The sequence below is a fragment of the Lethenteron reissneri genome, chromosome 12, assembly GCF_015708825.2.
Source record: "Lethenteron reissneri isolate LAM-NWPU_2019-01 chromosome 12, ASM1570882v1, whole genome shotgun sequence".
NCBI classification, from domain to species: Eukaryota; Metazoa; Chordata; class Hyperoartia; order Petromyzontiformes; family Petromyzontidae; genus Lethenteron; species Lethenteron reissneri.
In genome coordinates this window covers 1,241,274-1,343,507 of record NC_083790.1, presented here as the reverse complement: position 1 = coordinate 1,343,507, position 102,234 = coordinate 1,241,274, and the positions used below count along the sequence as shown (strand labels likewise).

General features: G+C 53.3%; 3 protein-coding genes across 4 annotated transcripts; all 3 read left to right on the top strand.

Annotated features, from left to right (window-relative positions):
- Positions 1 to 18,387: 18,387 nt before the first annotated feature.
- LOC133341721 (scinderin-like) lies at positions 18,388 to 35,819 on the top strand. Its single transcript, XM_061550369.1, has 17 exons — positions 18,388 to 18,576; positions 21,879 to 22,090; positions 22,317 to 22,471; positions 22,616 to 22,777; positions 24,341 to 24,490; positions 25,560 to 25,649; positions 25,832 to 25,964; positions 26,545 to 26,633; positions 28,061 to 28,276; positions 28,711 to 28,832; positions 29,774 to 29,864; positions 30,045 to 30,215; positions 30,806 to 30,983; positions 32,262 to 32,383; positions 32,779 to 32,856; positions 33,761 to 33,821; positions 34,707 to 35,819. Exons 2-17 carry the CDS (start codon positions 21,898 to 21,900, stop codon positions 34,871 to 34,873), a joined length of 2,178 nt encoding a protein of 725 aa, XP_061406353.1. The 5' UTR covers positions 18,388 to 18,576; positions 21,879 to 21,897; the 3' UTR covers positions 34,874 to 35,819.
- Positions 35,820 to 49,814: 13,995 nt separating this feature from the next.
- Positions 49,815 to 73,506, top strand: LOC133341723 (scinderin-like). Of its 2 annotated transcripts, none has more exons than XM_061550371.1 (17): positions 49,815 to 49,898; positions 53,649 to 53,869; positions 54,345 to 54,499; positions 54,641 to 54,802; positions 59,349 to 59,498; positions 59,895 to 59,984; positions 60,624 to 60,756; positions 61,325 to 61,413; positions 66,038 to 66,253; positions 67,173 to 67,294; positions 68,076 to 68,166; positions 68,345 to 68,515; positions 68,815 to 68,992; positions 69,403 to 69,524; positions 70,014 to 70,091; positions 70,317 to 70,377; positions 72,318 to 73,506. In XM_061550371.1, the coding sequence occupies exons 2-17, from the start codon at positions 53,677 to 53,679 to the stop codon at positions 72,482 to 72,484; spliced, it is 2,178 nt and encodes a 725-aa protein (XP_061406355.1). In that variant the 5' UTR covers positions 49,815 to 49,898; positions 53,649 to 53,676; the 3' UTR covers positions 72,485 to 73,506. The 2 variants fall into 2 exon arrangements, with proteins under 2 accessions (XP_061406355.1, XP_061406356.1); XM_061550372.1 differs by lacking the exon at positions 49,815 to 49,898 and adding an exon at positions 51,738 to 51,754.
- A 6,129-nt stretch (positions 73,507 to 79,635) lies between these two features.
- LOC133341722 (scinderin-like) lies at positions 79,636 to 94,225 on the top strand. Its single transcript, XM_061550370.1, has 17 exons — positions 79,636 to 79,698; positions 81,844 to 82,060; positions 82,475 to 82,629; positions 82,768 to 82,929; positions 83,718 to 83,867; positions 84,360 to 84,449; positions 84,936 to 85,068; positions 85,730 to 85,818; positions 86,455 to 86,670; positions 87,617 to 87,738; positions 88,685 to 88,775; positions 88,931 to 89,101; positions 89,369 to 89,546; positions 89,952 to 90,073; positions 90,622 to 90,699; positions 90,922 to 90,982; positions 92,906 to 94,225. The coding sequence occupies exons 2-17, from the start codon at positions 81,868 to 81,870 to the stop codon at positions 93,070 to 93,072; spliced, it is 2,178 nt and encodes a 725-aa protein (XP_061406354.1). The 5' UTR covers positions 79,636 to 79,698; positions 81,844 to 81,867; the 3' UTR covers positions 93,073 to 94,225.
- Positions 94,226 to 102,234: the final 8,009 nt, after the last annotated feature.

The following is a 102,234-nucleotide window of genomic DNA, read 5'->3' as shown; positions in this document are numbered from 1 at the left end:
GGGGGGGCGGGTCAGACATTTGTGACGATGTGTGACGAGGGGGGGGTGAGAAATGTGACGTCACATCAAACTTTTAAAAAATATAGACAACACGTTCTACTTAATTAAATTGACTTTTAAATGTTTTTATCCTATAACATCAGAGTGCAGCGGCACATTAACTACGCACTACAATGACAATAGTTTAAAGCGATTTGAAGCATGTTTTTTTTTGGGGGGGGGGGCAGAGCTTTGTGACGTCATATTTGAGGGGGGGGTCTGACTTTTTGTGACGCCGTGTGACGATGGGGGGGGAGGGGTAAAAAAATCGTCCAAAACCGCGTGACGTCATTTATGGACGACCCCTAAGCGCGTCACTGCCGAGTGTTGCAGTTTGTCTTTAACTCGGAAACAATCCGGTTGAGTAACAATGGGGAGTGTTGGGCGGGGGGGGGTACGGGTGGCGCTAAGAGAGTCGAGGGGAAGGAATCGAACATATATAATATACAGTGCTCTCCCACACACCCCCAAGCTAAAATAGCTGCCCCTGCTTCCCACCCAGCCACTGTTAAACTTCACCCGCCCTTTATACGACTGCCGCGGAGTAGCAAGAGACATGAGTTGGAACGATCTCAGCTTCTTTGTTTGTTTAAACGGCCGAGAGCAATACAGGCAACAGGAGAAGGAGAAGAACTCGCAGCCGTCTGTGGACGAGCGTGCCCCGGGGGGAGAACTGTTGTTTCGGTCTGTGGCTGTCCCAGGCACTCGCCCGCAGAACAACGCGGCAGATGTGGCCGGGACGCCGTGGGTCACTCACGGGGGCGGGGGGGGGGGCTGTTACGACGGCCCGTGGCGGAAATGCCTGGCCCAGGGGCCGCTGGAGGCTCATTCTTTGGTTCTTTCGGTAAAGTCACGTAGATGGAAACAAATAAAAGTTACTAAAATAAATTTATTTACGTTTTTATTTTATTGACTTTTTATTGACTTTTATTCTATTTACTTTAATTTTTTATTTACTTTTATTTTATTTGTTTTTATTTTCTCATTTACTTTTATTTTTTCTATCTACGTGACTTTTCCGAAAGAATCAAAGAACATGCATTCCTGCAGTCACGAAAGTTTTAAGTCAAAATTTTACCGTTGGAGGCTTGCCGGATTTGCAGTGGATGGTAATACCTGAAACGGGTCCTGATTTGCGAACACGCGTTGACCAGCGTGGTGAAGTATGGCCGATGTCTGACGTGAGTGTGGAGGGAAGGGGGATGGCGAGATATCCACGTGATGACGGTAGCAATGGTGGAGGCGAGCGGTAGATGGCAGTGCAGCAGTCAAGATTGCCCCGTCTGTCTGTTCGGTGGAATCGGTCTGTTTGGTCGTTCAAAGGATGTGTGCATTGTGTCAAGGTGCACGCGTGTCGGTGTTTCCCACGTCGCATTTCGTGTAAGCAGGGTGAGAGAACTCAAGAGACCGGGAGAGAAAGTCTTATTCACAAGAGTGGGTGGGTGAGGTGAGTAGGTGAGTGAGTGGGTGGGTGAGTGGGTGGGTGGGTGATGTGAGTGAGTGAGTGGGTGAGTTGGGTGGGTGGGTGAGGTGAGTGAGTGGGTGGGTGAGGTGGGTGAGTGAGTGGGTGAGGTGAGTGAGTGAGTGGGTGAGTGGGTGGGTGGGTGAGTGAGTGGGTGAGTGCGTGGGTGAGTGGGTGAGTGGGTGAATGGGTGAGTGGGTAGGTGAGTGAGTGAGTCAGTGGGTGAGTGAGTTGGTGAGTGAGTGGGTGCGTGGGAGAGTGAGTGGGTGAGTGAGTGGTTATGGGAGTTCGTGAATTCAAGTCGATTTGCGTTACGGGGTGAGATGAAGACTCAATTTGCAAAAGCGACCAGGATGAATACTCAATTTGCAAAAGCGACCTTGCATGTGTCACCAAATATGACAAATGCAAAGGAAATACATCAGTACGGGTGCTGCAAATGAAGACATCTGTGCAAAACAACTGCGTCGAGTGGCTCACGTGTGTGTGTGCGTGCGTGTATAGCGTGTGTGGGGTGTGTGGGGTGCGGTGTTGTAGCGGTTAGCGCGCTGCGCTACGAATCCGGCGACCCGAGTTCGATTCCGGCCAACACTGGTGACGATTATCTGCATCGGTCCTGGGCCTCCTCCCCTAGGTCGACTCAGCCTAAAATGAGTACCTGGTGCGGTGTGTAAACATCGCCACTGGGGAGAGAAAGGCGGTCGGACGTGGTGCTGGCCACCCACCCCTCGTGTGCCGTGCCGGCCTTCATAGGTGCTCGCTAACCGCACTTGCCTCAACAGTCTATTAAGGCTATACGGGGGATCTTTGTCTTTGGTGGTGATGACTGCTGTTGTTGTTCACGCGGCCATTGTTAAAGCCACCAGATGTTTGGCGCGTGCCATTGTGTGCCATACAGATAAGAGTGTGTACACACACACGCTATACACACGCTATACACACACACACGCTATACACACGCACGCATTAAACACACACGCGTGCATGCATGTATACAAAAGACAAAGATCCCCCGTATGGATTTTGACAGACTGTTGGGACAAGTGCTGTTAGCGAGAACCTATGAAGGCCGGCACGGTGCACACGGCGGGGTGGATTGGTGGACAGTTCCACACGCGGCCGCCTTTGTCTCCCCCCCATTACTGATGTCTACACACCGCATGTTCGGTTCAGATAATCGTCACTGGTGTCGGGCCCTGAGCGGAAATCGATCTCGGGTCGCCGGGTTCGTAGTGCAGTGCGCTAACCACAACGTCACCGCTCCCCCAGGAACTTGGTCCACAGGGTGCATAACTGTTGCGCCACCGCTCCACACACCACACTATACAAAGACAAAGATCCCCCGTATAGCCTGTAACAGACTGTTGGGGCAAGTTCGGTTAGCGAGCATCTATGAATGCCGGCACGGCACACGAAGGGGTGGGTGGTCAGTACCACGCCCGACCGCCTTTGTCTCCCCAGTGGCGTTGTTTACACACCGCACCAGGTACTCATTTGAGGCTGAGTCGACCTAGGGGAGGCCCACGACCGGTTCAAATAATCGTCACTGGTGGTGTTGGCCGTGAGTGGGAATCGAACTCGGGTCGCCGGTTTCGTAGCGCAGCGCTCCCCACGACGCTGTCTCGCCACCATCACCACCACCATCACCACCATCACCACCACCATCACCACCGCCATCACCACCAACATCACCACCAGCACCACCACCATCACCACCGCCAGCACCACCGCCATCACCATCACCACCAGCACCACCGCCAGCACCACCACCACCATCATCACCGCCAGCACCACCACCATTACCACCACCAACACCACCACCATCACCACCAGCACCACCATCATCACCATCATCACCACCACCATCACCACCACCAGCACACAAAGACCGGCCCTTGCGTGACAGCCTCCGGCACCCTCCACCACCCACACGCCACTCTCAGTGTCATTTAAACAAAGTGAAAGAAGAGAATACATTGGTCAAAAACACCGTGGCCTTAAAATAATAAACGACGTTTCGGGCAATGGCCCTCCCTCATAGAAAATGTATGATTTGTGCCTGCGCAGTGCCGGATGTTATAACGGGGCCCTGGATAAAAAAACACGCACAATTTTTTTTATGTAACTTGCATAGTAAAGTAATTGTGTTTTTAATTTTCTATACAGCCAGATAACACAAATCGTTAACCTTAAACACACAGTCGTTCATAACAGTTGAAGGCAGTATAGTACTATAGTAATAGAGCAAGTGCAGAATCACTGAATCGGCAATGATAGCTTGAAAGCGTTTAGCGCGGAGCCATTGAAAGTGCGGGGCCCGTAGCAGATGTAGTAGCTACTTTGCCTGTGCACCACTACCAAATGCATAATCACCAAATTATCTATAAGCAGAATTGTGGAGCGTTTAACGCACTGCGCTACGAACTCGGCCCACCCCAGTTCGATTCCCGGCCACGGCGAATACGAGTCAGCGGTGAGTGACAGCTGAACCGGCTCCCGGAGTTTCCTGCCTCTTCCACAAAGCCCACCGTGACCTGCGCGGTGAAGTATGGCCAAACAGCCCCACCCCAACACGTCCTGGCAGCTTTGCAGAAGTTGAATCTACATGTGTACATACTGTGCTGTGTTGTAGGTACATGCGCGTGTGTGTACCCGTGCTGTACATGCGCCCTTCATCCAGCAGTGGATTTACAAAGGGGTGTTGTTGTGTCCAAGTGTAACAGGGTGGGAGTCGTGGCTCAACGGCTCGCATACTCAGCTGTAGCCCGGGCCGGTCACTGGAGTTGGATCACACCAGCGCTGTCAGAGACTAATAACACCAGAACCACTTCTGGGTTCCCACACATTCACCAATCCGCCCTGACTCAGCGTGGTGAAGTATGGTCAAACACCCCCCCCCCCGCCCTCCAAGAGGAACAGGCCACCATCCAGCAGTGGATTGACAAAGGGCGGCATTGTGTAGTGTATTGTGTAGTGCATTGTGTAGTGTATTGTATTGTGTAGTGTATTGTGTAGTGTATTGTGTGGGGTATTGTGTATTGTGTAGTGTATTGTGTAGTGCATTGTGTAGTGTATTGTGTCGTGTATTGTGTAGTGCATTGTGTGGTGCATTGTGTAGCGCATTGTGTAATGTATTGTGTAGTTTATTGTGTAATGTATTGTGTATTGTATAGTGTAGTGCATTCTGGTGTATTGTGTAGTGTATTGTGTAGTGTATTGTGTAGTGTATTGTGTAGTGCATTGTGTAGTGTATTGTGTAGTGTATTGTGTAGTGCATTGTGTAGTGTATTGTGTAGTGTATTGTGTAGTGCATTGTGTAGTATATTGTGTAGTGTATTGTATAGTGTAGTGTATTGTGTAGTGCATTGTGTAGTGTATTGTGTAGTGTATTGTGTAGTGTATTATGTAGTGTATTGTGTATTGTATAGTGTAGTGTATTGTGTAGTGTATTGTGTAGTGCATTGTGTAGTGTATTGTGTAGTGCATTGTGTAGTGTGTTGTGTAGTGCATTGTGTAGTATATTGTGTAGTGTATTGTGTAGTGCATTGTGTAGTGCATTGTATAGTGCATTGTGTAGTATATTGTGCAGTACACTGCAGCTCTTTAAATATCGAGTAGGGAGGGGTATTTGTTGTTGTTGTTGTTACTGAATTCGAACGAAAAAATGTTCCTTCCCGTTATGCAAGTTGCCACTGCGCCCACACACCGCTCGCTGCCACGATGAGCATTGCTCGCGTTACGACATGTCGCTGTGACACAAGCAAGGCCGAGCACTCGAGACCGACCAACCGCGCAACCACGACCGCCAACGCAGCCGATCCGGCCCGGATCGAGAGCTCCACTTCTGAGAAATCTGTTGCAGGCGACGGCTTCCTGGCAACGATGACTTAACTTTCAGCGTTTCAATTTTTTTAATTTTGTATTACTTAATTTAAATAACATTTTACGGTAAGCCCGCACTGTATTTGATTCGTTAACACTTGCCTGATGCTGAACCGGGGATACGGTTAATCGCCTTCGCCCTTCTGGCGATTTCTATTCCCGATAGCAATGCGATTGTGGTTTGTTGACATTGTTGGTTTACTGCGGTGATGTCGAGTGGCTGGAGGAGGAGCGGTAGGTGACGGAAAACGAATTCATCTTCTTTCGTGCAGAACAAACAACTTAGAAATGTCACAATCAGCTGGTAAAGCCCAGACAAGAGCGGCAGCAGGAGCAGTAGCGGAGTGATCGTATATCATCATCATCGCTGCAGTGATGTCTTCTTCGTATTTGTGGATCGGTCGTGTTCTGGATGACCGCAGTGATGTCACACTGCTACTTGTTAGTTTTTTTTTCCAATGTGTGCATCGGGTATCCGCATCTGCTGCCGTGGTTTGTGCGGGTAAACCGTGAGCATCTTCGCGGATGATCAAAACCAGGACACTTTCTGCCTTGGGTCTTTCACAAATATCGAATAACAAGTTACGAGTGCAAAACCATCGATTGATTCCTCATGCAAAATCATCCATTCTGACTCGAGACACCTGTAGAGTGGGCTAGGCGAGGAATCTGTCGTAAAATATTGACTCTCCTCGACTGACCATCACGTAGACCCACCAGCCTCGCCCCCCGCAAGCCTATAACACCTGGCAAGCCCCGGTGGCCACCCACCCAAGTACAGTACGATAACCCACCAGGCTCACCACCTGCCGAGCTTGAGTCGATCCCACGAGATCAGACGCAGTGACACAGCCTGGGTCAGAGACGGGCGATTGAGAAAGCGTCCGAACGAGGTGTCAAAGAGTGACCCTGTACGTTATGAAGAATTACCGTGCATACACAAACTCACAAGTTAGACACAACAACAGCAGCCGCCATTCGTCACCACCGCACTTGTGCCAGGCTAGGTGCACTTTTAGTCCACGTGAAAAACAAAGATCTCCCGTATAGCCTTAACAGACTGTTGGGGCAAGTGCTGTTAGCGAGCACTGATGAAGGCCGACACGTCACACGAGGGGGTAAGGTAGCCAGCACCACGCCCGGCCGCCTTTGTCTCCCCAGTGGTGATGTTTACACACCGCACCAGGTGCTCATTTCAGGCTGAGTCGACCTAGGGGAGGCCCATGACCGATTCAGATAATCGTCACTGGTGTTGGCCGTGAGCGGGAATCGAACCCGAATTGCCGGGTTCGTAGCGCAGCGTAGCGCTCACCGCTACACCACCGCTCCCCACAATTGAAGTCACACCACCGTGAAGTGACACACACCTACAGACACACACACCTACAGACACACACACCTACAGACACACACACCTACAGACACACAACAAAGTTCCCCCGTATAGCCTGTAACAGACTGTAGGGGCAAGTGCTGTTAGTGAGCACCTATGAAGGCCGGAACGGGAACGCTACACGAGGGGTTGGGTGGCCAGCACTACGCCCGACCGCCTTTTTCTCCCCAGTGGCGATGTTTTCACATCGCACCGGGTACTCAAGTGAGGCTGAGTCACCACCATTACTGATGTTCAGATAATCGTCACTGGTGTTGGCCGTGAGCGGGAATCGAACTCGGGTCGCCGGGTCCATAGCGCAGCGCGCTAACCGCTACACTACCGTTCCCCAGGAACCTAGAGACACACACACCTACAGACACAGACCACCGTCAAGTGACACACACCTACAGACACACACCTACACATACACCTACAGACACACCTACACACACACCTACAGACACACGCCCACACACACACCCACACACACACCTACAGACACACACCTACAGACACACATACCTACACACACACACCTACAGACACACACCTACAGACACACATACCTACACACACGCCCACACACACACACGCCCACACACACACACCTACAGACACACACCTAGAGACACACCCTCGTCATGTTCACTGTGGATCGCCTCCTGGCTACGGCTAAGAATAGTAACATTGCAGAGGTGGGACGCGGCTGGTCTGGTCCACTCTCTAAATCAGACTTCTCACGACGTGACCTGCACACTGTTGTTCTGACATCATCGTTGACGTTACACCAAGTGCCCTCAAGCATCCGCATGATGCGGCTGTATTGGGAGCGGTGGCGCAGTGGTTAGCGCACTGCGCTTGCAGTGACAATTATCTAAACCGGTCCTGGGATTCATATTCTTGGTTCTTTGGGTAAAGTCGCGTAGATAGAAAATAAAAATTAAAAATAATAAAATGAAATACAATTAATTGAAATTAAAAATAATAAATAGAAATAATAAAAGCAAATAAACCCACGACGTTTCGATCTCAACACAAGCGGTCTTCATCAGGCCGAATCATCCCCCTGTGTGTACCGAGTTCCGTCTCTGAGCGTGCATCACCACTGTTTGTTCTACTGCAACATTGACAACCAATCTCAGACACAAAACATAAAATAAAACTCAACACATTCGTCAATAACACCGTAGCCTTAAAAAGTTATATACATGTGTCATAGGCAACGTTTCGGCTTCCTATTATCGGAAGGAAGAGCGTTCCAGACGGCCGCATACGCGCATCTGAAAGCGCGCGATGCAGTTACCATCTGTGTTTGGTGGCCAGCCAAAGGCTCCTGCTGCTCCTGCGAGGATAACGCCCGGAGTTTGAATCGAGACGACGGCAGGGAGTTGGAGAGTGGAGCAGTGCCAATGAATGAGCAGACAGAGGAGGACTGTCACCTGCAGTGTGGCGAGTGAGTGGGCGAGTGGACGCGTGGTTGGGTGGATGAGTAGCTGGGTGGGTGAGTGGTTGGGTGGGTGAGTGGTTGGGTGGGTGAGTGGTTAGGTGGATGAGTGGTTGGGTGGGTGAGTGGATGGGTGGGTGAGTGGTTGGGTGGGTGAGTGGGCAGATATGTGAGTTGTTGTAACCTGCAGTGTAGTGGTGGGTGAAGACAGTGGGGTTTTGTGATAGTTGAACACAGTGTGGTGGTGGTGTTGGTGGTGGTTGAACACAGTGTTGTGGTGGTGGTGGTGTTGTTGGTGGTTGAACACAGTGTGGTGGTGGTGGTTGGTGGTGGTTGAACAGTGTGGTGGTGGTTGAACACAGTGTAGTGGATGAGACGAAACAGTCAGGGTTTGGTAGAACGAGCCGTCAACTTGGGTGGAGGAGGAATCGTCGGGGGAAGTTCACAGTGGCTCTCACCACGGTCAAAACTCAGCGCATTTGTCACTAAAACTGCCCGAACATAATAGACGCAATATATGATAGGTGGCGCGTCGGGAAATTGCCCATATTCATAGAGGGAAATTAATCAGGGTCATTTATATAAATGTTCTTCTATTTGGGAAGTGTTAGTTTCCCATTTGTTGAGTTTCTGTTCTTTGTGCTGACGCGCCACTGCTAAAGTACGATCACAAACAGTGCTGTGAGATCGTGGAAGTCGTAAGTCGTCGCAGTGGCGAAGGGAGAGCGACGTGGAGATGGTGACTGACCGCCAGTGAGCGGCTCGGTGGCTGCCGGCCCATCACTCGCGATAATTTACATAAAGCACGAAAGACGAGCTCACGAGCACGCAAAGTGGCACAGGGAGAGAGGGATTCACGCTCGGACTGTCGTTGAGAGACGGCGAGGGGGTGAGAGTTCGCTACACGTGCCGGATGAAGCTAGTGCGGGGCCTATGGCATCTGTTATACAGGGGCCGTAAATAAAATAAAAACATGTACATATTCAAACACACATTTTTAACTTGCACAGTAAAGTCATTGTTTTTTTTCATTTGCTATACAGCCAGATAATACAACAAATCGCTCATCTTAAACACCCGGTCGTTCATCAAGGTTGAAGGAAGTATAGTACTATAGTAATAGAGCAAGTGCGGAATCACTGAACCGGAATTGATAGCATTTAGCGCGGGGTCCTTGAAAGTGCGGCGCCCGTAGCTACTACATATATAGCTACATATGTAGTAGCTACTACATATGTAGTAACTACTTTTGCTACGAGGATAATCCGGCACTGATTCGCTACACGGGTTCCAGGACCGCGTTACGGTTCTGTTCCGATGTTTTTTTTAGTCGGCATTCACTCATCATCATCATCACGATCCATGGCCAGATAGCAACCCCCTAGGTGTCCACTGCCACATGTCGTTGTTTATTTCCACTTTTTTTTGCCTTGCAGTGCGAATAAACCAACGTAGCGACCACATCTTTCTGTCCCCAATCTCCTGCGGTGTCGTCAAGTCGTTCTATGTGAGTTCTTCCTCTCTTTCCGATTCCTTCCATGTTTTTGCGAACAACAACGACGACCACGACGCTTCTAATCTTCCTGTTCTGGTCCATCCCACTGCCTACGGTGTCCACATAGCTCCAGCTTCCTTCTCGCCACTGCCTGCTTCATCATCATCATCAGATCGGCTTCTTCTATGACGCAACCTTTTATCTTACTCCTACCTTGCCCACTCTTCGGGTGCAGCTTGGATGCAATGATGCAATCCGCATATACGGTACGAGATCGGGGAGCGCGTGGAGTATCGAACATGCACGGGGCAGGTTACGTGGGGGGCGGGGGGGGGTCCGACTGCCGATGGGTCAAGAGCAGTCACGGAATGACAGCCGGCCACGGAAATTAGCTGCGTCCGAGGCGCGAGCAGGGAGTGGGAGACGGAGCGACGAATTGGATCCGCGCGCGGGTGCTGTTGGTGTGATTGTTCCATCGCAGATTCGTGAGAGGGTGGCGGCGGTTTCTTGGGGGAGGCCTTCATCCAGCAGTGGATCGACCATTGCTGATGAACAAAGATGGTCACCGCGTCGCGCCCTTTGAGATGCGCTTCTGCGGCCGTCTGGAGCGATCTTCCTTCCCAGATTCGGAAACCACTGGGAGCTAGGCACTTTTAAATCATCGTCATCATCTAGGATCAGGGGTGGGGAACCTTTTTTCTGCCAAGGGCCATTTGGATATTTATAACATCTTTCGCGGGCCATACAAAATTTTCAAGAAAAAAATTAGCCTGTTCTATTTCGTCATACATTTAATTAACTCACCCCTAATGTGATGGCTGGTACTGCTTCTCTTTGGCGAGGCGTGTGATGTTAGCTGGGTATTGATGATGTTGCTACTCGCAACTGCTTTTCCAGGTTTGCTTCTAGATTTATTGAATTTCGAATCCCGCCTGCGGTTGCCTTGGCAGGGCCAGACCCAAATGATTTCGCCGGCCTTACACGGCCCGCGGGCCGGACGTTCCCCACCCCTGATCTAGATTGACAAAGTCATTTCTTTAGAACTGATTTGTGTGTTTAGTTTGTGGTCCTTCTTCCCCCGCACCTCCGATCAACACGGGTGGCTACGCACGGTGCGAAAGAAGTTCAACATACTGTATACACATATGATAACGGTGACACCGAAGATCCGAGAGAGAGGGAGAGAGAAGGCAGTGTTCCCACTCGGCGCGTCGCCTGTCCATGCAGAGTACAATACACGTGTGCTGTCTTGCGGGGATCCGTTGAGACGCAAACCACATTGGGTGGTGGAGATCAGCCAAGGATCCAAATCACCTGAACAGCCTGCGGACATATGGCACTCACAGCGTGTGCACTGGGACATTAAATCACACATATTGAAATATGCCAGTATTTGTATACGTCTCGTTTGGGTACATGATGGTAATGCTACACCAATTTTGTTTTTGCTGTTTTGATCAGGCTATGTTTTTTTGCACGGGGACATTTATTCTGAAAATAGAAATCGTCACGATGTGTCGCGTGCATTTTTGGACATTGCTCGTGACAATACCCGTCACGTGACGTAGTTTCTTGATGCAGTTTCTTCATGCAGTGTTTCTTGATACAGTTTCTTGATGCAGTTTCTTCATGCAGTGTTTCTTGATACAGTTTCTTGATGTAGTTTCTTCATGCAGTGTTTCTTGATGCAGTTTCTTGATGTAGTTTCTTCATGCAGTGTTTCTTGATGCAGTTTCTTCATGCAGTGTTTCTTGATACAGTTTCTTGATGCAGTTTCTTCATGCAGTGTTTCTTGATACAGTTTCTTGATGCAGTTTCTTCATGCAGTGTTTCTTGATACAGTTTCTTGATGTAGTTTCTTCATGCAGTGTTTCTTGATACAGTTTCTTGATGTAGTTTCTTCATGCAGTGTTTCTTGATACAGTTTCTTGATGCAGTTTCTTCATGCAGTGTTTCTTGATACAGTTTCTTGATGTAGTTTCTTCATGCAGTGTTTCTTGGACTGTCGATGACGCCATCTCTGCCGTCTTTCTCCCGTTCAATCGACGTCTTCTTTCGTCCGTACACTCCTCTGGATTCATCTGAATTGAAAACTCAATTCGGGATTGTGATGTACTGAATGTAATTTTGGTCTTCCTGAGAGTAATTTATTTCACGCCTGTAAATAAACAATGCCAATTGTAAATCACCTTTAGCGTAGCGTTCTAAGAGCTGTTTGAGTCACATTTCCATCAGGAAGTCAACAAAATATTAAAATACAAAAAATAGATTTTCCAAACAAAATGTTGTCCTCACCTGTGAGAGTAAATAAAACAACACAACGACGTGGTTCTCGACTTGTGTTTTCTGCAAATGTGCAATTGTTGTAGGGATTATTTATGTCTTAGAAGTCTCGACTTAGTGGATTATATATTGGTGTGAGGACAAAAAAACTATTTTAAAAAAACTGGAATGACAGGTCTGCGGTCACGAATTTTTAAAAAATTCGCAAAAAATTTGAGCAGAAGGTCGCTTTTACCGAAATGAATTTGCACTCAGTTACAATAACTTACTAGATTCTGAATTGAAGTGCATTTAAAACAAGTGGACTGCTCATCGTTGATCGCAAGGGGAGAGGTCGGGGTTCACAAATGTTCGAGTGCGAGCAAAACTCATCAAAGTGGAAACCGCGATGAGCTCAAATTAAAAGCGGGTTCTGCGTCGTCATTTCCACTTCTAAAAATAAAATCTAAAAAGTAACTATTGTCACGCACAAGTTAACTGAATATATAATTGTATTAATATTCTACCCAGCGTTACACTCGGCGCACAGAGTCAGCAGGCGTTAGGCACGCACAGATCACCAACACGAGATGTACAATTGCTAATGGGGTATTAAATATTCATCATCACTCTTGAGAGTTGTTGTCTATCTGCTGCTGGATGAAGCTCTCCCCACACCATCGTCATCACGAGTCAGTGTCTATCCACTGCTGGATGAAGGCCTCGGTGCAAGAGTGCTGGGCCTTGCCTTGAATCGTTGATGCGCCCTCAGCAATAATAATCTGCGACGAGGCACCCTTAACGCGTGGCCTTTCCAGCTTGTCAGTTGCATGCGCACTGTAGTCAACAAAGCGCCGCTGTTTACTGTGCACACTGCTGTGGTTTATGGCTCAAATGTGGTGCCCTCTTCCGATTGAAAGCGTGGCCCATTAAATCCTGGACCAATGACAACGCAGCGAGCGCGGGTCCATGTGCGTGCTTGTATTTGTGCTCGCACGTTTGTCGGGAGCGGTGGTGCAGCGGTTAGCGCGCTGCGCTACGAACCCGGCGACCCGGGTTCGATTCCCGCTCACAGCCAAAACCAGTGGACGAATTAATTGGACCGGTGGTGGGCCTCCACTACGTAGACTCAGCCTCAAATGGGTACCAGATCCAATGTGTTAAACATCGCCACTCGGGAGGCAAAAGGCGGCCGGGCGTGGTGCTGGCCACCCACCCCCTCGTGTGCACGTGCCGGCGTTCATAGGTGTTCGCTAACAGCACTTGCCCCTGCAGTCCGTTAGGGGCTATACGGGGGATCTTTGTCTTTGTGAGCGTGTGTCATTAAGTTTCACTCGGTCCACGCGAACTTTGCCCCCGGATGGAAAAAAAATCGCCCTCGACTCGAACACATCGGCGGGTACGCGTCTGGCGCTCGCTAACAGCACTTGTCCCCAATAGCCTGTAGAAGCCTATACGGGGAACCTTTGTCTTCATATGTGGGGAGAGGTAGTGACGCGGTGAGAACCCGGCGAGCCGAGGTTCGATCCGGTCCCGGAGCCAACACCCCCCCCCCCCCCCCCCCGCTAGGTCGACTCGTCACTGGGGAGACAAAGGCGGCCGGGCGTGGTGCGGCTGGTGCTGCTCACCCACCCTCTCGTGTCCCGTGCCAGCCTCCAAAGGTGCTCAGAGCCCCAAGGCTTTGCAGCGGATCTTTGTTTTTGTGTGCACAGGTGGGACAATGCCGTGTACACACACACGCACACATTTTGGCCACTTGTGTTTGGGTTTAATTATGTGCACATCGCGTTAACAGTAATCACACGACGATTGCTCTGCCATGCTCTCTGTAGCCAAAAGCAAACATCGCCAGACCTCTGTGTGCACATTAAAATTAGAAACTTATTTATTTCAGCCCGTGTGGATTTCCAGACCAATATTGTCAAGCAGTAGCGTTTGTTTGAGCAGGCAAACTCGGGACTGGGTTTATTACACGTCGACGGCGAAGAAGTTCGGTTGATTGAATGCCCCGCACTCACTGAATCACTCCATTCACTCACTCTATCGCTAGTACCACGGTGAGAGTTACCTTGAACCTCACTCCTTTGAGTCCTCCTGCACCCATGTTGAGGACTCGGTCTCTACCACCACACTGTTTCATCTCATCCACCACACTGTGTTCAACCACCAAAGACCAAGACCCCCCGTATAGCCTTAACAGACTGTAGGGGCAAGTGCTGTTAGCGAGCACCTATGAAGGCCGAAACGGTACACGAGGGCGTGGGTGGCCAGCACCACGCCCGACCGCCTTTGTCTCCCTAGTGGTGATGTTTACACACCGCACTGGGTACTCATTTTAGGCTGAGTCGACCGAGGGGAGGAGGCCCAGGACCGGTTCAGATCATCGTCACTGGTGTTGGCCGTGAGCGGGAATCGAACCCGGGTCGCCAACCGCTAAGCCACCGCCCCGGGCATCACAACCACGACAACAACCACTACTACAACCACTACTACAACCACACTGTGTTCAACCACCACACTGCAGGTCACAACGCTTCTCTCTCTGCTTGTTCCATTGCACCTCTACACTGCGTATTTCCCTCCTCCTATCATCATCACCACCATCACCCTCATCACTACCGTCACCACCATCACCACCATCGCCAACATCACCCTCCAAGCTCACTCAACAACGACCCTCGTTCAATTCACGAGAAGCCGTGCACTCTGGATCTATTGCACCAATGTCACAGTGCTGTTTGTTGCTGCTCGCTTGCAGGCATAATAGTCAGTGTATATAAACGAGCTGACATATAAATCATCATCATCATAATTAACATTTGTAAAGTGGAGAATTTAATCCGGAGATCCAAATGCGCGCCATGTATTGAGAAGCCAGGAAATAAACAGAACTGGCTGGTTACACGGTCCATAATTAGGCGGAGGGGCAAAGTCCAGTTGACAGAGTTTAGTTTACAAGACGGTGCTTAAATAGCTCTAAGGGCTCTCTTTGTCTGACTAGTAACGGCAAAGCCGTTTGTTCCGAGAGCTTGGAAGCTGCGCCCTGCCCACACCCCCACCAGGCCCTGTATGAACAGGGCCTTGACCTCGGAGTCCTCGGAAGAAGGCGACACGAAGATGTCAGGGAGATCGTTGAGTGTAACGACGCAATCGGTTTCCTGGCAATGTTTGCGACGCTAACCGCGCTGAGTGCCTTGCAGCAGCGGTAGCAGCGGTAGCAGCGGTGTGACCTTTGTGACCTTTGACACCCAGTGGAAATATTGAACGAGTGACGGTCAAAGGAAGTGGTCGTGGGTCAGGCAGGTGGGTGTTTGTGTGCTTGGCGCAGGGGCAAGGAACGTCGACTCACGACCCTAACTACCCCTTTGCCCGACTACTCGCCATTATCTGACATCTGCACCTTGCAAGGGGTGCAGAGGGAAACAACGGAGGGGGGAAAAGGGAGTGATGAAACTGCACCTGCTCAACTCGCAACAGCAACTGTTGCAGCAGCAGCGGATTATATTGAAATAGCAGAAATGCAATTACTCATTGCTAAATTCATCCACTCTTGCACGACACCTCCATCGAGTTAGACACACTTCCACAGGGAGCCACGGTGACAAGATGTTAACTACCTCGCCTCGTATACAAGACGCATGGGTTCGACCCCGCCCCCCACGCCTGCTGTATATTTGGAGTTTGCGTCTCTCTCTCCCCGTGGTCGCGTGGATTTTCTTCTCTGGGTCCTCCGGATTTTCTCCCCACATTTAAAATGAACGTGCGATAAGAGTATTTCGCTGGTGCTGGACATTTTCACATGATGATGAACCACTTCGTTGAGCGACCACTTGTGATCGGCAGGTCGCTTCTGGAAAACAGCTACGTAACTCAGTGGACCTTAACTGCTGAAATAAAAATAAATAGTTGATAGTTTAAATAGTGTATAGAGTGTGCCGCTTCATATAACGTGGCTCTTTCGGCAGTGGTGAGCCACATACACTTGGGCCCCCTCCTTCACCAACCCCCACGATCCAGCCTGGTGAAGTATGGTCAAACAACCCCCACGACCACCAGGGCGTAGGGGAGACCCCGCAAAACACGTGGATACGGATCTGTACATTTGTATTATTCGGGGTCACATTTTACGTACGATGACGACGACGGACGTGATGATTATATCCTGGCTGGCCTCTCTCCTAAGAGCGATGCTCAGATTCAGATTCAGGCTGGCGAGTGACTGCTTTGTGCCATCTCTCGCCGCAGGCAAGCTGCCGCGCGGTGTTCGCACGGAATCAGTCACCACAAACCCACATCCCCACGCGCGAGTGGAACTTGATAAGCATATTCATGAATATAACCCGCAAGAACTGCCCGCTGGTGATCGGCGCTTGTTAAACCTGGCGCATTCCGAGGCGAGGTTTCGGTGGACCACGCAGATACGTCAATGTGTGTGTGTGTGGAGGAGGGGGAGCGGTGGTGCAGCGGTTAGAGCGCTGCGCTACGAACACGGAAATCTGAGTTAAATTCCCGCTCACGGCCACAAACACCAGCGACGATGATCTGAACCGGTCCTGGGCCTCCCCTAGGTCGACTTAGCCTCAAGTGACGCGCCTTTAATTAGCACGGTTGGCTATGTACGGTGCTAAAAAAGTTCACCACACATACCTATGAAACTTACCACCCTGCCTAGCTACGAGGTGGCCTGGAGATGGCAGTACAGCAAGTGGGTTTGCCGGGTGTGACGTCTTGTGGCACAAGACGCCTCTTGTCGGGAGCGTGGCGCCTGGGGTCATGAGTGAGGCGTGATGCCAAATTATAGAGGCAAAGCAAAGATCCCCCGTATAGCCTACATCGACTGTTGGGACAAGTGGTGATAGCGGGCTGCTATGATGGCCGGTACAGCACTCGCGGGGTTGGTGTGTGGCCGACACAGCACTCGGCCGCCTTTGTCTCTCTTTCTCTCCCATGCCGACATGTGACACGCCGCACCGGGAACTTGTTTGAGGCTGAGTCGACCTAGGTTAGGGCAAGGACAAGTGCTGATAACAATTTTCACCGATATTGGCCGTGAGCTAGAATCGAACTCCGGTCGCCGAGTTCGTAGCGTTTTACACACAAAAGATAAAAGTCCCCCCTATAGCCTTCACAGGCAGTTGGGGCAAGTGCTGTTCGTGAGCACCTACTAAGGCCGTCGCCCTACACGAGGAGGAGGATGGTGGCTGGCGGTGGTGGCTAATAGGCTATCACACACAAACACACCCGGCCGCCTTTGTCTCTCCCCAGAGCTGACGACAGCCACGCCACTGCACGCTTGCGTGGCGGGGACTCGTCGTGGATTTCGCTGAACATATATATTAGCAAACACGTGCCGAGCGAACTTTACCCTTTACCAACCCCCACTAGAATTTCACATTCACAGCATCATTAAACCATTGGCACACGGCGAAAGTGCATACTAAAACACACGCACACAGCACACACACATGCACACACAAACTCTAACCCATTCGCCAATAGCACTGTGGCCTTACAAAAAGACAAGGTCATTTATAGGCGACGTTTGGGGCGACGGCCCTTCGTCATAGCAAAGAGAAGTGGCTCTTCTCCTCGTCCCCATGAAGAAGAGTCGTTGCCCGAAACGTCGCCTCTCGTATATTGCATGTAGGTGAGCGTTATTGACAAATGTGTTGAGTTTGTATCATGTTTCTGCTGTAAGGCAGAGAGCGCGAGAGAGAGGGGGGTGGTGAGTGTCTGCATGGGTCCAAGTTTTATCCCAGATGTTTCTCTTTAAATCACGGTTTGCTGAGCACGGGGCGACCCTAAAACGCCAAGAGGCCAGCAACCAGCAGCACGATACAAAGCTGTGAGATGGACACGATTCGAAGGCGTTTCTTTGAGTTGAGCAAGGTTATTGTTGTAAGAGCCGGCGAATGTTTGTCTCGGAATGAGGAGGGAGGGACAGGAGGTTTTGTGGTGGTGGTTTGGTGGGTGGGTGTGGGTGGATGTGTGTGTGGGTGTGTGTGGGGGGTGTCGTTAGGGGTGTGGGTGGGGGTGTGTGGGTGACCACAAAGCCCAACCCTACCGTAGCTGTGGGGAGCGGTAGTGTAGCGGTTAGCGCGCTGCGCTACGAACCCGGCGCCCCGAGTTCGAATCCCGCTCACAGCCAACACCAAAAACGATTATCTGAACCGGTCGTGGGCCTCCCTTAGGTTTACTCAGCCTCAAATGAGTACCCGGTCCAATGTGTAAACATCGAAACTCGGGTGACAAAGGCGGCCGGGCGTGATACTGACAAACCCACCCCCTCGTGTGCCGTGCCGGCCTCCATCGGTGCTGCTCGCTGACAGCACTTGCCCCACAGTCTGTTACAGGCTACACGGAGTATCTTTGTCTTTGTGGGTGTTGTGGAGGCGTGTGACGTCGCTCTGACCACAGAGCCCAACCCCCACCGCCGCTTCGCTTTTAAACTCTCGGCGCAAGGAAGGAACCCCGTGGGTCGAGTCCTCCAGGCAACAGCGAGAGACGCCGTCGACCTCACCGCTCACCACCGCCACCATCTCCACTCGGCAGCAGTAGCGCAGAGACCGAACGACTACACCCCCCCGCGTCGTCACCACTCCCGACTCGGCACAATCGTAAGCGTTCCCGGTCCGCGCGCTCTCGTCAAAGGCCGTCCGCGCATCGTTTGTCGCCTCCCCGACGTGCCCCGGAACGTCGGACAACCGCGCGGCTTGCGAGCCGAAGGCGCGTCGGGGAGACGCGCGGCATCGGCCGCGTAAACATCGGCAGAACTCTTCTGAGATGTCGACTTTGGACGTGGGTGCGCTTGCGCGTGTCGAGTGTATACGCGGGGAGCGGTAGCTTAGCGCCACGCTGCGAGGCGTCCCGAGTTCTTTGCACGCTCGCTGCCGACACCAGTGACAGCGATTATCTGAACCGACTCGGCCTCATAGGTGTTACTCGCTAACAGCACTTGCCCCTACACTCTGTTAAGGCTACACGGGTGCCCTTTGTCTTTGTATCTATACGTACGTGGGTGGGGGAGTGGTGACGCAGGGGTTAGCGCTGCACTCCGAACCCCGGCGAGCCGAGCCTGATTCCCGCTCACCGCCAACATCAGCACCCCCCCCCCCACCCCCAGGTCGACTCAGCCTTAAATAAGTAGAGGAACTTGGTGCGCCAGGTCGTCCACCAACCACCCGTCCGTGCCGGCCTGCTTCAAGAGGGGGGGGGGGGGGGTGTTCCGCTCGCAGCAATTGCCACCAACAACGGCACGTGCGGGGCTACACGAGGAGGTGGTGTCTTGCTGTGATTTGTGGCGTCCCTCGGCGAAACGAAGCCCCCCCCGCCCCCCCCAGTTGTTACTTTGCAGGGAAGGGACCCGAACCACTGCCGCCTGTGTCCGCTCGGTGAACGATTATCTTTGGCGGTCGGTCATGGGCCTCCCCTAGGTAGACTCAGCCTCAAATGGCTACCCGGCGCGGTGTACACATCCGCCAATAGGGAGACAAAGGCGGTCGGGCGTGGTGCTGGCCACCACCCGTCCCCTCGTGCGCCGTTCCGGAATCATAGGTGCTACTCGCTAACAGCACTTGCCCCAACAGTCTGTTAAGGCTATACGGGGGATCTTTGTCTTTATCTTTGGGGCCGGGGGTAGGCAGGCAAATACAACACAGAGCTCGGAGAAGCGCTGTCAAGAATCTACATCGGGGTTCGAAATCGGTGAAGTGTCAGGGTCAGAGTTATTGTCAAGTTAAGGTCGGGGTTAACCTTAGAAACCGTTTTAGTGCTCGGGCCAGTGTTAGGGTCAGCGTTAGTGTCAGGGTCAGTGTTAGTGCCAGTGTTAGGGTCAGTGTTAGTGCCAGTGTTAGGGTCAGTGTTAGGGTCAGTGTCAGGGTCAGTATTAGGGTCAGCGTTAGTGTCAGTGTTAGGGTCAGTGTTAGTGTCAGTGTTAGGGTGAGTGTTAGTGTCAGTGTTAGGGTCAGTGTTAGTGTCTGGGTCAGTGCTGTGAAGGTACGAGTTGATGGTGCGTGATGCATCAGCTGCTCGATTTCCCGAAGCCGAGGTTTTGCCGCCTTTGTCTCCCCCTTCTGGAGAAGAGGCGACATTGTAGCGGCGAGGCGATCGGAGTGACACAACGCGGGTCGGGCAGTCTCCGTCTCTTCCACCACCTCCAGCTTCCTCGTTCCTCCTCGTCTAAAATCGAAGCCATCCCCTCCGGGCAGTCAGCTGCACTGTGATGGAGCCTGGCTCGCGAGCGCAGCGACTTGGTGGTCTTCGCACGGCCACGGATGGCTTGCCAAGAGCACCCAGAGACTCATCGTGTAGAGGACCCAGAGATACCTCGTGCAGAGACCCACAGACTCCCCGTGTAGAGACCCACAGACTTACCACACAGAGACCCAAATACTCCCCGTGTAGAGACCCACAGACTCCTCACACAGAGACCCACAGACTCCTCTTGTAGAGACCCACAGACTCACCACACAGAGACCCGCAGACTCCTCCCGCAGAGACCCACAGACTCACCACACAGACCCCCAGACTCACCACACAGAGACCCGCAGACTCCTCCCGCAGAGACCCACAGACTCACCACACAGACCCCCAGACTCACCACACAGAGACCCGCAGACTCCTCCCGCAGAGACCCACAGACTCCTCGTGTCGAGGACACAGAGATACCTCGTGCAGAGACCCACAGACTCACCACACAGAGACCCACAGACTCACCACACAGAGACCCACAGACTCCTCGTGTAGAGGACACAAAGATACCTCGTGCAGAGACACACAGACTCACCACACAGAGACCCACAGACTCACCACACAGAGACCCACAGACTCACCACACAGAGACCCACAGACTCCCCGTGCAGAGACCCACAGCCTCCTCGTGTAGAGGACACAAAGATACCTCGTGCAGAGACACACAGACCCACTACACAGAGACACACAGACTCCTCGTGTAGAGACCCACAGACTCCTCATACAGAGGACCCAGAGACTCGTGCAGAGACACAGAGACCCATGCATAGACTGGCACTCGTGCATCGTTCGGCACGATGTCCGACGTTTCGCTCCCCAGCACGTGCAGAGACACATCAGACATCGAGCCGAACAGCACATAAGCGCGCGGTACTGTCCCGAAAAGGCATCGGGGAGCCGTTGAGCAGCACAGCCGCTAACACCTATAATCAGCAGCAGCAGCAGTATCGTACAACACGAGAAGCTAGCTTTGCTGGCTGGCTGGAGGAGGGACGGACTGACGGACACGTCCAGTGGACGTACGGGCTGCTCGTTGTATTGCTGCATTCGGACCACACCTCGGGATCGATGCCGGCACCGACGGTCAGGAGGGGGTCGTGGTTGGCCCGGCACGCGGCCCAACCCCCCCCCCCCCCGCGGGTCCGAGGGCCGATGGAGACGGACGTCGCTTCCACCCCCGAGCGCCGCGTCTCTCCAAGAAGTCAGCGACCCCCTCCCTCGTCCCTCGGCACCCCCTCCCGTCGAGCCGCTGGCTCGGCTGGCAAGCGGCTCCCACGCTCGACTCGAGGACGGTGGCTCCGTGCAGGTCTCCATCTCTCGGCGAATATTGAAGCGTTGCATCTGCGTGCCGTGTCAACGCACGCGGTTTACGCCTGAGTTCTTGTCCAGGGAAATTGAGTTTTCAGGTGCAGACGCCGTGCAGCCGTCTCGATACGGGCAAAACAAAACGATTATATGTATGTCTATTTGTTTGTTGCTTCTCCCTTGCGATGGGACTTTGTAGGATGAACGTTGAGTTTGATACGGGCACGGGGTGACCAATACGGTGTGAAGTGGTCTGTAATAAGGGAGGGCACTGATAATAAAATGTCGACAGCGATGCACCTGGAACGTGAACATCCACGGTGCGCGTCTCTCCATCCTCCTCCCCCGTCCCGTTGACCCCCAGAACCCCCCGACCTGAAGCCATGGTGCTGCACGCGGGGTTCAAGGGCGCGGGCCAGGAGGCGGGGCTGCAGGTGTGGAGGGTGGAGAAGCTGAGTCCCGTGGCCGTGGCGCGCAACCAGTACGGCAACTTCTTCACGGGGGACGCCTACGTGGTGCTCAACTCGCTCAAGGCCGGCGGAGGAACCCTGAGCTACAACCTCCACTACTGGCTCGGTGAGCGGCGCGCGGGGGGGGGGGGCGGTGCAGCTGGCCCGGGGGGGGGGGGGGGGGGGGCGGGGGGGGGGATGCGATAAAGGTTCCCACGGAGAGGTGGGCGAGTTTGACAGGGTCGTGGTTGTGGGGAAGGGGGCCCCTAGTCTGGCGCGCGAGATGTCTCGACGTGCCGCGGCATGTGCTGATGCCGTCCGACGTTTCGGGCCCACGCGTGTCCCCACCGCAGGTAGCGAGTGCTCTCAGGACGAGTCCGGCGCGGCGGCAGTTCTCACCGTGCAGCTGGACGACTCCCTGGGGGGGCGGCCCGTGCAGTACCGCGAGGTGCAGGGACACGAGTCCAACTCGTTCCTCTCCTACTTCAAGGGCGGCATCAAGTACAAGGTGCGCGCGCACTCGCGTGAACCGCCCGGTGCTGCTGCTGCTGCGTAACAACGGAGCGGCGAGCTCCCTACTCAGGTCAGAGGAGGAGACTCTGCAGGACCTCGTCACTTCGTCGTCATCGTCGTCGTTGTTGTTGTCGTGCAGGCGGGCGGCGTGGCCTCGGGCTTCAAGCACGTGGAGCCCAACCTGGCGGACGTGAAGCGGCTGCTGCACGTGAAGGGGCGACGCACGGTGCGCGCCACCGAGGTGCCGCTCGCCTGGAAGAGCTTCAACCAGGGGGACTGCTTCATCGTCGACCTGGGGGCGGTGAGGATGGACATGCACAAAGACAAAGTTCCCCCGTGTAGCCTGTAACAACAGACTGTTGCTGTTAGCGAGCACCTATGAAGGCCGGCACGGCACGGCACACGAGGGCGTAGGTGGCCAGCACCACGCCTGGCCGCCTTTGGCTCCCCATTGGCAATGTTTACAAATCGCACTAGGTACTCATTTTGAGGCTGAGTCGACCTAGGGGAGGCCCAGAACCGGTTCAGATAATCGTCCCTGGTGGTGGCCGTGAGCGTGAATCGGCCTCGGGTCGCCGGGTTCGTAGCGCAGCGCTAACCGGTGCACTACCACACTAGCACACATAGATTAGCACAGGACCTATTAATAAATACACAGCACAGCAGAGGCTGAATGAGACGTATTCGTGAACCTTAACCACTTCCACTCTGCATCAGGAAGGAAAATTTGTGGGGGAGATGTCCAACCCAGCGATAACCAATGATCAAATTATCATTTTCAACTTTCAATAGCTTTCTGAGGCCAAGCTATTGTAGGTTTGCATAGAGTCTAAGTGGATGCATACCCCCTTCAGTGTTTGAATGACAAGCACAGCTGACAGATGACAACCCGACGGTCGGTGGATAGATCAGCTGGTTGACTCAGTCTTGCCTGCCCTCCTCATACGTGTCTTCATCTTGGGAGGGGGCGTCAGCCACCACAACAATCACCATTCGCTGCCTCTTGATGCAGAGCCGAGCTCACAATGATCTGGGACTTGCGGCTTCCCACACAGCTCTTCACCACGCTCCTACGCCCCCTGAATTCAGAAAAAGATCCACAGTCTATTGTTTGATGTTATCCTGCGCCGAGTATAAGAATCTCCGTCCATTGTGGTCGATTGGTTCCTTGGCCAACACCTGGCCCAGGTGGTTTCGCACCCACAAAGACAAAGATCCCCCATATAGCCTTAACATCATTTTCAGTCAAGTGCTGTTAACGAGCACTTATGGAGGATGGAGCAGCACACGAGGGCGTAGGTGACCAGCACCACGCCCGGCCGCCTGGCCGCCTTTGTCTCCCTCGAGGCGATGTTTACACATCGCACCAGGTACTCGTTTGAGATTGAGTCGACTGAGGGGAGGCCCAAGACCGGTTCAGATAATCGTCACCGGTGTTGGTGTTCGTGAGCAGGAATCGAATTCGGGTGCCGGGGTTTTCAGCGCAGCTTAGCGCTAACCACTGCGCTACCGCTCCCTACACTCACATGTGCAGGCCCACAGTGACACACATACAGACACGCAGACACGTCGGTGTATGTGCACGCAGGCTAGACGGTACTTCACCCCTCGCTAAATCCACGCGTCTCTCTCTCAGGGGATCAAACGCAAGCAGAGTGTTTTCTTTGCTGCCCCAGGTCACCGAGTGGTCAAACAAAGCCAAATGAGTTTCATATTCTCTCAGCCTCCTTCCCTGCCTCCCTCTACGCCGTCTCCGTCTCTCTCTCTCTCTGTGCCTCTCTCTCAACGCCCGTCCGTCGCTGTTGCAGAGCGCCCCACACTCACGCGTCGCGGTCCTGTTGCGTTTCGCGGGTGCTCCCTGCAGAACATCTACCAGTGGTGCGGCTCGGGATGCAACCGCTACGAGCGCGTCAAGGCGTCCGAGGTGGCGCGCGGCGTGCGGGACAACGAGCGCAACGGGCGGGCGACGGTACACGTGGTGGAGGAGGGCGAGGAGCCGGCGCCACTGGTGGAGGTGAGCGGCCATGCGCCTTTCACCCAACGTCGCCGTCGTCGCGAAGTCGTCTCCGCCGCGGCCGCTGTGTGATCGACTACATTTGGGCGGCGAATCTGACGATGTCGATGTCCAGCAGTTTTGACGCACGTGGGCTTTCGCGGCCCATGTCGTTCATAGCAAGGTTTCTTTTGGGGGGTTGGATTGCGTCGAAGTATTTGCGTCGTTTTCCCACCACCGCCCAACGTAGCCGCTTAGTAAGTAAGGTTTGTCACGTGGAACAAGACGTGCCTATGTCAGCACACCGGTGTGTTGGAGAGAGAACCCACAATATTTACAATTGTAACCAATTGTAAATGTTGTGGCACGTTTTGTTCACGTTACTAACCTCAGGTTTACCAACACATTTACCTGATCTAACCCACAGACTCGTTATTATGAACAACCTAAACAAGCAAACAAGCGTCTCGCCATTTCGTCAGTAACCAATGAACCAACCAACGAACCGTCTTGCCAGCCTTTAACTCGCCAATTGATAGTCTATCTCACTGTCTAACCATCTCAGCAATCAACCAACCATCTCGTCATATTTACAACCAACCAGATAAACTAAACATCTGTCTTAATCTGTAACCAACCAATAATCTAACCCTCTTTATAACGAACCAGAGAATGAAACATCCCTTTTACCAAATCGCCAACCAATCATCTAACCACTGTCACCCTGCACGTGCAGACCGCTGCACAGCAAGCTACAGTGCTAGCCACGTGTGTTTCATGGGGTCCACGTGCTTTTATTGCTCAATCATCTGGCATCACTTGACCTTCAAAGTAATTTGTCAAAGCCAATTTTCCTTACAGCAAAAGTTAGTTTGATTTAGGATTGCGTGATATTTTTCCGATGCCTCCTGTAACACCGCTGGTTGTCTCTGCTACGAACATGTGTTGAACTGCCAACCGTGCTAATTGGAGGTGCTACGATGTTCGCTCTCCGGCATCGCTGTTGCAGTGGTTTTGTAATTGTCAATGAGACCGTCTTCACGAAACCAACACACTTGAGCTTGACCTCTGACCTCTCAATCCATTTCAGTTGCTGGGCTCCAAGCCGTCCCTTCCCACGGGATCCTCCGATGACGTGGAAACGGATCTCTCCAATCGGAATTCCGCCAAGCTCTACAAGGTGATGACGACAATGATGACGACGACAATGATGACGACGACGATGACGACAACTATGAAGACGATGATGACGACGATGATGACGACGATGACGACGACAACGACGACGATGAAAACAATGGCAGTGACGCTGCTGGCACTCGAGACTATGGCAACGATAACGGATGTCGTTGCTTGTCACAGATCTCCGACGAGAGTGGCCGCATGGAGGTGAAGGAGGTGGCGTCCGCGAGTCCCTTCCAGCAGTCGCTGCTCCACTCGGAAGACTGCTTCCTGCTCGACAACGGCTCCGCAGGGCAGATCTTCGTGTGGAAGGGTGAGGGTTAGGGTGAGGGTGAGGGCTAGGGTGAGGGTTAGGGTGAGGGTAGTCGTTCAGCTGCACACCACACGTGGCATCGTCTCTAGCGGCTGGGATGCGGCCACAATAGTTTTCTGTCAAATTCACGGCCGCGGTCGTGGAGAAAATAAAACCAACACAAGAAGTCACGGGAAGGTCACAGAATAAGGCAGGGGTGGGTTGCAGGTGCTCCCATGCGCCATGAAGGAGGGCCACTGCCCGAAACGTCGTCTATTACATGTTTTCCTTTTAAGGCCGCTAAGCTGGGTTTGCTAGCCCCGACAGCGCTTGGATGGATGGCCACGTGCACAACAGGTGCTATAGGCTGCTATGGGGCAGTGCTAGAGTTGCCGGGCAGCAGAGGGCAGTGCAGCCAAACCCGTGGTTGCCTCACACTTCGGCACTCCCGCTCGTGCCCGCGCCGGCGTCCCCGCCCGTGACGTCGCAAACCCGCGCCGCGCCGAGTGGCACGTGACACAGCGGAGAGGGACGCGGGATGCGGTGTGGCGGGCAACATTAATCGCGACTCTCACCTTTGCTCCCGGGCGATCGCCTGCAGGCCAGAAAGCGAACGCCGACGAGCGCAAGAAGAGCATGAGCACGGCGGAGGAGTTCCTCAAGAAGATGAAGTACCCGCCCAGCACCCAGGTGACAACGCCACCGCAAACCACCACTCCTCGCCAGCCACTCTCCACCAACCACTCCTCACCAACCACTCCTCACCAACCACTCTTCACCAGCCACTCCCCACCAACCACTCCTCACCAACCACTCCTCACCAGCCACTCCCCACCAACCACTCCCCACCAACCACTCCCCACCAGCCACTCCTCACCAACCACTCCTCACCAGCCACTCCCCACCAACCACTCCTCACCAACCACTCCCCACCAACCACTCCTCACCAACCACTCCTCACCAACCACTCCCCAACTACAACTCCTCACCAATCCACTCCCCACCAACCACTCCTCACCAACCACTCCTCACCAACCACTCCCCACCAACCACTCCTCACCAACCACTCCTCACCAACCACTCCCTACCAGCCACTCCTCACCAACCACTCCTCACCAGCCACTCCCCACCAGCCACTCCTCACCAACCACTCCCCACCAACCACTCCGCACCAACCACTCCCCACCAACCACTCCGCACCAACCACTCCCCACCAACCACTCCTCGCGGCCTGCCCAATGGGAACCGCGGCTCTCCGTCGCGGGGCCACCGGGTGGCCGGATGGCGTTGAGGAGGGAGCGACGTCTCCCGCCCGGAGCCGTTCTGACCTCGTGAGCCTCGCGACCGCCCCTCCCTGCCCAGCCGTGCGTAGCGAGTAGAGAAGAGCCCCCCCTCCACTCCCTATACGTTGCTGCTCCTCCCGCAGGGACGTGCGGTCAGGGGAGGCAGGGGAGGCAGAGCCTCACCTGTCATACTCCAATGAAAATAGCTGTTACGGAAAGGAAAAAAAAGAATCATCAAATAAAAATAAGTATTAAGATTTTTCCACTGTTCTGTGTTATAAATGTAATTTCTGTACGATTCCAATCATTTTTATAGTCAAAATCGCCAAATTTGCAGAGCTCCGTTGCAAATACAGGAAGAGACGAGAGGTGAGGCAGCGACGAGCTCAGCCTCCCCTCTGATTGCGCAACTCCTCAGTCACTGGATGGAGCACGGGCAATAAGCGCGTGCCTGTTACTATCTCAGTATGTCACCAATGTAATGTTTGTAGACCCCTTCGTTTCATGTCCTCGCCTTCCATACTCCAGGTAACTTATTTCACGTATGTGTATAAAGATATTTAGGCTCGCTGGTCTCGTCATGAAACTGCAATGAAAAAGCACCAGGGGAGGCAGCTGTCACATCTGCCTCACTGAGGGGGACGTGTCTAACACGCCCCCCTCAGTGAGGCCACGCCCCCTCCGTGAGGCCACGCCCCCTCCGTGAGGACACGCCCCGCTCAGTGAGGACACGCCCCCTCAGTGAGGCCACGCCCCCCTCAGTGTGTGAATCTGGCTCTGACACGAGCCAGTGCCTCCCCAGCCATTGACCTCACTGCACGTCACTGCTCCCAGGTGTCGGTGCTGCCCGAGACAGGGGAGACGCCGCTCTTCAAGCAGTTCTTCCTGGGCTGGAGGAGCAAGGGCGACGTGCTGACGCCCGGCAAGACGTACAACGTGGGCAGCATCGCCCGCGTCCAGCAGGTGCCCTTCAACGCCTCCACCCTGCACTCCAGCCCGGCCATGGCCGCGCAGCACGGCATGGTGGACGACGGCAAGGGAGAGGTTCAGGTGAGCAGGGGGTGGGGGGAGGAGGGCGGGGAGGGGCGTACGTACCTTGAGCTTCTTTCGCACCGTACGTAGCCTACCGCTCTAAGCGGAGGTGAAGGACAGCGAGGCGTGCTGGAGAGTGGGCATGGTAATGGGGTTTGAGAGGGGCAATTGGTGGCTCGCTCGCACGATCGTGGCCACCTAGGCACTCGCTCACCAACTCACTCACACATGCACGACAACAAGAAGAACCGCCATTCACCACTAAGTGGCGGTGACGTCACCACTGCGCCTGTGCCATGCTCAGTGCACTTTGAGGCCGCGTGACCCAGGTGCCGTGGGTTGACACACACACACACACGTACTGACTCACACACACACGTACACACACACACGCACGTGCTCGCTCAGCACAGAGCCACTCAACTGCCCAACTCGCTGTCCGGACCGACCAGGTGTGGCGCATCGAGGGCCTGGACAAGGTGTCCGTGGATCGCGCCACCTACGGACAGTTCTACGGGGGAGACTGCTACATCATCCTGTACACCTACAAGACGGGACAGATCATCTACACCTGGTGGGGACCGCTCTCCGTTTCATTCCACACTCCACGGCCCGGGCCAACCACGCTACGGCACTAATTCTCACGCATGCACCCACGCACGCACCCACCCATGTACGCACACACTCACCCACGCACGCACCCATGCACCTGCTCATGCACGCACTCACGCACGCATCCACACACGCGCCCACACATCCACACTCTCACTCACACACGCACCCACATACGTACTCACTATGTTTCATGTTCGCAGTGCCTGAAACGCACGTCAGGAATTGTAGAATTGCCCCAGCTGATGACACACGTGCGCGTGTGTACAGACACACGTGTGTACAGACACACGTGTGCGTGTACAGACACGCGCACGTGTGTGCAGACACACGCACACGAGCTCAGCCGACGGGTGAACGTCGCTTCATTATCGCTGTTGGCAGTGGCACGCCGGTGGATCTGACCCGGAATCGCGGCAACAGTCGCAAACATTTCCCGACAGCTTTTCCCACCACAGCACGTGGGGTTCCTCATTTGAACGGCACGTGGCGAGCGCGGTGCGGGAAGTTCCGCTGGGCGAGGTTGTCATTCTGCCACCGACACTACGTGGGCTCGTTTATATATTTATCCGTGTCATCGGCCGCCCACAGTCCTTCCGTCCTGAGTTAAGTTTAGCCCGAAGCTCGCCGCAGCAGCGCGCCATGTGACACGCCGTCAATCAGACGGGGGGAACTTGCACCAAAAGTCTGACATTTTTTTGTATTAATTAAACAAATCAAATAAAACTAGATTCCAAGCTTTCGTGACTGCAGGATTTACTCTTTGGGTCTTTCAGTAAAGTCACGTAGAAAATAAAATAATAATAGAATAGGACGTTTCGATTGCAACACCAGCAACCATCAGCGGTGGATAGAGCGTGGCTGACGACGCCGTTGTCGTTTTGTCGTGATGGCGGCGAGCAGGCAGGGAGTGAAGGCGACCCCGGACGAGCGAGCACGCTCCGCCATGCTCACCGTGCAGCTGGACGACTCCCACGGGGGCTCTCCCGTGCAGGTGCCACATCCCGCTCGCACCCCACCCCCTTCTCCTCTTCATCACCCTCGCCCCCCCACCCCTCCTCCTTTTCATCCCCATCGCCCCCACCCCTCCTCCTCTTCATCACCCTCGCCCCCCTCCCCTCCCCGTCTCCTCCTCCTCCTGATTGTATTTCTCGCACGCCCCCCCCCCCCTCAGGTGCGCGTGGAGCAGGGCTACGAGCCCCCCCACCTGCTGAGCCTGTTCGGGGGCAAGCCCCTGGTGGTGCACGCGGGGGGCACCTCCCGCAAGGGGGGGCAGAGCCCCCAGGCCCCCACGCGACTCTACCAGGTGCGCAGCTCCTCAGCGGGCGCCACCAGAGCCGTCGAGGTGAGGTCGTCGTCGTCATTGTATTCCTTGACAACATTCACGTCCGCTCTCCGTCATGCTCTCTCATCACCATCAGCAGCAGCAGCCATGGCCTATCCACTGCTGGACGCCTGCCTCACCACTCGCCATCCCGCACTCCATCAAGACAACATTCAGATCTACTCAATCATCTCCCACCTCCTTGCCTCTCCCTGCCTTCTCCCCTCTCCCTCCTCCACGTGTTTGCTCACCTATAAACTATAAACTATTTTTCAGTAGCGACCTGGTCACAGATGATAGATCAACGAAGTAGCTTATCACGTGCAAATTCATAGCAGGCAAATACTCTAAACGTGGAGGGAAGAAGCAGAGGACCCAGAGAAAACTCCACGCAACCACGAGGAGAGAGACACGCAAACTCCAAATACACAGCAGCAGGCGTCAGGGTCGGGATTGAACCCACGACCTCCTGTATACCAGGCGAGGTCGTTAACATCTCATCACCGCTGTGCCACCTCCCAATGTCTACCCTCCCCATGCCTCCCACCTCCTCGTACCTCCTACCCACAACCCCCCCCTCCCCGCCACCTTCCCCGCACGCCTCCCCGCAGGTGGCGCTGAGCGCCGCCTCCCTGAACTCGAGCGACGCGTTCGTGCTGCTGGCGGGCGGCGGCGCCACCGTGTGGAAGGGCAAGGGAGCCGAGAAGGCCGAGCAGGAGGCCGCCGCCTACGTCGCCAAGCTGCTGGGGGGCGGCGGGGTCAAAGATGTGGCTGAGGGGAAGGAGCCCGGTGAGTTGGGGGGCGGGGGGGGGGTGCAGCGCCATCACGCCCTGGAGAGTCGCGTGAGCGGTGGTTGCGCCCCCCGCTGAGCACCGTGGCGTTGCCGCGTTGTCTGGGAGGCTCAGCAAGGAGATGCGTGGCCACGCCCACGAGGCCACTGGCACCGCCCACTCTTTACATGGCCACGCCCACAGGGCCACTGGCGCCGCCCACTCTTTACGTGGCCACGCCCACAGGGCCACTGGCGCCGCCCACTCTTTACGTGGCCACGCCCACAGGGCCACTGGCACCGCCCACTCTTTACGTGGCCACGCCCACGAGGCCACTGGCACCGCCCACTCTTTACATGGCCACGCCCACAGGGCCACTGGCGCCGCCCACTCTTTACGTGGCCACGCCCACAGGGCCACTGGCGCCGCCCACTCTTTACGTGGCCACGCCCACGGGGCCACTGGCACCGCCCACTCTTTACTTGGCCACGCCCACGAGGCCACTGGCGCCGCCCACTCTTTACTTGGCCACGCCCACGAGGCCACTGGCGCCGCCCACTCTTTACGTGGCCACGCCCACAGGGCCACTGGCGCCGCCCACTCTTTACGTGGCCACGCCCACGGGGCCACTGGCACCGCCCACTCTTTACTTGGCCACGCCCACGAGGCCACTGGCGCCGCCCACTCTTTACTTGGCCACGCCCACGAGGCCACTGGCGCCGCCCAATTTAAACGTGAAATGAAACGTTGTGTGGCGAAGCTGCCGCCTGCTGCGTTGGCAGCGGTGCACAAGCACAAAAAGGAAAAAATACCTGATGGGAGACATTTTGGCCAATGGCCCTTCTTAAGTAGCCCTTTCAACCACGAGCACCGCCCACATGGTCCCTAGCCCCGCCCACTGCTCAGGTAGCTCCGCCCTTGGCCCACATCATGAGGCGAGCGTGAGGCCAGGGGAAACTTAAAACCCGGGACAAAGTTGTTTGCAAAAGGCTTGGGGCTCACACCCGGGGCAGCCTTTCTGAATCCACCGGCACTGTCTACTCTTCCACGGTGGCCAGATGGTAGAGGTGGGAGCCACCCAAACTTTTTCCCACCACACGTGACGGCCTGGCCATCGACTCACACCGGGACTGTCCCTCTGGAGGTTTCTTTTTTCCGCCAGCCCCTCTGGAGTTGGAGTTGTGGGCACCTGGGCAAATGCTTAATTTCCCCCCCCCCCCTGCCCAACTCTAATCTCCCTCCGACGCCCCCCCCCCCCCCCACGCTCACATTCCCCCCCCCCCCCCGCCCCCCGCAGCTGAGTTCTGGTCGCTGCTGGGCGGCAAGAAGGACTACCAGAGCTCGCCGAGACTCAGCACCAACTACAACGACCACCCACCCCGCCTCTTCGCCTGCTCCAACAAGACCGGCCGCTTCCAGGCACGCTCCCCGCCACGGCTCCCCGCCCATGGGCGTTCATGAACAGCAACACGAACAGAGACACCAGCAGTGACACGAACAGAGACACAAACAGCAACACAAACAGCAACACAGAGACATGAACAGCAACACGAACAGTGACACCAGCAGTGACACGAACAGAGACACAAACAGCAACACAAACAGCAACACAGAGACATGAACAGTGACACGAACAGAGAGACGAACAGAGACACAAACAGTGACATGAATAGTCACACGAACAGTGACATGAACAGCGCAGGGGACATGGTTGGGGGGGGAGGGAGAGGATTAAGAAACTCGTCTATTGTTTCGACTGCCGCGCCGCGAGATGGCTCGCTCAGTCGGCAACTGTTCCACCTCGTCGCTCGCAGGTGGAGGAGGTGTCGGGCGACTTCACCCAGGACGACCTCGCCACCGACGACGTGATGCTGCTCGACGTCTGGGAGCAGGTGCCGTCCCCCTGATCCCGGCGTGCAGCACAGCAAGTAGTCTAAAACGAACGCCAGTGCGCCAAAGCCATCTCCTACACCTCACAGAGACGGTGGTGGAAATTCCACATTCCTATGGCGGGGGTGGGAAGAGACAAGGGGGGGTATCTCCATAATATACTGTTGACTTCCCCACAAAGTGGTAGTAATTTTATCGACCCCGGAGGGAAGATGGGCCTAGTCAACTGACAAAGCAGGATTTCAACTCGCAGCCATCTGATTCGCTCACTCTACTGCTCAGCCGCCTGGCCAGTACAGCAAGTAGGTTCCTGGTGACATTATTAAGATTATTTATCGTGCATATTAGAGTGTGCCGCTGGACGGGAGGTGATTGGGCAGGGCTTTTGATGATGTCACCAGCATCATCGGCCGCATCAATGCTGGCCGATGCTTGTCCTGGGTTGCTCACCTTCAGGAGGCAGATTGTGGGAGGTGGTCACTATAAACACTGCTTGTAACAAGCACGTATTGCTGGAATCAGATGCAATGTTCGATCGAGAACATGGAAGGTGCGGAGCCAGAGCTCAAAGTCCCTCCTGAACCAGGTGTGATGGTGCTTGGATGCTGTGAATGTGCGGTAGAGTAGAATGGGAGAGAGTTCCAGACGGTCGGTGCCCAGCCAGGTGGGTCCCGGTTCTCTGGGTGTGATCAGCAGATCGTTGCTCCGTGCGACGCGGGGGGAGCGGTTCGCTGTGGTTAGTGGGGCGAGACTGGCGGAGAGGTTTGAGCGGAGACCTTCGTGGTGGCGGCGGTGGCGGTGGCACGAACCCGTCGCTTTGGTGGTGAGGGTTGGCGGATCACGCAGACGCTCCCTGACCCACGTGTAACCGGTGTCGGGGGAACTCCTCCCCTGCTGCGCCCACAGCTGTTCGTGTGGATCGGCAAGGATGCCAACGATGTGGAGAAGCAGGAGTCGCTCAAGTGTGGTGAGTCACAGCGACGGCACCGTCGGGCAGACGCCCGTCCCGGTTCGCGTGCCAGGCCCGGTGAGGTCTCCCGATGAGGCGTGCGGCGGAGAGCGCCACGCGGCGACGATGAGGTGTCTGCCCATAGACTCACGTGGGACTCATCGGCTCACTCCGAGTCTCACAGATTCAAGTAAACCCGTAGTTTGACACGGAGACCCACAGGGCTCGCATTGTGGTTTTTTCACAAGCTGGAACCAAACCGTGCTGTTGGGCTGGCCTCGGAAGACGTCGGAATCAGGCTCGGGGGCCAAGCAGGGCCAGGGGCGGGGTTAATGCCGTGTGACCTCAGTCAGGACACTGCGAGGACACGGTGCCGCCACGCCACCCTCGCGCGTCTCGGCTCGCTCACCGTGAGCGACCCGCTCACCGTGAGCGACCCGCCGACGGCACGGCTCGGCTTCCACAGTGGAATAAAAACAACCTGGCGCCATCCTCCTGAGCTGGGCCGGGGCTGGCTCCGCACAGCCTCAGCGCGGCTCGGTTGTGCGGTGTAAAAGATTTCCCATAGAGATCCACCGGTATAAATAAATATTCTGATTCTGAGATGGCGGCGATGGAATGAGCTCATCTGCAGGAGCTCCATGCATCATTGCTTTGCGATACCACAGAGATGGCTTGGGGAAGCCTTCATCCAGCAGTGCATTGTTCGTAGCTGATGATGATGTTGATGAGACATAGAGATCTGTGGACTGACACAGAAACCCACAGAATTACATCGAGGCCCATAGACTCAGATCGACACCCATTGACAAACAGAGCCTCGCGTAGAGACCCACGTGTTCACATAGACACCCACAGACTCGCCGTGTCCCCCCCCCCCCTACGCCGCGTGTCGTCTCGCAGCCACGTCGTACCTGCAGACGGACCCGTCGGGCCGGGGGAAGGGCACCCCCGTGGTGGTGGTGAAGCAGGGGCACGAGCCCCCCACCTTCACCGGCTGGTTCCTCGCCTGGGACCCCACCAAGTGGGACTCGGACCCCTTCGAGAAGATCAAGGCGTCGTTCAAGTAGGGGGCGGGGATCCGAGGCGAGGAGACGGCCGCTGCAGATTCACCAGCTGCTGCAGCAGCAGCGGCGGCGGAGCGACCCGCAGGTTGTTCAGGCACTCCGCTTCTACCCCGACCGCTTTCGTCTGACAAACCCGCTCGTCACGGTCGTTCGAGATGTAGCTCGCGACAAGAGCGGAGCCCGCCGCGTGCATCGATAACACTGTGGCCCTCGAGAGAACAAAAGATATTGAACGTTTCGGTCAATGGCCCTTCACCCGTGGCGCATTCATAGCACAGACCTCTGTGCCACGAATATTTTCCCACTGTCATCGTCGATCGTGCCGAGTGTGATTGTTTACCCGCCTCTGCCGATGCAGCATCACAAATCAACCGTCTGGAGAGAGACGCTCCGCCTTGTTGACTATAAACGCTGACGTTTGGTGCTGCTGCTGCTTTGGCAGTGGTGCAAACGCATAATTGACAATTTTAAACCGTAGCACATTTACTATGAAGAAGGTCCATTGCCCGAACCGTCACGTCTTACACGTACTTTTCCTTTAAGGCCACGCAGTGTTATTGACGAACGTGTTGAGTTTTCTGTTGTCAATTTACTTTGCGGTGAAATAAATACGAGAGGCCTGGAGGTTTCGGGCTGCAGCGCACACGCGTGCCAACTGGTGATCAGCTCGACGCACGATCCACATCGCTTTTGCATCACGCGGGTTATTGTTGCTCCCATCATTGTTTTTACAACGCCTGCTGCCGGGGAGAAAAACGGAACGCATTCCAAGTTTGCTTTTACACACACCCCTTGACCCCGGCGGCGGCGACTGTGTGGCATGTCTTTTGTACGCTTTGCAGAAACGCGTTTGGTGCGGACGCGCGTGTTATTCCGCCTGCCTCGGCAGCCTTACGTGCTAAGCTCGCGAGCGCTTTCAAAAATAAATAAATAAAGGCCATTTTACTCACGTGAGAATTGACTCGATGACTTTACTCCGCCGGTGTGAGACGCTACTTCAAGTACTGTAGTCCTCTGCAGCGGAGATCTGGGTTCAAACCGGCGACGAGAGATATTTATCCATAATGGAGGGGTTTTTTTGGGGGGTTAGATCGCGAAAATATATATGTGTCGCGAAACCCGCCACCAACCGATACAGCCAATTAGTAAGGTTTGTCGCGTCAACAAAACGTGCCAATTAGTTACTCGTACAGCACACCGGTGTGTTGGAGAAAACCCACAACATTTACATTTACCACTCAAAAAACCTCTATTATGAATAACTTCGGTCGTTAAAGCCGACGTGTTAAATAGATCATTGATCATCGTCATCACAATCATCACCAGCCTTGGTTAATTCACTGCTGGGGGAAAGTCACGCCAAGCATTCACCACCTCTCACGATGTTGCGATGGTCGAAATTCCAAGAGGTGGAACGCGTCCGAGAGGAATGTCCGCAGAGGAGATGGAGCAATGAAACCAGCTAGTGTGGATTAGCACGGTTGGATACGTACGTGTGAAAGAATTTCAACATACATACATACATTCTAGACTTGAAGCTTTCGTAACTGCAAGGAATCATATTCTTAGGTGTTTTCGGTAAAGTCACGTAGGTAAAACATCAAAATTAATAAAAATAATAAAATAAAATAAAGATCACGACGTTTCGGAGGCAACACAAGTCTCCGTCATCAGGTGGGACAGTCACAGCCAGATTAGCTGCATCAAGTGAGGCAATGATTCAAGATGTAATCCCTTAAAAGCGAGTTGAGGGGGGAGGACAGGGGGGGGGCTCATCAGAATGTGGTAGCCAATGAATGGAAAGTATCGGGAGAGAGGGGCCAAAAAAGGGTGGGCGACGGCGTGGAAGCTATTGTGCGCAAGCGACACACTGCTGCCCACGCCAACACATTGGACAGAGAGGGGGGAGGGGGAGGTCTGATACACATGATAGAAAAGAAAAGAAAATGCGCATGTTTATACCAATGCTGGCTGAACAATGAAGAGATTACTGTTAAACACTCGGTAAAGTAAACTAGTGCCTGTCAGATAAGATGGTCAAAAAAGTGTAATTAAGTCTTTTTTGCGTGGTTAATAACATCTTTCCAATGATTACTCAGTTTGTACCCATCATCACGGTTGAAATTATGTCTGTGTTTGTATATTTGTATGGCTTCGTGTACAAACCTTTGATGGTAGCCAGGAGGTTTGCAGAGAACCTTGGTCTCGGAAAAGACAATTTCATGAGAGCCCACTGAGTTGTAGCGGGCTCTCATGAAATTGTCTTTTCTGTCCAATGCGTTGGCGTGGGCAGCAGTGTGTCGCTTGCGCACAATAGCTTCCACGCCGTCGCCCAGCCTTTTTTGGCCCCTCTCTCCCGATACTTTCCATTCATTGGCTACCACATTCTGATGAGCCCCCCCCTCTCCTCCCCCCTCAACTCGCTTTTAAGGGATTACATCTTGAATCATTGCCTCACTTGATGCAGCTAATCTGGCTGTGACTGTCCCACCTGATGACGGAGACTTGTGTTGCCTCCGAAACGTCGTAATCTTTATTTTATTTTATTATTTTTATTAATTTTAATGTTTTACCTACGTGACTTTACCGAAAACACCTAAGAATACATACATACATATGGGTGCCTGGCTGGATTGTTACATTTTTGTACCGTGAGTGATGGCAGCTGATTAGGGAGGTCTTCATCCAGCAGTGGATTGACCATGGCCGATGATGAATTCTGTTCAGATAGGCCTCATTGTTCATCAAGCTTGAACTGTGATGGCCATGGTAGCGATGGTGGCGATGGTGGTGATGGTGGCGATGGTGGTGATGGTGGTGGTCACCGTCGAATCTACCTGGTCTGTCACTCCGCACAAAGCTTCAGGTCTTCTCGGCTACAGTCATTCCCTCCCTTCTCTATGCTTGCGAAACGTGGAACCCCCTAATGGAACATCTTCGCCAGAAACAATTAGGCTGGCCTGTCTACGATCCATCCTGGGTTTAACCAGGCTGGATTGTGTGAGGAGCTCACAAATCCTTGAAAGATCTGGACACAGTCCCATCGGTGAGCTCCTTCGGCAGGCAAGGCTGCGTTGACTGGGCCATGTAGCCCGCATGCCCAGTCACCGCATGCCTAAACAGCTTTTGTTCGGCCGGATCGAGGGGGCTAAACAGGCGCGACACGGGCTAGAGACGAGATGGAGTGATGCGGTACAGGAGGACGTGGAGCTGAGTGGACTTGCCGATGACTGGTACTAGCGGTGTCAAGATCGGCCTCTGTGGTGGAGGCTCGTGAAGGATACTACTGGGCAGTTGGAGGCAGTCGCCCTCCAACAATAGCGGAGGGCGGAGGAACGACGCTCACAACAACGAGTGGAGTGCCGTGTGGTTAAAACACAGCAAGTTGGCACTTGAACGTGCAATCATCTGCCACTCTCGCCCGCGCGCGTGATCAGGGTTGCGTCGCAAAAGCGTGATATCCGACGTTTCAGCTCCACGCGTCGGTAGCTTCTTCAGCCAGAACTGAATTGAGCGGCTCACGTTCTGCCCCGAAACGTCGGACACCGTACCGAATAAAGCACCGCGGAAACAACAACAACAGCAGCAACGCGACGGAGAGCCGTGCGGAACGACCGCCGCAAACCCAGGCAGGAGCAGCTTCGCCCATTGCAAACCAAGGGCGCTCGTGGCGAGTTGAGATCTCGCAGTGAGATGGACAAGGGCCCTTGCTGCAGTGAAGGAGATGCAACCCATGTAATCTCTCACGTGCCTTCGGGCTTGACCACGTGGCGGAGGAGTTTTCGCCTCTTACCCTACCGTGATTTGGGTGGCAGGGGCAGTGCAAGGGCCGAGAAACGAGTGACCTTTAACAGAGGGCACACGTGGGGGGGGGGGGGGGTCACGGAAAGGGCAGCAGGGGAGGGACGGGACAGAGTGGGGGTGAGGGAAGAGGAAGGGAATGGGCGATAGAGAAGAGGTGGTGAGGCTTTGAGAGAGGACCGCATGGGAGGTGAAGGAGGTGGGTTGCTTCGTGTGCACGCGGAGTTGATTCAAGTGGAAGGGGTGCAGAGGAAGCTCCCAGCACGTGGAGCGAAACGTTGGACACTGTGCCGAAAAACACTGAGCGAGGACCCTACCACAACGCAGCGGAGAGAGAGAGAGGGAGGGAGCCATGCGGCACCACGCCTGAGACAGCGCGCGCGACATTCTGGACTGTCACACTCCGCTGCCAGAGAGTGATCTTAAGGGCTTACTGACAACGCAGCGAGTTGCGATGGATGCTGACAGCACGGAAGATTAACTAAAACAAACTAAACTATTTTTATCTTACCAGGTAAGGCCCCACTGAGCTATGCAGCTCTTTTATCAGAAGCGATCCGGCCATCACGAACGCTATCTCAACGAAGTGGCTCATCACGTGGGAATTTGTAGCAGCCGAACACTTTAAGACGCGTGATGTTGATTCTCAATGTGGAGGCAAAAACCGGAGGACCCGGAGACACATCGACGCGACCACGGGGATCACGTGCAAACTACACACACACATATATATAGCAGGCGTTCAGGGTCGGCATTGAACCCACAACCTCCTGCGTACCAGGCGAGGTAATTGACATCTCGCCCCTCACCTCACCTGGATGATCCAGGTGAGGTGAGGGGGCAGCGGAGGGGGGGTCATCCAGGCTGGATGACCCCCCCTTCGCTGCCCCCTTCACCCCCTCCCCCGCCCCTCACCTGGATGACCCCCCCCCCTCCGCTGCCCCCCCCTGCACGCCAGGAAGTGCGAGGGCTGCAGAGTCCGCGCCAGCCAAATTATAAAATTCCGCCAGTCCGGATGAAACCTGGACGGGTGGCAACGCGACCGTAGGCGAGCTGCACCAGGGGCTTGCCAGGTGCTGTAGGCGGGGGGCTGGCAGGTGCGGCCACAAGGTGGCAGTGCCGAGTTGCCACCTGAGCATCACCCCTCCGCCTTGCGTGAGTGGGAGGTGTCCCGATTGCTGCCACACGAAGCCAACCCCCCCCCCAAATAAAACCTCTCACGAACACGAACTTTGTGGCACAACGTGACAATGAGTGTTGAGATTCGGGACACTGTTCACCACAGCGCTGTGATCATCATCACCATCATCATTGTTGCTGTTGTTACACTGGGCATCGGCAAGTCGAGCGAACATTGTCCTCTCGAAACAAATCTGGCCAGGTGGACGGAGCGCTGCGACTCAACGAGTCAACTTGATTGATTGCACGCTACGAACGCATTTCATGTTGCTGCAGGACATTACGGGCAAAGGCAAAATGTAAGCTGAACTAAATAAACACGTGGGTTCGCCCAACGGCCTATTGATTCTGCGGACTAACGCTATCAAGTTGTGTTTGTTTAAGCGGGCAACTTCTGGAATGGTTTTGACCGTCTGCAGAGTAAGGGCTCGCTATTCACAAATGCTGCCGGTTGTTGTTGTTGTTGGCAAGGGCACTCCTTGGTGACTTCGTTCGTCAGCTGTTGTCGGTACTCAAGGCAAGGCCGTAATATAGTGGAGGGGACACATCCCCCCCAATATTAAATATTAAAATATAAAAATATGCTCAAAATGTCCCCTCAATATATTGCTATGAAACTATTTTTTGCTATGCTGTGTAAATAAAAAAAACAATTTGCTAAACCTTGGCCACAATATCTGGACTTGTCTTCATATAAATCAACGCGTAGATTTCTGTTCATATGATTGTGGTTATGGTTGTACTTTATTAATCCCTAATCTCTGCCACTGCATACAATGAAACAAGAAATGGTAAAAAAAAGTAAAAACAGAGCAAGGTAATACAATACAATATTAGACATTATTGTAAAAAATAAATGAAAAGTCCATCCCATGTGTTAGTTAATTTTTTTTATATTTTAGGCAGGAAATTAGTTTTCAAATTTAGATATTTTTTTGGGTTGAGACCCCCAGACACCCTGGAATATTTGGTCCCCCCCAATGTTGACTCCATGGCTATGACCTTGACTCAAGGTGAGACAGCTGTTCACCTCGCCGATCTCGTCAAGGAGCATAAACCACCATCACCTGAGCCTCGGTGATCTGAAACCATCAATCATCACGCGAGCTCCAGCCGGTCATCCTTGCAGCAGCAGCAGCAGCAGCGGCGGCTTTTGGCTGGACATCGAACAAATGCTGACTGGGTATCGCGCTTTTGGATGCGCTTCTGCGGCCGTCTGGAACGCTCTTCCTTCCGATGTTAGGAAGCCACTGGATTTATGCGCTTTGAAATCTAGAAAACTATTTTTTTTAGAACTGATTTTCGTATTTCGTCGTACTTCCCCTGCACCTGTGATTCGCGCGGTTGGCTACTTACGGTGCCACTTCTGTTTAATCATTATTCAGAATCAGAATATGCATTTATACTGCAGGAATCCGATGAGCTATAAAGCTCTTTTTCTCAGATGTACAGTAGGGGCGGGTCAGAAAGTTACAACAACAAATAGTCCACAAACACGATCGGAGTGCAAAGTCTATGAAAGCTGAGCAAACCACTTAAGCAAATTAAACATGTGTTTGGTCTTACCAGGTAAAGCCCACCGTGGAATTAACTTATTTTTCAGCAGCGACCTGGCCACAAATGTTAATGACCGTACCGCCCACTTCCTCCTCCGTGCCACTGATAGCCTGGCACGTCTCTACTTTACCCCCCAGCACACAACAGCAGGGTAGACCATCCCCCTACACCAGCCTTCCCATCGCCACACAACAACAACAACAACCGCCCTTCACCACTAAGTGGCGGTGACCGTCAACTCACGGCGCTTGTGCCAGGCTAGGTGCACTCTTGAGGCCTAATGAAGTGCGCGAAGGCCCGCTGGCAGGAGGTCACGGAACAGACCCAGCCGGTACCATGGGTTGACTGACCCAGATGTCTGGCAGATGCACCACCTGCGCTCCCCACTGTGCCACCTCGCTTGGCTTTCGCTCCACGTCGCTCCGACTCGCCACCCTCGCACCAGCTCCACCCAGCCGGGCTTTACGAGGTCAAGGTGAGTGAGGGAGCAAAGTCGAAGACGTGCATTGACCATTGACGCGTGTGACCTCCTTACTCACTTAAAGCGGTCGCAATTAGTCGCCCGAGATTTGCAAGATAACGCGAGAGACAGCGATAAGGACGCCCACTCCTCTGGCGGTGATTCGTGACTGCTCGCACGCAACCTTGGACCGAGTTTCAGGTATTTCGATGTCGCCGGTTTTGCTGAGAGATCAAAGGCGCTGAGATCCTGGGTTCGAATCCAGGTCTCGCCCACTGCCCCCCCCCCGCCGCCCCCCCCCCCTCCAATGAAACCGGGCGAGGTTCAAGTTCAAGTTCACTTATTAGGTATAGCCCTGTGAGCCATTCGGCTCTTGAATCGGGTGCAACCGCAACAAACAAAAAACAAAAACATGAACAAGAAAATGTCTTAAAGTGACTATGTGACTATGTGCAAACAGAAAATCCAAGAAAAGACAGCAAAATATTGCAGAAAAAGCACCGTACACCAACACTGTGTACAAAAATCCCAGTGGGATGCAAGTCAAACAACAACTACAAGACAACTTAGATTAAGGCCTTCAGTCTAACTCTGTACTACAACAAACAAACATGGCCAAACCGAAAAACTTTTCGAAAATCACCAAAATAAATCCAGAAAAGCAATGAAACAGTGATCATAGGAACTGTGACCGAATTTTCACAATAAACGACGAAAACAATATGTACTACCAAACTCTGCAGCCATAGCTGGCTGCATGAGTCACTCCACAACAGCAGGAGCATCAGTCGGAGTATCAACATTTTGCAATGCACCTTTAAGATCAGCACACTAAATCAAAACACAGATCATACTTTGCAGCGATCATCCGGAGCGAAACATTGTATTTTAGGCCACTGAATTGCAGTGGCAGCTAAGGGTGTACAACTCCTCTAGAGCAGTTTTGAGTGAAGATCTCATAGGTAGTAATTCAAGTTGCAGTTTATTGGCAATAGCATTCCAGAACCTGGGGGCATCAATAGCAAAGGCCCTTCCTCCAGTATTTGTACGGCAATAGGGAATGTGAATCTGGTAAATGAGCGAAGACCTTAGGTCAAATTTGTTCTTTGAAACAGAGAGGAGATCCAGCAGGTAATCTGCGGATTTCTTTGTAAGTACATCATGAATACATAAGATCTGATGCACAAGTCGTCGAACATTGAGAGATGTTAAGTTTGAACCAATGTAGAGATCACAGTGTTGAGTCATATATGGGCAGTTCAATGCAAATCTTAAGGCCGAGTGATACATTGAGTCAAGCTTCTTTAGTACAGTACTTGGGGCTGATTTATACACGATGTCACAGTAATCAAGTACAGGCAGTATGGTAGCTTTTATCAATTCCAAACGGAACATAGGGTGGAAGCAGTGCTTGTGTCGATACAGAAAACCAATTTTTATTTTTGTCTTTTTACCAATATAATCAATGTGATCTTCAAAATTCAGTTTTGAGGGTCTCAGCCTAACGCAACGATGCGTGGATCAAAAAACAACGGTGGTTAGAGCCAGGGCTAATATTATACGGGACACGTTGGGATAGAGTCGTTAGGATTAGGGGCCGTTTGGCCGGTGTGGTTAGGGCTACTGCTAGCGTTCGTGTCAGAGTCTGGTTGTCTAAGTGTCTTCTCGCCTTGTGTTATCCTACCACCACAGAGCTCAATACTCTATGGCCTACCGTGGCTTTCGCCATCGCCGATTCGCAAATGAATCATTACTTCCCGGCCGATGTGGTGCATCAGCAGTGCCACAGAACCCCCCCCCCCCCCCAGGGGTCACCGCGATTCGGGGCCGGCTGCCCGGTGTGGTTGAGTTGGGGCTCGTGTCAGAGTCTGGTTGGCTACGTGTGCTCTACCCCGAGTTATCTCACGACACCACAGCTCGATACCTCCACGGTCTTTCCCCCTTGTGTCCACTGTTGTGTTTACAGCGCAGTAAAGCCAATCCTCTGCACCATTATTCATTAACTCGAGGTTATTTGAAGAAAAATACTACTTCCACTAAATTACTGGCAATCGCTTCCGCCAAGGCTCGACATTCCAACGACTGCGCAGAACGGTCGGATACAAACTGCTGCGAGCCTATTCATCACGGGCCATCATCTATCCACTGCTGGATGACGGGCTCCCCGAGCCGACATCATCCGTCACGGTGCTGTCTCGTTCCTCCACGTGAGCTGACGACCTCATTGAAAACGCCTGCTGTGTATTTACCGAAAGACCCAACTAGTATAATTGAAAACGATTAAACTGTAAACTGTATGCTTTATTTGACCAGGTACCGTCCCACTGAGCTGTGTTGCTCTCTGGCTATCACAAAGGAAAGCTGAACGAAGTGGCTTATCATCATCACGTGGACATTGATAGCAGGGTGAGAGGCACGCAAACTCCAAATATACAGCAGCAGGCGTCAGAGTCGGGATCGAACCCACGACGTCCTGTACACCAGGCGAGGGAGTTAACATCTCCTAGCCACCATGGCGCCCTAGCAGCAAAACTAATCACCAAGGGCCGTCATCGCGGAGAACGTGAATAACGAGGTGAATAACACCTCGACCAGCACACACCTCGTTACCCATGCGTGTCTCTCCACAAAAAGTAACGCGAGCTATTACTCACACACACACACAGTGCACGGTGGACAGCGAGCGGCCGATGCTCACAGCCATTGTGGTACCATGAGGGACCTCATCTTTGGCCACAAAGAACAACTTCAACAACAACAACAGAGTGCCGCTTGTTGCTGGTCGCTTTGGGGGTTCGTGTGCCCCCCCCCTTTGCCCGGGGATTTGCGATCGACGAACGCGGAGCGGAGTTTGAGTCGAGTGGAGGAGGCCATTAGTCGTCTGCTCGTGGCTTTGTTGCCGCCCGACACCACGGGGTCAAGCTACCGCATGCTCGGGGCCATTGTGCTCGTGCAGCTGATACATTGTACACATCATTTTAAAATAGTCTCTTACGCAAACCACATTGTTTAATTCCTTCACCTGCCCCAGGTGAAATATGTCAATGCCTTCCCGCCAAGGTGGGTCGCGTTCGTGATTTTCCGACTGCCTGCCTGTCTGTCCGTCCGCCCGTTCCTCGCGCAAGGCCACGGTAACTCTCACGGAGACGACCCCCGATGAACGAATCTTGAGTCGAAATTCGCGTGGCTATTCGGGACTCGCCACGCAGCAACATTGGCCGCAATGATCCAAGGGATTTGCCCAACAGAGAACCCGAACGAAATGCCGCGGTCACTTGTTCGCAAACGGTGCTTTGAGCGCTGGGTTGGATCTCCAAATCACGGATACGCCTTTAATCACTGCGGCCGGTTTTAACTCACGTAAAGTTCCAAACAGTAAAACATAATAAGTACAACACGGTCGTGTTCTTCAACAGCACTGCGGCCTTAAACGAGAAAAAAAATCTGAAAATAGGCGACGTTTCAGGCAATGGGTCTTCTTCATCGCACTCATTCCACGTGGGCTGGCTGTGCCGAGCAATGGCTCTTGTCCATAGCGCACAGTTTATGTGCTACGAAGTAGGCCCATTACGCGAAACGTCATCGATGTTGTAACTATTCCGTTGTGTCCGCTGTGCATGTGCACCGCTGCCAACGTAGGGACAGCAGCAGCAGCAAAGGCGGCGTCACCACAAATATTCACAATGAAGGTTAAATCATAATACTGGTCGCGAAAGCCGTCGCGTTAAAATCACCAGATGTCGTTACTTTGAGCCCCGCACACAGCACGCAGATCCATGCGGTGATCACTAAACCCCGGGCCCCGAGTTTAGCGAACGCGTCCAGAGCAGTTTAACACGGAGTAGTGATCGGGCTTTAGCGACCAATACTCTCCATAGTACAGGGGGGGGGGGGGGGGGGGTTGCGTCAGATCGCGTGAACATGAACGCGTCGTGAACACCCGCCACCGCCCGACACAGCCAACCGGTAGGGTTTGTCACGTAAACAAAACGTGCCAGCTCGTTACTGCTTCAGCACACCGGTTGCGCGTTTGCGAGTAAACCCCCACTGCGACATTCACATTGCGAGTGACGTCTTGTGAGGGACTGCCACCAAGACGCAGCGAACACGCTCAGCCGACGGAGTTCTGCGTTTTTCGGGCCGTTTTTTGGTTGTCAACGGAGGAAACCACGGCCCACGTGTGACGAGGGCGCGGTCCCGATAAGGCGGCCGCAGCCCGAGGTCTGCTCAGGGATTTTGCAGCGCCGCACTCCGGGGCGGGGCGAAGGGACCCGCAGCGCAGTGCCACGGGTGGTGACGACACGCGCAGTGCGTCCAGCCCCCCCCTCCCAGCCCCCCCCCCCTCCCAGCCCCCCCTCCCAGCCCCACCCCAGCCCCCCCTCCCAGCCCCCCCCTCCCAGCCCCACCCCAGCCCCCCCCTCCCAGCCCCCCCCTCCCAGCCCCACCCCAGCCCCCAACAGCCCCCCCTCCCAGCCCCACCCCAGCCCCACCCCAGCCCCACCCCAGCCCCCCCTCCTAGCCCCCCCCAGCTCCCCCTCCCAGCCCCCCCTCCCCGCCCCCCCTCCCCTCCATACGCATCAAATGAGAAGACTAAATATTTACAATATTTTACACTGCACATCATTCGGTTCCCTCTTCAAAAAGGGGTGGACCAGCGCGGAAACGGATTCTAACAATACCGCCTCGTGCTGAGAGAGAGAAGCTCTCTGGAGGTTCAGCAAATCGGAGCTCCCTTCTGCTAGCGGTGGCGTGAGCGAGCAATTGCAGGGGCTGCGCCTTCACCTTGCATCAGCGCCATGTCCCAGCGATATTTATTGTGAGGCTAGTTCATCCATGGAAGCCTCACGGAGTCACAAGACTCTGCTTCAGGAGGGTCCTGCCAGCTTTGTTTTGCTGTAGGGGGAACGATGTTGTTGCTGCTGCTGCTGCTGCTGCTTTGTAATCCCAATTGAGGAACTTGCGGTGTCATTGTCAGCATTGGGGTTGTTCTTAGCTCTGGGAACACGCCCGAGAACTCAGATGAAACCGATGCAGAGCAGGGGGCGAAGATACAACAGCCGACGTGGAGAGGCGCCCGAGTCTGGAATCGAACCCAGGTGCTTCTCGCTGCGAGGCACGAGGTGAACGGGACATCAACGACACGCCACGCTTGTGCGATGGGGAAATCCGACCCAAACTGTGGACCGTATAGGAAATCCATGTACACAGAGATACATAGATACTCATACAAGTACATAGAGAGACCCATTGAGATACATTGAGAGCCATAGAGATGCATAATTTAAAAACATATATACATCAACAACAACCGCCAGTCGCCACTAAGTGGCAGTGACGTCACCACGACGCTTGTGCCAGGCTATGTGCACCTTGAGGCCACGTGATAATGGAGACACATACATATACTGTACTTATAGACCCATATAGACCCCCAGATAGATAGAGAGATACAGTACTCGAATATATATACACATACAGACTCAAAGAGATACATAGAGACCCATAGAGTTAATAGAAAGACTTTAACAGACAAGCCGAAGCAGTGCAATTGTACTCTTAGGTTTTTTAGGTAAAGTCACGTAGGTAAAAAATAAAATTAAAAGTTAATAAAAGTAATAATGAAAATAAAATAATAAATCACGACGTTTCGGAGGCAACACAAGTCTCCGTCATCAGGTGGGACCGTCACAGCTAAAATGACTGCATCAAGTAATTTTTTGCTGTGACGGTCCCACCTGATGACGGAGACTTGTGTTGCCTCCGAAACGTCTTGATTTATTATTTTATTTTATTTCCATTATTACTTTTATTAACTTTTAATTGTAATTTTTACCTACGTGACTTTACCGAAAAAACCTAAGAGTCCGAATCCTTGCAGTCACGAAAGCTTCAACTCTAGAATTAAGTGCAATTGTGGCTATGCAACCAAAACTGTGGACAGCACAAGTAAGCCCACTATAGCCTGTGCCCATTACACGGAGGAGGAGGAGCAGCAGGAGGAGTAAAGCCACACGAACTCTCTCGCTCTGCTGAAGCCCTCTCGTCATGGCCAGCAGACCTCGACATTGCCATCGAGCTCCTGGCCATCTGCTGCTGCTGCTGCCATCATATGCAATTATATAATATACATGCGTGTGCGTGTCGCCAGAGCCGTCCCTACGTTACGGCGAATCGGGGCGAGCGCCCTGGGCCCCGCGCTTGGGGGAGGGGCGCGCTTCGACGTCACGGTGTCAGATGGAAGACTTCCGGTTTAGTTTGAAGGCGTCCGTGGGGGGCCCCACACGATGGGACTTACCCCGGGGCCTCCCCTCCCCGTGTGTTGCCAAACTGCTGCGACACGTGGTGCTGGACTCACGGCGGTCATCAACGAACACGGCGGTCAATAACGCGATCTGAAACACGCGAGAGGATGCGGCTCACGTAGGGCTCAGCAAAGGTCGTTAGATGATCCACCAGGTAACGTGCCCGGGTCATACGACCATGCAACACGCCTTGGCACTCCGCACCCATCGAACTCCCTTCTCCTCTCTCGTCTCCCCTCTCGTATCCGCTGGTCCACGTTCCCAGAGCTTCGTCTCAGCCGGTGACTCACTGAGCCAGCATCTCGGAGTCGAATGCGAATTGATATCTCCCCGGCGCTTTGCCTCACTCGTTGTCCAGGGCTTTGTCCCTGCAGAAGACGACTCGCTGACGAAGCATATCTAAGTCGCGTAAATAATCCCTGCCCAGGGCTTTCCCCAGATGATGTGTTCCTGGGCCGGCGCCGCCGAGGCTCCGACGCACGTGCAGAAAAAACAACGTGGAGAGAGAGAACTACTTCCCGATACGGAAAGAGGAACACGTGGATTAGAGAACAACACGCAGCAAACATCAAGGACCTCATTTGCCAGTCTCAAAATACAAGAATAGGTTTTCCCCTTTTTTATGACAACAAAACCTCGTGCCACGGCAGATCTCTCGCCCACTTCAGCAGTTTTGGCTTGCTGTGGTTGTCCCTGCTGCTGACGATTGCTTGTTTTGCGATCGAAACGTCGTGATTTATTATTTTTCTACCCACGTGACTTTACCGAAAGAACGAAAGAGTATAGGTGTTAAGATGTTAAAACACTACACTGAAACCTTTTACGAGGAATCGTGTCTGCATTAACCACAATACTTGTGGTCAGAATGCAAAAAACATACTCTGATAATATATGCAAAATAATGAATTAAATCAAATCAATACTGTATATGCATTGTCTTTGAAAGTGATTGGTTTGAAACTGAGTGGACCAATCAACGACCAGATCGCGCTCGACGTGCAGGAAGAACGAGACGGATCTCTGTCTCTCTGTGTCTCTCTCTCTGTGTGGCTCTCTCTCTGTGTGTCTCTCTGTGTGTGTCTTTCTCTCTCTGTGTCTCTCTCTGTGTCTCTCTCTGTGTCTCTCTCTGTGTCTCTCTCTCTCTGCATTGCAACACGGGGACGGACGGCGATGGCAAGGGGAGATACACATCCAGTAGTGGATCGATCGTGGCTCACTAATTCGATGATCGATCAAATCGGCTCGTGTGCCCGTGCTGGGTGATGATTGCTTCTTAGACGGCAGGGCAGTGGAGGGGGTAGGGACTGTCGACAGCTTGGCGCGGCCTTCATCCAGCAGTGGATTGGCCACGGCTGGTGATGATGAATTATTGATGAAGAGATGAGATCAGACCGCCTCCTGATCAGTAACTGCGCGGCCTGCTGAGTGCTCGGGGGAAGCAGTCACCCAGCAGTGGATAGAACATGGCAACTGCTGGCTGATGCGGATGCAATTCTTGAACTTGACAGATCGAGTCGCGGAGGGTTCAATGTGGTGGGGATGGTGGGGAGGGCTCCATTGAGGGGGGAGGGGGCTAGGGAGTGGGGGGGGAGGAGGGAGGGGCGGAGCGGTCAATGTGAGAGCGACGCAGCCACAAGTTTAAAAGGCGGGGGGGAGGGGAGAGAGAAGCGAGTCGGGAACTTTAGGGCATCGCAGTGCGACGTCCGTGCAAGAATCCGTCTCGGATCTCGTAAGTAAACTTTGTCTCACCGTCCGATCGGCGGCGTTCTCATCCCTCCCCCGCGGTGTATCGCGATTTCGGATGCGCTTCTGCGGCCGTCTGGAACGCGCTCTTCCTTCCGATACTAGGAAGCCAATTTTAAATCGTCTACATTGAAACCCCGTTTCTTTAGAGCTGCTGCTTGTTGTTGTTGTTGTGTTTAGTGTTGTTGTTGTTGTGTTTAGTGTTGTTGTCCTTCCCACGCACCTCCAATGAGCGCGGTTGGCGAGGTACGGTGCGAAAGAAGTTCAACGCACACACAGAGCAGCGCGCTTGCAACCCACAGGGCGCCAGTTGGAATCCATCTCCTCCGATGCGGCAGTTAAAACAATCGTGCAAGTTTCTTAAATACTTATACATTCTATTAAACATTACACTATTATGCTATTTATTATTATACAATCGCCATAGCATTGACAGTCGCGTGAAGGTACTAAGAGGAAGCAAAGGAATATGTCAGTGGGAGAGTGGTAGCAGGAAACTTGCAGCGGAGCAAAGACTCCGATCCGTGAAGAGAAAACAAAAGCTATATAGTCAAGGCCAGCGAATGGCATGCGGTCTGAAAGTCACCGTGAACATGAACACAATCAATCAAGACCCAAAATGGTTTATCACGTCCTTCCAATGATTGCTGAGCCAGAATCCATCTTCTCGGTTGAAATTGTCTCTGTGTTTGTATATGTGGATGGCCTCATGAACGAATCTCTCATGGTAGCCGGATTGCTTGCAGAGAACCTCCGTCTTGGAAAAGTCAATGTCATGTGAGCCCACTGAATTATAACAATGGTCTGCCACGGCTGAGGAGTTTGTCCTACCGTGTTTCATGTCTGCTTTGTGTTCACGGATTCGGTCCGAGACATGTCGTTTGGTTTCTCCAATGTAACTGCTACCACAGAGGCAACTTCGTTTGTAGACGCCAGGGTACTGTATGTCTGGAATCACATATTTTACAGACGGGACCAGATCACAGATTGTATGTACTGTGTTGAATCGGACATGGATCTTGTGTTTATTCAGGATTTTGGAGTTATTTTTTGTGACCCCCACAATGTAGGGTAAGGTGATGGTTTTGAATGGCTCATCAAGAGGATCCTTCTTCATGGTTGGAGTGATGGCTTTGCGGATTGTGTAGTCGGAGTAACCATTAGCCTTGAGAGCTTGGTGCACGTGCTTTAGTTCACTGGCAATGTGTTCCTGGTCGGAGATGCATTGGGCTTTATGGTGTGAGTCTTGATGAGGGAATTCTTCTGGGATGGATGGTGGTGGGAATCCGGTTTTAGGGAAGCATCCGTATGGGTAGCTTTCCTGTAGACAGTGGCTCATTGAACCATCAGGTCTCTTTTTTATTAGGACATCCAAAATGGGTAGCTTGCCATCTTTTTCGACTTCCATGGTAAATCTGATGGCTGGGTGTATGAAATTGATGTGGTCGAGGAATTGGTCTAGAGCAGGCCGGCCATGTGGCCAGATGACAAAAGTGTCATCCACGTACTTCTTCCATAAGGTTGGGCGTAGAGTGGCAGTCTGGATGGCATCAGTTTAAAATTTCTCCATGAAAACGTTGGCTACAACCGGAGATAGGGGGGAGCCCATTGGGGTGCCCTCAGTTTGTTTGTAGAAAGTTCCATTCCAGGTGAAGTATGTATTGGTTAAGCAGTGTCTCACCAGGGCGGGGGGGGGTACTTCAGCATTCAGTCCTTGATGAACCAAGTCTTCAATGATTGCGATGGTGTCAGGTACAGGAACTTTGGTGAATAAGGAGACCACATCAAACCTGACAAGCAGGTCGTCTGGGGACAGGGAAATACCTTGATTGTCGATACCAGGTGAGTAGAGTTTAGTACTGCAGAGGTGATTTTTCCAGTGAAAGGCCGCAAGATTTCAGACAAAAAGCCCCTTAAATACTATCACGTACCCTTTAAATACTATCACGTACCCCTTAAATACTGTCACGTACACCTTAAATACTATCACGTACCGCTTAAATACTATCACGTACCCCTCCCCCCCCACCCACACATTCGCATCTGTCCGCCCAGCGGCACAAATCGGTAAGGAACTCGTGTGGTGGAGTAAAGTGTGGGTCACTCCCAAGACGCCTGTCCAGCATGGAAGAGTAGGCCAAATACCCTCTGTGGTGGGAGGGGGGGGGGGCTTTCTACCAGCAGCGGGGTGAGCGAGACATTGCAGGGCTGCACCTTGAGCCGTGTCCCAGTGGCAGTGATGTTAGCACGGTACACGGCTCTCAGTCTTCACTTGATGGAGCACGTGGGTGTCCCACTTCGGTGCACGCCACAGGTGACTTGAAGGGTCCTTCGTGGTAGTTCTGTGATATCCGCTTCCCGCGGACCGTTCTCTCACACGGACCTATGCGTTGCTCTCGAATCGTGATTATTTGGCTGCATTTTGCATACGCTGCTGTTGTCGAACACTCAGGAAGTTATTGCAACTATACTAGGCAATACAATTTGGACTGGTATTGCTACTAATTTTAACTGCATGAATATACATTGGTGTATTTATGTATGGTGTGTATGTATGTATGAGGCTATTGATGCGTGTGTATTGGCATGCAGTAGTGTAGAGCTTAGCGCCCTGCGGTGAAAACCCAGCGGCCCGACTTCGATTCCCGCTCACGGCCAACACCAGTGACGATTATTTGAACTAATCCTGTGCCTCCCCGAGGTCGACTCAGCCTCAAATGAGGCTGAGTCGACCTCGCCACTAGGGGAGACAAAGGCTGTCGGGCGTGGTGCAGGCCACCCACCCGCTCGTGTGCCGTGCCGGCCTTCTTCCAAGGCGCTCACGAACAGTACTTGCCCCAACAGTCTGTTGAAAGGCTACACGGGGGATCTTTGTCTTTGTGCATGTTAGTGAGTACAGTATCTTAACCTTCGACTCCTGTTGCCTGCACGATCCGTCTGGTTAGTACGCAGGGGATAAGCAATCTCATTCCAACGCAAAATCCAGAAAACAAGCAGCTCAAAAGCCACCAAAGTTCAATATTTACTATCCATTCAGTCCGGCTATCGGTCTTTTTTTTTATCTGAGCAATACTTTTGCGTGCGTGTCAAAGTATAAACAAGCTGACTGGATGGTAGTACAGCATTAAAAGACCCCAGCGAAAACTCACTTTATATAGATAATATAGATAAACAATCGCTCTCGACTTTACTTGTGACCTTAGAAAACAAGAAATGCACGCGATAGGTCGACCGTTTTGGGCAAATGACCCTTAACCTCAGAGCAGAGAGTGACCGGCAAAAAAGGTAGACACTTACCAAACACAGCATCCTCTCTGCCCGGCTCCCCCTGCCAATGTAATCCTCATTTGGCGTTGCGTTGTAATTCAACGAAGAATCGATCCGTGTTAGAGAACGGTCCACGTGAAGCGGATATCACCGAGCTACCACCGCCTCTGGATTATCACCATCGCACGTGCACCACTGCGCCATCTGCTGGCCACCACCTCGCACTTGTACGTACGTTGAACTTCTTTCGCACCGGACGTAGCCAACCGCATCGAATTGGAAGGTGCGGACGTTCGGAGGTGCGGGAATCGGAGGTGTCACAAATCTGCCCTGGCGCGATCCTCCAACCATCGCCTCCAAATCGTGGGGATCACTGTCACGCGCCAGGCTCACTCCACGTCTCGTATCTCACCCCGTGCCCCCCCACCACCACCTTATTCTTTTCTCCATCTTTCGACCCCCCCCCCAGACACCCCCCACCCCCCCGACCTGAAGCCATGGTGCTACATGCGGGGTTCAAGGGAGCGGGCCAGGTGGAGGGGCTGCAGGTGTGGAGGGTGGAGAAGCTGAGTCCTGTGGCCGTGGCACCCAACCAGTACGGCAACTTCTTCACGGGGGATGCCTACGTGGTGCTCAAGACGTTCGCCTTTGGCCCTGCGGTCAAACGATACGAGCTGCACTTCTGGCTCGGTGAGGCACACACTGGGCTCGAGGCCGCTCGCCCGCCGAACTCGCTCAACCCACTCAATCGCTCGATCAATTGCTAACTCAATCAGCCGTTGAACCACTCAACCATCGACTCATCAATCGACTCGCTCGATTAAACATCAACCCCCCCACCCCTTCCTCCCGCGTGTCTCCACCGTGCCATAGGTAGCGAGTCTGCCGCTGCTGCCTTGCTCACATAATGTCCCCGTGTATCTGTGTCCCCGTGTCTCCGTGTCCCCGTGTCTCCGTGTCCCCTTTTCTCCGTGTCTTCGTGTCCCCGTGTCCCCATTTCTCCGTGTATCCATGTCCCCGTGTCTCCGTGTCCCCGTCTCCCCGTGTCCCCGTCTCCCCGTGTCCTTGTTTTCTCCGTGTCTCCATGTCCCCATTTCTCTGTTTCTCGGTGTCTCCATGTCCCCGTGTCCCCATGTCCCCGTGTCTACGCGTGACCCCACCGCAGGTAGCGAGTGCTCTCAGGACGAGTCCGGCGCGGCGGCAGTTCTCACCGTGCAGCTGGACGACTCCCTGGGGGGGCGGCCCGTGCAGTACCGCGAGGTGCAGGGACACGAGTCCAATTCGTTCCTCTCCTACTTCAAGGGCGGCATCAAGTACAAGGTGCGTGCGCACTCGCGTGAACCGCCCGGTGCTGCTGCTGCGTAACAATGGAGCGGCGAGCTCCCTACTCAGGTCAGAGGAGGAGACTCTGCAGGACCTCGTCACTTCGTCGTCATCGTCGTCGTTGTTTTTGTCGTGCAGGCGGGCGGCGTGGCCTCGGGCTTCCGCCACGTGGAGCCCAACGTGGCGGACGTGAAGCGGCTGCTGCACGTGAAGGGGCGACGCACGGTGCGTGCCACCGAGGTGCCGCTTTCCTGGAAGAGCTTCAACCAGGGGGACTGCTTCATCGTCGACCTGGGGGCGGTGAGGATGGGCGGGCAGTGGCCGCTAGCACTGCGGTGTTGTGTGTCATGACGCCTCCGGCCAGCTGGTTACCCTCTTGGCTTGCTCGCATCCGGTGGCGCGGCGTTGGCTAGGTGATGCTAACTCCCTCGCCTGGTATGCAGGAGGTCGTGAGTTTGATCCCAACCCTGTTGCCTGCTGTACATTTATAGTTTGCGTGTTCTTCCTGTGGTCGCGTGGATTTCTCTCCAGGTCTTCCGATTTTCCCCTCCACATTTAGGATCAACGTGCGTTTAGAGTTTTTGGCCGCTATAAAGGTCCACGTGATGATTTCACACTTCTTTGAGCTATTATATGTAGCCAGATCCCTTCTGAAAAAGAGCTATATAGTCTAGATTAAAAGTTTTGGTGACTGCAGGGATCCATACTCTTTGGTTCTTTCGGTAAAGTCACGTAGGTATTAAATAAAATTAATTAAATCACCACGTTTCGGGCGCAACACAAGCGGCTGTCATCAGGTGGGACAACCACAGCAAGAAACAATTGCTGAAGTGGGCAAAAGGGCTGCTGCAACAAGAGGCTATATAGGCAAGAGAAGGGGGGAGGAGCCAGGGAGGAGAGACAGGGAAGGTGGGGGTGCGGGGTAGGGGGAGTGGAAGCTACAAGCTAAGACACGTGCATGGCAAAAAATGCTGGGGTGGGGAGGGGAAGTGGGCGGGGCTGGAGGTGGGAGGGTTAGGAAACTGGAGATGCGGATATGAAGGCAGGCCAAAAGCAGTTATGGTTTTACGTGGTTAATAACATCCTTCCAATGATTGCTCAATCTGAATCCATCTTCACAGTTGAAGTTAGGTCTATGTTTATACATCTGGATGGCTTTATGAACAAACCTTTGATAGTAGCCCGAAGGTTTCCTCAGCACCTTGGTCTCAGAAATAAACAATATCAAGAGAGCCCACAGTGTTATAGCAATGGTCAGTCACGGCGGAGGTATTAGTTCTGCGGTGTTTCAGATCTGCCTTGTGTTCGCGAACACGGTCCGAGACATGTCGTTTCATTTCCCCAACGTAACAAACATCACAGGTGCAACATAGTTTGTAGACTCCAGGGTATTGCATGTCAGGAGTGACATCCTTCACAGATGGGATTAGATCCCCGATTTTGTGTACTGTACTGAATTGGACCTGGATCTTGTGTTTGTTTAAGATTTTGGAAATCTTTTTGGTAACGCCTGCTATTTATGGTAACGTGATGGTTTTGATCGGCTTCTCAGGGGGTTATTTCTCCATGGTTGGAGAAACAGCTTTGCGGAAAATGCGGTCCGAATATCCATTCATCTTAAGGGCCTAGTGTACGTGTTCCAGTTCACTGGCTATGTGGTGTTGGTCAGAAATGCAGTGGGACCTGTGGTGTAGTATTTTGATGAGGGAATTCTTCTGTGACGGATGGTGGTGGGAATCAGGTTTCAGATAGGAATCTGTGTGGGTGGCTTTCCTGTAGACAGTGTCACAAAGAGCCATCAGCTCTCTTCTCAAACAAAACATCCAGGAATGGTAGCTTGCCATCCTTCTCCACTTCCATGGTGAATTTGATGGATGAGTGTATCGAATTAATGTGGTTGAGAAATTGGTTTAATGCTGGCAGGCCATGTGGCTAAATGACGAAAGTGTCATCCCCATACTGTATCTCTACCACAAGGAAGGACGTAGGGTGGATGTCTGGATGGCATCTGTTTCAAATTTCTCCATGAAAACATTCGCTATCACTGATGATAAGGGGCAACCTATGGGGGTACCTTCATTTTGTTTGTAGAAAGTACCATTCCAGGTGAAGTAAGTGTTGGTAAGGCAGTGCCTAACCAGAGTAGGAACATCAGGGTTCAGTCCATATTGGACTAAATCTTCAATTATTGCTAAGGTGTCAGGCACTGGAACCTTGGTGAACAGAGAAACCACATCAAAGCTGGGGACAGTGAAATGCTCTTGATTCAGGGGCGGTTTCTTCATTAGGGCGATTGGGCGACGCACCACTAATGTCATTCAACCACAGAGTCACGCTAGCCGTCACTGTGCCTCTGGATATAGTCCAATCAGCGTCATGCTACGTTCTGAGTACCGCCTCTTTTTGGACGATTTCCCTCCAGCTGAGAATCGCCCCGAGTGGCCCCATAGACTTACATTCAAAGATGTTTTTTTTCGAACGGGGGCGCTGCAATGCATTCTCTATGGCTTCCGGGAGGGCTCGCCCTAACGTGCTTATGTCATCATACGTGCTTACGTCATCATACGTAAGCACGTTTCATCCAACAATATAATTTGTTGCCACCTAGTGGAATCTTTAATAAAATAAACTTGAGTGGTTTGTTTTAATAGTGAGTATAGAAACAAACAAGATGTATTGTAAGAGTCACTTTATTTTTCATTAATATTAAAGAAGTGAAGTTGCCTTTACATGCTTAAGCTGTTAATTTATCCATTGCATGGGTGGACCTTATCCTTATCAATCATCCAGACATTTGCCCCCCCTGAGAGATTTTGCAGGAGCCGCCACTGCCTTGGTTAGAGAGACCAAGTGAGCTGAGTTATATACTGCTGAGGTAGTCTTGCCAGTGAATGGAAGCAAGGTATCAGACAGAAAACGGGCCAGCTTGTAGATAGGTGAGTTGATCGTGGAAACGCTGGGCCGAAGTGGAGTGCCTTCTTTATGGATCTTAGGAAGACCATAGAGTCTGGGTGGTCTAGCAGCAGAAGGTTTTAGGGAGAGCCGTTAGACTGGTTCGATTAGAGAAGTCGAACTGGTATTGTTGGTTTTTGTAGTCAGGCGGTTCGTAGGATCTTTGGTGATTTTGGTGTAGCTGCCATCATTAAGAAGGTCCTGGATTTTGTTGTTATATGTGGTTTTATCCATGATGACAGTAGCATTGCCCTTGTCGGCCAAGAGGATGACTATGTCATCCCTCTTTTTCAATTTTGCGAGTTCAGAGCGCTCATCTTTGCTGATGTTACTAATGGGTTTCTTAGCATTTTTAAGGATGGTGGCAATTTGAGCTCTAGCAGCATCTGTCGGGATGTGTTCCAATCCTTTGAGGGCTACGTCGACCTGGGAGATTATATCATCCACTGGGATATGTTTAGGGGTGACTGCGAAATTCAACCCTTTAGCTAGTACCGATTTTAGGCTGTCAGAAATTGGGCTGTTACTGTGATTGATAACAATCTTGTTAACATCTAACTTTTTAACGTGTGGATCTGGCTTATTTTTTGACAGGAGGTTGAATTTAGCGATCAAGTTAACTTTACATTTGGTTGACATTGAATTAGCAGAGGAGACTGTCATGTTATCTAAATGGTTTCAATCAGAAGTGGACATTTTATCTGTTAATATTAGGTGTGATTGTAAGAGAGTCTTGTCTAAATTATCAAGTTCAAATCGGAGCAATCTTATTCTCTCTGAGATTAGTGATAGGCTGGCTTTAAACAAGATCCGTTTAGCGTTAGGAGAAGTGACAGCAGCAGATGTGAGTGTAAATGCGATAGGTATTACCTTGTTATCGCGACATCTCTTGAGGAAGGTTAGCGACTCGATTAGTTGCACCTTCTTGTCCCGTTGTCTGTTAAAAGCTCTAATAGATGTGTGGAAACCGTTCCGGTAGAGGCGGTTCAATCGAGTTTTGAAGTTTTCGTGACTGCAGGGATCCATACTCTTTGGTTCGTTCGGTAAAGTCACGTAGGTATTAAATAAAATAAAATAAATCACGACGTTTTTGGCCTGCCTTCATATCTGCATCTTCAGTTTCCTAACCCTCCCACTCCCAGCCCCGCCCACTTCCCCTCCCCACCCCGGCATTTTTTGCCGTGCTTGCGTCTTACTTGTCGCCTCCACTCCCCCTACCCCATACCCCCACCCTCCCTGTTTCTCCTCCCTGGCTCCTCCCCCCCTTCTCTAGCCTATATAGCCTCTTGTTGCAGCAGCCCTTTTGCCCACTTCAGCAATTGTTTCTTGCTGTGGTTGTCCCACCTGATGACAGATGCTTGTGTTGCGCCCGAAACGTGGTGATTTAATTTATTTTATACCTACGTGACTTTACCGAAAGAACCAAAGAGTATAGAGCTATATAGCTTAGTAGGCCTTACTTGGTCAAGTATAAATAGGCGATATTTTAGCATCCACCCCAGTGGCTGACAGACAGAATGCGCTGGATGGTTGCGAGCAGCTGGTTATCCCTCCATCTTAAACTAAACTACGAAAGGACGACAGAAAAACAAAATAAGCTTGCGCCGGAAGTCCCAATCAACTAGCACCTGAGGTCCCCTGGCCATGTACCGTATGGGAGGCCCAGGGCACTGAATCGCATCCCTCGGGGATCCTCCGGACCCTCCAGGCACAACGTGCAGACACTGTGGCCAGCCACGCGGAAAGTCCCCATGCCCACATGGGACACATGGGAGGAGAGGCTGCCATGCCTCTGCACCTCTCCGGGACAGAGGAGGTTTACTCGCCAGTTTGTGGTTTGCGACGCACTTGCTTCAGGAGTTGAGCCGTGTTGGTACTCGGGTGCTCCCTGTAGAACATCTACCAGTGGTGCGGCTCGGGCTGCAACCGCTACGAGCGCGTCAAGGCGTCCGAGGTGGCGCGCGGCGTGCGGGACCACGAGCGGGGCGGGCGGGCGACGGTGCACGTGGTGGAGGAGGGCGAGGAGACCGCACAGCTGCTTAACGTGAGCCGGGGAGGGGGGGCATCGTCATCATCATAGCGATCGTCATCATAGTCATCGTCACAATCATAGCCATCATCATCGTGATCATCATAGCCATCACCATCGTCGTCATCCTCGTTTTTGGAGTCGTTATCAGTCATCGTTATTATTATTAAAATCAGTGGCAGCAACACGACTAAAATCGTCACCATCATACATATGGCTCTGTCGTAATAGCCTAAACTAGTAAATCATCAGCAATATAATTACGATCGCCACCACCATCGTCATCCATTATAAAAAACAGCAGCAGCACATCTTTTTATCATCATCATTATCACCATCATCATCGCCACCATGATCGTTATGACCTTCGCGTTATTGACCTATCAACCCTGACTCTGCACACCCTTCCAGGTGCTGGGCCCCAAGCCTGAACTTCCACCCGGGACCCCTGATGATGTGGAAATGGATATCTCGAACCGGAATTCAGCCAAGCTCTACAAGGTTACAAACAAGGACCAAACAACGATGATTATAACAACACATTATTTCTAAGATTCCTTACTTTGTTTTAGGTACACAAGATGTTGTACAAAAAAATGTCATAGGCCACGGGGAGGAAAAACTAAGAAGCCACAGAGAAGTCAATTCAGAGCCCCTTAAAATGGCTACCTGATACTCGAAGGTGGGAACCCCCCAATAACTGACAGCCAGCGTGACGTGGCTGTCCGTGCCAATGGCTCGGTTGAGCAGTAGATTACATGTCGCTCAACTCCACGTTGAATTATGCTGCTACTGATAATGATGGTCGTTGCAACGAATATATGGAGAGTATGATGATGGTGATATTATTACATTAGTTGTGAATTATGTTGATGATAATGATGATAATGGTAGTGGTAATAATGATGGAGAGATGAAGATTACGATAATAAAGATTATGATCATCATCATTGTGGAGGGAGGAGGATGATGGTGGTTGTGGACGACGATGATGTTTGTGGTAATCAAGATGATGATGGTGATGATGATGGAGGGATGAGGATTATGATTGGGTAATAAAGATGATGATGATGATGATCATCATTATCATTGTGTAGGAATGAGGATTATGGTGGCTGTGGATGTCGTTGATGGCCACAGATCTCCGACGAGAGCGGCCGCATGGAGGTGAAGGAGGTGGCGAGCGCGAGTCCCTTCCAGCAGTCGCTGCTCGACTCGGCAGACTGCTTCCTGCTCGACAACGGCTCCGCGGGGCAGATCTTCGTGTGGAAGGGTGAGGGCTAGGGTTAGGGTGAGGGCTAGGGTGAGGGTTAGGGTGAGGGCTAGGGTGAGGGTTAGGGTGAGGGCTAGGATAAGGGTGACGGTTGGGGTGAGGGCTAGGGCTAGGGTTAGGGTGAGAGTTAGGGTAAGGGTCAGGCTAGGGGTTAGGCTGACGGCGGACCCATCACAAGCATCATCTCAGCACTCCACCAACCCACCATCCCATCACTATCGTCCCATTGCACCATCATCCCATCATCCAATTGCTACAATCCCATTATCATTCACACAGCCAAAGTTCCCAGCCGTGATGGGGATAGATAGAGGATGCTGAGTCTGACTATTCTCATTCAAGAGGGGTCCCGCTATATTATGCAGGGGGGGGGGGGGGGGGCACAACAAGTTGCTTTTTCATTTCCCAACTCGGTCATTTGCCGGTAATGTTTTTTTTTCTACCACCAAGTTGGACCATGACGCCGCCACGTACTACCGAATGTTGTATGAAGATGATCACGTGGTGAAGTGGTTAACAAGTTGGGGAAGTGGTGAAGTGGTTAAGTGATGAAGTGATGTCGCTGCAGGCAAGAGAGCCAACTCGAACGAGAGGCAGAAAGCGATGATGACCGCTGAGGAGTTCATCAAGAAGATGAGCTACTCGCCCAGCACCAAGGTGACGCAGAGACACCAACCACACCACCACCAACAACAACAACACCAACAACAACCCCCCAGCGGTCCTCTCACTCCGCACACTGCGCCTTTGGGAAGGGGAATCTTGAGTTTTGGAGATGTTTGCATAAATTGCTCATCCTTGCACGACTTGTAGTTCTCGTGTTTATGAGTCGAGTAGTCAAACACGTTCGATTGGCGCTGCAGAGTCACTGGGGTGGAGCGGTAGCGCTGTGGTTGTCGCCCTGCACTGTGAACCGAGTGGCACGAGTTCGATTTCCCGGCCACGGATGACATCAGTGGCAAGTGGTATCCAAATCGGTTTGGGATAATCCCGCTTAACCAACCTCCACCTACCCCTATCATTACCCCAACCCTTACCACTACCCCTACCAATAGCCAAACCCCTACCACTACCCCAACCCTTACCACTACCCCTATCACTACCCCAATCTATACAACTACCCCAACCCCTACCACTGCCCCAACCAATACCCAAACCCCTACCACTACCCCAACCCTTACAACTACCACTACCCCAACCCCTACCACTACCCCTACCCCAGCCATACCAATACCTCTACCACGACCCCAACTCCTCCCACTTCCCAACCCCTACCACTACCCCAACCATACCCCAACCCCTATCACTACCCCAACCCCACACACGCAGCCCAGGACACACACGCAGCCCAGGACACACACGCAGCCCAGGACACGTACACAGCCCAGGGCGCACACACACAGCCCAGGACACGCGCAGCCCAGGACACACACACAACAACAACCGCCATTCGCCGCTAAGTGGCGGTGACGTCACCACGACGCTTGTGCCAGGCCATGTGCACCTTGAGGCCACGTGAAGTGTCGAACGCCCGCTGGCAGGAGGTCACGGGGCAGACCCAGGTGCCACGGGACGACTGACTGAGATGACCGAGATGACTGGCTGATGCACCACTTGTGCCCCCTACTGTGCCAACTTGCTGTGTTTTAGCCACCCGGCGCTCCGCTCGTTGTTGTGAGCATCGCTCCTCCGCCCTCCGTTGTTGCTGGAGGGCGACTGCTCCAACTGCCCAGTAGCGTCCTTCACAAGCCTCCTCCATAGAGGCCGATCTTGACATCGCTGGTACCAGTCATCGGCAAGTCCACTCAGCTCCACGTCCTCCTGTACCACATCACTCCATCTCTTCTCTAGCCCGTGCCGTGCCCATCCGGCCGAACAAAAGCTGTTTAGGCATGCGGTGGCTGGGCATGCGTGCTACATGACCCAGCCAACGCAACCTTGCCTGCCGGAGGAGCTCACCGATGCGACTTTGCCCAGATCTTTCAAGGATTTGTGAGCTCCTCACACAATCCAGCCTGGTTAAACTCAGGATGGATTGTAGGCAGGCCAGCCTAAATGTTTCCAACCGGCGAAGATGCTCCATTTGCGGGGTCCACGTTTCGCAAGCGTAGAGAAGGGAGGGAATGACCGTGGCCGAGAAGACCTGAAGCTTCGTGCGGAGCGACAGACCAGGTAGCTTCCACACAGTGTTACGCAACCGATGAAAAGATATTGCCCCTCGACTCATTCGGAGTGAGACCTCTGCTGTTAAACTGGAGCCGGTCATAAGCACACTGCCAGGTATGGGAAACTCTCCACTCTCGCCACTACTGCCCCATCACCGATTGGGAGTTGTGGGGGTGGAGTGTCCGATGGTACAAAATACCCAGGCAGGTGCTTAGTTTTAGTGGGGCTGATGGTAAGGCCCCACCTCTTAGTGGCACGCTCCAGTCTCAGTAGCAGCATCTCCGACTACTCCTCTGAATGAGCAGATATTACCAAATCATCGGCATACATAACGTGGTTGACCAATAGGGAGCCATCCCTTGATCGCACCCGGGCATCGATCAGCCTCCCATTCTATCTGTACCAAATGGAAATTCCCCCGGTACAGCTATTGAAGGCTTCATGAACTACATGGTCAAAATAGCTGTTAAATAGTGTGGGAGCCAGAGGACATCCTTGTCACACCCCAAGGTGTACAGGGAAAGGCTCTGACTCCCGGCCACATAGTTTTCTGCTCACCATCATGAAGGTCCTTAATGATCGTCAGCAGAGGGTCAGGGACTCAGAAAGCACGAAGGACAACCCAGAGCCCAGGCCTAGTGATGGTATCATAGGCCTTGACCAGGTCAATAAAGCAGAGATGTAGGTCTTGTTGGAATTCCCTACACCTCTGCTGTAGCAGACGGACAGAAAATATGGCATCTGTGCAGGACCGCCCTTTCCTGAAACTGCATTGGGACTCCGCAAGCCTCTCCTCAGCGTGCTTAGCAAGGCGATGTTGAATAATCCTTGCCAGGACCTTTCCCGACACACTGAGAAGTGAGATGCCCCTGTAGTTGTTACAGTCTGTGTGGTCCCCCTTCTTAAAGAGGGAGACCACCAGGGCATCCTTCCAATCCTGCAGAACCCGTCCAGTGGTCCAGACTGTTGTTATAATGTCATATAGGGCAGTCTGTGCACAAACGCCACCCTCCCTCAGAATTTCGCTTGGGAGATCATCTCTGCACGGTGCCTTTCCTGGTCTCAGACTCCGGATCGCCTTCAGTACTTCCTCAACAGATGGCACTTCAGCCAGCCACTCACAGGAGGTGACTTCTTCCAATATTTGAGGCAACGCAGCTTCAGCAGGGTTATCCCCACTTTGTGCCTGGCTGAGGGATTTCCCCTCCCCCAGGACCTCACAGAAATGCTCAGCAAATCTGCAAACCTGTTCCTGGGGGTCAGAGATTGGATCACCGTTTTTTCCCCTAATGATGGTAATAGGTGTGGCGCTGCAGGTTACTTTTTTGATGGAGTTAAATAGTGATTTGTGATCGCGGGCCACTGAGGCATTCCATCTCCTCAGCAACCCGCGACCACCACCCATCCTTGCAGCGCCTTATGGCTGTCCGAACCTCCGAGCGAAGGCTGCGGTAAGCCTCCTCATTCTCTGACGTGGGATGCTGTAGCCGATGAGAGTGGGCCTGTCGCTTTTTCTCAACTATCCTGAACACCTCCTCTGTCAGCCAGGGTCTCTGGGGAGGTCTGGACCGCGTACCCAACGCAGCCATTGCAGCTGCATGAGTCACAGTCCTAAACCTCGCCCATTTACCCTCGACATCAGGAGGAGTGGGGGACGATGCCAACCCCAGCTGCAAGCGATGATGCAATTCTCGCTTGCAACTTTCATCAGCTAACTGAGACCAGGTGACTTTAGGTTGGAATGGGGTCCTGGGTGTACACACACCACCGGAGTAGAAGAATGGCAGGCGCATCTTATAGTCGATGGTCAGAGGGCAGATCAGCTCCACTGTAGGTCCTGGTGTCAAGGACATGGGCTCGCATCCGCTGGTCTGTCACTATGTAGTCCAGCAGATGTTCTTGCTTGGACCCGGCATGCATCCATGATGTTGTGTGGATGCGCCGATGCCAGAAGAGTGTGTTGGTAATTACAAGCCCATGGGCTGCACAAAAATCTAGCAGCCTCCTACCGTTGTTATTGAGGTGATCTGGCCCATGCCTTCCAATCACTCCAGACCAGGTGCCAGCATCATGACCAACTCGGGCATTGAAGTCACCCAACAAGATGACTCTGTCCCGAGTGGCCACTTTATCCAGCACCTGTGACAGAAGGTCATAGAAGGCATCTGACTCATCGGCTTTGCCTGCATCCCTCCACGTATGTTCTTCTTCGGTGGGCGCATAAGTAACCACGACCACCACTCCTCGCCTCCGGTTGATGGGAAGGCGAGCCCAAAGTAGCCTGGGGCTTACAGCTTCCCACACCTCACCGCCACGCTCCCAAGCCCCCTTCATTCTTTTGTTCAGAAGAAGAGCCACACCCTGTTGATTGGTAGTCTCCTAACCCGAGTAGAGAACTGTCCACCCCTCATGGTGGCAGGAGCCAGAACCGGTCCACCGGACCTCCTGAATGCCACAGAGATCCAGGCGGTACTGGTCTAGCTCCACAACAGAGGAATGGCAGACTCTCCTCCGCAGTGAGCGTTCGAACGTTCCACGTGGCCACACGAAGTGGCTTTTCGTTGTTTCTGGAGGAGCCCCGAGGGTGAAGATTCAATCTCCTGGCTTTGCCAATTGGGGTTTGGCCAGGTGACGTCATAGACGCCTGTCCCCCCGGGGCCTCCAGCACAAGCTTATTCGTTACATATTTACATCATAGTTTAGTGGTAATGAATTAAAGGTGGAGGGGTTACCAGCCCCTCGCACCCGTCCAGAGCCCCCGTTTAGCCACTGTGGTGGTCACAGACGCCATGAGGGGAGAGGCCAATCCGCATTGGCCCTCCCCCCACAGCGCTGGCCACGACAAAGCTGCCCGTCTGGCACCGCGAGGAGGTAAGGGGTTGTTTTGCCGGACTACACACACAGCCCAGGACACACACACAGCCCAGGACAAACATAGCCCAGGACACACACAGCCCAGGACATGCACAGCGCAGGACACACACACAGCCCAGGACACACACACAGCCCAGGACACACACACAGCCCAGGACACACGCAGCCCAGCCGTGCGTAGCGAGTAGAGAAGCTCCCCCTCTCTCTCTGTTGCTGCTCCTCCCACGTCACTGCTCCCCAGGTGTCAGTGCTGCCCGAGGAAGGGGAGACGGCGCTCTTCAAGCAGTTCTTCCTGAGCTGGAGGAGTAAGGACGACGTCGTGACGCCCGGCAAGACGTACAACGTGGGTAGCGTCGCCCATGTCCAGCAGGTGCCCTTCAACGCCTCCACCCTGCACTCCAGCCCGGCCATGGCCGCGCAGCACGGCATGGTGGATGACGGCAAGGGAGAGGTTCAGGTGAGCAGGGGGTGGGGGGAGGAGGGCAGGGAGGGGCGTACTTTGAACTTCTTTCGCACCGCACATAGCCTACCGCACGAATCGGAGGTGCGGGAGTGAAGGACAGCGAGGCGTGCTGGAGAGTGGGCATGGTAATGGGGTTTGAGAGGGGTAATTGGTGGCTCGCTCGCACTCGCTCACCAACTCGCTCACCAACTCGCTCACCAACTCACTCACCAACTCACTCGTTCATCCACCCACCTACTGGATCATGCGTGCACCAACCCCACCCACCCACTCGCTCACTCATCCGCCGACTCGCATGAGACGACACACGCGAGAGAGAGGCATGCTGGGAAATTAGACAAGGGCGAGGTTCAGGCGAGGGGAGGGAGAATAAACGTGTGAGTGAGCGGTGATTATGAGTTGGTTCACTGGCAATGCCCGTCGTGTAACGCATCTGCGCGTTAAACGAGGACTGCCTGTGCGTGGTCACCTCGCCCTTAGCCGGAGCTTCAGCACCGCTCATTGCCAAGGACTCGGAACGGCTCCACTTGAGATTTGAAGCTCACGGCTCACCTCCTCCACGAAAGCGATTTATATTTTATATATTTATATTTTGTATATTTATAGTTTATATATTTGTATTTTATATATTTATAGTTTATATATTAATAGGTTATATATTTATATTTTATGTATTTATATTTAATATATTTATATTTTATATATTAATATTCTCAATATTTATATTTTACAACTCTGAGAATCCCCGAGGTGCCTAAGTCTGGCCTCAATAAGACTCGCGCATTCACACAACGAATCGTTATTTTGTTATTACGACAATCTGATACAGCCCAAGGCAGCTACCGCCTGCACCACCCCACAGCTACCTCCGGCACCCCCCCAACTACCTCCTGCACCCCCCCCCCCCCCCCAGGTGTGGCGCGTGGAGAGCTGTGGCCGCGTGAGTGTGGACCGCACCAGCTACGGGCAGTTCTTCGGCGGCGACTCGTACATCATCCTCTACACGTGGTGCAGGGGACAGATCCTCTACACCTGGTGGGTGGGGGGAGGGCACGCGTCGGGACACGGGGGCAGAGGGGGTGAGGGTGGGGGGTGCAGGACCATGGCTCGATCCGACAGGTCTGGGGTTGGAGGACGGGGAGAAGGGCGGGCGAGGGTGGGGTGAGACACGGGACGTCGGGTGGCTGTGATGCCAGCGGTTTGGAGGCAAGGGTTGGGGGATCGCACCCGTGGAGATTTGTGAAACTCCGACTTGGCACGGTTGGCTACATACGGTGCGAAGGAAGTTCAACGTCAATGAACATACCAACACAAGAAGGGGTATCCATGCCTTAGCGCCCCCCCTCCCCCCCCACTATAGCCAATCACGGGCACGAATTTATTCGGAGCCAGACCCTAGTTTACACGTGTGAGTGAGTGGTGTGTGAGAGTAGTGTGTGTGTGTGAGTGGTGTGTGTGTGAGAGTGGTGTGTGTGTGAGTGGTGTGTGTGTGGTGTACATGTGGACATGTGCATGTGTTGGGGAGTGTAGCGGTTAACGTGCGCTGCGCTACGAACCCAGCAACCCGATTTCGATTCCCGCTCACGACCAACACCGGTGCAGTTATAGGAACCAGTCCTGGGCCACCCCCCCTCTAGGTAGACTCAGCCTCAAATGAGTACCTTGCGCTTTGTGTAAACATCGCCACTACGGAGACAAAAACGGCCGTGCGTGATGCTGTCCCCCCACCCCCTCCCGTGCCGTGCCCGTCGTAGTCGTCGCTGCTCGCTTCTGACCCCAACGGAGGAACCTTTGTGTTTGTGTGCGCCGGGAGCAGGCAGGGCAGCAAGTCGAGCAAGGACGAGATCACGCACTCCGCCTTCCTGTCCGTGCAGCTCGACAAGGAGCTGGGGGGACGGCCCATGCAGGTGAGCAACACGCGCGCCCCAGGGAGCAGGGCACCACCCTCCCTGTGTCAGTGCCCCGAGGCTCACAGGGCCCAGTCTCAGGCATCTGTGGGAATCTGGTTGAGATCGTGCATTGGATGTTCACAGCCTGGAGCCAGTGGCGGATATTCCACGTTGTGCCCCCCCCCCCCCCCCCCAGGTGCGCGTGGTTCAGGGCTCTGAGCCCCCGCACCTGCTGTGCCTGTTCGGGGGCAAGCCCCTGGTGGTGCACGCAGGGGGCACCTCCCGCCATGGGGGGCAGAGCCCCCAGGCCCCCACGCGACTCTACCAGGTGCGCAGCTCCTCAGCAGGCGCCACCAGAGCCGTCGAGGTGAGGTCGTCGTCGTCACCCTCGTCATCATCCTCGTCATCTTCATCAACATCGTCGTCGTCATTGTCATCCCCGTCGTCATCCTCATCATCATTGTCATCGTCGTCATTATCACCCTCGCAATCATCATCGTCAACATCATCGTCGTCTTCATCCTCGTCAGCTTTGGTGTCTGCTGTACGGCTTCGGGAGTGTCACCACGTGCGCGCGAGCCGTTCGGCACGATGTCCGACGGTTTACTTGATGCGACCTTCCCCCGGCCTCCATGCGGAACTCCCCCCCCCCTCCCCCACGCGAAGGTCCCCCTGAGCGCCGCGTCCCTCAACTCGAACGACGCCTTCGTGCTGCTGTCCCCCAAGAAGACGTTCATCTGGGAGGGGAAGGGTGCCGAGCGCAGCGAGCTGGACGGGGCAGCCTACGTGGCCCAGCTGCTGGGACGCCGGACGCACGCCGACCTGGCCGAGGGGGACGAGCCAGGTGGGGGGCGAGGGGTAACCTGGGGGGCACCCTCACCCTAACGCCCCCCCCCCTTCTCCTCCCCGCCGAGTTCCGCGGTCATCACAGTCACGACGCCGTCGCCTGCGACTCGCGGGCCGTGGTGTTAACAACCTCGCCTGGTACACAGGAGGTCGTGGGTTCGATCCCGACCCTGACGGTACCTGCTGCATATTGGGATTTGTGTGCGTCTCTCTCTCCCCGAGGTCGAGGGGATTTCTCTCCGGGGTCTTCCGGTTCAGTCGCTCGCCATTGGCCCCAGGGCTGGGCAGAAACAAACAAACCCCGGCCCAAATGCTCATTTGAAGCAGGAAGCCACCGAGACTTTTTTTACTTTCTAGAGCCATCACCGATCGGTTGCCCGTTCCTCTCCCCCACCCCTCCCCCCACAGATGAGTTCTGGTCACTGCTGGGTGGCAAGAAGGACTACCAGAGCTCGCCGAGACTCAGCACCAACTACAACGACCACCCGCCCCGCCTCTTCGCCTGCTCCAACAAGACCGGCCGCTTCCAGGCACGCTCCCCGCCACGCCCCCCCCCCCTCGTAGAGCTCTCGAGAGGATCATCTGGCTTCTACTCCCCTCCACTCATCCTAGATCCACCACTCTCTCTCTCTCCCATCGCTCTCCTCCCCTCCACTCATCCTAGATCCACCGCTGTCTCTCTTTCCCATCGCTTCTACTCCACTCCACGCACTCTCCGCTTCCAGCGACCGAGGCTCTCTGGCATATCGCCCCCCCCCCCGCCCCCGCGCAGACCTTTGCCGCTCGATTGGCGGGTCGCTCCTTCTCTGCTGCTGCCCTCACGGTCTGGGGCCCTGTCTCGCTGACCACCTCCTGCCTCCTTACCCCCACCACCCCCCAGTGCCCCACCCCCCGGTACGGTGGCAATTCTCACCCCCCCCCCCCCGTGTGCCCTTGCTGACCCTGACGGGCGATGCTCGCCGACGGCAACGCGCCATGGCCGCGTGTAGAGCTCAGCGTCATGTCGGTCACGCCCACAGGTGGAGGAGGTGGCGGGAGACTTCACTCAGGAAGACCTGGCCACCGATGATGTCATGCTCTTAGACGTATGGGACCAGGTAACATCATCTTTTTTTATTATTATTACATATTAATACCATCATCATCTCCACCACCACCATTACTACCATCATCATCACTCTAGAATCTCACCACCGTCGTCACCATCATCATGGTGCTCCTGTTTGGGTTCCCATGCTCCCCTTCCATCCCCCCCTTTCCTCCCTCACCTTTCATTTCCTCAATTCCCCCCCACCTCCCCCCTCCTCCCCCCATCCCCGCAGCTTTTCCTCTGGATTGGCGAGGACGCCAACGATGTGGAAAAGAAAGAATCGCTCAAGTGTGGTGAGTGTCACGTGTGGTCAGTGTCACGGTGTCACGAGCCACACGGCCCGGCACTGCGTAGAGTCGGCCGCTCCAATGTCCCCCCTCTCCACTCGCCTCTGCGATGCACCTGTCGTCACGTCCGCAGTCCCCGCAGCTCGTTCCGCCGCATCCTCCCATCCCCGCTCTCACTCTCCCCTCGACCCCGTGACATTCGGCGAGGCCCGAACCGCGAGCTACGAGCCGCAAACTGTGAACCCGCTCCCCTCCAAAGCTACAGCGGCGATTTGGGAATCGCTGGCACCGCCCTTGGCTCGGTAGCGATCGTTCCTCGCAAACAGGATACCACGTACGGCTCCATTCACTGGTCGGACCCCGAACGCCATCAGGGTCATTGGCGTCGTTCCGTGTAGGGGTTCGCTGTTGTTCACGGCTCCGCTGCTGTTCATGCAACGCTTGGGCAGTCCTTGCTTGGCTGTGGTTCCTCAGGGCTCTGAGTCATTCTCCCTCTTCAAGAGTGAATGAATATCGTGCATATCATGTTAATCATTGTTATTATGGGGATGGCGAGCTAAAATGCATTTTCTTGGTTCTTTGGATAAAGTCACGTGAAATGGAAATAATAAAATAATAAAAATAAAACATAATAAAATAATTCTCACGACGTTTCGGCCACAACGCAAGCAGCCATCCTCAGGTGAAGAACAGGTCTGTCAGAAAGACAGCGTCTGAATGAACGAAAGCTTTAAATAGAAAAATAAAATGCATTTGTCAACGAATATGTAGTGCTGAACTTTACGCGGACAACTTCTTCCTTTTCTGTCGTCACTTTATTTTGTCCAACACAGCACATTTCGCCACCATTCTCCAGCGCGTTCTCCGCTCGCTCGCCGCGCTCCGCCAGCCTCGCTCGCTCCATTCCTCCCTCTCCGTCTCACCCGACTCCCCTCTTTGCTTCTCCGTCCCACTCCAGCCGTCGCTCTCTCTCGGCTTCTCCGTCTCACTCCGACTGTCTCTCTCGTTCAGCTTATTCTTCTCCACTGCTACTCTACACTTCTTCTTCTACTCCACCCGACTCCGTCCAGCTCCCAGCACAACTCCCCGTCTCACTCTGACTATCCTGTATTTATGCCCGTCCCTATTAATTTCCAATTAATGAACTGGCATCCCCCCCAATGCCCCGCGCCCCCGGCCCCAGCTGCCACCTGTCCCCATTCCCAGACTTAGCGGCGCCTCCCTGTCCCTGACAACAACAACCGGCCAATTACTGCCCTGCATCCATAATTGCCTAACGGGCCGTCTCCATCTCCTCCGTTGTCCCCCAGCAACACCAGCCTGTCCCGGTACGATGTATCTGCCCCACTGTGTCGTTGACCTTTTAACTTTAAATGACGTCCATCTTGCCGGCACTTTCGTTTTGCTGAAATCGTCACCCCCCCCCCTCCTTCTCTCCCGGGAGGTTTATGCAAGAATAAAATACTTTTCAAACCTGGCGGCTCACCGCAGGGACGATCCCCACGCCTACGCAGGAGACATCGCGTGTCGCTTGTGCCCCGCGGAATGGGGAACTCCGTGCCGGGAGCTGTCAACGCCCTAGGGAGCTTTGCCCACGCACATCAGCCAGTGGATGTCTTCAAGCTGGCTCAAAATCAATCTAAATCGAAACCACGACCTCCTGCATACCAGGCGAGGTAGTTAACATATCTTAGCCACCCGTGGCACCGTATTCCAACATGACCTAAAATTCGCCCGTCACCTCTCGGTTACGCAGCGCGTCTAGAGACGTTTCAACGCGACAGCGCAATCTTTAAACGTCTTAATTGTTCGTAGCCCTTCTAATTATGCAATCTTTGCCTCGCGTAGAGACCCACGTGTTCACATAGATACCCACAGATTCACGCAGACACCGACAGACTCGCTGTGTCCCCCACACACCCCCCACTCTGCGTGTCGCCTCACAGCCAAGTCGTACCTGGAGACGGACCCGTCTGGCCGGGGGAAGGACACCCCCGTGGTGGTGGTGAAGCAGGGGCACGAGCCCCCCACCTTCACCGGCTGGTTCCTCGCCTGGGACCCCACCAAGTGGGACTCGGACCCCTTCGAGGCGATGAAGGCGTCGTTCAAGTAGGGGACGAGGATCCGAGGCGAGGCGCGTCCCTGACGCCCAGACGCCCGGCTGTCTCATCCCGAGAGAGACGCCCTCCCTGGCTGTGTGCCTGCCCTGGGGCTGTCTCAACAGCTGAGCCCCGGAAGAGAAAATAAACACTTTACAGTAGCGGTCAAACTATAAACTGTGCTACTGCGTTCGGCAGTGGTGACCTGAGCACAAATGAAGTTCATCAATAACCCTGCCCTAATGGGGTAAACGTTTATGTAACAGGTCACGTTTGGGGCTATTGGCCGTATTCACGCAGCAAGATCTGAATGGAAATCTAAGACTTCCTTGCCATGAAGAAGGGCCATTGCTTGAAATGGTGCCTGTTTTTTTTAGGGCAGAGTCATCGAGGAATGTGAGATTTTGTTAAATGCATCATTGTGCTGTCATTAGCATTGCCATCGTTTTTACTGTAATTTTACAGCAATACGATTTTAAGAATGCCCCATACTCAGGAAGTCGGTGGCGCAGTGGTCAGCGTAATATGGTGTGAACCCAGCACAATGCGGTGTGGACCTAGTATGGTGAAGTATGGTCAAACGACAAAATGACCGACAGCAGATTGTCAAAGGGCTGTACGTACGTTGTAATGTATTCAGAAAAGTGTCGCTGAGTCTCAAGACCCTTTTTCAACAGTCATGCTAAAGTGGCATATTTGGCCAAATCTATGAATTCGTGTTTTGTATTACTCCGAGAGTCAATGTATAATGCACTGTGGGGGATTAAATATAACAAATATACCTGTGACTATGTTTTTTCTTGCGTACGCAGCTTCAAGGTCGTGTCAGACAGCCGCGGGCACCGTCGCCGAGCTAAGGAGCTAGGAGACGATTTAGCCTGTTGGTTTATTTGAGCAGTGTCTTATTTCCAGTGTGACCCCGTTTGTTAAGTTGGCATCATCAAATAGAACCATACAAAGCACTTGCAGCGTTACAGAACACTGTACTAAACATGCGAGGATGCATTTCATCACCACCAAAAAATGTAAATAAAGTTATATCTTCGTCCATTAGCTTATCAGCCTTCTGGACCAATGCTTTCCAAGGGTTCCCCGTATAGCCTTAACAGGCTGTCGGGGTGAGTGCTGTTAGCGAGTAGCAGCACCTATGGAGGCCGGCACGGCACACGAGGGGGTGGTGTGGCCAGCGCACCCCGCACGGCCGCCTTTGTATTGCAGTGCTGATGTTGACACACCGCACCAGCTACTCATTGAAGACCGAGTCATCATAGGAGAGGCCCCAAAAGCTGCTTAAATAATCGCCACCGATCTTAGCCACGAGTGGGAATCGAACTGGGGAGGTGGGGGGAGGGGGCTGGGTTCGTAGCGAGGACGACGGAAGAAGACACAGGGATGGTGGTAAGCGAAGGATGTTGACCACTCTGCACTGACAGGTCCGGACAAAGTAGAACCTGGTCTACGGTTGTTCATATCTCGGTGCCGCCTGTCCCGTTGGTTGCATCCCGCACCTCTGGCGAGCACGGTTGGCTACGTGCGGTGCGAACGAAGTTCAACGTGCATAGATTTGCTTAAATCTGTTGAGATGGTGACGAAATACTAGACCATGCAGTTTCTGAAACGTATTGTGTGGCGGACAGAGATGCAGGTACGACAGGAGGTAGATATGACATAGGGACTTGGAGGCTATTGCACAGTCCAAATTGGATATCAGTTCAAACAAAACGTTGCAACAAAAATAGGAGTCATTATATTCGGAGTGTACTTCGTACATACGGACAGGGTGACATGTACACGCCAGTGCACGTCATTTGAACCAGATATGTCTTCTGGGGTGTGTGGTGCAGTAGTTATCGCAGTCTGCCTTGAACCCACCGACATAGGTTTAGTACTTGTCCACAGCCGTGAGTGTGTGGTGTGTGATATCTTGAAGCTGTCCTGGCTGCAGGCCCCCTTCACCAACTCGCACTGGCCAGCCGAGTGAAGGTCAAACAAACCCAATGAAGGTCAAACAAACCCAGCCGAGTCAGGGTCAAACAAACCCATTGACCGACAGGCCTTTGGGGAGGCCATCACTCAGCAGTGCATTCACATTGCCTGTGGTCATAAAAATAACAACTTGCAGGAGATAAGTAGAGTTATTGTTCTGCCAACGGCACAGTCGTCTGCAAAGTTAATACTTGCAGGTTGAACTCCACAGCGCTGTCGATTTGGGGCGCCGCAGTGGCGAGATGGTAACTCCCTCGATCCTGACCCTGACGCCTGTATATTTCTAATTTGCATGTTTTCCCCGTGGTCGCATGGATTTTTCTCCGGGTCCTCCGGTTTTCCCCTCCACGTTTAGAGTATTTGGCTGCTATACATTTTCACGTGATAAGTCACTTGATTGTGCTATCATTTGTGGCTAGGTTACTTCTAAAAAAGTGGGCCTTACCTACTAAAATAAAAATATGTAGTTTAGTTGCATAGTTTACTTTTTAGTCTAAGTAATGCTCTTTACAGCTTGCAGTGTATGTGGGCACTGCCTGCATAGGAGGAATACAATATTTCTCTGTTTAATTTGTGTGTAAAAGATAATTATCTTTTATACATATTTTAGTCACTCGCAATGAAGCCTACACAATAAAGTCACAGGCAAAGCCATTGCATATCCATTTGTAGCTGATCTGTAAGCAGCGTCAGTCGTCAAAAGGTGGTAGAATGACAGCTTCAACAATTTTCAGACGCAATCAAATGAAAAAACGAGTTGTTTATATAGAAATCCTTTTTTTATTTGATTTTCTCTTGAGATGCGATCAATGTGGGGCTTGGAACATAAAATTTAGACTCAATCAGTAAACGCCAGCGCTGGATTTGGAGCATTCCCTTTGTTCAATGGTGCTGTTGGCAAGAGCACTCCGTCGTGCCGTCACTCGCAGCTACTGTCGAGACTAAAGGCGATACGGATTCCCCTTCTGTTTGAGCCGTTATCAGCCCACTTATCCACCCCCTCCATGCCATTGCTAGCCTGGCACCAACTCTCCCCGACTTTCTCGCACGTCCAGCTTCACACCTCGACTTTACCCCCAGGACACAACAGCAGAGTAGACCATCCCTCTCCCACCCTCTCATCACCCTCTCACCACTGCTCCACCCAGCGGGGCTTTACGAGGTCAAGGTAAGTGAGGCAGCAATGTTTAAGACATCAATTGCCCCAGTGAAAGCGGTCGTGTAAGATCGTGCCAGAGAGCGACAGTGCAATAAGGAAACGCAATCTGCTCTCGGCGATTCGTGACCGTTCACATGCAGCCAACCGTCTGCTGGGTTCCAGGTGGCGGTCTTGTGATGTCGCCAGTGGGATCAAAGGCCAGAGGCCCTGATCCAGCATCGCTGAGAACTTGAGTTCGAATCGAGGTCTCAGCCCACTGCCCCCCCCCACCCCCCGATTAAACCGGGCGAGGTGAGGGTCGTAGCCGACGCAACGATGATTGGACTCAAAGAAAATGGGGGTTATGGCCAGGGTTAATACTGTAGGGGACAGGGCGGATAGTGTTGTTAGGGTCAGGGGCTGGCTGGCTTGTGTGGTTAGGGCCACTGCTAGCGTTCGTGTCAGAGTCTGGTTGTCTAAGTGTCTTCTCACCTTCTGTTATCCCACCACCACAAAGCTCAATACTCTGCGGCCTACTGTCGCTTTGGTCATCGTTGATTCTCAAATGAATCATTACTTCCCGGCCGATGTGGTGCACCAGCAGTGCCATCAAACCGCCCCGGGTGTTTAGGCACCAAACCCTCGGCTCTCGGGAACCCCCGCAGGTGTCGCCGCGGCACAAGTGGCGGCTGCGCCTGGGGGTCCAACAGCCGACTTTGTACATGAAGCAGCCCCTGTTCCAGTCCGCTAGTGGGTGTCATCTTTCACAAGGACGCGAGGCAACTTCACCACAAGCCAACGACGTGGCGACCGACGAATGCAGCGATGAAAGAGTCTCGGCCTCGCTGTGCGCTGTGTTGCACCGCTATCCGAGTAGTTAACCTCGCATCCAATAAACCTTCAGAGCCAGGGTGAACATCCGACTCCAAATGTAATTGATTGAATTGAACGAGGTAAAACTGATGGAAAAACACAGCACAAATCCAGCATCTGTTAATACTTGAAAATATCAATACAATGAATGAACACTACAGCATTATAACATTGTCTTAGATAACATGAACTCAACAATAGATCCTGGATCGACCAGGCACCTACATTAGTACTGAATAGCTATACAAGAGAATAAGCTACTGTGTTAAAGGCACATCGTGTAATCAACATGCTGCAGCCTAAATGTACAGCACTACACATAATACTGAATTGTGGATGAGATATTTCCTCATCCTTGCTCTCAAGATCGCAATATAGTTACTTGGGTACAAGTCTGACTCGACTTATTCAATTACAAGTAACATTTACAATAAGGCAAGTTGCAGGCTTCGTTGTTAACTAGGCCTCGTTTTTATCATAACAATTTAACAGCATTATAAAGGCATTTACAGCATTATAACGGTCATTCTAACATTATAACAGCATTCCCAGTATTATAAGAACATAAATGCACTTACAGACAATGCTTCTTAAAGTCCCACAATGTACAGTTACAGTTGGCTTCACTGGGACGCGATTTGTGCCGCCATCTTGAACTCTGTGTAATGGCGGACCCCCAGCCTCGTGGCTGAAAGGCTGTCAAATTGGAATTTCATGGTCACGTGCCCAAACTCAACCTCAAAAAAGGGAATTGCTGTATACACACACCCCCACTCCTGCCGTGGAGCAAAACACCTGCCGTGAGGCAGAACAACGAGAGAAGAAGAGGGAGGAGGAGGGGGGAGGAGTACACAAAAACAGCGGCAGATTTTTTTATCAACGATAATTTTCCGGGAGAGAGAGAAACCCAAGAGGACTGTAGACTCGTGTTCACGGCAACCACGTCTGGGGAAAATAAAATCTGACTTCCAAAATGTACGAGTCATGCGGCACCAGGGTGACCGCGTGGCCACCGTGCCTCCCCTCTTGTATCCCCTGGTCCACGTTCTCAGAGCTACGTCTCAGAAGATGACTCACTGAGCCAGCGTCTCTGAGTCGGATGCGAATTGATATCTCCCCGGCGCTTTGCCTCAGGCGCCAAGTGTCCCCATTATTTGCCGGTCACTCATTGTCCAGGGCTTTGTCCCAGAAGACGACTCGCCGACGAAGCATATCTAAGTCGCGTAAATAATCCCTGCCCAGGGCTTTTCCCCAGATGATGTGTTCCTGGCCGGCCGCCGCCGAGTCTCCAACGCACGTGCAGAAAAAACGTGGAGAGAGAGAGACGCGCGCATTGAACTACTTTCCGATACGGAAAGAGGAACACGTGGATTAGAGAACAACACGCAGCAGGCTCAAGGACAGAGGAACACGTGGACTAGAGAACAACACGCATCAGTTTCAAGGATTGCAGTCGCGGTGTCAGTGAGCGAGCATGGCTTGGGCAGGACGCCACACGGCCAGAAGAGATGGACGATGCCCCCCCCCGCCCCCCGTGGACAAGGCTGGTGACAGAGTGGCAGCCAAGGAAGAGAACGCGTTCCGAGAAGCTTGACCACCGAGGAGATGGAGCCATGAAACCAAGTTCACGTGTGGACGCTAGGAGGATTATTAACATGGCACGATCGTGAGAGGTGGCGGCGGATTGGGGGATGGCTTCATCCAGCAGTGGATTTACTAGGGTTCATGTGTTATTTATTCATGCCTGGTGGGGTAACCTTTAACTTTTATATCCGCTTGTGCCCAAACCTGCATGTTTACGTGGTACATAACTCTCACGCGTCACATGCTCCGTGCCAACAACCTCGCTTCCTCGTTGTATATGTCGACATCAAAGCGAAGCTCATAAACAAACTGGCATGCCAGTGCAGTGCCTGAGGCTAGGGTACAGCCCTGCAATTCCTTGCAAACGCCACTGTTGGCGGAAGGGGCCTAGACTAGCCCCCTGCACAACAACAATAACCGCCATTCGCCACTCAGTGGCGGTGACGTCACCAAGACGCTTGTGCCAGGCTATGTGCACCTTGAGGCCACGTGAAGTGTCGAACGCCCGCCGGCAGGAGGTCACGGGGCAGCCCCAGCAGGTTGCCGTAGGTTGACCGACAGAGATGAGTGGCCGATGCACCGCCTGTGCCCCCTACTGCGCTACAAGGACACACGCGCGCACGCACCACCTCGATTTCATCGCTGCGTCTCCACGGCGGAGGGGCTCTCGTGGGGGGGGGGGGATGGCAAATCCCGACTTTGGCTGCCTGTCCGTCGCTCGTCTCGAGCACGCGTTGCCGGCCAAGACCACGTATCTCTCCCTCTGATCCGCGCGTCGTTCCTCTCGTTCAGTAACTCCTGTGTGTGCGCGCATGTGTCGCACTTCTTTCGCACCGTGCGGAAGCCCGCCCGTGCCAATCGAAGTGCGAGTCTCCCGTGGAATGCACACGACCCCCCCCCCCCCCCAACGCGAATGCAGAAGGACGTCTCCTCTGGCAAGCTACCCCGTCCAGGTTGCGCCGTCCCCATCCGGCCAGCGCGAGTTTTAAACTCAACAACTCGCTGTGAACACGACGGCTGGTTACGTGCAGTGCTAAAGAAGGTCAACAGACAATGCGTACAGCAGACCCGAGTAGGACGTCCACCGTGGAGATGGAGGGACCAGATTGCGCTTTACGTGCAGGAGGAACGAGACGGATCTCGCTCTCTCTCTCTCTGAAATCGGCTCGTGTGTCCGCGCTGGGTGATGATTGCTTCTGAGACAGTGGAGGGGGTAGGGACTGCCGACAGCTTGGCGAGGCCTTCATCCAGCAGTGGATTGGCCACGGCTGGTGATGATGAATTATTGATGAAGAGATGAGATCAGACCGCCTCCTGATCAGTAACCGCGTGGCATGCTGAGTGCTCGGGGTAAGCAGTCACCCAGCAGTGGATAGAACATGGCAACTGCTGGCTGATGAGGATGCAATTATTGAACGTGACAGATCGAGTGGCGGAGGGTTCAATGTGGTGGAGGTGGTGGGGGTGGTGGGGATGGCTCCATTGAGGGGGGGCGAGGGAGTGGGGGGGAGGAGGGAGGGGCGGAGCGGTCAATGTGAGAGCGACGCAGCCACACGTTTAAAAGGCGGGGGGAGGGGAGAGAGAAGCGAGTCGGGAACTTTAGGGCATCGCAGTGCGACGTCCGTGCAAGAATCCGTCTCGGATCTCGTAAGTGAACTTTGTCTCACCGTCTGTTCGGCGGCGTTCTCATCCCTCTCCCGCGGTGTATCGCGATTTCGGATGCGCTTCTGCGGCCGTCTGGAACGCGCTCTTCCTTCCGATACTAGGAAGCCACTTTTAAATCGTCTACATTGAAAACCCCGTTTCTTTAGAGCTGCTTGTTGTTGTTGTTGTGCTTAGTGTTGTTGTTGTTGTGTTTAGTGTTGTGTTTCGTGTTGTTGTCCTTCCCACGCACCTACGATGAGCGCGGTTGGCGAGGTACGGTGCGAAAGAAGTTCAACACAGACAGAGCAGCGCGCTTGCAACTCATAGGGCGCCAGTTCCATCTCTTCCGACGCGGCAGTTAAAACAATCGTGCAAATTTCTTAAATACTATCATGTACCTCTTAAATACTATCACGTACCCTTTAAATATTATCACGTATCACTTAAATACTATTACGTACCCCCCCCACCCGCACATTCGCCTCTGTACGCAACGCGGCGCAAATCGGTAAGCAACTTGTGTGGTGGGGTGAAGTGTGGGTAACTCCCACCTCTTCCAAGACGCCTATCCAGAATGGAAGAGTAGGCCAAATACCTTCTTGGGCGGGGGGGGGGGGGCTTTGTACCAGCAGCGGGGTGAGCGAGACATAGCACATTGAGCCGTGGTCCCAGTGGCAGTGATGTTAGCACGGTACACGGCTCTCAGTCTTCACTTGATGGAGCACGTGGGTGTCCCACTTCGGTGCACGCCACAGGTGACTTGAAGGGTCCTTCGTGGTAGTTCGGTGATATCCGCTTCCCGCGGACCGTTCTCTAACACGGACCGATGCGCTGCTCTCGAATCGATTAATCGTTGAATGACAACGCAACGCCAAATGAGAATTACATTGGCAGGGGGAGCCGGGCAGGGAGGATGCTGTGTTTGGTAAGTGTCTACCTTTTTTGCCGGTCACTCTCTGCTCTGAAGTTAAGGGTCATTTGCCCAAAACGGTCGGCCTATCGCGTGCATTTCTTGTTTTCTAAGGTCACAAGTAAAGTCGAGAGCAATTGTGTATCTATATAAAGTGAGTTTTGGCTGGTGTCTTTTAATGCTGTACTATCATCCAGTCAGCTTGTTTATACTTTGACACGCACGCAAAAGTATTGCTCAGATTAAATAGGAGACCGATAGCCGGACTGAATGGATGATAAATATTGAACTTTGGTGGCTTTTGAGCTGTTTGTTTGTTTTCTGGATTTTGCGTTGGACATGAGATTGATCATCCCCTGCGTACTCACCAGACGGATCGTGCAGACAAACAGGAGTCGAAGGTTAAGATACTGTACTCACTAACATGCACAAAGACAAAGATCCCCCGTGTAGCCTTTCAACAGACTGTTGGGGCAAGTGCTGTTCGTGAGCGCCTTGGAAGCAGGCCGGCACGGCACACGAGCGGGTGGGTGGCCAGCACCACGCCCGGCCGCCTTTGCCTCCCCGAGTGGCGATATTTTCACATCGCACCAGGTACTCATTTGAGGCTGAGTCGACCTCGGGGAGGCACAGGATCAGTTCAGATCATCGTCACTGGTGTTGGCCGTGAGCGGGAATCAAACTCGGGCCATTGGGTTTTCACCGCAGTGCGCTAAGCTCTCCGCTACTGCGACATGCCAATACACACGCATCAATAGCCTAATACATACATATACACCATACATACACCAATATACATTCGTGCAGTTACAATTAGTAGCAACACCAGTCCAAATTGTATTGCCTAGTATAGTTGCAATATCTTCCTGAGTGTTCGACAACAGCAGCGTTTGCAGGATGCTGACAAATAAGCACCGCGTCTGGATTATCACCATCGCACGTGCACCACTGCGCCATCTCCTGGCCACCACCTCGCACTTGTACGTACGTTGAACTTCTTTCGTACCGTACGTAGCCAACCGCATCGAATCGAAGGTTGCGGACGTTCGGAGGTGCGGAAATCGGAGGTGTCACAAATCTGCACTGTCGCGATCCTCCAACCATCGCCTCCAAATCGCGGGGATTGCTGTCACGCGCCGGGCTCACTCCACGTCCCGTGTCTCGCCCCGTGCCCCCCCCCCGCCCCACCACCACCACCTTATTCTCTTCCCCATCCTCCGACCCCCCCCCCCCCCCAGACACCCCCCCTCCGACCTGAAGCCATGGTGCTACACGCGGGGTTCAAGGGAGCGGGCCAGGTGGAGGGGCTGCAGGTGTGGAGGGTGGAGAAGCTGAGTCCTGTGGCCGTGGCGCGCAACCAGTACGGCAACTTCTTCACGGGGGATGCCTACGTGGTGCTCAAGACGTTCTCCTTCGGCCCTTCGGTCAAACGATACGAGCTGCACTTCTGGCTCGGTGAGGCGCACACTGGGCTCGAGGCCGCTCGCCCGCCGAATTCGCTCAACCCACTCAATCGCTCGATCAATTACTAACTCAATCAGCTGTTCAACCGCTCATCCATTGACTCGTCCATCGAATCGCTTAATTAAATATCCACCCACCCCCACCCCTTCCTCCCCCGTGTCTGCACCGCGCCATAGGTAGCGAGTCAGGCGCTGCTGCCCTGCTCACATCATGTCTCCGTGTCTCCGTTTCTCCGTGTCTCCGTGTCCCCGTGTCCCCATTTCTCCGTGTATCCATGTCCCCGTGTCTCCGTGTCCCCGTCTCCCCGTGTCCTTGTTTCTCCGTGTCTCCGTGTCCCCGTTTCTCTGTTTCCCGGTGTCTCCATGTCTCCGTGTCCTCGTGTCTCCGCCCGTGTCCCCGCCGCAGGTAGCGAGTGCTCTCAGGACGAGTCCGGCGCTGCTGCCCTGCTCGCCGTGCAGCTGGACGACTCCCTGGGGGGGCGGCCCGTGCAGTACCGCGAGGTGCAGGGACACGAGTCCAACTCGTTCCTCTCCTACTTCAAGGGCGGCATCAAGTACAAGGTGCGCGCGCGCTCGCGTGAACCGCTCGGTGCTGCTGCTGCTGCGTAACAACGGAGCGGCGAGCTCCCTACTCAGGTCAGAGGAGGAGACTCTGCAGGACCTCGTCACTTCGTCGTCGTCGTTGTTGTTGTCGTGCAGGCGGGCGGCGTGGCCTCGGGCTTCCGCCACGTGGAGCCCAACGTGGCGGACGTGAAGCGGCTGCTGCACGTGAAGGGGCGACGCACGGTGCGCGCCACCGAGGTGCCGCTTTCCTGGAAGAGCTTCAACCAGGGGGACTGCTTCATCGTTGACCTGGGGGCGGTGAGGATGGGCGGGCACTGGCCACTAGCACTGCGGCGTTGTGACGCCTCCGGCCAGCTGGTTACCCTCTTGGCTTGCTCGCATCCGGTGGCGCGGCGTTGGCTAGGAGATGTTAACTCCATCGCCTGGTATGCAGGAGGTCGTGTGTTTGATCCCAACCCTGACGCCTGCTGCTGTATATTTAGAGTTCGCGTGTTCTCTCTGTGGTCGCGTGGATTTCTCTCCATATCCTCCGGTTTTCCCCTCCACATTTAGAATCAACGTCACGCGTTTAGAATATTTGACCGCTATGAATGTCCACGTGATGATAGCACACTTCGTTGATATATTATTTGTGGCCGAGTCGCTTCTGAAAAAGAGCTATATAGCTTGGTGGGCCTTACTTGATCAAATATAAATAGGCGATAGTTTAGCATCCACCCCAGTGGCTGACAGACAGGATGCGCTGGACGGTTGCGAGCGGCTGGTAATCCCTCCACCTTAAACTAAACTACGAAAGGACGACAAAAATCAACTAGCACCTGATGTCCCCTGGCCATGTACCGTATGGGAGGGCCAGGGCACTGAATCGCCTCCCTCGGGGATCCTCCTAGACCCTCCAGGCACAACGTGCAGACACTTTGGCCAGACACGCGGAAAGTCCCCAGGCCCACATGGGACACATGGGAGGAGAGGCTGCCATGCCTCTGCACCTCTCCAGGACAGAGGAGGTTTACCCGCCAGTTTGTGGTTTGCGACGCACTTGCTTCAGGAGTTGAGCCGTGTTGGTACTCGGGTGCTCCCTGTAGAACATCTACCAGTGGTGCGGCTCAGGCTGCAACCGCTACGAGCGCGTCAAGGCGTCCGAGGTGGCGCGCGACGTGCGGGACAACGAGCGGGGCGGGCGGGCGACGGTGCACGTGGTGGAGGAGGGCGGGGAGCCCGCACAACTGCGTAACGTGAGCCGGGGGGGGGCATCGTCATCGACGTCATCGGCTTCGTCATCATCATTGCCATCGTCATCATCATAGCCATCATCATCGTCGTCATCATCATAGCCATCGTCATCATAGCCATCGTCATCATCATCGTCGTCATCATCATAGCCATCGTCACGATCATAGCCATCATCGTCGTGATCATCATAACCATCACCATCGTTGTCATCGTCGTTTTTGGAGTTGTTATCAGTCATCGTTTTTATTATTAAAAGCAGTGGCAGCAACACGACTACAATCTTCAACATCATACATTTGGCTCTGTCGTAATAGCCTAAACTAGTAAATCATCAGCAATATAATTACGATCGCCACCACCATCGTCATCCATTATAAAAAACAGCAGCAGCACATCTTTTTATCATCATCATTATCACCATCATCATCGCCACCATGATCGTTATGACCTTCGCGTTATTGACCTATCAACCCTGACTCTGCACACCCTTCCAGGTGCTGGGCCCCAAGCCTGAACTTCCACCCGGGACCCCTGATGATGTGGAAATGGATATCTCGAACCGGAAATCAGCCAAGCTCTACAAGGTTTCAAACAAGGACCATACAACGATGATTATAACAACACATTATTGATGAGATTCCTTACTTTCTTCTGGGTACACAAGATATTGTGCAAATCCAAAAATAAATTTCATAGGCCACGAGAAGTCAATTCAGAGCCCCTTAAAATGGCCGCCTGACACTCGAAGGTGGGAAACTCCCAATAACTCACAGCCAGCGTGACGTGGCTGTCAGTGCCAATGGCTCGGTTGAGTAGTAGATTACTTATAGCTCAACTCCACGTCGAATTATTCTGCTACTGATGATGATGGTCGTTGCAATGAATATATGGAGAGGATGATGATGGTGATATTATTACATTTGTTGTGAATTATGTCGATGATAATAATGGTGGTGGTAATAATGATGATGGAGAGATGAAGATTTTGATTAGGGTAATAAAGATTATGATCATCATCATTATGGAGGGATGAGGATGATGGTGGTTGTGGATGTCGTTGATTGCCACAGATCTCCGACGAGAGCGGCCGCATGGAGGTGAAGGAGGTGGCGAGCGCGAGTCCCTTCCAGCAGTCACTGCTCGACTCGGCAGACTGCTTCCTGCTCGACAACGGCTCCGCGGGGCAGATCTTCGTGTGGAAGGGTGAGGGCTAGGGTGACGGTTAGGGTGAGGGTTAGGGTGAGGGCTAGGGTGACGGTTAGGGTGAGGGTTAGGGTGAGGGCTAGGGTTAGGGTTAGGGTGAGGGCTAGGGTGAGGGTGAGGATTAGGGTGACGGTTGGGGTGAGGGCTAGGGTGAGGGTGAGGGCTAGGGTGAGGGTTAGGGTGAGGGCTTAGGATGAGGGTGAGGGTCAGGCTAGGGGTTAGGCTGACGGCGGACCCATCACAAGCATCATCTCAGCACTCCACCAACCCACCATCCCATCACTATCGTCCCATTGCACCATCATCCCATCATCCAATTGCTACAATCCCATTATCATTCACACAGCCAAAGTTCCCAGCCGTGATGGGGATGGATAGAGGACGCTGAGTCTGATTATTCTCATTCAAGAGGGGTCCCGCTATATTTTGCAGGGGGGGGGGGGGGGGGGGCACAACAAGTTGCTATTTCATTTCCCAACTCGGTCATTTGCCGGTAATGTTTTTTTTTCTACCACCAAGTTGGACCATGACGCCGCCACGTACTGCCGACTGTTGTATGAAGATGATCACGTGGTGATGTGGTTAACAAGTTGGTGAAGTGCTGAAGTGGTTAAATGGTGAAGTGGGTAAGTGATGAATTGACGAAGTGATGTCGCTGCAGGCAAGAGAGCCAACTCGAACGAGAGGCAGAAAGCAATGATGACCGCTGAGGAGTTCATCAAGAAGATGAGCTACTCGCCCAGCACCAAGGTGACGCAGAGACACCAACCACACCACCAACACCAACAACAACAACACCACCACCAACAACAACAACAACACCAACAACAACAACAACCCCTCAGCGGTCCTCTCACTCCGCACGCTGCGCCTTCGGGAAGGGGAATCTTGAGTTTTGGAGATGTTTGCATAAATTGCTCATCCTAGCACGACTTTTGGTTCTCGTGTTTATGAGTCGAGTAGTCAAACACGTTCGATTGGCGCTGCAGAGTCACTGGGGTGGAACGGTGGCGCTGTGGTTATCGCACTGCGCTGCGAACCGAGTGACACGAGTTCGATTTCCCGGCCACGGATGACATCAGTGGCAAGTGGTATCCAAATCGGTTTGAGCCAATCCCGCTTAACCAACCTCCACCTACCTCTACCATTACCCCAACCCTTACCAATACCCCTACCAATACCCAAACCCCTACCACTACCACTACCCCGACCACTACCCCGACCACTACCCCAACCCCTATAATTTCACCAACCCCTATCACTACCCCAACCCCACACACACAGCCCAGGACGCACACACAGCCCAAGACACACGCAGCCCAGCCGTGCGTAGCGAGTAGAGAAGCTCCCCCCTCTCTGTTGCTGCTCCTCCCGCGTCTCCCCCAGGTGTCGGTGCTGCCCGAGACAGGGGAGACGCCGCTCTTCAAGCAGTTCTTCCTGGGCTGGAGGAGCAAGGACGACGTCGTGACGCTCGGCAAGACGTACAACGTGGGCAGCGTCGCCCATGTCCAGCAGGTGCCCTTCAACGCCTCCACCCTGCACTCCAGCCCGGCCATGGCCGCGCAGCACGGCATGGTGGACGACGGCAAGGGAGAGGTTCAGGTGAGCAGGGCGTGGGGGGAGGAGGGCGGGGAGGCGCGTACGTACCTTGAACTTCTTTCGCACCGTACGTAGCCAACCGTGCTAATTGGAGGTGCGGGGGTGAAGGACAGGAGGCGTGCTGGAGAGGGGCATGGTAATGGAGTTTTAGAGGGGTAATTGGTGGCTCGCTCGCACGATCGTGGCCACCTAGGCACTCGCTCACCAACTCGCTCACCAACTCGCTCACCAACTCGCTCATGAACTCGTTCACTAACTGGCCCACAAACTCACTCGTTCATCCACCCACCTACTGGATCACGCGTGCACCAAACCCACCCACCCACTCGCTCACTCATCCCCCGACTCGCGTGAGACGACACGAGCGAGATAGAGGCTTGCTGGGAAATTAGACAAGGGCGAGGTTCAGGTGAGGGGAGGGAGAATAAACGTGTGAGTGAGCGGTGATTGAGTTAGTTCACTGTCAATGCCCGTCGCGTAACGCGTCACTTATCAGGAACGCATCTGCTGCGTTAAACGAGGACTGCCTGTGCGTGGTCACCTCGCCCTTAGCCGGAGCTTCAGCACCGCTCATTGCCAAGGACCCGGAACGGTTCCACTTGAGATGTGACGCTCACGGCTCACCTCCTCCACGAAAGCGATTTATATTTTATATATTTATATTTTAAATATTTATAGTTTCTATATTTATAGTTTATATATTTGTATTTTATATATTTATAGTTTATAGATTTATAGTGTATATATTTATATTTGATAGATTTATATTTTATAGATTTATATTTTACAACTCTGAGAATCCCCGGGTGCCTAAGTCTGGCCTCAATGAGCCTCGCGCATTCACACAACGATTCGTTGTTTTGTTATTACGCCAATCTGCCACAGCCCAAGGCAGCTACCTCCCGCACCCCCCCCCCAACTACCTCCTGCACCCCCCCCCCCCCGCCAGGTGTGGCGCGTGGAGAGCTGTGGCCGCGTGAGTGTGGACCGCGCCAGCTACGGGCAGTTCTTCGGCGGCGACTCGTACATCATCCTCTACACGTGGTGCAGGGGACAGATCCTCTACACCTGGTGGGTGGGGCGGCACGCGTCGGGACACGGGGGCGGAGGGGGTGGGGGGGGTGCAGGACCATGGCTCGACCCGAGAGGTCTGGGGTTGGAGGACGGGGAGAAGAAGGGCGGGCGAGGGGGGGTGAGACACGGGCCGTTGGATGGCTGTGATGCCAGCGGTTTGGAGGCAAGGGTTGGGGGATCGCACCCGTGGAGATTTGTGAAACTCCGACTTGGCACGGTTGGCTACATACGGTGCGAAGGAAGATCAACGTCAACGAACATACCAACACAAGAAGGGGAATCCATGCCTTAGCGCCCCCCCCGCTATAGCCAATCACGGGCACGAATACATTCGGAGCCAGACCCTAGTTTACACGTGTGAGTGAGTGGTGTGTGTGGTGTGTTTGTGTGAGTGGTGTGTGTGTGAGAGTGGTGTGTGTGTGAGAGTGGTGTGTGTGTGAGAGTGGTGTGTGTGGTGTGTGTGTGAGAGTGGTGTGTGTGTGTGAGTGGCGTGTGTGTATGGTGTGTGTGTGGGTGGTGTGTGTGGTGTGAGTGGTGTGTGTGTGTGTGGTATGTGTGTTTGGTATGTGTAGTGTGTGTGTGAGGGGTGTGTGTGGGTGGTGTGTGTGTGGTGTACATGTGGACATGTGCATGTGTTGGGGAGTGTAGCGGTTAACGCGCTGCGCTACGAACCCAGCAACCCGAGGTCGATTCCCGCTCACGACCAACACCGCTGCAGTTATAGGAACCAGTCCTGGGCCACCCGCCCCCCCCCGCTAGGTAGACTCAGCCTCAAATGAGTATCTTGAGCTCTGTATAAACATAACATCGCCACTACGGAAACAAAAACGGCCGTGCGTGATGCTGTCCACCCACCCCTTCCCGTGCCGCGCCAGCCGTAGTCGCCTCTGCTCGCTTCTGACCCCAACGAAGGAACCTTTGTGTTTGTGTGCGCCGGGAGCAGGCAGGGCAGCAAGTCGAGCAAGGACGAGATCACGCACTCCGCCTTCCTGTCTGTGCAGCTCGACAACGAGCTGGGGGGACGGCCCATGCAGGTGAGCAACACGCGCGCCCCAGGGAGCAGGGCACCACCCTCCCTGTGTCAATGCCCCGAGGCTCACAGGGCCCAGTCTCGGGCATCTGTGGGAATGCGCATCGGATGTTCACAGCCTGGAGCCAGTGGCGGATATTCCACGTTGTGCCCCCCCAGGTGCGCGTGGTTCAGGGCTCCGAGCCCCCGCACCTGCTGAGCCTGTTCGGGGGCAAGCCCCTGGTGGTGCACGCGGGGGGCACCTCGCGCCATGGGGGGCAGAGCCCCCAGGCCCCCACGCGACTCTACCAGGTGCGCAGCTCCTCAGCGGGCGCCACCAGAGCCGTCGAGGTGAGGTCGTCGTCGTCACCCTGGTCAACATCATCCTCGTCATCTTCATCAACATCGTCATCATCGTCATCATCATCCCCATCGTCACCCTCATTATCGTTGTCATCGTCGTCATCATCAACATCATCGTCGTCTTCATCCTCGTCAGCTTTGCTGTCTGCTGTACGGCGTCGGGAGTGGTACCACGTGCGCGCGTGCCGTTCGGCACGATGTCCGACGGTTAACTCCCTGCGCAACTCCCGCACCTCCCCCCTCCCCCACTCGAAGGTCCCCCTGAGCGCCGTGTCCCTCAACTCGAACGACGCCTTCGTGCTGCTGTCCCCCAAGAAGACGTTCATCTGGGAGGGGAAGGGCGCCGAGCGCAGCGAGCTGGACGGGGCGGCCTACGTGGCCCAGCTGCTGGGCCGCCGGACGCACGCCGACCTGGCCGAGGGGGACGAGCCAGGTGGGGGGCGAGGGATAACCTGGGGGGCACCCTCACCCTAATGCCCCTTCTCCTCTTCGCCGAGTTCCGCGGTCATGACGGTCACGACGCCGTCGCCTGCGACTCGCGAGCCGTGGTGTTAACAACCTCGCCTAGTACACAGGAGGTCGGGGGTTCGATCCCGACCCTGACGGTACCTGCTGCATATTGGGATTTGTGTGCGTCTCTCTCTCCCCGAGGTCGAGGGGATTTATCTCCGGGGTCTTCCGGTTCAGTCGCTCGCCATTGGCCCCAGGGCTGGGCAGAAACAAACAAACCCCGGCCCCAATGCTCATTTGAAACAGGAAGCCACGGAGACTTATTTGACTTTATAGAGCCATCACCGATCGCCCGCCCGTTCCTCTCATCCACCCCTCCCCCCTGCAGCTGAGTTCTGGTCGCTGCTGGGCGGCAAGAAGGACTACCAGAGCTCGCCGAGACTGAGCACCAACTACAACGACCACCCGCCCCGCCTCTTCGCCTGCTCCAACAAGACCGGCCGCTTCCAGGCACGCTCCCCGCCACGCCCCCACCCCCCCCCCCCCCCTCGTAGAGCTCTCAAGAGGATCATCTCGCTTCTACTCCCCTCCACAAAATCCTAGATCCACCGCTCTCTCTCTCTCTCCCATCGCTCTACTTCACTCCACTCATCCTAGATCCACCGCTCTCTCTCTCTCCCATCGCTCTACTCCATTCCACTCATTGTAGATCCACCACTCTCTCTCTCCCATCGCTTCTACTCCACTCCACGCACTCTCCGCTTCCAGTGACCGAGGCTCTCTGGCATATCGCCCCCCCCCCCCCCCCCCCCGCGCAGACCTTCGCCGCTCGATTGGCGGGGCGCTCCTCTGCTGCTGCCCTCACGGTCTGGGGCCCTGCCTCGCTGGCCACCTCCTGCCTCCTTACCCCTACCACCCCCCAGTGCCCCACCCCCCGGTGGGGTGGCAATTCTCACCCCTCCCCCCCCCCTCGTGTGCCCTTGCTGACCCTGATGCTCGCCGACGGCACGCACCCCGGCCGCGTGTGGAGCTCAGCGTTGTGTCGGTCGCGCCCTCAGGTGGAGGAGGTGGCGGGAGACTTCACTCAGGAAGACCTGGCCACCGATGATGTCATGCTCTTAGACGTATGGGACCAGGTAACATCATCTTTTTTATTATTATTACATATTAATACCATCATCATCTCCACCAAAACCATCACTACCATCATCATCACTCTAGAATCTCGCCACCGTCGTCACCATCATCATGGTGCTCCTGTTTGGGTTCCCATGCTCCCCTTCCATCCCCCCCTTTCCTCCCTCACCTTTCATTTCCTCAATCACCCCACCTCCCCCCTCCTCCCCCCATCCCCGCAGCTTTTCCTCTGGATCGGCGAGGATGCCAATGACGTGGAAAAGAAAGAATCGCTCAAGTGTGGTGAGTGTCACGTGTGGTCAGTGTCACGGTGTCACGAGCCACACGGCCAGGCACTGCGTTGGGTCGGCATTCTGCAAGGCCCGAACCGCGAGCCGCGAGCTGCGAGCCATAAACCGTGAACCCGCGCCCCTCCAAAGTTGCAGCGGCGATTTGGGAATCGCCGGCACCGCCCCTGGCTTGGTTGCGATCGTACCTCGCCAACAGGATACCACGCACGGCTCCGTTCACCGGTCATTGGCGTCGTTGCGTGTAGGGGTTTGCTGTTGTTCACGGGTCCGCTGTTGTTCATGCAACGCTTGGGCAGTTGTTGGCGCAGGCTATCGCTTGGCTGCCGTCCTTGCTTGGCTGTGGTTCCTCAGGGCTCTGAGTCATTCTCCCGCTTCAAGAGTGAGTAAATATCGTGCACATCATATGTTAATCATTGTTTTTATGGGGATGGCGAGCTAAAATGCATTTGTCAACGAATATGTAGTGCTGAACTTTACGCGGACAACTTCTTCCTTTTCTGTCGTCACTTTATTTTGTCCAACACAGCACATTTCGCCACCATTCTCCAGCGCGTTCTCCGCTCGCTCGCCGCGCTCCGCCAGCCTCGCTCGCTCCATTCCTCCCTCTCCCTCTCCGTCTCACCCGACTCCCCTCTCTGCTTCTCCGTCCCACTCCAGCCGTCGCTCTCTCTCGGCTTCTCCGTCTCACTCCGTCTCTCTCGTTCAGCTTATTCTTCTCCACTGCTACTCTACACTTCTTCTTCTACTCCACCCGACTCCGTCCAGCTCCCAGCACAACTCCCTGTCTCACTCTGACTATCCCGTATTTATGCCCGTCCCTATTAATTTCCAATTAATTACTGGAGTCCCCCCTAATGCCTCGCCACCCCCGGCCCTCGGCACCACCTGTCCCCATTCCCAGACTTAGCGACGCCACCCTGTCCCTGACAACAACAACCGGCCAATCACTGTCCTGCATGCATAATTGCCTAACGGGCCGTCTCCATCTCCTCCGTTGTCCCCCAGCAACACCAGCCTGTCCCGGTACGACCTCACTGTCCCCAGCCGACACGTGTTTACAATTACCCCCCTTGGCGCGCGTTAGACTACTACAAATATATGAACACACACAGTCTCACTAATCATATCCTATGGTGTGTATAGCAGTGAAATGGAGAAAAAATCTATAAACTTGTCCGACAAAGGAACGGAAAAACTGCGTTAGTGTTTTGAACAGCAGACAGAAGAAAAATGGTGAAGTGTCTCACTCGGACTCCTCGTGTGATTGAATTCCTGCTCGGGCTTCCCTGGGCTCTAACCGTATCTGCTCCACTGTGCCGTTGACCTTTTAACTTTAAATGACGTTCATCTTGCCGGCACTTCTCTCCCGGGAGGCTTGTGCAAAAAGAAAATACTTTTCAAACCTGGTGGCTCACCGCAGGGACGATCCCCACGCCTACGCAGGAGACACCGCGTGTCGCGTGTGCCCCGCGGGACATGAACTCCGTGCCGGGAGCTGTCAACGCCATAGGGAGCTTTGCCCACGCACATCAGCCAGTGGATGTCTTCAAGCCGGCTCAAAATCAATCTAGATCGAAACCACAATCTCCTGTATACCAGGCGAGGTAGTTAACATATCTTAGCCACCCGTGGCATCGTATTCCAACGTGTCCTAAAATTTGCCCGTCACTTCTCGGTTACACAGCGCATCTCAAGACGTTTTGACGTGACAGAGCAATCTTTAAACGTCTTAATTGTTCGTAGCCCTTCTAATTGTGCAATCTTTGCCTCGCGTAGAGACCCACGTGTTCACATAGACACCCACAGACTCATGCAGACACCCACAGACTCACGCAGACACCCACAGATTCACGCAGACACCCACAGACTCGCCGTGTCCCCCACACACCCCCCCACTCCGCGTGTCGTCTCACAGCCAAGTCGTACCTGGAGACGGACCCGTCTGGCCGGGGGAAGGACACCCCCGTGGTGGTGGTGAAGCAGGGGCACGAGCCCCCCACCTTCACCGGCTGGTTCCTCGCCTGGGACCCCACCAAGTGGGACTCGGACCCCTTCGAGAAGATGAAGGCATCGTTCAAGTAGGGGGCGAGGATCCGAGGCGAGGCGCGTCCCTGACGCCCAGACGCCCGGCTGTCTCGTCCCGAGAGAGACGTCCTCCCTGGCTGTGTGCCTGCCCTGGGGCTGTCTCAACAGCTGAGCCCGGAAGCTTTCGTTCGTGAGAAAATAAACACTTTACAGTCGCGGTCAAACTACAAACTGTGCTACTGCGTTCAACAGTGGTGACCTGAGCACAAATGACGTTCATCAATAACCCTGTCCTAATGGGGTAAACGTTTATGTAACAGGTCACGTTTGGGGCTATTGGCCATATTCATCGCAGCAAGATCTGAATGGAAATCTAAGACTTCCTTGCCATGAAGAAGGGCCATTGCTTGAAACGTTGCATGTTTTTCTTAGGGCAGAGTCATCGAGGAATGTGAGATTTTGTTAAATGCATCATTGTGCTGTCATTAGCATTGCCACCGTTTTTACTGTAAGTTTGAAATTTTACAGCAATACGATTTTAAGAATGCCCCATACTCAGGAAGTCGGTAGCTCAGTAGTCGGCGTAATACGGTGTGAACCCAGCACAATGCGGTGTGGACCTAGTATGGTGAAGTATGGTCGAACGACAAATGACCGATGCTAAAGTGGCATATTTGGCCAAATCTATGAATTCGTGTTTTGTATTACTCCGAGAGTCAATGTTAAATGCATTGTCGAGGATTAAATATGACAAATATACCTGTGACTATGTTTTTCTTGAGGACGCAGCTTCAAGGTCGTGTCAGACAGCCGCGGGCACCGTCGCCCAGCTAAGGAGCTAGGAGACGATCTAGCCTGTTGGTTATTTGGGCAGTGTCTTATTTCCAGGCTGACCCCATTCGTTAAGTTGCCATCATCAAAAAGAACCATCCAAAGCACTTTCAGCGTTATAGAACACTGTACTAAGCATACGAGGGTGCATTTCATCACCACCAAAATGTTGTAATAAAGTCATATCTTCGTCCATTAGCTTATCAGCCTTCTGGACCAATGCTTTCCAAGGGTTCCCCGTATAGCCTTAACAGGCTGTCGGGGCGAGTGCTGTTAGCGAGTAGCAGCACCTATGGAGGCTGGCAAGGCACACGAGGGGGTGGTGTGGCCAGCGCACCCCCCACGGCCGCCTTTGTATTGCAGTGCTGATGTTGACACACCGCACCAGCTACTCATTGAAGACCAAGTCATCATAGGAGAGGCCCCAAAAGCTGCTTAAATAATCGCCAACGATCTTAGCCACGAGTGGGAATCGAACTTGGGAGGTGGGGGGAGGGGACTGGGTTCGTAGCGAGGACGACGGAGAAAGACACAGGGATGGTGGTAAGGAAAGGATGTTGACCATTCTGCACTGACGGGTCCAGACAAAGTAGAACCTGGTCTACACAAAGTAGAACCTGGTCGACTGTTGTCCATATCTCGGTGCCGCCTGTCCCGTTGGTTGCATCCCGCACCTCTGGCGAGCACGGTTGGCTTCGTGCGGTGCGAAAGAAGTTCAACGTGCATAGATTTGCTTAAATCTATTGTGATGGCGACGAGAGACAAGACCATCCAGTTTATGAAATGTATTGTGTGGCAGATAGAGATGCAGGGAAGACAGGAGGAGAAAGAGATGGCATAGGGACACGGAGGCTATTGCACAGTTCCATTGGATATCAGTTCAATCAAAACATTGCAACAAAAAATAGGAGGCATTATATCTGGAGTGTACCTCGTACATACGGACAGGGTGACATGTACACGCCAGTGCACGTCATTTGAACCAGATATGTGTCTTGTGGTGTGGGTGGTGCAGTAGTTATCGCAGTCTGCTGTGAACCCACCAACGTAGGTTTAGTACCTGTCCACAGTCGTGAGTGTGTAGTGTGTGATATCTTGAAGCTGTCCTGGCTGCAGGCCCCCTTCACCAACTCGCACTCGCCAGCCAAGTGAAGGTCAAAAAAACCCATTGAAGGTCAAACTCAGCCGAGTGAAGTTCAAATAACCCCATTGGAGGTGAAACAAACCTATCCGAGTGAAGGTCAAACAAACCCATTGACCGACAGGCCATTGGGGAGGCCATCACTCAGCAGTGCATTTGTAGTGCTTTAACGCGCGCCAAGGGGGGTAAGTGTAAACACGTGTGGGCTGGGGGACAACGGAGGAGACAGAGACGGCCCGTTAGGCAATTAGGGATGCAGGGCAGTGATTGGCCGGTTGTTGTTGTCAGGGACAGGGTGGCGCCGCTTAGTCTGGGAATGGGGACAGGTGGCGCCGGGGGCTGGGGGCGCGGGGCGTTAGGGGGGACGCCAACTAATTAATTGGGACTTAATGAAGAGGGGGATAAATAGGGGAGCGTCAGAGCAAGACGGGGAGTTGTGCTGGGAGCTGGACGGAGTTGGTCGGGGCGGAAGAAGAAGCATAGAGTAGCAGTGGAGAAGAAGAAGTGTAGGGTAGCAGTGGAGTAGAAGAAGACGTGTAGAGTAGCAGTGGAGTAGAAGAAGAAGTGTAGAGTAGCAGTGGAGAAGAAGTATAGGGTTGCAGTAGAGACGGAGAGACTGAACGAGAGCGACAGTCGGAGTGAGACGGAGAAGCCGAGAGAGAGCGACGGCTGGAGTGGGACGGGGAAGCAGAGAGGGGAGTCGGGAGAGACGGAGAGGGAGGAACGGAGCGAGCGAGGCCGGCGGAGCGCGGCGAGCGAGCCGAGAACTCGCTAAAGAATGGTGGCTAAATGTGCTGTGTTGGACAAAATAAAGTGACGACAGAAAAGGAAGAAGTTGTCCGTATAAAGATCAGCACTACACATTCGTTCACATTGCCTGTGGTCATAAAAAGTACAACTTGCAGGAGATAAGTCGAGTTATTGTTCTGCCAATGGCACAGTCGTCTGCAAAGTTATTACTTGCAGGCTGAACTCCACAGCGCTGTCGATTTGGGGCGCCGCAGTGGCGAGATGGTAACTCCCTCGATCCTGACCCTGACGCCTGGACATTTTTTATTTTCAAGTGTTTCCCCGTGGTCGTATGGATTTTTCTTCAGGTCCTCCGGTTTCCCCTTCCATGTTTAGAGTATTTGGCTGCTATACATTTTCACGTGATAAGCCACTTGATTGTGCTGTCATTTGTGGCTAGGTTACTTCTAAAAAAGTGGGCCTTACCTACTAAAATAAAAATATATAGTTTAGTTGCATAGTTTACTTTTTAGTCTAAGTAATGCTCTTTACAGCTTGCAGTGTATGTGGGGACTGCCTACATAGAAGGAATACAATATTCCTCTGTTTAATTTATGTGTAAAAGATAATTATCTTTTATACATCTTTTAGTCACTCGCAATGAAGCCTACACAATAAAGTCACAGGCTAAGCCATTGCATATTTGGACGTCATTGTACTCCTGGCATTGATAGAGGTCACAATGGTGGGTGGGTCCTATATGAGTCATCCAATATAAATCAAAAATCAGATTGATGAAGTGGATTTAGTCTATAACAGAGGTTGTTGGGTTAGATCACGTAAATATAAAATGTGTCGTTAAACCCGCCACCACCCGACACAGCCAATTATTGTTTGTCACGTGAACAAAACACGCCAATTCGTTCCTAAATGTTGTGGGTTTACTCTCCCACACACTGATCTGCTGTCCTCGTAACGAATTGGCACATTTTGTTTACGTCACAAACCTTACTAATTGGCTGTGTCGGGTGGTGGCGGGTATAACGACACCGCATTTATATTTACGTGATCTAACCCAAAAACCTCTATTATGGATAACATTGGTCGCGAAAGCCTATTACACGTTAAACTGGATTTATTCTCTTTAGTATTTCATTGGTAGCTGATCTGTAAGCAGCGTCACAGTCGTCAGAAAGTGGTAGAATGACAGCTTCAACAATTTTCAGATGCAATCAAATGGAAAAACGGGTTGTTTGTATAAAAATCTGAACTTTTTTGTTAATTTGATTTTCTCTTGAGATGCGATGAATGTGGGGCTTGGAACATAAAGTTTAGACTCAATCAGTAATGGAGCATTCCCTTTGTTCAATGGTGCTGTTGGCAAGAGGACTCCGTCGTGCCGTCACTTGCAGCTACTGTCGAGACTCAAGGCGATACAGATTCCCCTTCTGTTTGAGTCGTTATCACCGACTGACTGCACCGCCCACTTATCCACGCCTTCCGTGCCATTGATAGCCTGGCACCAACTCTCCCCGACTTTCTCGCACGTCCACACCTCGACTTTACTCCCAGGACACAACAGCGGAGTAGACCATCCCTCTCCCACCCTCTCATCACCCTCTCATCACTGCTCCACCCAGCCGGGCTTTACGAGGTCAAGGTAAGTGAGGCAGCAAAGTTTAATACGTGAATTGCCCCAGTGAAAGCGGTCGCGTAAGATCGTGCCAGAGAGCGACAGTCTGCAATAAGGAAACGCAATCTGCTCGCGGCGATTCGTGACCGCTCACACGCAGCCAACCGTCTGCTGGGTTCCAGGTGGCGGTCTTGTGATGTCGCCAGCGGGATAAAAGGCCAGAGGCCCTGATCCAGCATCGCTGAGAACCTGGGTTCGAATCCAGGTCTCACTCTTCCTGGCCCTGATCTTCATCGAGCGCATTGGGGTGGTTCACATTCATTCACAATGTATGTTTGGTAGTAAAGTAGTCGTAGTAGTCTTGCGTTGTCTTCTTTAGTCTCCCCCCCTCCCCACGGTGTGTCTCTCGCCACCCTCTGCAGCACTCGCGGAGAGCCTCCAACAGCCGGGGCGGCGCTCCACGCAGGGCGCCGTTCGCTGCACGGCGAGAGGCAACGGCCGCTTCGGGGACTCCATCAAGGCCCTCCGCGACGCGCATTGTCTGTCGCGATTCGACCTTGACAACTCTCTGCCCTTTCTCCATTCACTGCCTCCGTTTCATTGCAATACACCGGGGACCACATCGTGAACAGTCGCTGATATTAACACCATCGTTTATCACCCACTTCCCATGCGAAATATTGACCGTTGTAGCTTTCTACCATGAACAGTACGCACTAACTAACGTTGATATGGGCTTTGTAATTACCGCTATCCTAGGGTGGCTACACATCATCATTCACAATTCTCAGGAAAAAGCAGAGTCGAGCGAACTCCCTGTCTTGTCAGGGCCAAGGGCACTCCGAGTGAGACCGCGCAGGCAATTGCCACAATTCCGTCGATAAGGGAGACGATTCTATACACCCTTCATCGTAAACATAACCAACCCGATTACACATTGACGGTACATTCATGACAGTAGTTCCTCGGTAATAAATGCAATGTCGTCAGGTATGGATTTTTCAGTCCACTAATGGTCGGTGTATCGTTATCTGCGATGTTATCTTTCAAGGCCGACATGGGATTGGGCTGCCAGAGAGAGGATTGGTCTTTGTTATCACCTCTGTAAACATCAATCTGCAAAGAGTTCTTGTAAAGAGTCTTTTCAACAACGAAATTAGGCGAAGCGATCCAATGCTTTTGAGGTCATTGCACTCTTATGGTCAAACAACGTAATGCATGTATTTATTTTGTTGTCTCTGACAAACAACATTGCTTCAAACTTCAACGTACCACGGGTGAAACCTCAGTGCTTTCCGATTCAATCCGTTGGTAATGTGGGAGCAACTTTAGTACGGTACCAAGTACTAAAGTCGTGTTCCTGTTTGGCGCTCACTTTCACCTGCGGTGAATGCAATCGTTATCATCGCCAAATAAATACACTCTAGAGAAAGCAATACGGAACGCAAACTTAATCACTCTGGTCACTCCCGCCTGGTTGCTGCTAAAGTTCGGAATGCAGTGAGCATCGTCATAATAAATTAGAAATTGTGATGCACACATTTTTTTTTCGGACTCAAAAGAGAAAAAAAAATATTCAGATGCGCAGGAAACCACAGCCAATGCGGGAAGGTAACCAGAGCCGGTGTCAAACAATTTCCCAAGCTCTGCGGTCCTACATCGCGATGCTTGGTTAACGCCACGAAAGGGTGTTATTATATACACGTGGGAGGACACCGGAGCACTCAGAGAGTCGGTGACCCTTGGCACGGGCTGGTAGTAAAGGGCATTTCACGCGTCTTTGTGTGATCCACCAACCCTCGCCTCCACAGCGCTGGATTGCAGGCATGCTCCACACCAGCCACGATCAATCCACTGGTGTACACAGAAATACGCCTTTGCCTTATCTGCCAATAATACAGGGGGTGTTAGGATGTTCAAACACCAAATAGACACCGCTATTAGTACGAGGCATCAAGTCTGCATTAACCACACGTGCTTGCGGTAAAACATGTGTAATAAATCCCGTTCAGACGACGTCTTGACTTCAGAGTTGTTTATTCGTTTTCCCGTTCACAGCCTTCCACCGCATTCACACACTCGGTTCCCTTCCTCCCTCTCTGCTCCCTCACGCTGCTGGCTGACAGCGTGAGAGACTGCCGCGGCCCGCCACGTGCCTGGTGCGGGACCACGGCACCAGCGTGGCTTCCCCCTTCGTTCCTCCGCACACTGACCACGTGCTGTCTTTCTCCACCCCTTATAATCCCTGGCCCACGTGATACCACGTAGCCAATCCTCAGCCACACCCCTGGAACTTTCTCGAAGATACTGTCCAGCTCCAGGGCTACGCCCCTGGCTCGACTCCCCATTGGCTGCGGGCTGAGGCCGGCAGAGCCTATCACTATCGCCCAGGTGTAACCTCACATTACACATGCAAACAAGTATGCTTAGATAATGTTCGTATCAAACTTGATTTGGCGCTTTCGTGACTGCAGGAATTACTCTTTGGTTATTTTGGTAAAGTCAAGTAGAAAGATAAAATGATAAATTAAATTGTTATTTTCTCTTTCTACGTGACTTTAAATCAAATTATTTAATGTATTTTCTCTTTCTACGTGACTTTACCGAAATAACCTAAGAGTAATGTTCGTATCCTCCTTAAAAGTGATTGGCCTACATCAGAGACATCCTCTTTAATGGCGGTGTCTCAAAGGCGCTGCAGCGCAAAGGACGCCAATAGGCAATCGGTACAAGGATGGTGCAAACGCCCAAGCGTTAAAAGCTCAGGTTAATCAGTTTTATCTACGGCACCCTGTTTTACCTCCTCTATTATTGCCCACTCTGGCAATAATACAGGAGGCGCTAAGATGTTCAAACACCAAATAAACAAGCCACTACAGAGTGAAGGCCTCCCAAGGCCGTCATCGTCTCTGCGATGTAACAATCGACCTATACAGCAGCGGATGTCTTCGCTGCATCTCCACAGTCGAGTTCCTCTTGGGGGTGTTATCCCCTGTGGCTGCTCTTCCATCATTAGTCTCGACCACCGGTCATCGCCCGGAATAGCGACACGTGCTACCCAGAGCACGCTTTCCTTTCTTACCAGTCAATGTGTCTCTGTCGTGCGTCTGTCCTCTAACACTCGTGCTCCTCTCTCTCCCTCTCTCTGTCTTCCAATGTAGTCCCAACAAGGGTAACGAAACACATTCCTGCAGAGGGAGCTGGTAGGAACGTTGGGTTGCTCGGTCAATGGCCTGGGTCAACGGAGGCGTGGTGTATTTCGCAAATATGGCCGACTGTGAGGGCGGGCACAAGCCGGCGTGAGTAGGTTAAACGTTGAGTTTTATAAGGGCACTACGGGGTGACCATCCCCTCCCCACCTAACCCCACCCCTCCCACACCCCACCCAGCCCCACCCTCCCCACCCAGCCCCTCCCAGCCCTTCCCCAACCTCCCCACCCTCCCCAACCAGCCCCTCCCCACCCTCCCCTCTCCACCCAGCCCCAGGAGGGGGGGGGGGGCATCGTGAACGTCACCATCATCATCGTCATCATTGTTGACAACAACAACATAATCTTCGTCGTCGTCACCATTGTCAACATCGTCGTCGTTGTCAACATCACCATCGTTATCGTCATCATTGTCAACATCATCACTGTCAAAATCATCGTTAATGTCAACATCATCGTAATTGTCAACATCATCAACATCATCGTCAACATGACCATCGTCATTGTCAACTCTATCATTACCACTACTGTATTCCGTATCATCATCCGCTATGACATCACCTGCATTACCAAAGACCCCCCATGTAGCCTGTAATAGGCTGTTGGGGAAAGTTCTGTTAGCGAGTAGCACCTATGAAGGCCGGCACGGCACACGAGGGGGTGGGTGGCCAGCATATCGCCCGGCCGCCTTTGTCTCCCCAGTGGCGATGCTTATACACTGCACCAAGTACTCATGTGAGGCTGAGTCGACCTAGGGGAGGCCCAGGACCGGTTCAGATAATCATCACTGGCGTTGGCCGTGAGCGGGAATCGAACTCGGGTGGTAGCCGGTTTCGTAGCACAGCGCGCTAACCGCTGTCATCAATACCACCACCACCACCACCACGATAATGGCATCTGTAGTAGCAGCAGCTGCAGCACCATAATTATATCTGCTCAACCTCACAATCAAGCATATCAACCACGATATCACAATTATCTGCTTATAATCATAACAATCACCGTCACGATCATCAGCAGCTGTCTTCTTCGTCATCGCCACCACCACCACGATTGTCTGAATGCATTGCATGTTATTGTCATGGATGACTACAAATGCGGCACTTCTTGGATGAACTTTATTGTCCACAGCAACAACAACAACGCCCAGTGCCCACCACCAGCTCGCTCCGCTCCCTTGCTTCTTTCTCCTGAGCCCCCCCCTCTCTCTGCTCCCTTTCATCTCCCCCCCCGCCTCTCTCATTCCCTTCCTTCTCACCGATCCCTCTGCACCCTTCTAACAATCCCCGCCTTCTGTCCCTCTTTCAAACCTTCCCGACAATGGCTATCGAGCGAGCTCGCCATATCTCTCCTTATGCAGCATCGCCCCCTCGTGGCGACTACGGCGTAAACGATATCCATCTCACCCGCATGCCCTGACAAAGACAACGTTATCCGAGATGTCGAACATCCTGGACATTGTTGCCCGCTCGATCCTGACCTCTCACCCCCTACAAGGTGCTGGGCCCAGGGCCTTCTCTCCCACCGGGTACTTCTGATGATGCGGCCAGGGAAATCGACACACGAGAATTCAGCCGTCCTCTACCAGGTAACGATCGTGATGATGGCGATGGTGGTGGACATTGTTGGTGGTGATTGTGGTGGTGACGAATCTATAGAGAGGGTGATTATTATTG

Excerpts from the sequence above, each read along its gene's own strand:
- LOC133341721 (XM_061550369.1), top strand. The coding sequence starts at position 21,898 with ATGGTGCTGCACGCGGGGTTCAAGGGCGCGGGCCAGGAGGCGGGGCTG. Across the intron at positions 30,216-30,805 it reads GCGCCACCAGAGCCGTCGAG|GTGGCGCTGAGCGCCGCCTC; the intron begins GTGAGGTCGTCG and ends GCCTCCCCGCAG. Across the intron at positions 32,384-32,778 it reads ACAAGACCGGCCGCTTCCAG|GTGGAGGAGGTGTCGGGCGA; the intron begins GCACGCTCCCCG and ends CGTCGCTCGCAG.
- LOC133341722 (XM_061550370.1), top strand. The coding sequence starts at position 81,868 with ATGGTGCTACACGCGGGGTTCAAGGGAGCGGGCCAGGTGGAGGGGCTG. Across the intron at positions 83,868-84,359 it reads AGCCCGCACAACTGCGTAAC|GTGCTGGGCCCCAAGCCTGA; the intron begins GTGAGCCGGGGG and ends ACACCCTTCCAG. Across the intron at positions 90,074-90,621 it reads ACAAGACCGGCCGCTTCCAG|GTGGAGGAGGTGGCGGGAGA; the intron begins GCACGCTCCCCG and ends TCGCGCCCTCAG.
- LOC133341723 (XM_061550371.1), top strand. The coding sequence starts at position 53,677 with ATGGTGCTACATGCGGGGTTCAAGGGAGCGGGCCAGGTGGAGGGGCTG. Across the intron at positions 69,525-70,013 it reads ACAAGACCGGCCGCTTCCAG|GTGGAGGAGGTGGCGGGAGA; the intron begins GCACGCTCCCCG and ends TCACGCCCACAG. Across the intron at positions 70,378-72,317 it reads GAAAGAATCGCTCAAGTGTG|CCAAGTCGTACCTGGAGACG; the intron begins GTGAGTGTCACG and ends GTCGCCTCACAG.